The sequence below is a fragment of the Halichoerus grypus genome, chromosome 9 (genome assembly GCF_964656455.1).
Source record: "Halichoerus grypus chromosome 9, mHalGry1.hap1.1, whole genome shotgun sequence".
Classification (NCBI taxonomy): Eukaryota; Metazoa; Chordata; class Mammalia; order Carnivora; family Phocidae; genus Halichoerus; species Halichoerus grypus.
In genome coordinates, this window is record NC_135720.1 from 113,043,245 (window position 1) to 113,184,581 (window position 141,337).

At 49.9% G+C, this 141,337-nt stretch overlaps 3 protein-coding genes across 19 annotated transcripts in view; all 3 read right to left on the minus strand.

The window, feature by feature from the left end:
• Positions 1 to 1,138: 1,138 nt before the first annotated feature.
• Positions 1,139 to 81,197, minus strand: PPARD (peroxisome proliferator activated receptor delta). 8 transcript variants are annotated; one of them, XM_078055439.1, is made up of 11 exons: positions 81,064 to 81,197; positions 76,964 to 77,047; positions 57,396 to 57,503; positions 16,049 to 16,254; positions 15,298 to 15,528; positions 7,029 to 7,183; positions 6,132 to 6,270; positions 4,695 to 4,897; positions 4,066 to 4,516; positions 3,055 to 3,295; positions 1,139 to 2,333 (listed from the first exon to the last, which is right to left on the minus strand). In XM_078055439.1, the coding sequence occupies exons 5-11, from the start codon at positions 15,425 to 15,427 to the stop codon at positions 2,312 to 2,314; spliced, it is 1,341 nt and encodes a 446-aa protein (XP_077911565.1). In that variant the 5' UTR covers positions 15,428 to 15,528; positions 16,049 to 16,254; positions 57,396 to 57,503; positions 76,964 to 77,047; positions 81,064 to 81,197; the 3' UTR covers positions 1,139 to 2,311. The 8 variants fall into 8 exon arrangements, with proteins under 8 accessions (XP_077911565.1, XP_077911566.1, XP_077911564.1 ...); XM_078055440.1 differs by lacking the exons at positions 16,049 to 16,254; positions 57,396 to 57,503 and adding an exon at positions 19,655 to 19,797; XM_078055438.1 differs by lacking the exon at positions 16,049 to 16,254.
• An 8,241-nt stretch (positions 81,198 to 89,438) lies between these two features.
• DEF6 (DEF6 guanine nucleotide exchange factor) lies at positions 89,439 to 109,334 on the minus strand. Of its 4 annotated transcripts, XM_036096452.2 has the most exons (12): positions 109,185 to 109,297; positions 107,718 to 107,867; positions 99,494 to 99,634; positions 98,706 to 98,903; positions 96,836 to 97,072; positions 96,584 to 96,730; positions 93,279 to 93,387; positions 92,775 to 93,073; positions 91,528 to 91,694; positions 91,222 to 91,420; positions 90,228 to 90,318; positions 89,439 to 90,029 (listed from the first exon to the last, which is right to left on the minus strand). In XM_036096452.2, exons 3-12 carry the CDS (start codon positions 99,524 to 99,526, stop codon positions 89,806 to 89,808), a joined length of 1,704 nt encoding a protein of 567 aa, XP_035952345.1. In that variant the 5' UTR covers positions 99,527 to 99,634; positions 107,718 to 107,867; positions 109,185 to 109,297; the 3' UTR covers positions 89,439 to 89,805. The 4 variants fall into 4 exon arrangements, with proteins under 4 accessions (XP_035952345.1, XP_035952324.1, XP_035952309.1 ...); XM_036096431.2 differs by lacking the exon at positions 107,718 to 107,867 and having other exon boundaries at positions 98,706 to 98,891; positions 109,185 to 109,334; XM_036096416.2 differs by lacking the exon at positions 107,718 to 107,867 and having other exon boundaries at positions 109,185 to 109,334.
• A 1,783-nt stretch (positions 109,335 to 111,117) lies between these two features.
• ZNF76 (zinc finger protein 76) overlaps positions 111,118 to 141,337 on the minus strand; it is a 34,018-nt gene continuing 3,798 nt past the window's right edge. For 2 of the 7 annotated variants that reach the window (XM_036096476.2, XM_036096469.2), the window contains exons 2-14: positions 125,931 to 126,099; positions 121,264 to 121,344; positions 121,075 to 121,152; positions 119,761 to 119,960; positions 116,675 to 116,791; positions 116,276 to 116,351; positions 115,611 to 115,736; positions 115,327 to 115,506; positions 114,293 to 114,526; positions 114,035 to 114,198; positions 113,173 to 113,337; positions 112,518 to 112,631; positions 111,118 to 111,976 (exon numbers count right to left, since the gene is read on the minus strand). In XM_036096476.2, coding sequence (XP_035952369.2) covers positions 111,872 to 111,976; positions 112,518 to 112,631; positions 113,173 to 113,337; positions 114,035 to 114,198; positions 114,293 to 114,526; positions 115,327 to 115,506; positions 115,611 to 115,736; positions 116,276 to 116,351; positions 116,675 to 116,791; positions 119,761 to 119,960; positions 121,075 to 121,152; positions 121,264 to 121,344; positions 125,931 to 126,003 — 1,713 coding nt within the window. In that variant the 5' untranslated portion in view covers positions 126,004 to 126,099 and the 3' untranslated portion in view covers positions 111,118 to 111,871. Of the gene's footprint in view, positions 111,977 to 112,517; positions 112,632 to 113,148; positions 113,338 to 114,034; positions 114,199 to 114,292; positions 114,527 to 115,326; positions 115,507 to 115,610; positions 115,737 to 116,275; positions 116,352 to 116,674; positions 116,792 to 119,760; positions 119,961 to 121,074; positions 121,153 to 121,263; positions 121,345 to 125,930; positions 126,148 to 141,337 lie in introns of those variants that run through there. The other 5 variants (XM_078055445.1, XM_036096482.2, XM_036096489.2 and 2 more) reach the window with 5 other exon arrangements.

Genomic DNA, 141,337 nt, shown 5'->3' on the forward strand with positions numbered 1-141,337 from the left:
AGGACTGGCCATTAACAACTGAGCCAGTCTTCAACTTGACGTGAGCAAAATCAATCAAGCAAACCAGAAGATTCCATCGTAAGCAAGGCTATCAATTTCAGAGACGCCCCTGTTCTAAGCATTCCTCTTCCTCCTCCTCAGGTCCTCCTGTTCCCCTGGGCCTGTCCCTCTCCTGGCTGAGATGAACCCTATGGGGCTTGACAGAGATCAGATCGCTCCGGCCAGCAACAGAGAAAACAGGGAGGCAAGTGTCAGACTTGAAAGGGACTCTGATGGCGCTTCTGGCGGGAGCGGCTGAGTTGCGTGGAGCTCCAGGCTTCCTGCTCAGGGCATGAGGTCCCGGGGGCAGAGCAGCGGCCGTGACGGCCGGCACCCTGGCAGCCCTCGGTGTCGTGAGCGTGGACTCTGGTCCTGCAGTCACCTTGGCGGGCGGCTCCGGGCTCCTGGTTTCTGCAGTGTCCGTGGGGATTCTGGTGATGCTGGCCACTAGATGATCCCATTTCCCACACAGCCCTAGGGCTGACGGTGTCTGCCCAGTTACTAACGGATGGCCTCAATTTCCCCCCTTTTGATCTTTCACTCCTTTTGATAGTTTGGTCACAATTTCCTAGAGTACATTCCCCACTCTGGAATATTTCGGGGTGTCTGTTTTCCTGGCTAGACAAGCACCGAAGTCTGCCCTGAACTTGCCTCACTGCAGTCGAGCCCATGGGCTGCGGAGGGCCCGGCTCTCTGTGAAGGTGGCACCCCGGGAAGTAAAGGTGAAAACTAGGGTGCTGGCTGAGGAAAGCCCTGGTCTCTTGTGCGGGTGATGCCTCCTCCAGGGCCCTTCGGAGCCCTTCCCAGGCCCTCCTCACGCCAACAGAGTTGGTACCACGGCACCAAAGGTGTGTGTACCGTTCTCCCACTCGTCCCCCAGATGCCCCGTGCAGGGCAGGCACCTCAGTCCTCCACCTTTGCTGACCGATGAGTGGAGAGCAAAGCAGGTGATTGGGAAAGGTGGATCAGCTCTCCTGGCCTGCACCCCCAAGTCTCATTTGCCCAGCCTGGTTTCCCCCTTTGCACACTGGATAGGGAGGAGGGGGAGGAATCCGATCAGCCCCCAGGAAAAACCTGTAAAAAACGGAGTCAGCCTACATCAATTCTTAAATATTTAATTCCCATTTATTTAAAGTTCTGTCAGTCTGTGTACACTATTTATATTAAAAACACAGGAAGCTGGGGATCCTAGCAAAAATATACATTTCGATTTTGGAGATTGTGTTCGGACACTGAGAAGAGCCATATCCTCAGCACCAGGCCTGGGTGGGGGGGCGGGGGGGCGTGGTGGCGGAGGGGGTGGGGGCAGGCACAGCATCTCTCCCTTCACGGCGCTGGCTCAAAGGGAGCACCCTAACCCCGATCCTTGGTCAGCTGGGGGTGGCGGTGGGAGCTGTCAGTGGAGACTGATCCTAGGGCATGGAAGGCAGGGGCAGATGGACGGGACTCTAACCTCAGGTCTTCCCCAACCTTTCTGAGACCCTCACCAGTCCCTCACCCTTCCAGGCCAGTTTCCTTCCTGGTGAAGCAGGCTGGGTGGGCTGACTTCCTGCTCAGACACAGCATCCAAGCTGGGCTTCAGTCCCTCCTCTGAGGCCGAACACTTCACCTGGGAGGAGGGGAAGGGTAGATGCAAGGGCCAGAGGAGTGGGACTGGGCCTGGCAAGGTCCTTGGTCACCAGAAGCTGTGTAGGGGGAGTTCCCGGTGACCGGCTGGGCTGAATACAGGGGAAAGGGAGAGCAGCAGAACTGTTGGGACAAATGGATGTCACACTGAGCGGGATCAGTTTATCCCTGGCACCTCCCGCATGAGCAGGTGCTGGGCTGGTTCAGCAGGGCACCCCTGCCCACCAAGGGATCTGGGAACGAGGGCGCAGCTCTGCCCACTCACCTGGAGGCCCCTCTGGCCCATCTGCCTCGGGGAAGGGAGGGTGAGGGGTGTGGAACCAGGTAAAGTGATTCAGTGCTTGTGTGTGCTGGAGTGTTGGGGGGTGGGGGCGTGCATGAGCTTCCTCTGGGCTCCTGGTTGAGGCTGAGGCCAGGAACTCCTGAGAAACAGGAGTCATGGGTGGTGGCTGCTGCAGAGTGGTGGGAGAGGGGCTGCCGATGACCCCAAGGCCTGGGCTCAGAATTAAGTACACCACTTGCTGCCTTTTCTGCCAACCTCCGCCTCCCTCGAGGCTTGCTCCTCTTCAGTGGGGGCCCCCACCTGAAGGGAAGCCCATCTCCTTCCAGGCTAGGGGTGTCCCCTGGCGGCCAGCGCAGGGGACCATCAGTGACACTGGCCTGGAAGACTGGTGAAAAGAACAGAGAGGGCGTTGGTAATAGTGGGGCTGGGGTGTGCTGCTAGAGAGGGGTTGGGTGGGTAGGGGAGGGCGGTGACAGTCTGGGGGAGGCGTCCTGGCCCTCAGGGCAGGGCCCCCGTGACTGGGGGCCATTGCTGCAGTCAGCCCGGGCCCTGCGTGGCTTCCCCAGGAAGCCGGGCCCAGAGAGCTTAGTGTTTCTTTGGCTGGCCCATGTCCTTTGCTGTGAAGACAGGAGAAGTGAGGTGCCTACCCTTACAGGTGACTGTTGGTGCGGAGGGCAGACCCATTCCTCCCTGCTCCTGGGGGACAGGGGACGGGGCGGACAAAAGCAGAGGACCTGTTCCATGCTGCTGGTGAAGTAACACAAACTGTCTCACAGAAAGAGAAAGGGGGACAGACATAGGGATGGGGAGAGAGAGAAAGGGAAGGCCAGGGAGGAAGGAAGAGGGGAAACCTACAGAGAGGAAGAGAGAGAGAGCGAGCAAAGAAATTAGAGAAGAGGATCTGAGAAAGAGGCAGATGAAGAAGGGGAGGGAGGGAACGCAGGGAGCAGGAGGCCGTGTGTCTGAGCGCAGGAGTGTGATTCCACTGCTCCGGGCCCACGTGCGCCCAGGGCTCCGGGGCTGCTCTCCGGAAAAGTCCCGTGAGTGGCGTCTGTCCCAGCTCTGTCCGCCCGCCCCCAGAGGCCCTGGGCGCACGCCCTCAGTACATGTCCTTGTAGATCTCCTGGAGCAGGGGGTGCAGCGAGGTCTCCGTCTCGGTCTTCTTGATGCGCTGCATCATCTGCGCGTGCTCGGTGACCAGCTGCCGCAGGTCAGCCATTTTCTGCAGCAGCTTGGGGAAGAGGTACTGGGCGTACGGGTGGTTGGCCTGCAGGTGGAACTCGAGGGCACGCAGGATGGTGTCCTGGATGGCCTCCACCTGGGGCACGTTTATGAGGCCTGGCCGGTCTGTGGGGACACAGGGCAGAGGTGTGGGAGGGAGCAGGCATGCTTGGAAGGCTCTGGGGGCGGCAGAGGAGCTCCCCTGCCTCTACCCGGGTGGGTGACTTGGCCCAGGGGACAGCAGACCTACTGCTGTGACAGACCCAAGCCCTGTTCTGTCAGTGACTGTTCTACTGAGTATTCTAGCCCCTCCACCCCAGGTCCCGGCCCATCTCCTTCACTTATTTGTTTTTTCTTCTGAAAAAGGCAGTATGACCTCATGGTTAAGAGACTCACTGTCTGGATTCAACTCCCGTCCCTACCACAGGCTAGCGAGGAGGCTGTGGGCGGGCCACTCGGCAGCCTCTCTGACTTCAGTTTTGTCATCTGTAAAACGGGGTGACAGAAGTACCTTCTGCACAGGCTGCTGCGGGGACCAAATGAGTTATAATCTAGGAAAAGGAACCAGAACAGTGCCTGGCACGAAGTAAGCTCTATGGCACTGTGAGCAGGATGATTATTCTAGTTATTGCAGAGGAATCTGAAAAATGCAGGCAAAATATGGAGAATTTCTCCACCGTCAGAAATCATCCCCGTTAACATATTGGCATTATTTCTTTGCAGTCTTTTTTCTGTCTCCTCTCCATCGAGAAGAGGGAGCCGGTCCTCCATGTAGTCGGAGCGTTGCGTGTCGCACGGCTCTCATCACAGGGCACCTCCCCATGCTGTGCGCGCTCGGGCCTGGCGCCCCGCGGTGGGGGCCCGACCCCCAGCAGGGCGGCCCCACCCTCACTTACCTCCACAGAGAATGATGGCCGCGATGAAGAGAGCCAAGTCACTGTCATCAAGTTCCAGGGCATTGAACTTGACCGCAAACTCAAACTTGGGCTCGATGATGTCACTGAAGGGCTTCCGGAGGCTCCGCAGGAACTCCCGGGTGACGAACCCAGTGCCGTTGGCCACCAGTAAGCCATCCTTGTTGACGATGGAGGCCAGCATAGCGAAGATGGCCTCGTGCACACCATACTTGAGAAGGGTCACCTGGTCGTTCAGGAAGAGGCTGCTGAAGCTGGGGATGCTCTTGGCAAACTCGGTGAGCTCCCGCACGGTCTCGACCGTGGTGCACTGGCAGCGGTAGAAGACGTGCACACTGATCTCCTTGTAGGGGGGCAGGCCGGTCACCAGCTGCTTCCACACCAGGCCCTTCTCCGCTTGCCACAGTGTCTCGATGTCATGGATCACAAAGGGCTGAAAACCAGGCCCCGTTAGAGGCCAGGCCTTGGGAGGACCCCCGCCCATGTGCTCCCCATGCCCCCAGCCTGTACCACGAAGTGAGGGGAGGGAGGAGGCCCGGTTCTCCCAGCAGTCAGGCAGGCGGCGGCAGGGCCCAGAGCCCGGGGCTGCCAGGCCAAGCAGTGACACTCACCGCCGTGTGGCTGGCCTTGCCGGTGAGGATGCCGCGGGCCTTCTTTTTGGTCATGTTGAAGTTTTTCAGGTAGGCGTTGTAGATGTGCTTGGAGAAGGCCTTCAGGTCAGCCACCTGTGGGTTGTGCTGATTCCCCTCGCTTGCCGTCAGCCCTGCCACCAGCTTCCTCTTCTCGGCCTCTGGCATTCGGCCAAAGCGGATGGCTGTATTGGGGGGTGGGGGGTGAGGGGGGGTCATCGAGGAGCCCAGGCAGGAGCTAGCACCTCTAACCTCCTTGTCTCACAACAGGTATGTGGGCCAAAAATGGAGACACGTTTTTTGAGCCCAGGACCCTCAGAAGCTCTATGGCCAGCACACTGGAATGTTGGGGGACCCCTCCAGAATGCAAGCGCTGGGGGACAGGGATTCTGTCTTGTTCACAGTGCCTGGCACGCACACAAAGGCCCTAACTCCTCAGGGAGTCAACTGAGCCACTGTGCCTGGAAGGCAGTGTAGTGTGATGCGTAGGAAGACAGTTTCTGGTGTCAAAGGCCTGTGCCTGAGTTCCAGCTTGGCAGAAATAGGCAGGCTATTTCACCTTTATTCATAAGAAAAATGGGCTAATACTGAAATCTCACTGGACTGTCAAAAAATAAGAATATTCACACAGTAAGCACTAAAAAGTTAGTCATTAGTAATGGAACAGGATAGAAATCTGGCTTCTCTAAGAGAAAAAGTGAGAAGAACTGAGTTGGCCCTGAGATCTCCTAGGAAATCCGCTCGGCCCACCCAAGGAACAGAGCTCGGGCAGATACAGACTGAAGGGTGGGACCAAACCCCAGATCTGCCAGGCCCCACCATCTAGGAAAAGCTTCAGGTGGAGGGCTCGGTCCCGCTACCATCTAAAAGGGAAGACAGGGTAGCTGTGAGTGGAGACATTTAAACAAGAGGCTCTCCCCAGTCCTCTGGGAGGGCAGGGCGGGGTCTGACCCAGACAGGCAAAAGGGGCAGGTGGCTCTGCAAAATCCTACTGTATGGGGTCTGAAGACAAGACTCTGTAGGAGGCCCAAGTGCAGGGCGGGATCTGTCTCCCAGGAGAGGCCAGCCTCCAGGAAGCTCCTGCCTGGCTCCTGGCAGCGGACCCATGTGGTCCCTCACTGGCTCCTGCCTGCCTTCAGTAACCAAGGAGAGCTGAGGCGATCCCCGGCTTGGGCAGTGGCTTTTTATGCTGTCTCGGGTCACCTGAGCCAGGCTTGAGGTGCTGGGTCAATTCCCAGTCCCCCTCTGGGCCAGCGAGGGTGAGCGCCCCAGGCCGGGGCCCCACAGCGGACGCGGAGCCGGAGCCGTCCGGGGAAGGCTGGTCTTCGCCAGCTGCTGCGTCAAGCCGCACCTGCTGCGCGCAGGGCACCGCTCCGAGGGCCCCCCCACCAGGCCACGCCAGGCCCGGGCGGCTCTCACCGTTGTGCGACATGCCGAGCGCCACGCATTTCTGGAAGCGGCAGTACTGGCACTTGTTGCGGTTCTTCTTCTGGATCTTGCAGATGCGCTCGCACTTCTCGTACTCCAGCTTCATGCGGATCGTCCGGCGGAAGAAGCCCTGAGGGGCGGGCGAGAGGTGAGGCAGAGCCACAGGAAGCTCAGGGTCCTGCTCTGCCCCGTGGGTTCTGTGACGTCAGGGGCCCCAGTTCTGGGTGTAAATGTCAACCTTCCTGAAATCTGGAAGTAATTGGGAGAAATTTCTTTTGGAGGGGAGGGAGGAGGATAGTAAACAACTCTAAAGCCTTTGAGATCTATCTATATTTAATTCTTTATTTTAAATGCTTCCTTGTGAGTTTGGTAACCTAAAACTGTATTGTGGGTAATCTGGTTTATTCATAAAAGTATCTGGTTCTGGGTATTTTCTAGGCGGCGGTGTGGTAAAATAATATGTACAATTTTGATGGGCGTGCAGGTAGGAGGATGAACCTGAAAGCACCCCTGGAGAAAGAAATGTAAAGTTTCCTTTTTTCCCTCAAAAAGGCCCTTCCGGGCCTTGAGGTGCACGAAACACTGCCGTCAGGGTGATGGTTGAGCCCAAGACCCTCATTCTGCCCAGCCGGTGTTCTAGAGCTATGTCCCCAGGGGGCGCCAGCAGCCAGCCAGCCCACATGAGAGGCTGGGGCAGTGCTGGACAGGGCAGGCCTCACCAGGGACCAGCAGGACCCAGGGCGGTGGCCTGGAATGGGCCCAAGGGCCTGGCAGCCGCCCAGGTGAGAATTCCACAGTGGGGACTGTGAGGGCCCGGCCTCTCTGGCAGGTCAGCTCTCCGTGTAAACACAGCCCCAGCCGCCAGCCACCACTCGCCACGGGCCCTACCTTGCACCCCTCACACGCGTGAACACCATAGTGGAAGCCCGATGCCTTGTCCCCGCACACACGGCACTCCATGTTGAGGCTGCCACACGAGGCCCCGTCACAGCCCATCTGCAACTGGTCCAGCAGTGAGGGTGGCGAGGAGCTCCGGGAGAGGTCTGCAGACACACGACACAGGGGTGCCTTCATATTCGGCCAGGACGGGGGTAGGGGAGGTGACCAGAGCCCATGGGGCAGAGCAGGTGATGGGAAGAGCCCATGTTTCTTAAGCAGCCCTCACTCAGCTCAGACACTTAAGAGCTATGTGCCTCAAGGAGTCAACCTTTCTGAGATCAGTTTCTTCATCTAGACCATGGGGCTTTTCCTCAGACCTGACATACAGCAGGCGTTTGGGGAATGGCAGCTATCACTATTGGGGGGAAGTCAGAGCCTTCCTGGGCTGTACTCACCACTGGGGAGGAGGAAGGGGTGTGTGTGTGTGTGTTTTGGGGGGGATGATTGTGTTTTGGGGGGAAGGGAGCAAGAAGAGGAAGACAGAATCTCTTCAGACTGAACTTGGGAAGTAGCCCTCCTAGCTTAAGAGGCTCCACTGTGTGGGCCCATGTAGGGTTGTATGAAATGAGTGTTAGGGAGACTGCAGCCCTCTACCCACCTCTCCTGGGAAATTCGATTCTTGTGTGGACTCCAGAGATGCTGTAAAGGATATCTCAAGAAGCTCAAATCCATTCTTACAAAACTTCCTGCTCAAGTAGAAAGAAGGCAGGTACCATTCATGCTGACTGGGCAACATACTGAATTTCCCCAGGTTTTTTTCTATTAAGTGTACAAGATGTTTGAACCAGGTGTTGTAAGTATACGCAAGGAAAGCACTAGACTAAGGCAATGACTTCAGGGTGTATGTGCTGTCAGCTGACTCGGTAAGAATTTCTGGGAGTCTCTTTGGAATCTCTCCCCTAGACACTCAGCCATGAGCCCGGCCATGAGCCCGGCCCTGAGCCCCAGTGTCCCGGCCCAGGGCCAGCTGCATGACCCCACATGCCGCCTGTCCTGCCAATCTGCTGTTCTCTGCTCTCTTTCCTGATGACTGAGCAACCTCCTCAGGGCCAGGGGCTAAATCCCCAGACCAGAGAGTCAGTGGCTCAGAGCAGGATGGCACCTTAGGGAGACCCAGGCCGTGAAGCTGAGCCCAGACTTAACATTTCCCAGGCTGGTGTTGCTCCTGGTCTGTCACCCAAATATAGGTCACTCCACAAAATATCTTGATTTCCCTCCCACAGAGTAACCCACCCTCCCTAGACCGAAGTGTACTCCACTCTTCTCACACCTTCCTCAGCTCCGCCTTGGGCCCTAGGAGTGACAGCAGGAAAGCCTTCAGCCAGACCCTACCTGGGCCACAGGGAGGGGAGCATGAGCACCAGACCACAGAATAGAGGACCAGACAGCCCGCTGCCCTCCTGGGCTGGTAAGGGCAGGGGTGTGAGGTAAAATAGCCTGTCCCGTCCCAGGGCCTTCGCTCCCGACCATCGGTCATTCCAGGGGGTGTAACGACCCGCCTCAGCCCACAGATGGGGGAGAGTGCGCTCCCTCCGTCTCCTGGGCAGTGCTGCAGGGGGGCCTGCAGCCTGGGAGGGCAGAGCCACTCTGGTTTTCTCCATAGCCTTTGCCACCACATGACAGTCCGTGTGTGTTCACTCAGCGTTGGGTGCCCTCTACCAGAACGTAAGGGCCACAGGGCAGGAACTCTGCCCCCAGGGTGCTGCTACGGGATGGGAGCAGGCACGGGACAGTGACTATGGAGCAAGTAAGTGGACCTCAAGCTCCCTGGGTTGGTCCTGCACTCGGCGCCAACTGGCTGCAGGGGCTGGGCAGTCTCCGCCTCGCCTGGATGCCTCCGAATAGGGGCAAGAGAACTCATGTTATGAGCTGTCAGGAGAAAATGAGATCACGTGTGAAAACCCTTTGTAGAGACCTGTGTGGCGGCTGAGCAGGAGGGTTTCCAGCCCTCCCCCCTCTGATCTGTGTGGTCTGTGTGCATGTTCCCTGTGTCACTTCGTGTAAGCAGCTGTGTTTTGTGGCTTACACATCTGCCTCCTCTGCTAGACGTGGGACATCTCTAATCACGCCGCCTTTGGATCTCTAAGCTCACCTCCACCACCGAGTCTTGTCCGCAGCCACCAACCTTTTGGTGGTGCCCTCTGTGTTCTCCCTCCTGGCCTCGGAGGCCGGGCAGGGGTCTGGGCACTTGCACTGCACGTGGCAATGCCACCCTCTCTTTTCATTCAGCGGACATTTGTGAGCACCCGCTGTGTGCACGGCAGGATCCACACCCTGCCCTCGACTAGCTGAGGTGAGAATGAGCTAAGAAAGCTGGAATACGACACGGCGAGTGGCAACACTGGCTGAGGGGCGGGCAGAGGGTGCAGGACTTGGAAGGCGCCACCACCAAGCCTGAGGCTCTCGGGGAAGGTGACTGCTCCCCTCTTGGGGCTCAAAGATGAGATCTTTGGGAGACTCCAAGTCAGCTTCCAGATGCTCGGGAAGAGCAGGCATGAGGGTGAAGAATGTGACTGAGTTCAAATTGGTGTCTTAGGCTCAACACCCAGCTCTGCCCTCTGGGCCTCAGTCTCCTCCTCTGTAAGATGGAGAGGACAGGAGTATCTATCTGAGTCATGGTGAAAAGTAAGAGTTACTACAGAGAAGAGCCCTCGGACCTGGAAGTTCACATCAACATCAGTGTGAGTTAGGACGGTGCTTATTAGAAAGCTGCAATTCTGCACTCCCCAAGCTCTGTACCCTACACAGGCAGGGACCGTGACCTGTCCTCCTTCTGGCTGGCTGTACCTCTTCCCCTGCAGCTTCACGGAAATCCAAGGTGGGGGTGTCTCTGCTTATTGAGGCCCGGAGAGCCCCCAGGACCAGACCAAGCCTCCTTTCACTTCCCCTGGCCTGCCACTGGCCCGTGGCTCAGGAGCATTAGGACCACTGGGAACCCTGGGAGAAGCCAAGATGCTCCGGCCCCACCAGCCCCTGAGGCAGCCTGAGCTCCAGATCCTGAGGAGACACCCCGGGCGAGTGTCTCAGAGATTAGTGCTGCAAACGAGACTGTGGAGAAACAGGCCCAGGGCACTATCAGGGCGCTGGGCCATGGCTGTCCCGCCCCTGGGTCGTGAGCAGACACAGGCTGCAGAACCTGAAAGCAGTTGGCAACGCTTGGTGGTGGCTGGCTAGTGGAACAAGGGCACCCCCTGCCCGTCTGGAATAAAAGAACAAAAATAACTGCCAGGCGGAGAGAGGCAGGGGAGATGAGACGCTAGGATGGGCAGAAGTGTATGCATCCTCCAGGGGTAGGTTTTGTGCCGGAGTGCATGTGCAGTGGGGATACTGAAGTGGTGGGGGCTTGGGAGTGGGTTTGCTTTCCTTTAAAAAAAATTTTTTTTAAGATTTCACCTATTTGACAGAGAGAGAGAGAGAGAGCACATGTGCAGCAGAGGCAGGGGGAGAAGCAGGCTTCCCACTGAGCAGGGAGCCCGACACAGGACTCGATCCCAGGACCCTGGCATCATGAGCTGAGCCGAAGGCAGATGCTTAACTGACTGAGCCACCCACGTGCCCTGGGAGTGGGTTTTCTAAAGATAAAGGTTCTGTTTCTTCCTGGCTGATCACCTGGCTTAGGGTTTTATCTTTGAATTTTACCCAAAAGTAATGATGGCAGAATGCTCCCCATTCTAGGGACCAGGTTCTGAAGGTCCCACTGCCTTGCCCATGACCTCCCGGTGGGAGACTGGGATTCTGAGAGGCTGTCCCCCCTTACCAGGAGTCCCTGCCCCTCAGGTATGCTGGGTGGGGACACGGGCCACGCCAGTCTGAGGGCCGTCTGCCTGCACAGCGGCTCTCCCCAGCCAGCCCAGCATCGTCCTCCCCTGGCTCCTCCTGAGCTCTCAGGAAATATACTTGCTCACCCAATGGCCATCATCTGGGCTCTGCCCTGCCTCTGAACTTCCACTCCAGACACACCCTGCCTGACCCCCCCAAGCATCTCATGAAGGCCCACCTCTCCTTCTACCCCAGGAAGGGAGGGGGAAAGAACCAGCATTTATCGCCCACCCCCCAAAAGCTTGTTAGTATCATTCAATATCACCTTGGAAGATAGTAACAGACACCATTTAAAGTTGAGGAAACTGAAACTTGGTGAGGTTAAGGGACCTGCTCAAGGTTACCTGTCTAATACCTAGTGGGACTGGGCCTTGAACCTAAACCTGACTTCCCTGTGAAGAGTGCGTGTCTATACTAATAATCTCTTTTTTGTGCACGCCTCCCGTGTACCAGGCGCTCTGCTGGACCCTTTATACCATTAATCCCATGGGAACCTTAAAATAACCCTTCAAACAGGTCTTCTGACCCTTTTATAGGTGAGGTTAAGTAACATGCTGACAGTGGCATTAACCAGATCATTAATTTTATGTGTCACCTTGGCCAGGCCATGGTACTCATGGTGACCAGTTTTTGGTCAAACACCAGTCTAGATGTTGCTGTGAAGATATTTTTTAGATGGGATTAACATTGAAATCATTGCTCTCCATAATGTGAGCAGGCCTCAGCCAATCAGTTGAAGGCCTTCTGGAAAAAGACCGAGGCCTCCCTAAGGAAGAAGGAATTCTGTCTCTGGACTGCCTTCAAACTTAAGATACAGCCTCAAGTACCCTGGGTCTCCGGTCTGCTAGCCTGTCCTGCAGAATTCAACTTGCTAGCCCTCACAGTTGTGTGAGCCAATTCCTTACCTGTGCGCACGCACACACACACACTCTATGTATGCACACATCCTATGGATTCGGTTTCTCTAGAGAACCCTGACTAATACAGTAACAGAGTTAAGAATTATAACCTAGAACCACCTAACCCCCGGGGCTGAGCTCTTACTATTCATTAGTACTAATCAATAATTCATGATCATGATAACCGATTAGACATGTCACTGCTGAGGATGACACCATGCCATCATTCAAATGTTTAGGCTCAGCGTAAACACTAACCCCAACACCCAGGCAGTGAACTATCAGTTGCACCATCTTGGATTACAAGTTCAGCAAACAGACACTATTGACCTTACTCAGATCATTTACGTATGGATGAGAGTTCTCTTGCATATCTAGTCTCTACTGCTGGACGTACGCTGTTGTCATAGCTGTGAGAGTGGCCAGGAGGGGTCAACACTATTTACTTTGCTGGCAGAGTCCCACAGGCAAATAGCTTCTGAAGTCAGGGCCAATTCTGTGGGACTCTGGAGCTGGGTTACTAAGCAGCCTCCTTACTTCTGTCGTCCTGTTCACCTGCACAGTGGGCTTCTCAGGGCTGGCGTGCAGCCTTGTCCTCAACTGAAAGGCCAGCCCCTGCCTGGACACCCACTGAGTGCTTGCGGAGAGAGGAGGTGCCAAGGCCAGGAGGAAGGACACTTGATCTTCCTCAGCCCCAGCCCGCACTAAGACCCCTGACCTCTTCCTAGGGTGTGGATATGATACCCATCACTGAAGTAGGAGGGGACAGCTGCCCCCACCCCTACCCAGCTTGGGGACCCTGGGCGTGTGAGTTTCCTTGTTGCTGAGTGCTAATGGGGAGATCTGTCTTGCCTGCCTCTTTGTCAGATGTTGAGCTCGGGACAGAGATGCAGAACCTCTGAGGGGTCAGAAGGGAAGCAAACTAGGGATCTTCTTGCTGTTTCAAGGCTCGAGGCTGTGTCCCATCCTCCTGAATTCCTGAGGGGACTCGAGGCCAAAGTCACAGACTCATGGGGCAGGGTAGAGAACCTTACCCGGCCAGCCCTTGAGGTGGGCAGACTTTAAAGGCAGAGCCTGAGAACGGAGAAGTGAAGGCACCAGCAAAAGCCACAGCTGACAGTCACCGACTTGAGATTCCTGCCCTGGTTTGTGTGATTCCCAGCACAGGACGAAGCTCTGTCTCCAGGGCCCCTCACCTGCTGGCCTTTTTTGGGAAACAAAACTGCTTTACCTTTTTAAAGAAAAGCCACGCGTTTGCTTCTTAAACGGTGAGAGTACTGTAGACTTGAGAATAATACGTAATGGTGTGCACCACCGTATGATGCATCCTCTCCGCCATGATCCTACTCCCCTGAGCTAATGGCACAGTCCTTTGCGTGTACACTCTTCTAGTGCCTTCCATGATACTTAAAGATTTTTAAGCAGTGGGATCCCCCATTTGGCAGGAGCTCTTTTTCCTGTCAATAGATTCAGACCCACCCTATCCTTGTTAATGGCTACACAGCATTCCACAGTGTGGCTCTACCACAGTTTACATAACCAATTCCCCACAGATGGGCGCCTGCCAATTTTTTGCTTCTCTGAGCAGTGCTGCAGTAAATAAGTGTGGAAATCTCTGTGCACTCTGAGCGAGTATTTACATGGGATACATTCCTAGGAGGGGAACTGCAGGGTCAGAGGAATGAAAGAAGCGTTCTCCTGCATAGCCAGGCTGCCCTTCCACCCTTGGTGGCTGGAGGGCCCTTAATCCGACAGGCTAAATGACATCTCATTTTGAAGATGTCTTCTTTGATTGGTGAGTAGACTGAAAAACATTTTGTTTTCCGGCCATTTGTATTTGTCCAACCATCAACTGCCTGTTTCTATTTTTCTGTTGTTTGTCTTATAGAATTTGCGGGAACGTTTTCTATACAATGGCTTTAACACATAATGATTATATTAAAAAACCTCCTCCTGTTTCAATTATTGAACAGGGAAGTCTTTCTACCTCTATTGTTTTATTGGTAAATGCAATCCATTAAAAATCACATCACACATAGCACTGCAAGGGTGGCTGGGCAAATTTTTCCCAGACATCTCCCTGTGTGCCCTAAATCCCACTGATAAAGCTCCCCGAGATGCCATCCCCACGTCCACCTCGCCCTGCCTGTACACCCAGGCCCTGTGCTCTGGTCTGCACGTGAACAGGAGTATCATGTGGGGATACGGCCCCCACAAGGGTGTGTAGGAAACTCTGGTTAGCCATTCCTCTTCTGAGAAAGGCTGGTCTCTAAACTCATTCCAGTCACCAGCCAACTCCCAACCAGGGGTTGGGAGATACTTTTTCTTGAGTCCTGAAATCACACCAAGCCCACTTTGGTCATTCCTGGGTATGTGGGTGGGATCAGAGGGATGGGATAATGGCCCTCCCCTTACCCTACCCGCCACGTGCCCCAAAGAGGAAGAAGCTCTGCAGAATCCAGGAACTTGTTCTGCAGGTTCAAAGTAGTGTGGCTCCAGGATTTGGGCCTTCTTTAACTATAGGCCAGGCAGGAACCTGCTCTTCTCAGCAGCCCTGCCCTACCTTAACTCTGACACAGGGCTCCAGAGACCATCCTGTGGGGTGGGTCTACTCCTCTGCCCTCAATCACCACCCATGGCCGGGATCTCCTTCAGCTGAAACCAGCGGTGAGATCAGGATGTCCCTTGTGGAAGCGCATCCTCTCGTGACCCTGAGTTCCCTCTGAGGGTAAGGGAGCAAAACTCAGCTGAATGTGCTGGCGCTTAGGTGGAGGGAGAAGGAGAGAAGCGGGGGGGTTCAGAGAAGGGGCCAGGGACAGGGAAGGGGCAGCATCAGCAGCAGGGAAAACCAGGGGCCAAGGAGTGGATTCTGGGTGCCCCTGAAGGTGGACATAGCATGATGATGATGAAGAAGATGGGGCGAGAATAACACAGGGTCCCAGAGAAGAATGTCTACACTGCTAACAATGGATAAACAAAAGGGGAACCGACAAGTGAGATAAGAGCAGCTAAAAACTGGCTAGCTGCACAAAAGTAACCTTAATTATAGTCATTCGGACTAGCCGCTTAGCATTTATGCCTAATTACGGGGCCGCTCAATGATGAGTGTCAGCAGCAGGTCACTGCAGCTGTCGTGACTGATCGTTACAGCCGCAGGTACAGCTGATCTTTCCAGCGTGCTGTTAATGCAGATTGGCTCCGGATCCCTTGGGCAGCAGCAGTGGGAACCAAGCGGATGACGACACGCATTACAAATGCAAACTCATTTAATTCTCACAAAAGCCCCTGTCCACATCCCCTACAGGCCCCGTGGTTTTCACAGAAAGAAGAAGTGCAACTGGCCCGAGGTCCTGCAGCTGCAGGGCAACAGAACAGGGGTGTGAACCCCGGCTGTCTGGCTCTGCCCCTCTGTGCCCCATGATGCTGTCTGCAGAGGGCACGGTTCCTGCTCGGCCCACTCGGCATCCTCTACCCCGTGTCCCCCGCCACCCCCTCCTCACCTGTACAGCTGCTGGAAGGAAGTGAGCGCTCTGGTCCTCCATTGAGTTCTGGGGCTCCTTCTGCCTCTGCCACTTCCTTTTTCTCCTCCTCTTCCCGGACCTCAGGGGCTTCCCCCGGTGGCTGCTCCATGGCTGATTTCCCCTCGGCGCCACGCCTGCAGGCCCGGTCATAGCTCTGGCATCATCTGGGTCTGAACGCAGATGGACCTCTACAGGGCAGCTGCCATCAGCCTGGGCCAAGGAGACAGGGAGAGGATGAGAGGGTGTGAGAAGCGCATGTGAGAGGGCTACCACGGGGCGGGGGGGGGACAGCAGGGAGGGGGCTCCCCTGCTCCTGCTCCTTCACGGCAGGCACGCCTCCTCCCTGTAGTGCTAGCCCATGGGCTCTGCTCCTTGCACCCCGAGTCACTTCCCCTCCTGCCCTTTGTCTGCTTGGTTCCTGAGGCAGGTCTGTGGGGTTCCGAGCAGTCTCCACAAACCAGACAGGGTGACACACCCCTGCACCACCTTTCCCTGCCTCCTCGGCCCCATCCTGCTCTTGGCGCCACATCAGAATGACTTCAGGGGCTTCTTCCAACTCTGTGGTCCTCCTGGAGGTCCTGATATGCATTATACTTCCTAACCCCCGCCCTGTCCCCTCCAGCACTCAGGCTCTCCTACGCCGCAATTCCTGAAGGGAGTAGGTCCTATCCTTCCTGTGTTTGGGTGTGGGGGGACAAAAAGACCGGAGCCCCTGCGGTGCTAGGCTCACAGCTGGCAGCAGATCTGCAACTGGACGCTCAGCAGCACAGCCATCAGGTAAGGGGAGATGTGCTCCGTCCAGGAATCTTTCCGAGGTAGGGTTACTGGGTGGTGACTCCTCTGTGGAGGAGGCAGTTCCAACCCTCGGCAAGTGACATATTGCCCACAGATGCCACCATCAGTGGTAAGACCATGAGATGTTGTGGGGCAGTCGTCCTGGCAGGGAACAGTAGGGAGACACCTTGAGACTGGGGTGGATTTTGACCAGAGATGGCACGGAACTTGTCTTGGGGACAGAGCATGAGAAAAGACTCAGAGGCAGCACAGCAGGGAGTGGTGAGGAGTCCCGGTGGCCAGGGAGTGAGCACTGTGGGAGCGAGGATTTGGAGGGACGGCCGGGAAGGTGGGCTGTGTCCAGGCACGCATGCATGACTGACTCTATCCTGAGGCAGTGCAGGCTGTGGGAGGATTGAAAGCAGAAAAGACCTGCTTTAGGGCGCCTGGGTGGCTCAGTTGGTTAAGCGACTGCCTTCGGCTCAGGTCATGATCCTGGAGTCCCGGGATCGAGTCCCGCATCGGGTTCCCTGCTCAGCAGGGAGTCTGCTTCTTCCTCTGACCTTCCCCCCTCTCATGCTCTCTCTTTATCTCATTCTCTCTCATATAAATAAATAAAATCTTTAAAAAAATAATTAAAAAAAAAAAAAAGAAAGAAAAGACCTGCTTTAGGGAAATCCAAGCATCTGTGGGCCTTCTGGATGTGCCACGGGCAGCTCGAACTCAACCTATCCAAACAGAACCCACCATCTGCCCCCAAACCCGCCCTTCCTCTGGTAATCCCTACTTTGGTGACCCACATGTCCATCTACCCGCTTATCAAAGCCAGAACGCAGGGGTCAACGGAGACTCTTCCCTCTCCCCCACTGCTCTACACTTGCAAACTTGGCTGGACACTGCAACCACTGGGGAGTTTTTCAAAATATGGATGTCTGGGCCTGTCCCCAGAGATTCTCATCTGATGGTTGTGGGGAACTGCTTGGGCACTGGAATCTTTATTTTTAATTCTCCTGGTGATTGTCATGTGCAGCCGAGCTTGAGAACCACTGTTCCACAGCAAGGCCACTTCCAGCGGACAGTAAATCCTCCCTCTCTCATCATTCCTCTCCAGCAGGCTTTCATTTTCCCTTGTTTGGACTGACGACAACCTCTTCAAGTTTGTCAACAAAAGGCAGTTTGGAAATTCAGCCCTCAAGTCTAAGAGCTGGGAGTTGGGAATCTGGAGCTGTGGGGAGCATCCTCATTGATTTGACAGTCACGGAAGGGATTCAGTTCACCAAAAGAGAAAGCAACGTGTCAAGGGAGGTCAGGGGAATAGGCACCAGAGCAGTGGCCAGACGCAGGAGAGACGTGGGACAACCAGACAACTCAGAGTCATGGGAAGGGCTGTTTCACGGGGGAGCGCTCAACCGTCTCAAATGCTGCGGAGTTGAAGGGTGATAAACTGACACATGACCCCTGGATTCAGTGACCACCAGGTCATCAGTGACCCTGTGAGGCAAGTTTCAGTCAAGTGGTTAAGATGGAAACTGGGGCTCTGAAGAATAAGTGGGAGGACAGGAGGCAGGACGGCAAACGGAGACTAGGTTTTTGGTAAATATGTCAAGGAAATAAATGTACTGCCTCGAGAAAGTGGCAAAGCCAGGAAGAAGTTTTTGGACTAGAGGAGACTCAAGTAAGCCGTGGGTAGAGGAGAGGTCTGCAGAGAAAGACCGTCTGAAGATTCCAGGGGGAGGCTGGGGCAGAATGACTGATGAGAGGGGACTAATTCAAGGGCACAGGAGGAGGAAAATACAAAGAAGTATCGTGGCAATTGGGGAGGGGGTGATTAAAGCTCATCCAGGATGGCCTCACTCTTTTAGTTAATAAAGTAGGCGGGAAAGTTGTCCACTGAGAGTAAAAGATGGGACTTGCAGAAAGCAAAGAGGGTGGGTGGACGCACTTTGGTAAACATGACAGGGAATTAGCTGGAGAGCAATAAAAAGAACTGTAGCAAAGCCACAGTAGTTAAAACAGTGTCGTACTGGCACAAGAATAGACAACCAGTGAAAGAATACAGAGTCCATAAATAGATGCAAACACACATGGAACTTCAACATGTTACAAAGACAGTACTTCACATCAAAGAGAACAAATGAATTCTCCAATAAACAGTAATGGGACAACGGAGTAGCCATCTGGAAAAATTAAGATGGATCCCTACCTCAAACTTTATATCAAGATGAGGTCCAACTAAATAAAAAAAAATTTTTTTTAAGTTAAAACAAAAATATATGCATTATTGCACACCTGGCTGGCTCAGTCCATGGAGCACATAACTCTTGATCTCAGGGTCATGGGTTCAAGCCCCATGTTGGGCATAGAGACTACTTAAAAAAATTATATATATATGTGTGTGTACATACATATACACATATATATAAACTTTCTACATGGTAGAAAAAAATCATAACAAAAAACAGATAATAAACTGGGAAAAAATATTTGCAACTCTCATCAAAGGACTAATTTCTCTAAAACATTTCCTATAAGTAAGTAGAAGCAGGGCACCTGGGTGGCTCAGTCGTTAAGCGTCTGCCTTCAGCTCAGGTCATGGTCCCAGGGTCCTGGGATCGAGCCCTGCATCAGGCAACCTGCTCAGCGGGAAGCCTGCTTCTCTCTCTCCCACTCCCCCCTGCTTGTGTTCCCTCTCTTGCTCTCTCTCTCTCTCTGTCAAATAAATAAATAAAATATTAACAAAAAAAATACAAATTAAAACAATTCTCAAATATACTTTCTACGATCAGATTAAAACAAATGCTAACACGTTGCTAAACATGTGGGGAAACACAATCTCACACATCCCTGGTGGAGAGGTAAGCTGGCACGACCTCTGAAGAGGGTAATTTGCCTACATTTCTCTAAATTATAGGCGTATATCTTATGACCCAGAAATTCCACTTCTTTGTGGAAATCTTTGTGACATTTCTGTAACCTTCCAGTTTTTTCAAAACAGAGTTTTTTTTTAAAAAGCTAAAAAATTCTGGCTTTCTGGTTTCTCTTGAAAATTGGGCAGACCTGGCCACTGGGTGCCTGCATGGCCCCGACACCCTCCTGGGAGCTGAGCCGTGGCCTCCTCTTCATGTGGACAGGTGCTCGCCCCCGGCACCCGCGCTCTCGGCTACTTCCTGCGGTCACTCCCTAGGCTGCTTCACTCACGTGCACTGCATGAGGTGTCCCCTCCTGTGGGAACCCGAGTCTGGTTAGCATAAATCAGTTCCTCAAGGATCAATGACTGATCATCAAACTAGACCCGGAGCAAGGCCAGGGAGGGGCTCCCGCCACGTGGCTCCGATTACAAGTGGCAGCCTTCTCGTTGTTTACCTAACGCCATTCCCCCTTCTTCCTTACTGAGGCCCGATTGCTTTGGATCAGGCACGTGCTTAGCCAAACGCTCCATTTCCCAAGCTCCCCTGCGGCTACTGTGTTCACGTGACACAGTGCTGACCAATACGTAAACAGAAATCTACTGGGAGGGCCTTCTTATAGGTTTTCTCCCGGATCAAAAGAGACAAACGTTTACCTTCCCCCCTTGCTGCCTGGACTAGGAATAAGGGCCCGGACGCGGAGCAGCAGCAGACAGGTTGAGAGGGCAGGGCGGGAGCAGAGAAGGGGTCTCGGGCCGCTGCTGAACCAGCCGTGGAGCGCCTGTCTCCAGACTCCTTGCTGCGGGAGACAACGAAACGCCTGCTTTACGAGGCCCTGTTTGCCAGACTTCAGCTGCCGGCAGCTGAACACAATCCTAACTGAAACAACACGATATCGGACACTTAGCTGAAGAGGAGAATGGCATCGTGGGAGGGGGTTGACACCAACACTGGGAAAAGGACCTTGGTGATCACCGGGGGCAATTTGTGGACATTGTGGCATGGAGTAAACTCTCCAAAAACATCAGTTATTCTCTGAATACCAAGGACCAGAGACCCCGGTTCATCATGCTCCAGGACTGAAAAGTCTGGGGCAGGTGAGGGGTGAGAAACCCTCAACCAGGCCTGTGCCTGGGAGCTACAGGAGGCTTCTGAGGAGCAGCAGCCAGGGTCTGGGCAGCGTGCTGACAGAAGGCTCAGACAACGTGACTTCGACGGAGCTGCAAGCACAGCGGTGGCAATGACCACAGGGTAAGTAGTGTGAGGCTGAGAACAAACTGCTTCTGGATCTGCGGAGCTTGGCTGTCAGTGGACACGGGGAAATGCACACCAGACTGTGGTGACAAGAGCCGGGGAGAGAGGGACATGAAGATTTGGGGTCCCCCTTAGCAGCTGGAAACAGAGGAGGGAAAACTACAACCCTGTCTTGTATAGATAACTTGACAAAATATTTTCTCGCTCATTCCCTCATACCCTCCGATCCTCTGGGTGACTCTGGGGAGACGGGACAGAGTTCACAGTCAGTCCTGAGTCCTGGAAGGAGGGGTGGGAGGTGACTGAGCCCCCGCTACACGTCACGTCTGGTGCATGAAAGACAGGCTCTGCTCACTCCTCCCGAGCTCCCACAGGCGAGCCCTGTGAGCTGCCCTGCGGAGGTGAGGGAAGTGACAAAAAGCTCAGGCCTGCGGAGCCTGACAGAGTGTCTCTCGGAGAACAACGCGAAGGATAAAGCAGAAGACCACAGGGTTTCAGACACAACGGGGTCTGAGCCTGGCCAGGCTTCCGAGGAGCCGCGTGCACTGGGCCACCTTACGCACCTCTGACGCCTTGAGCCTCAGCTGCTGCTTCCATATATCTACTGGTAGAAGGTTCTTTCACATGACCAGAGGAACTGTTATCAGCTTCCGGGGGTGCAAGTGGATGCCTCTTGAAACAGATGCGGTTCTGGGCTCTGGCTAGAGTTTTGGATTTGGGGCCACGGTCCCTGGATTCCAGGCAGATGTTCGTCCCCTGACTGGAGTTGTCTCTTCTGGCTGGGACCAGCGGAAGGGGGAGGGGAGGAGCAGTCTGGTTGTTCTAAAACCCACACACATCCCTTGGGCTGTTTCATGTTTAGATGTAACCGCTGTGCTGCAGCCCATCCCTGCACTTTGCCAGAAACCATCCATTTTCACACAGCCCCGGCTGTTCCATTTACAGCTGAGGTCTGCCCATCTCCCGGCAGCCATGGCCGCCCCGCCCCCACCCGGTGGCTCTTCTGCGCTTGCCAGGTCAGGAGCCACTTTGATCCCGGGGGCCCTCCCTCCACCCCACTGGGCCCAGGCCCGCAGGCTGGCCCTATCCCTGCAACGGACCTTATTTCCCTTCCTTTCTTCAGCTCTAGCACTTAAAGTAGCACACCCTGGCACCAGGTCTAACTTTGGTGTGGCTGAGAAGCCCAGGTTTTTGCTACTGCGACCCCCATTACTGTGCCAGAGCCAGAAACCCCGATTGTGTCCCAGCTTCACCCCACTTACGAGGTTGGTGCTGTCAGCAGAGAGGACAAGGGTCCTGCAGCCAGAACAAGGAGGTGCTGTTCTGTTGCCCTTGGACAAAAAATGGAGTCTCTAGCAAAGGAATTTCTTATAAAACAAATGCCTGACTACCCTGATTCTGGCATGCACACATGTGTGTGTTGTTTGCATACATGCTCACACAAGCCTGTAGTGCAAGCAAACCCAGTGCTCCCATTCCAGTACCCTTTTTTTTAAGATTATTTATTTATTTGAGAGAGAGAGAGCACCTGTGTGAGCAGGGGGAGGGGCAGAGGAAGAGGGAGAGAATCTCAAGCAGACTCCATGCTGAGCATGGAGCCAGACGCAGGGCTAAATCCCACGACTCCGAGATCATCACCTGAGCCAAAATCAAGAGTCGGACGCCTAACTGACTGAGCCACCCCTCCAATACCCACTCTCTTGCCCCAAGAAGAATGTCTGGCCTTCTGAGGGAAGGTGGGGGGAGGCGCATGCTCCATCCATTTGCCATTGGGCAGGTCTAGTTCATGGGCAGAGGTAGGAGCTTGGCCCAAGTGACCCAGAGCTGTGCAGAGGCCTGGTCTGGGGCCGGAGCAACCAAGCCACCTGGGGCCCTAATCCATCCCCCAAGGTCTGGACATCCTCAGGAGGTGGAGCACCCCTGCCACCCACCAGCAGGCTGCATGCTCCGACTGGGCTCAGGCAGTGTGCTGGAGCCCCACTCATCTCTCAGCGCTGGGGTGCAGCCTGACAGCCTTCTCCCTGCACCAGAGCCTAAGCTGGGTCACAGCTCTAAGCCTCCAGCTCCCCACCTCCATCACAGTGGTACCAGCTTCCATTCTCCCAGGGCTTACTATATACCAGGCTCTGTGTGCACAGACATGTAATCCTCACAACAACCCTAAGAGTCAGGTACTGTTACTACATCCATTTAACTGATAAGGAACTTGCGCACAGAGAGGGAAAGTAACTGGCTCAAGGTCACACAGTAACTGGAACAGCAGGATTGGAGTCCAGGCAGGCTGGTTCAGGTGTTAATCACTGCACTGCGTGCCTTGCGTGTGGTGCTGGGTACGACTGTTATGTCCAGAAGACCGTATGTGCCTGCCCTGTTGGATCTAGTAGGGGCTCTTAGCCTCGGTGTGGAGCCATCACTGTTGAATTCTTTGTCTAGCTGCCAATCCCCAACTGTTTTTCTGTCAAGAATACCCTGGGTCAAAGTCCTTCTGGATACTCCCTGCCAGAAAATGACTGCCGTGTGCTAAAGACAGCCATAGGCTCTGGTCCCTGGCTCCTTCTCCAGCCCCATCCCACTCGCCCTGTGCGGCAGCACCACTCTCCGACCCTACAGGCTCGTACTGGCCTCAGCCTGGCATGCTGCCCCCTCCACCTCTCTCCTTCAAGAGTGGGCTCTCCTGCACCTCCTCCCTGTGGAAGCTCTCGCTGACCGGCCCCATTCTGTTCCTTCCTAAGGCAAACCTGAGCCGGGGCCCTCCAGATCTGCGATCACTGCAGCAAACTGCACTGTCAGGCAGCTGGTCTGGCCTCACCAGGCTGTTCTCAGTTTCCCAGACAATGCCCTCTATCTTGCTGAGGTAGGTCCCCAGCACCTGGCACAGTGCCTGGCATCCAGTGAGTGCTCAGCACACACTTGCTGGACAAATACACAGACATTAACCTTAGGCACAGTGTTTTTTCAGTCTTAGCATTGCCACCGTATCGGTTTTCGTGTATTATCACCCCTGAGATGCAATACTCCATAGAAGTTAATTCCAGGCGCTTCTGTGTCAGGCCGGATTCAGACCTTGGCTCTGCCCCACCCTCTCTGTGACTTGGGGAGGAGACTAACTTCAGAGTTCCTCAGCCCGACATCTGGGACGCTACTCCCTAGCGTGAGCAGAAGTCAGGAGGTTTAAATAACCACACAGCCAGGGCTGAGTAGTGCTGAGTATCCGGTAAATGCCCAACAAATAGGGACGGCGGCTGCTGCCGTGATCATCACTGTTGGCTCATCTTCAGGGATCACAGGGAGCAAGTGACATTCCAGGTCTAAAAATGGGCTAGCCTACTGGAATTCCAGGGACCTAAACTGACCCAGAATTTCCCAATTCCCTGCCTTACAATCAACTGTGTAGAAGAGAACCGACAGGGAGCTCCCTACTCTGGGCACGTGCTTCTCCTTCAGACAGCTGGGCCCAAACCTTCCTCCACTTCCCGTGCTCCCCCGCCCCAATGCAGATGACCCAGTTGTTGCCCTTTCCCCCCTCACCCACTGCAGGGGGATGAGGGTCAGCAGTCTCCAGATCAAGGGCAGAGGTTGCCCCATATCCCTGGCTAGCGCTTTCAGGATCAGCAGTGAGAGAGGCCATGGGAGAGTGGGCCTGCTTGGCTCTGTCCCAAGCTTTCCCATCAATCATGAATCCGGGTACTGACCCAGTGCCCTGGTTTTCCAGGCCAGCAACTCCATGGGGCTCTTTGCTCCCCATTTGCCAATCCAGGTCACCCCATCCCTCTCAGGGCATAGGAGAGGTCTGTGTGGCCTTCTTGCTGGCAGGCCACCTGAAACCAACCCCCCAGAAGTAGCGTGGGGGCTGGTTTTATTCAGAGAGATCTGGAACCAGAGAAAACACAGGCAGGAGGCCACCCTTGCCCCTCACATTATGTAACTTTTCCAGTTCCACCAAGAGTCAGCCCCTAAGCCCTGCGGAGTGGAGCTGAGCTAAAATAAAAGGAAAAGCCACCTCAGGGAGCTACTGAGAGTGTGGCAGGGAAGAGATGTGAGTGTGAAAAAGAGGGCTCTTCACTCAGGATCCGCGGGACCTGAGTATGCTGGGGGGCCCGGACCCCCAGCCATCACCTCTCCCACTGTAAGGGTTAAGGCGCTGAGCACTGCCCTGGCTGCCTTGGGCTGAAGCCACTGAAGACTAAGGAGATACCAAAAATCTCCAGTTTTGGGGCGCCTGGGTGGCTCAGTCGGTTAAGCATCTGCCTTCGGCTCAGGTCATGATCCTGGGGTCCTGGGACCGAGCCCCATGTCGGGCTCCCTGCTCAGCAGGGAAGTCTGCTTCTCCCTCTTCCTCCCCCACCCCCATCGTGCTCTGTCTCTTGTTCACTCTCTCTCTCAAATAAATAAAATCTTAAAAAAAAAAACAACCCTCCAGTTTTTACAGACAACAGAATCTCAGTGATGTCAAAACATGTACATAAGGCAATAGAAACAAAACTGGAAAGACATGGCCCAAACTGAATGGTATTTTTCTCTGAAGGGTCCAGTTATGTGCTTCTTTTCTTTTCTTTTTTAAAGATTTTATCTATTTATTTGACAGAGAGAGACACAGTGAGAGAGGGAACACAAGCAGGGGGAGTGGGAGAGGGAGAAGCAGGTTTCCTGCCGAGCAGGGAGCCCGATGCGGGGCATATGCTTCTTATTTTCTTATATTTTTCTGTGTTCTCCAGTTTCTTCACCATGAGCATAGGTTACTTTAATGATGGGAAGGGATGGGGGGAGACATTTAAAGAAGTGTGGTGGACAAAGAAAACGGAATCATATGCTGAGATACTGCTGTGGTAAAAGAAAGGCCTGCCCAGAAGAGACCCAGATCTCTCCTCCTGGAAGCCTGAGGGAGGAAGGAGGACCCACTGCTGCTCAGAGAAGGCTCCTAAGGTAAGGGTGGTTGTGCCAATGGGCAGAGGGCCACACCGGGGGACCTTTCCAGAACACTTCTCGTCTGAGGGCCTCAGGTGCTATGGCTCCTAGTGCTGTCAATGCCCTCCATTCTTCTTCTGGGCCCTGCCAGCTGCTTTCATTCACTCACTCAACAAATATTTGTTAAGTACCTACTATCATGTGCCAGGCTACATGAGGCAAGCAAGCAACACAAATATGGAACTAGGAACCATGACCAGGGCTCCGAAGGACAAAGGCCAAGCACAGTGGGGGCACACTCAGAGCGTGCTAGCCTAGCGTGGGTGGTCAGGGGAGGCCTCTGACTGAGAGGCAGGCCTGCAGGGTTCTGGGCCATGGGGAAGAGAGATGTGAAAAGGCCCCACGGAGAGAAGAAGATGGCATGGCCCCTTTGAGAGCACAGGAAGGCTGGTCTAGCTGGGGCTGGAGATCACTTCGGGCTTCAGAGGGCAAGCTGAGGATGTGGGTGTTTATCCAAAGAGCAGGAGAGTGCTTAGGAGGGTTGTGAAGAGGACGGGCAGCATCAGAGCTGCATATGAACTTCTCGGGCTGCTGTGGAGGACGGGTTGCAGATGATTTCAGCCGGGCTCTGAGAAGCCAGGGTTAGAGCAAACCTAGCTGGGCACCGATGGGAAGGAGAAGGCCGCCTCCCAGGGCCCTGGAAGGCTGGGCATGGGACGCAGCCGCCTAGTCATTCCTGGGAAGATCTGCGCGACAGAGCGGAGGGGTGAGGCCCTTCCACGGTGCTGTGTGCTTCTCCAGCTGCCCCATCTGTGCCTTCTCAGTAAAACATCAGTGCAGGGTTAGATGACCTCCAAGGCCCCTTCCTGCTCCGACTTCCTTGGCTCCAGCCTCCTAGCACTGTCCTGGTCTTACTGATTCCCAGCTGTGACATACACACGGATCTGGGGAGCAGACGTGGCACGTGGCACTGCTTGGCAGGAGGCTGACTGCCGCAAGTGGCCATGTTCCTGGGCCCGACGACTCCATGCAAGCCCCCCAAACTCCCGACACACAGCTCTCACGGCCAGCACGCCAAACTGTGGGCCAGTGGCCCCGCTCTGGGAGCTACGTGGCGACAGGGCACAGGCCAGATGCCACTACACATACCCTTTTCTTCTTAAACAACAAAGACCAGGACACCGGCCAGCCCTTTAAAGTTCACGAAGCGCCTTCGGGTACACAATCCCATTTAATCAACCCGGTGGGAGGGCGGCAGACAGACTAATGTGTGTTGAGCACTAGAATGGATTATTTCACTTTAAAACCATGATGACCCTCCCAGGGAAGCTCTAACTCCTGCTGGCCACATGAACAAACTGGGTGAGGGAACAGAGGCTGGTGGCAAGGGAGGGGCAGCGCACTGAGGGGGTGGCCAGGTCTAGCGAGAGGGAACGAAACTCTGCCCAGCCCAGGAGAAATGGGACTCACAGTTGGAAGGGGGAGGCAGAAACGGGGGTCAGCAGGGCTGAGTGACTTCTGAACCTCTCCAAAGGGAGGGGAGACAGGAAAGAACCCTATAGCTAAGCCAGGATTGGTCAGTCCTGTCCAGGAGAAACTGTGGCTCCCAAGTTCAAGCTTCACCTTTAACAGTGTTCATGTCCTTTGACCTTGTAATTCCCCTCATAGGAAAATGCACTGCGCTGTTCAGGGCAGTGTTATTTATAATAATGAAATTGTTTTTTATAATAATGAGAAATATTTATAATGAAAACGAACAGAAATGACTCTATGCCCAATACAGGAATGGTTACATAAATTAGGCACCCCCTGAAAAATGGAGTACTATACAGCCATGGAACTCATGTTTCCATACAGTATTTAATAACTTATTTTTAAGTGAAAAGTAATAAAATACAAAATTACATAGACAGCATGATTCCCATAAAAATGACAAGAGAAAGAATGGAAGGAAGTTCCCTTGTATGCATAGGGTGGTAAGTGATTTACTGTTTTTATGTTGCTGTACTTTTTGAACTTGATGTACCAAACATGTATTATCTTCATCTTACACTTAACCCATCAGAGTATGTGATACCATTGCTGGATCCTCCCTCCTTTACATCTTTTCTTACTTGGCTCCCAGGCTTCCTGGCTGCTCCTACGCAATCTCTTTTGCTGGTCCCAGTCAACTCCCAATCTGAAGGTCTCTTTCATTTTCCAGCTACACTTGCCCCCTGCATGATCTTAAACTGGCTCGTAGCTTTCAATACCTTCAATAAATATGCTTATGACTCCCACATTTATTTCTCCAGTTCCAGCTTCTCTGACATCTCCACATGGATGCCCAATGGTATCCGAATGGAGCCCTTGACCTTCCCCCAAGGTCTTTTCCATCTCAGTAAAGGGCATCTCCAGCCTTCTAGTTGGTCAGGCCAAAACGGTGGAGTCAGTGAATCCTGTGGGCTCTGCCTTTAACAAACACCCAAAACCGAGTCACTTCTCACCACCTCCACTGCTATGATCCTGGTCCAAGCCAACATCCTCTCTTGCCTGGATTATTCCAACAGCCTCCCAACTGGCTTCTCTGCTTCTGGCTTTGCCCCCTACTCTCCACACAGCAGACTGATCCTTTTAAGTCAGATTCTGTCCTTCCTGTGACCAAATCCCTCCAGGAGCTTCCTGCCCATCTCTACAGTGGCCTGCGAAGCCTTCCGGAACGGGGGCCCTGCCCTATGGCTCCCTTCCTGGCATACTATGCACAGGCACACGGCCTGCCTGCCGGTGGTCTTTGCAGCTGTTCCCTCCAGCTGAAAATGTACTTCCTCAGGGCTCTGCTCCCATGTGACAGTCAACCTGATGTCGGGGAGGGTCACTGGCAATGAAAAGATGTGACCAGCAATGGACCCATGAGCCAGACCCAGGTGACTGAAAGCTCCCCACCCCCTTCCCAGTCTTTGGAATGTGCGTTCTGCTTGTCTTTCCCACTCTCCGGAGGCTGTTCCAAGGACACGGCCTTGAGATAGTGATGTGGTATTGAAAACAACGAGGTATACATGACTGACTCCAGTTAAGACCTCTTTGTAAGCTTTTAAGATTTGGTGGGTGGATGTGCAGCTCCATTTGTCTTGCTGCCACCCAAGATAAGCCTTGCATGTAAGCTCCCTTTCCTTATTCAAACTGCCACTTACTGAAGAACCATGAGAGACCTCTGAAAAACAAACTGAGGGTTCTAGAGGGGAGGGGGGTGGGAGGATGGGTTAGCCTGGTGATGGGTATTGAGGAGGGCACGTTCTGCATGGAGCACTGGGTGTTATGCACAAACAATGAATCATCGAACACTATATCTAAAACTAATGATGTAATGTATGGGGATTAACATAACAATAAAAAATTAAAAAAAAAAAAAACTGCCACTTACTAACCTGGAGTGGCCTGCCTCTTTCTTCGGTCTCTGCCTGCCCTCTGCTCGAAGGGACGCCTGACCACCTAATTTAAAACCATCCCAGCCCACCCCCAGGTAATTCCATTTCCCTTCCTGCTTCAATTTTTTCCATAGCTCTCACAACCATCTGGAATGGTGTGTGTGCATGCATGTATGTGTGTGTGTGTGTGTGTGTATATATATATATATATATACACACAAAAGTTATTTTTAGGGGCGCCTGGGTGGCTCAGTTGTTAGGCGTCTGCCTTCGGCTCAGGTCATGATCCTGGGGTCCTGGGATCGAGCCCCACATCGGGCTCCCTGCTCTGTGGGAGGCCTGCTTCTCCCTCTCCCACTCCCTCTGCTTGTGTTCCCTCTCTTCCTGTGTCTCTCTCTGTCAAATAAATAAATAAAATCTTAAAAAAAAAAAAAAGTTATTTTTAAAAACTCATTTGTTTACTGATTGTCTCTCCCCAAAAGAATATAAACCCCACAAGGCAGAAATTTTCACCTGTTAGATTCACACTGATCTTCAAGGCTTACAGCCACTACTGGGAGATAGTCATTGCTCAATAAATATGTACTGAAGGAATGAATAACTTTTTATAACTGAAAAAAAGATTTCCATTCATGGCCCAGCCTGAAATAGCCCCACAGAGATCTGTCCTCAGATTCTGTTTTCCAGGGGTATCCGAGCCTGCTCTCCAGACCATTCAAGAGAGGAGCTCATCAGGCTTACAATAAACTGGTAGAAATGCACTGTAGGGAAGACAGGAGTCCAGAAACAGCTGGTTGAGGGTACCCAGGTGTGGTCCAGGCCAGCTTGTTTGTTAATCTGTCAGGTGACCTTGGGAGGAGATGGTTCATCTTTCTTGGCTTAATTCACCTCCCCGCCCGCCGGGAGGGAGTGTTGGGTGCATCTATCTCCCACCTCCCCTTTGATTCTAAAATCCTCTCACTGAGCAGACCCTACGGGTAGTAGTCAATGGAAAAAGGCCTAGGTCACTCACAGCCTTTAGCTCCTCTCAGGGTAGGGATGGGGAGATGGTGACAAATCCTCAAGTGCCTTTAAAGTGTTTACACTCCAGTCAAGGAGGAAGAGAAGACCATACCTACAAAAACCTCAAGGAAAGCTGCACACAGACGGGGAAGGGGGTGGGGGGAATGGCTAAGAGGAAATGGCTTCTGCTGGAGGCCTCAGGGAAGGTTCAAGGCTAAGGAGAGCTGGGTTGTCCAGAAATGATCTCAAAAGTAAAATATGCTCATCAGAGAAAACATTTAAGAATTCAGAGAAGAAAATAAAATCAAGGAGTGGGGAGATTGCTTTTTAAATACAGACTGAGGGGTAGGGTGTTCTAGGTTGGGGAAATGCAGGGTCTTAGGCCCAGGACGGGGTAGATGGAGAGAGACACAAGCAGACAGGGTGGCAGGGGCCAGAAAAGGCTGGGGAAGGAAGTCATAGCCAAACCATAGCATAGAGAACCTCCTCTAACTCTCACATGGGGCCTACCCAACTTCTGCGTGAATCACACTGTACAAAGTGTTTCTATGTGCCGGGCATTATTGTAAGCTCCTTACATGTAGTGACTCACTGGGGCTTCACAAGTGAGAACTATGAAGCAGGTACTATTATCATTCCCATTTACCGATGACAAAACGGAGCAGGAAAGAGTGAAGTAATTTCCACGCCCAACTGAGCCAGGATCAGGATACAGAGCCATGAGCCAGTGTGCCTTCAGGGTGGGAGCTCTCAACCTCTCCAGTGGACTGCTTCTTGCCTCCACTCCTGAGCCCCTCTAGTGCTAAAAAGGCTCCTGTATCCTGGCAAGTAGACCCATCCTCCAATGAACCTCCACTCCTGGTCCAGTCCTGCCTGATCTCTGGTCACCAAGTCCCTACCTGCACCTCCTCCCCCCTCAAGCCGTCCTGTCCAGGTGAGACCTCTCAGTTACCACAGCAATTGTCACAGGACCCATTCTCGACCCTCCTCCTCCTTCGTTTATCATGCCCTCCTACTGTGTGGCTCCTAAAACCCCCAATGGTCAAGATGAAGCTAGAGCATTGGAGTGGCAATACTTTAAACCTATCTTTCCTCCTAAGTCAGTAAGGGGCCAAAGTGTCATGAGACGCTTTCCTCTAGGTGCTGTTTATTAACCTTTGGATAAGGCAATTCGACAAATTACAGTGACTGCCTGGGCCCTGCTGAAATCCAGACCCCCAGCATGACTCTTCTCTGTCTGGAGGTGAGAAGAGAGTGGATACGGTGGGGAGAGCATTAATGCTGGGCTATATGGCAAGAGTATTCCCAGCTCGGTCTTTAATATGCTGTGTACCTCTGGGCGACCTTCTAACCTGTCTGTGCCTCAGTTTTCCCATCTGTGAGATGGGATTAGTATCCACACGCCTTCCCCAACGGAAGAAGCAAGGCTCTGGTGAGATATTCAAAGTGAAAAACATTTGTATTATACAATCTATACACCAAACTATCAATGGTGGTGATCTCTCAGGGGTAATATTTTGTTTCTTCTCTTATGGCTTATGTGATTTTTCTAAATTTTCTATAATGAACATGTGCTGTGTTTAGTAAGCAAAAAGAAAAAAAAAGTTTTAAAAGCATGATACAAACAGAAGACATCATTATTTTAGAGAAGCAAGATGAAGCAGAAGAAGCTGAAGAAGTCAATCTCATGCTGCGACCTTCTGGCACATTCCTGCCACGGAGCTCTCTGCAGAACCCCCAGAGCAGCAGGTGGCCCACACGTGGGGCCATGGCAGGATAGCCCTGATATGCCGCTGGGAGGGGATGGCGAGGAGTCACGTTGCATATCTGCCTCACACCCATTTCGTTTAAGACAATGATACAGAGCCGACACACGTTTGCCCAGTAACCCTGGGCAACTGCAAAGGGAGAACAGTCTGGAATGGGAGAGAGGAAGGAGATGTGTGATGGTGGGAAGATTAATAGTTTTTATGAGTGTATAGTTGTAATTGTTTTTAAAACAGGCATCAATGTCTTTTGCAAGGAAGCTGAGGAGAAGAGCCAGGAGTCTCCTTCAAAAACTTCTTGCTTTCTCCCTAACGAAAGCTCTGGATCTCACTTGAGTGAAACCAGCTTGGGAACTAAGGGTGAATGTGGACACCGGAGAAAGCAAAGCTTGCCTGGTGTTGGATCTCAAAAGACATTTTCAGAATTTGCTTTCTGTTCTCCCTTTCCTTTTCTTTCTTTTTAACATTATTTGGGGGGGGGGGGAGGGAGAGAGGGAGGGGGAGGGAGAGGAAGGGCAGAGGAAGGGAATCCCAAGTAGACCCTCCCTTCCCCCCGAGCGTGGAGCCCAACATGGGGCTTGATCTCATGATCCGGAGATCAAGACCTGAGCCAAAACCAAGAGTCAGATGCTTAACGGACTGAGCCACCTAGGTGCCCTCTCCCCCCACCCCCGCCGCTTTCCTTTTCAAGTACACACCTATGTGGTTGCTCTCTAAGGTCCCAGATAAGGGCCTAGTTAACAAATATTTGAAAAGCATGAAGTCCCCCAAAGAGGAAAGGGAGAACCAGAGGTGAAGGAATGAAAGGACAAATCAAAAAGAGTATTCAAATCTCAGGAACACCAGAACATACTTTTTCAACATCAAAGCACCTTAGAGAGTCAGAAAACTGGCCCACGCCCTCACCTTCCAATTTGCATATCGCTTTGACAACAGCTTCTGGATTTTACGCCTGCATGACAGACAGCCTTCAGAGTTCTCAGTGGGAAAGCTGGTCAAAAATCTGCCATCTCACTTCTCAGGACTCAGAGCCAGGACGAGGATGTGCAGGACAAGATGGGGAAATACCAGGCATGGAGCGACTTAGGGATGACACTTGGGGAATTCATTCAGAGAGCGGAAGGCCTCACATGTTGGGTCCTGTCAGGCTCCTGATACAGATTTCTGCCCTATCCGGCAGGAGGAAGAAGGGGCTCCCTTGAAAGAATCAAGTAAAGCACTGCCACTGTTCCCCGAGTGTTACCACCAGTGATGATGGGGAGTCTTGTCTGTTCCTCTGGGGTTCTCTCCAGGAGGACCCTCTGTCCCTGCCTACCTGGGGGTCTCTCCAAGATGCAGTGCCCAGGGAGGCCATCAACCGGGATAGAAGAACTCCCCAGAATTCCCCTCTGGGCCCACAAGGCACAGCTTGCTCCTCGTCAGGCCACTCTGGCCCTGCCCTGAATTTGGCCACTTCCCCGGAGGCCTGTGAAGACAAACAATTCAGGGAGAAGCAGCAGGAACTTGGGAAGGCTGCCTCTCCCGGACTCTCAGCTCCACAGCAATAGGACAACTGGTCCTGACAAACCAAATCCTGACTGAGCCAGAGCCAGTTTTCCTCACAACAACTGCTCCCAGGAAGGGCACGAGGAACAGACATTACTCACCAAGTGCTCAGGTGCTACTCGCTTTGGAGAGAGCTGCTAACTGGGAAGATGTCGGTCTGGTGGGCTGGTGGGCCGCCAGAGCAGCCCTGGAGTACTCCAGAGTCACTGCCGCAGCCTTCCTTTCTGCTTGCCTCCTTGAGAACCTCCACCCAAATCCTAGGGCGTCCAGAGCACGCAGGCAGTGTCTCCCCACCCACAGTGACCTGCTTGGCAAGGTTCTGCACATCTTTCCCCCATTAATACTTCCTGTCTCCCTCCCTCCCCCCAGGAACCCAGGCAGGCTGAGGCAGTACCCCCTCCATCCATCTAGACTGTCCTTGGAATTCACGGGCCAGTTTGGGGATCCTGGGCACTGATCCTAACAAAAGCCAAGGCCAGGTCCGGGAAACCTGCACTTACCTGTTTGGGGAGGCGGGGGCTGGAACAGGGCCAGTAGCTCACCTTTGTAACATCCACACAAAAGCATTTATTCCAAAGGTGGCTGAGGAGAGTCCAACAGCCCGCCTACCAGCTTACCTGAGGTGCTTGGGCCTTCCTACAGAACAGCCTGCCACGTGCCAGGGAGGAACCTGCACACGAGAACCCTCTCTCTGACCTCTCACCTCGGACCCTGCAAGGGCTGGTGTTCTGCTGGATTCTGAGCAGTAGTACTTAGAGCTCGCTGCCACCATGACAATGACGGGGCGCCTCCGAGGAGGCAGACTGACGTTAAGGACAAGGGCAGGGCTTTGGCTCCAAAAGAACAGCCTGTGAATCCTAGCTCTGCCACTCACTAGCTGAGTGGCCTTGGGCAAATTGCTTCACCTCTCTGAGTATCTATTTCCTTTTATGTACAACTATTCAGCCCAGAGAGATGATGTAACTTGTCTACAGTTTTGGGGAGAGATGGTCGTAGAGCTTGGTCCCCCATCCCAGTTTCCTGGCTTCCAGGGCCTTTTTGAGAACACCAAGATGCTTCTCAAGAGCAGGTGCAATTGACAGAGAAACGAGTCAGTGAAAAGTTCCTTCCAAAGTTCTCTGCCTTAAAACAAAAGTAGCCTTCCCAGACACCAGTTTAACCAGGTGATTAAAGTTAGCATCACCTTTACTGGGGCCAACTGGGACCATCATGTTGCCTGATGTGGAGCATCAGGAAGCACTCAATACCTATCTGGGTTCTCACCAAAAAAACGATAACCAGAATCTACTCGCAAGGAAATGACCGAACAAATATGAAATGTGGACAATCGATGACACAGTGTCAAGCAAATGAACAGACTGTTAGCAACTGGTGAATCTTACTGAAGGAAACAGATGTTCACCACACTATTCTTTCTACTTGCCTGTAGCTTGGACCTAGTAAATGAAAAGCAGAGAGGAAAAAGGCAGTTCTGCCTTCCGCTCACCCATGACTCTTAACAAAGACTCAGTTGTATCATGTTCTGTTATCTATCCAGTGTCCGGAATATAAAAATCCAAGCTTCTCTGCTTGTCATTCTTGAATGACACTTCTTGGCACAGCAGAGATCTCACAGAGTTTTCTAGGTTCATCTTCCACAGAACTCTACAACCTGAACCACCTTCGTCAGCCACAGCTGTTTACACACTGCTTCCAAACAGCCAGCCATTAGTTGGAAACCCATTTATTGAGCCAACAACTTTCATGGAGTACTCTCTAAGGTCATGCACCCACCTTGGGTAAGGCACCAAGCCAGGCCCCAGAGACACTGTAATAGACAAGACTCGGTGGCTGCCCTGTGGATCTTATCTGCTAGGGAACCCTACAATAGTTGGCACAATAGTTGGCTTTTGTCAAGTCCTGCCTTTTGATCTCTCGCTCTCTCTTTTTTAAGTAGGTTCTACACCCAGCGTGGAGCCCAATGCGGGGCTTGAACTCACGACCCTGAGGATCAAGACCTGAGCCAAGATCAAGTCAGATGTTTAACCAACTGAGCCACCCAGGCACCCCCTGCCTTGTGATATCTCTTGACTATACTTCCATATAAGACTTCCTTCTCAACATTTCTTGGGAAATTTACCTATTTTATTTAATCCCCAAACTTGAGAAACATCAATTGAAACGTTGGGAAAAATAGGAAAAAGTATGATAATACTCTGGTGAGAATTAAAGCTTAACAATCAATCCAGAGATGTTACTGGTTTGAAGGAATCCACTGACTTCAAGTCAAACAAGAGCAAGAAGCTAACATGCAGAGTTGAAGGTTAAGGCTGGCATCTCGGAACCAGGGCAGAAGTGCGAAGGAGAGAAGTGGTCACAATCTAGTCGAGTCTTGCTTGTAGCCACTGCCACGTCTAAGTGTGTGTTTATGGCTCTGTTTGCCATTAATGGTGAGTCATTCTTGTAACTATGTATTAATATATTTATATACATAGTATGTACAAATCCTACAAGTACTATTCTAATGAATAAGTTTGGAAGGAAAATAAGTCCCTAAATTGGCAATTCTGACACACAATTTTGTGTAGTGCTCTAAATTTTGTTAGGAGATCCACCTGTTAGGTTATTCAAATACACTCAATAATGTTCACTGGCATTTTCCAGCATTTGACTATTTGATATGGAAGAAATACAGACAAAAGATGTGAATATTGTGGAATTCTAGGACACAAAATCAGAAATGGATCTAAAATCTGAATTAATAAAGCATTATTGATTAGTAAAAGCAGTAACTAAATCAAAATTGGGGCAAGCAAAGTATTTTCATCACTAAAAAAGGAAATGAGCCTATATGAAGTAATATGTGCCTCAATGTCCGACTCGAAGATGCTTTTGGACACTTGCATAACAAACAAATAAACAAACAAAAACCAATCTGATTTGGGATGCCTGGCTGGCTCAGTTGGTTAAGCGTCTGCCTTCGGCTCAGGTTATGATCTCAGGGTGCCGGGATCGAGCCCCACATTGGGCTCCCTGCTCAGCGGGGAGCCTGCTTCTCCCTCTCCCTCTGCTGCTCCCCTGCTTGTTTTCTCTCTCTCTGTCAAATAAATAAAATCTTAAAAAAAAAAAAAAAAGAAATGGGCAAAAGATTGAATAGATACTTCACTAAAGAAGATAAACAAATGACAAGCACACAAAAAGATGTTCAACATCCTTAATCATTAGGGGAAAAGCAAATTAAAACCACTACATACCTATTAGAACGGCCAAAATGAAACAAAAAGTGACAATACCATGTGCTGATAGGGTTATAGAGAAACTGGAACTCTCATACATTGCTGGCAAGGATTCAAAATGGCACAGTCACTTTGGAAAAGAGATTGGCAGTTAAACATATTCTTACCGTAGGTCTAGCAATCCACTCCTAGGTATTTACCTAAGTGAAATGAAAATCTTTGTTCAAACCAGCATGTGAATGCTTTTTCAAAACTGTCAGGAACTGAAAACTTAAAGGCCCCTCAACTGAAGAATGGATAAACAAACTGTGGTCCATCCTTACCACAGACTACTACTATTCAACAATAAAAAGGAACAAATGCAGGCAATAACAACAGATGAATTTCAATACATTATGCTAAGTGAGAGATTAAAAAATGCTATGTACTTTATGACTCCATATGACATCCTGCAGAAGGCAGAACTATAGGAAGGGACAGTACAGCAGGGGTTAATGATATGGGGAGGTTTGACTATGAAGGAGTGGGTCAAGGGAATATCATTGTTTTGAGGGGGTCATGGCACAGTTCTTTATCTGGATCATGGTGGTGGTTTATGACTATAAATTGCCAAAATTCACAGAACTGCACACTAAAACGGATGAATTTTAGTGTCTGGAAATTTAAAAATAAAATTTTGTAATTATTTAAGAATAACTTTTAAATATTAAATGTTTGTGGTATTATCTTTAAATCATTCAATGATTCCTTTTTTTTTTTTTTTTAAGATTTTATTTATTTATTTGACAGAGAGATAGAGAGAACAAGTAGGCAGAGAGGCAGGCAGAGGGAGAGGGAGAAGCGGGCTCCCCGCCGAGCAGGGAGCCCCATGCGGGGCTCGATCCCAGGACCCTGGGATCATGACCTGAGCCGAAGGCAGCCGCTTAACCGACTGAGCCACCCAGGCGCCCCCATTCAATGATTTCTACTGGGCATTCATTTTGTGTTAATGTTCTCATCCTTTAACATTTTCTATTATCAAGTATCCGTAACAGGTAGAGATCATTTTTACATGTTAATAAAATATATAATATAGTCTTGTCACAATACAGTGTTCCTAATAATAATAATAAACCATGCATTTAATATTATATCTTTTTTCATTTTTTTACAGAAAAACCTCTGAAACTTTTACCATAGAAAAATAATTCAGTTTATCATGGTCTCTCATTCTTATTTAAAAACTCATAAATCCAAGAAACAACAAGTGTTTCTGCCCTACAATCCAGTAATCGTACTACTGGGTATTTGCCCAAAGAATACAAAAACAGTAATTCAAAAGGATACGTGCACCCCTATGTTTATAGCAGCATTATTTACAATAGCCAAATTATGGAAGGAGCCCAAGTGTCCATCGACTGATGAATGGATAAGGAAGATGTGGTATATATACAATGGAATATTATTCAGCCATAAAAAAGAATGAAATCTTGCCATTTGCAACATGGATGGAGCTAGAGAATATAAGGCTAAATGAAGTAAGTCAGTCAGAGAAAGACAAATACCATATAATCTCACTCATATGTGGAATTTAAGAAACTGTAAAACAAACAAACAAATGAAAAAAGACAGAGAGACAAACCATGAAACAGACTCTTAACTACAGAGAACAAACTGGTGGTTAGCAGGGGGGAGGTGGGTGGGTGGGGGGTTGGTTGAAACAGGTGAAGGGGAGGGCGCCTGGGTGGCTCAGTTGGTTAAGCGACTGCCTTTGGCTCAGGTCATGATCCTGGAGTCCCGGGATCGAGTCCCGCGTCGGGCTACCTGCTCAGCAGGGAGTCTGCTTCTCCCTCTCCCACTCCCTGCTCTTGTGCTCTTTCTCTCACTCTCTCAAATAAATAAATAAAATCTTAAAAAAAAAAAAAAAAAGAAACAGGTGAAGGGGATTAAAGAGTGCACTTGTCTGGACGAGCACTGAGTGATGCACAGTATTATTGAATCATTATATTGTACACCTGAAACTAATATAACACTGTATGTTAACTATACTGGAATTAAAATAAAAAACTCAATAAAAATTCAAAAAATAATACAAATAATAAAAACTTATAAACAAAGGTTATGAAAGATACAGAATAACTTGTGATTTGGGCAATTCCCGGGAAATTCAATTCCTTGTTCCCAAATCCTGAAAAGTTAGGAGCTGTCGGGAATTTGGAAGCACCAGAGCCTTGACACTTTCCCAGGCAGCCTTGGCTATGACCCCCATGGTAACCTTCTACCCACCTCTAGCCGGAGCCCTTCTATTAAAAAATTGTTTATGGGATTTGGGAAGTATGCGCACCAGCAACTGACCTAGACTCACTCCTAAAGGGGGAGATGCCAAAAGGAGTAAGTCAGAGACTGCCCTTGAGGACAGCTAGCACACAGAGAGCTGTGTGATGGAGGTCACATGGGCGGTGGACACTTTGGAGGAAGAAATATTTCCAACTCAGGAGAAGCAGGGATCGTTTTGGAGTAGTTGTTAGGGCCCTTCTTCCAATGGGCCAGAAGGCTGGCAAAGGCAACTCCCAGGGAAGGCCAAGGTGAGCCAGGCAAGGCAGCTGAAAACACCAAGCACGTCTGGGAATGGAGAGCTTCTTTTGGCTGGGAGCCCACCTCTCTGATGGACAGATAAGGGGCCCAATATGGCCGGCCTTGACTTCCTACTTCCTAAGTGGGACTTAATTCTGAGGCAAGGGGGAAGGCAGAATCAGAGAAGTGTTTTGGTTCCAAGGCCTGTAAGACCAGAGAGAGGCCGAGAGACTCTCACTAGGGGGTTTCTGAAACAATACCGTTGAGAGAGGATGAGGGTCCAAAATCTCATCTCTCATCCCTTCCAAATGCTACACTGTGTTCACCTGGAACTTTCCAGCACATCAGGCTCTCTGCTCTGGGCCCCCGCACAGGCTGTTCCTTCCATCGGCGACACCTCACCCCTTTCTTAACCTAACACCTCCTCATCCTTCAAATCTCAGCAAATAGAACACTTCCTCAGATAAGCCTCCTGCAATGTGCTCCTAAAGTCCCTGTATTTCTGTTTTTTGTTTTTTTTATTTAAATTTTTTTATTGTTATGTTAATCCCCATACATTACATCATTAGTTTTAGATATAGTGTTCCATGATTCATTGTTTGTGCATAACACCCAGTGCTCCATGCAGAACGTGCCCTCCTCAATACCCATCACCAGGCTAACCCATCCTCCCAACCCCCTCCCCTCTAGAACCCTCAGTTTGTTTTTCAGAGTCCATTGTCTCTCATGGTTCTTCTCCCAAAGTCCCTGTATTTCTGCAAGCACAGCCCTTCCCACACTTTCTTGCTACTGCATTTTACTGATTGATTTATTCTGGGGATATGCTATTTATTTATTTGCTTGTTTCCTTGCTTTATAACAGGAAATATAACATACCCATGATTACAGGGTGTGGTTTGCATTAATCTTCAGTGTGTAGCTCCACAAAGTCTTACATTTATATACACTACCACAAGATCACCCAGCTCAAGATCCCAAACGTCTCCAGCTCCCCAGAAGGTTCTTGATACCCCTTCCCAGTCAGTGCCCCGAATAAGAGGTAACCACTAGTCTGACCTCTATGAGCATCAACTAGTTTTGCCTGTCATGCATACAGTGTCTCCTGGCTGGAGTTTGAGGGCCCATGGAGTTGTTCTGTTGCTCTATGGACCCCAAAAGGGCTGAGCACAGAGCAGGCCTGTGAACATCTACTAACTGAACGACGAGACCAGGCTAGAAGGGGAAGCCAGAGTGCCCGGGCCCGGAACCCCGGCCATGCTTGCAACTCCATGCCTCTGCTCATGCACTCTCCTGCCTGAAATGCCCCCCCTTTTTTATCGGTCTCATTCCTACCCCCCATCTTTTTTAGAGGTTTGGCTCAAGTTCCATCCCCTTTGGGGAAGCTAGCCCTACGGCCTCCTCCGCCCACTGCATTCATTCCCCAGAGGCTGCTTCCCAAGTCCTTTCCGAGTATATGTGGATGAACCTCTCAGTCCTGCTCCCCAAACAATCGGAGTCTCTCACAGCAGAGACGCTGTTTTACTCTTCATTAAATGAGAACCAACCTCTCTCACCTCCTCACTGCTCACAGAGTATCCTGAGCTGCAAAAATTTATTCTGGTCTGTCTTCCTCATAGGGCTAGGAGGATCACACCAGAAAACAGCTGTAAGAATGTTCTATAAGCCACAGTTCACCTGACAAATCTAAGGCACTGCTGGAAAATTATTGGCTAAACTATACATGCACCAAATGTACAACAATAAAGATTAAAAAAAAAAAAGAATGCAGGGGCTCTGTATGTGTTGATGTGGAAAGATTTCAAAGATATACCTAAGCGAAGAGCCAGGTGTCCAAACAATTTAGTGTGCTCCCCACTGCCACAGGGGATAGGAGGAGGAAGAGGAAACATACATACACACTTGAGTCTGCGCATGGAAAATTTCGGAAGAATACACAGGAAACTGATCACCCTCACCTGTACCCCTGGGGGGTGGGGCCGCAGTCCCACAGCCAGCCAGTCGCTTTTGGTCCTATAACTGTCTCGCCTGTCCATGGGGTATTTTTATATATATATAGACATTTTAACATAAAAACAAGGTAAACTGACTAAAGTTCATCCTGAGGGTAAACTGAGGACAGCCTGTTGACACCTGGACTCAGGCCCCAGAAGCCAGGTACACATTGCAATAGGCCTGATACCAGGCAAAATTTCAGCACAAGTCAGAGAGATGACAACAGCCTGTGAGCTCACCCGGGGCAACCCCTGGGGCCTCGTAAGGAGCAACATCTGATGCAATTCTACCTTTTGCTTAGCAGCCCAAAGCTGGGAGCTGAGAGCCTAGGGCCACAGCGGGAGCAAGGGATCCATGGCCACAGGGGGCAAAGTGCTGCCTACCCTGCCGTGTGGCTCAAACTGACCTGGGCCTGGGAGGGGCCTGGCTTCCCCACCTCCCGACAAACATGCACACACAAGGTTGGGAGAAGCAACCCAAGGGAGGGGGCAGAAGGACCAGGGCTCCCAGGGGGCTGCTGGGCTTCGCAGCTCTGAGAGCTCCATGCAGCACAGGCAGGGCTTCCGGGGGTGGGGGAGAAAGACTGCAGCAACCTTTCTGCAAGGGCCTGTCTCTTTCTCTCATCTGCAGGGCTGCCCATTTCTGAAGCCTCACCCTTGACCTTGATGAATTACAGGACCTTCAAGGTCAACCAACAAACTCCAGCTGCCAGGTGAGCAGTGAGGTGGATTCGTTATCACTTTCCTGGTTTATGTTTGGGTGGGCTCTTGGTTGACGTCTCAACCTTGAAGTTAGACTCCTTGAAGCTATCCCCTCACCCCCTAATGAGCCCCCAAGATCCACACACTCCAAGTACCTAATGAACCAAATACTGTTCAACCGAGTGCCAAATATCTCCCTGGATCACCTCAGATGAATTACTACAACAGTCTCTAAGAGGGTCCCCTGCCTCCATTCTTTGCTCCCTCCCCAGTCTGCAGCCAGAATGACCTTTTAAATCACAAACTGAATCATATCTACTTCCGTGCTTAGAACGTCTCAAAAACTTTCTGCCACCGTAAGACCAAACCCATCACTGCTGTTTTCACACACTGTGACCACATCTTTAGATCTCTGTCCCGGACTCCTCACCTGCTGACTGCCTGAACACTACACAGAGGCCTCGCGGGGCCCCATCACGCCTCCCAAACACCAGTGATCCCCAGGTCAGGCCCCAGGCAGCCTTGCCCCTCGTGCCCAGCAGATGACAAGTGCTCATGTCCTCTCCTGTTACCTCCCCCTGCAACTCCTCTGACGCTCCTGTACTTGTCAGTGGGACGCCATCCCTGTGTCACACGGGCTGCAATACCAGCATCAGGCCCTCCCTCACTACTGACTTTTCAACCATCCTCTGTCCCCTTTCCCTGACTTTGCGCCCCCACCTGGAACTGCCCCTAGGCACCCCCTTGCTGCAGTCCAGCCTCCCTCCTTAAGCCCAGACATGATCTGTCACAGCCCTGCCCACAAGTCTCCTGCAGCTCACTGTGCTGAAAAAATAAAATCCAACTCCTTCATGTGGCATCCAAGGCCTCCCATGCTCTGGCCTCAATCTATCATAACAACCACCGTGGGTAAGAGCAGTCACAAGGAGTGACGTGGACCAAGTGCTTCCCACGTGCCTCTTGATCTCTGTAACAACCAGGATTACAATTTGGCAGATGAGGAAACTAAGGACAGCAGGGTTAAGTCACTTGCCCAGGGTCACAGTCAAGCTCATAAGGAGTGCACTGGGTCATAAATGACAACCTTTTAACCCATTAGTCTTCCCTGAAGATTACATCCTTCAGGGCCAGAATACACCTTTAAAAACAATCTTGGCAGCAAGCTTCCTGTTGCCTCCGTGACATCCCAAAGAGAACTGGGCAAGGGGTGGAGGAGGAGAAAGGGCAAGTGGTGTTCCTGAGATCAAAATCAAAGAGACCACAGGTCAAGGAGACACCAGATTACTTCACGTGCATGAAATATTCATGCCTATTTTATGGGACTGGGAGAAGGATTTTACTCCTCTAAGAGGTTTCGTTTTATGACAAGCTGCCAGGGGCAGCACAGCAGAGCCAAGGCCAGGGGCCTGGTGAGGAACACCCGTCCTGATGCGGGGCCCGTTCCTGGAGCACCATCTCCTGGCAGTGCCACACCTGTCCCAGGGCAGAATGTATGGCTGCCGCCAGCCTCCAACTGCCTGTGGGCCTGCGACCTGGACCTCCAGACGCGTGGCCTCAGCCCAGAGCTTCCCACTCAGCTGCCCACTGTTCCCACTTCCTCAGGTCCTAGGGGCTGTTGCGGGGCCAGAATGAAGGGGCAAAAACAAGCCCAGCAACGACGGGGACAGCAATACAAGGGAGAGCAGGCAGAGGAGAGGGCACAGAAGGTGGGTGTGACAAACTCAGGAGACTGCCTGGGTGGCTGGGCGGGTGTGGGAGGCGTGGGAGGAGCGCTTGCTTGTGCCTTCCTCCACGCCACCCCTCTTCTTCTACTCCCCTCACTCTGTGCTGTACTTGTTTATGTATCTGTGTCTCCCCTCTGGAATGGGGACCTCCTGGCTGGTCCTAATAACTAGCAGACCGTAGGTGCTAAATTCATGCTGAGTGAATCGCAGCAGACCTTCCTTACAAGTTGTTAACCCTGTATCTACTCTCCCGTTGCCCCTTAGTTACAGAATCCTGATTTTATTTCAGGTGGCAATGTGTCCAGCTAAAAGACTTCTTGGCCTCCCCTGCAGCTATGGGAGGTCAATGAGGGAAGTAGAAGCTATTGGGTGGGACTTCTAAGAAAGCTCCTGAAGAGGGAGAAAGACAGCTTGGCATAGGTCTTTTCTGTCTCCCCTCACCCCCCTCCTTTCTGGAAACCTGACTTGATGGCTGGAGCTCTGCAGCCATCTTAGACCATGATGCAGCCCTGGGCTTGGAAGCCACACACTAAGGATGGCAGAACAGAGGCTGGCCCTAGATTGCCTTCCCCAGATTTCTTTTAAAAACCTAACAGAGAACAAACTTCTACTGCTTTAAGCCACTGCTCTTTCTGATCGCTGCTTACCAACTGCCAAATGCAATTTGCAATTGGTTCATGAATAAACCAATTAGACGTGTTTTCTTAACTCACTCATTGCTGACTTGCAGTTCAAAGGCCAGTCACCACCTCTAACCTCTCTGATCCTTGCAATAAAACAATGACTGGCCATTAATTTGGGATACCAGGAAGATAGAGGGACGGAAACAATACAAGGATGCGGTAGGTAGTACAAGGTGGGGGAGTAGGGGATAAAGATGGCAGCAGGACGGGCAGCAGGAAAATGAGGGGCAAAAAAACAGAGGGATGTGGGGAGAAAGCAGGGTAGGAATAGAGGGCAAAGTGTGTCAGAGAAAAGGAAAGGGGAAGACGAGAAGCAGGGCAGAGACCATGCAGGGAAGGGGAAGGGAATGGTGTCAAGATGTGCCGTGACAGCAGTCACCATTCAGAGAGCACTTGCCGTGGCCTGGGCATTATGCCAGCCACTGGATGATCCTCTCTAATCCTCATCCCCCTGAGGTAAGTGCTATCCTGCCCATTTTACGAAAGAGGTAACTGTGGCTCTGAGATATTAAATAATTTCCCTTCAGTCACAGAAAGCGGTAGAGGCAGAAGACATTCCTGAAGTAGCCTTAAAAGGGAGGGAGGGGAGACGTCACCCTTCCCTCTTTCTTTCTCTATCCTACTGCCTGGAATGCAGATGTGATAGCTAGATCCATGGCAGCCATGTTGGACAATGAGAAAGACAGTCACACCCTAAGAATGACAGAGCAAGGAACTGGAAGGAGCTTGGGTCCTTTATGATCTAGTGGAGGTTCCACAATTACCTGAGACTACAGACTATGTAACCCACTTGGAGTCCCTATCCATAAATCCACCTATAACGGCTTCAGACCTCAATTTGCTTGATTTTCCTCCAATCCTCAATAACAGATTCCAAGGCCCACTCCCAGAGACCCTGATTCAGCAATCACTTTGAGATGTACTCTCCTAGAAAAATGGAGTCAGATTAGAAAAGGCAAAGAAACAATCTGAGGGTCCACAGGAAAATCCCTAATGCCTCAAAAACAGCAATTGCTGGCTGGTGATCTGCCCCAGGAGACCAGCAAGTGCCATTATAAAACTAACTTGTCATTACGTAAAGAAATGGAAGGAAGGACAAATTCATAAGGACACATTTGGGGCCATTCCTCAGAAACCTAAAAGGTGGCCCTAGTCATCTCAGACCAGTCTGTAACAGTGCTAGCAAATCATCCAAGAAAAAATAAGCTGATGGTCCAAACCTCCCCAAACAAGAGCACTAGGCTGTTGTGAGGGCCAGATTTGCACAGAGCAGCACCACTCAGAATTGGTCTCCCACGGTCGGCTGCAGCTTCCTGTGTGCTAGAAATTCTCTCCAACTAGTGTCTCAGGAGAAGGGCTGTGTTGTTACTGTTCTGGTGTCTTCAGCAGGAGGGCCCAGCAGAGTAGTGAGCACACAGGTGCTTAATTCACAGCTACAGATTGAGAGTCATCAGGAATGAACTAAGGGAATCAGGGGTGTTGGCCGAGCTGTCCACCAACCCCTAGCCCTGTGTCTCCGAGTCAAGGTTGATTCCTGAAACCCCGGCCAAGGGGACTGAGAGTCAGTGCTGTCACTGCTCATCCTTCCTACCAGACTACTGTCTGCCAGACACCCTCCAGGGAACTTCAAAGATCAGGTTCCCTTCTCTTATGAAGCTATTCCTGTTTTGGAGTCCCAGGAGTCCAGAGGATTCATGCAAAGCCAAAGAGGGCCGGCACAGGCCTGTTTAGCTCTGGCCCAGGCCTACCCAACCCACCCTTTCTAAGGGGATAGAAACCTTAACTAAGTCATGGGCATAGATGACCCATAGTTCTGAACACCAGAGCTTTTACACCCTGCTCCTGCTCTCCTTGGAGGCCCCAGCACAGAATCATCTACTCCTAAAGCAACTGTCCCTTTCAGAAGTGCAGTCTTATTCTAAAGTTAAAGGTCCTTAGGGTCCACTACGGATTATAATTAGTTTGTGCTATTCTGCCTGGCACTTGGAGAAGCCAAGTTTGGGGATGGAATGTGGGCATGCATCCTTAAGGCTGGAAACCACCTTAATTTGCAGGATTTCGTGGCTTCTTCTGGCTGCTGTCTTGCCTTAAGTCTCTGGCACCAGCAGCTAGATTGAGAACTGCTACCTGGTGTCCCCGCCACACTCCCATCAACTTGGCATAAAACTTGCCAAAAAGACAAACTTCCTGCTCTCTCTCTCTCTCTCTCTGCATTTGTGTCTCCTGCCACTCCCACCTTTCTTCTATTCGACCAGAGAAATTCAATGCACTTCAACTCCACAGGCAATACTGAGCAGCCACCAAGTGACAGAATGCCAGGAGCTTCAAACAAGGAGCTTCAAGACCCTGTTCTCAAGGGGCTCAGAGTCTGGCACGGAGACACAAACAAGCAGCCACCCCCAGAGTGATAATTACTATAGAAAGAGACTCCAATCACAGAACGAGCAACGGCCACTCTGTCGAGGGGGATCAAGAAAGGAAGTCAAGGGGAGATAAGCACTTCTTGGGAGGAACGAGCATGTGCAAAGATGCAGAGGTCTGAGAGTGTGGCCTACTGGAGATAGCAAACATGGAGGGAGTTAACAGGGATTAGGTTACTATATGCCTGATGCTGCCATTTTACAGATGAGAACACTTGAGGCACAGAGATAGGAACTTGACTGAAACCACAAGTTACAAAAGGATGAAGACAGGTTCCAAAACTAACAGTTGGACACTGAAACCTAAGTTTTCAAACATCACAGTACATAGTGTGCAAAGAGTTCAATCTGCTGAAGTGTAAAATTTAAGAGCGAAGTTTATGCAGGGGCGCCTGGGTGGCTCAGTCAGTTAAGCGTCCAACTCTTGATTTTGGCTCAGGTCATGCTCTCAGGGCCGTGAGATCCAGCCTTGCGTTGGGCTCCATGCTGAGCATGGAGCCTGCTTAAGATTCTCTGCCTCTCCCTCTGCCCCTTCCCCTGTTCTCTTGCCTGCGCGCTCTCAAAAACCAAAAACAAAAACACAAATTAAAGAGCTAAGTTTTTGCAGGACAGGCAGAGGCTGGATCATGAAGGGCTTCATACACTAAGACCGGTGACTTGATCTTTCAGCAATCCAGTAGACTGAATTATTATGAAAGACCTTCCCCTTCCCACTACAGTCACACAGAAATACCAGATAAAACAACAGATATCCTTCAACATACAGCCAAATTTGAAAGAAAGAGAAATACTCCATGTGCCAGAAATAACAAGAAAAATGGAAACACGAACAGTTAGTGGAACTGACACCAAAATGACCCATGGACTTCTGAAGCACATCTGAAGTGGCTGGCTGCGGCTGGCTGTGGCTGGGAGCCCCGATACCAAGACGAGAGCCTCAAAGGGCTGCCCAGTTTAAGAAAGCAACAAGCAGCTGGCAATTTCTCCAAGGCTCTACTTACTGGAGGATAAGTCTCCTACAAGAAGCTAAACTACTAAGCTAGCCCCACGCATAGATATGAATCTGATTTGACACTAATAGAGTGGTGAAGAGGCACCAAACTGAGAAATGAACATAAAAACTGAGCCAGAGGATGCCTGGGTGGCTCAGCAGGTTAAGCATCTGCCTTTGGCTCAGGTCATGATCTCAGGGTCCTGGGACTGAGTCCCTGCTCATCGGGGACCCTGCTTCTCCCTCTGTCTGCTGCTCCCCCTGCTTGTGTGCTCTCTCTGTCAAATAAATAAATAAAATCTTAAAAAAAAAAACTAAAACAAACAAAAAAACTGAGCCAGTACCACTAAAACACCAATGGCCCCACCAGAAGCAAACTGCTCTTAGGGATACTTTCACAACCCAAGACACAACACTTACCCATAAAGCAGAGTCCTTCGTGAAGATGAGCTCACAAACCAAAGTTACAAACCACACAAGGAAATAAAACACCAAGAGGGAGAGACCAAAAAAAGAGTAGTATCATCCCCATAATCAGAAATAATAAAATAATCTGAGACTAAGAAATGAGAACATTTAAGATCATTAAAGAGATAAAGCAGCAGAGAAAAAACAGATACAGAGACTTGGATGGTAGAATGGTCAACATATACCTAAGAGGAATTCCAGACGGCCAGAGTAGAGAAAATGGGGGAGAACTGAAGAGATAAATGACTGACAATTTCCCAGAATTTTATTTTCATTTATTTTTTAAATTTTAAGTAGGCTCCACACCTAATGTGGGGCTTGAATTCATGACCCCAAGATCAAGAGTCACATGTTCTACTAACTGAGCCAGCCAGGTGCCCCTGAGAATTTCCCAGAATTTAAAAAAGAATTAAATGTAAGATGTTACGGGGCGCCTGGTGGCTCAGTCGGTTAAGTGTCTACCTTTGGCTTAGGTCATTATCTCAGGGTCCTGGGATCGAGCCCTGAGTCCGGCTCCCTGTTCACTGGGGAGTCTACTTCTCCCTCTCCCTCTGCCCATCGCCCTGCTCATTTTCTTTCTCTCTCTCAAATAAATAAAATCTTAATAAATAAATAAATAAATAAATAAATAAATAAATAAATAAATGTAAGATGTTAAGTATCCTGGACTTCAAGAGCTGTGTGCTCCTCCAACCAGCCAGATGCCCCAAGATGTATAATTTTCAAACCAGTAATGGGAATAAAGAAAACTCAAGCAATCTAACAGAAGGCAGGAAAGGAGAAAAATAGGCAAAAAAGGAAGGTATATGGAAAGTATGCAAAAACATGATATATTTAAGTCAAATACCAAAAATGTAAATAATTATACTGACTTAAGACAGATTTCCAGATTTGATTTAAAATTTTAAATGCAGCCACATTCTATTTATGAAAGAAAACTCCTGGAACACGAGGACACAGAAGGTTGAAACTCAATGCAAATAACAACCCCAAGCTGAGATAGCGCTAGTGTCATCCGACTTTAAGGAAAAAAGCAGAAGAAATATTTAGAAGGAAAAATTACCAAGACTTGGTGACTGAATAAAAGAGGCCTTGGGGAGAGGGAAAAAATGGAGGGTGATCGAGGAAGTGGGGACGTCCTAATAAGGCAGGGACTGCAGGAAGAGGAGGTCTGGCAAAAAACATAGGGGTCATTTTGGGGCATATTGAGTTTCAGGAACTCTAGAGACCCCCAGGTGACAATGTCCTATGAGCAGTTACAGATAGTCACAAGTTCAGTGGGTTATTCTGCAGTTTTCCAGAGAAGATTCTTAACACTCAGTATTAAGAATGTACATAATTCCTGGGGGCACCTGTGTGGCTCAGTCAGGTAAGCATCTGATTCTTGATTTTGGCTGAAGTCATGATCTTAGGGTTGTGAGACTGAGCCCCACACTGGGCTCCACACTTGGTGTGGAGTCTGCTTCTCTCCCTCTCCCTCTGCCCCTCCTCCCTCCCTCTCTCTCTCTCAAAAAAAAAAAAAAAAAAAGGAATGTACATAATTCTTGTTTCTTTCTTAAAAAAAAAAAAAAAATCCAAAAACAACCAAACCCAAGTGCCAGTACCAAGACTTATAATGACCTTGGCAGTAAACCTGTGTCTCCTTTTGATGCCTGGCCCATCCAAACAATGCCCCTGTTGGATGGTGAGAGAGGCAGTGATAGACTCCACGGCCCAGGGCTTCTGGAGCCACTTCGGGTCCCATGTACAGAGTGGAAAGCTCTTTGGAAAAAGGAACCCTGTATCTCGCGGCCATGAGAAAAAGACTCGCTAGAAGTGGGGGTCAGGAGCCAGAGGGTCCCTATGGTTTGATAGCAGTGGGTTGACTACTCCCACTGCTGAATCCCAAGGTTCAACTCCAGTAATCAAATAGTTACCCAATGCCTGATCCTGCTCCCAGGGAATGTGTGGTGGTAGAAAGGATAACCATGACACAAGAAAGACTGTAACAACCCCCATAACAGAAATACCAAGAGCTCTGGGTTTAAGAAGGACAAGCTCCCCTGCGCAGTTCAGAGGAAGAATCATGAGTTCACGGGAAGAGGCAACATTGGAAATGTTCTTTCTCCATGTCCCCTTGTTACATAATTCCAGGGGCACCAGCATTCCTGCAGTTGTGCCTCCCAGGGGCTCAGGGCCTCAACGCACTTACTGCTCCCCACGGTGGAAGCTGGTCATTCTAACGATATTTATTAGTGCTTACAAAGAGGCAGGCACGCGCTGAATGTTTTATGAGCATTCTTTCATTTAATCCTCTCAATTACCTCCTAAGGTGTGTACCACTGTTATTCTCAGTTCACAGGTGTGGAAACTGAGGGTTAGAAAGGCAAAGAAAACTTTCCCAAGGTCACTGAGGTACGGTCACAGAGCCTGAACTTGAACGCAGGTCGATATCCAGAGCCCACATTCTTTTTTTTATTAAGATTTTATTTATTGGGGTGCCTGGGTGGCTCAGATGGTTAAGCGTCTGCCTTCAGCTCAGGTCATGATCCCAGGGTCCTGGGCTCAAGTCCCGCATCAGACTCCCTGCTTAGCGGGGAGTCTGCTTCTCCTTCTCCCTCTGCTCCTCCCCCCTGCTCGTGTTCTCTCTCTCTTTCAAATAAAAAATAAAATCTTAAAAAAAAAAGATTTTACGTATTTATTTTAGAGAGAGAGTAAGAGTGTGAGCAAGGAGGGGGCAGAGGGAAGGAGAGGGAGAGAGAACCTCGAGCAGACTCTGCGCAGAGCCCAACATGACCGAAGCCAAAACCAAAAGTCGGAAGCTCAACCGACTGAACCACCCAGGCACTCCTCCAGAGCCCACATTTTTAATTGCTTTGTCATACCACCTCCCGTATATATACACGCTCTGCTTACGCTCCTAGAGGATCATGTCATCATAGACCCCTGCCACGGCTGGCACCAAGCACAGATGAGAAAGCTGCTGCAGGACGACAGAGGGAGGGGCTGGATTTGAGGCAGAGCTCCTGGGCTTGTCCCAGCTTGAGCGCTCGCTGCAGAGGCGGAGTGAATCGCTCCAAGTATAAAGCAGACAGTGGCAGGCACACTACTACATAACCTAATCCACACAACAATCCATCAGCCCCATTTTCCAGAAGAGGAAACTAAAGCTCAAAGGGGATACATAATCTGTCAGAGGCCCTGAGCTAATGAGTGAGAGAAGCAGGATTCAAACCCAGACCTACCTCCAAGGACCGCACTCGTAGCTGCTGTACATACAAGCCTTGAACGTCTCCAGACCCAAGAGTGAGGGCGAAGAGGAAGGCAGAGGACCCTGCCTTTGGACTCGAGAAGACTGAATGAAATAATGAACACGGAATCACTGTAGACTGGGAACACTGTCCCTATTTCAGGCCGAGGTCAGCGAGCGCAGGTTTGTCCCTAGCCGCAGCGCAGGCAAGAACCCCACAAAGAGCCTTTTTCCGAAGGTCACACTCACAGGTTCTAGGGATCAGGACGTGGACATATCACTTGGGCAGCCACTATCCAACCCATTAGAGGTGAAATCAGAAGAGTGGGGATAAACATGGAGAGAATGGGAGGGACACCTGAGGATGGGAGAGGAGAGAAGGGTTCAAGCTGTCATGCAACTCCCAGGAACTGACAGAATGGCATGTTAGGAATAGAAATGGAGACGTGGGAAGGGCAGAGACAGGGCCGTTCTGCCCTGAAAACTGAGCACTCCAGTAGCCAGGTGGACATGTAGGTCTGGCATTCAGCAGAAAAGGATTTGTGGCAAGAAGTTCAGTATTTTGGGGTGCCTGGGTGGCTCAGTCAGTTAAGCAGCTGCTTTTGGCTCAGGTCATGATCATGATCTCAGGGTCCTGGGATGGAGCCCCGCATCGGGCTCCCTGCTCCTCGGGGAACCTGCTTCTCCCTCTCCCTCTGCCCCGTCCCCTACTTGTGCACACGCTCTCTCAAATAAATAAATAAATAAAATCTTAAAAAAAAAAAAGGAAGAAGTTCAGTATTTTTCCCTATAAGGGAAGAAGGTCCTAACCAGGAAGGGCCAAGAGGGTGAGAGGAGCAGAGAAAGGACAGAGCACGCAGCACATTCACGTGCAGACGGAGGAAAGAGGAATAGGAAGCAGGGCAGCAAAGACACAGAGAGGAAGGAAACCGAGGCCAAGGCAAGGAGCGAGACGCTGGCCTTGGAGAGGGCAGGGCTGATCTCTTTCTGCTGCATATTTCTGCAGCCTAATACGGCAGTGGGCATAGAGCGGGCTGAAGTAAGAATCAAACAGTGAACAACTGTGTGAGAGACCAAGTAGGAGCGATTTCGGAGACGCAAAGAAAAGAAGTGACGGCCTCTGTAGCGCTTGTGATGCCCGTGGTTCCAAGAGGCAGCATCCCAGGAGAGAGACGCGGGGGAGTGGGCGAAGGCTTGGCGGAAACTCTATGTGGAATGTGATCCGAAAGCCACGGGAGGTGAATAGGAGAAGCAGCGAGCTGCTGTGGGAGAAGGTGAATGGCTAGGGCTCTAACTGACCCCACACAAGGACACAAGCACTACCCCGGCCATGCGGCTCTTCCTTCAAATCCTGCATATGCTCCATATGCTGCCCTAGAGGACACGCAGACGCCACCGCTCATCTGTGGAGACAAGGACTGCCGCCCCGACGTGGGGAGACCTGCCTGCACCCCTGGCAGCTCCTGGGGGCGGCTCCTCAGCACGGGCGGGTAGCTTGCTTTCCCAGACAGGAACTATGCAGACAGGGGCAGGGACTGCGGCCAGTAGGTGACTCAGGCAGTGTTTACCAGCCAGGTGGGTGCCCACCACCTTCAGAGGGGCAGACTGGGCTGACTGGGCTGTGTCACACTTCCTGGAAGCATTTCTTCAGTTCTATTTTTGAAGACACACAACTTCCAGAGTGACATCTCTCCTGATGACTTCAAAAGGCATTTCAATCAGCAGCCGGAACCAACGTCCTATACATACTTGACCAACCCAACTCTACTCACTCCCCAACACGTCCACACGTGACAGGGCAAGTGGCCGGAAAATGCCTCGCAGCCTCTCTAAGGGCAATAGGGAACGGTGCAGTACCACAGGGCCATGATGAGGACCCAGGAGGTCAGAGTCACCATCTTACCCAATAGGCAGGACTTCTGTGGCCCACAGAAGGGGGCACGTGAGCTCGGACTCCTAAGCTAACTGGCTCACAGGTCAGAGAGTGCTGTATTACAAAAGATCACAGGGCTTCTTTTATAAATTAACTTTATAAATTAACTTTATAAAGTCAAGCACTCTTGTAGACTGCAGAGAGAGGGTAAATTAGTATAACTCTCTGGAATTTGGCAGTTTGGTGAAGTTTACCAATGGCCTTAACATTTTGGTTCATTCAAAATTATATAAACACACAGACACTCTTAAAACCGAATACCTACCAAGTTGCCAGGAACGATGCTGGGGAGTAGGGAGACAATGTTACCAAGAGAGACCAAGTGACTGTCCTCAAAGGGCTTCTGTTCCAGTCAGGAATTCAGACAGTTCAGAGATAAGGTTTTTTTTTTTTTTTAAGATGTTATTTATTTTTTTATTTTAGAGAGAGAACGCACATGCAAGTGCGCAAGTGAGGGGAGGAGCAGAGTGGGGAGAGGGGGAGGGGGAAAGAATTTCAAGCCCCCTCAATGGGGGGCCTCAATCCCATGACCCCAAGATCATGACCCAAGCAGAAACCGAGAGTCTGACATTCAACCAACCGAGCCACCCAGGCGCCCCGACAGTTAAGCAATGAATTAACAAACAAGATGATTTCTGAGTACAGGAAGCATTAGATATAATAGCAAAAGATGATAAATAACCATCAGCAGGACTGGTTAAATAAATAAGCTCAGATACACTCATAAGATGGAATACTGCTCTGCTTTGTTAAAAATGCATTCTTGGGGCGCCTGGGTGGCTTCAGTAGGTTAAGCAGCTGCCCTTCAGCTCAGGTCATGATCCCAGAGTCCTGCGATCGAGGCCCCCACCCCCACCCCCCAGGCTCCCTGCTCATCGGGAAGTCCGCTTCTCCCTCTTTCCCGCATTCCCCCCCATGTGCGCTCTCTCTCTCTCTTGAATCTCAAATAAATAAATAAAATCTTAAAAATAAAATAAAATAAAAATGCATCCTTGAAAACTATATTCAAATTGTTAGTGATATAAATGTTTAAAGTATCACAATTATGTTTGGTGAAAGAAGACAATCGCAAAAGCACATATTGTATAACCCCATTTCTATGAAATGTCCAGAGAAGGCAAATCTGTGGAAACAAAAAGTAGATGAGTGGTTGCCTTGGGCTGGGGGCAGGGGAGGAAATAATGGGGAGTGAATGCTAATGGATACAAGACTGCCTTCTGGGATGATGAGAAGGTTCTAAAATTAAATTATAGCAATGGTTACACAACTCTGCAAATATACTCAAAACCATCAAATTGTACATTTGATGGTGAACTTTATGGTATCTGAATCTGCTAAATAATAGTATCACAATATGACTTCGGTGTGGTTTTCAAAAAGAGGGTGTAGGGAGGTGTGTGTGTGTGAGAGAGAGAGAGAGAAGGCATGAAAGAATGAATATTCATGAAAATATTAACCATGGTAATTCTCTGGGAGGAAGATTCTAAGGTAGCTTTTATTTTCTTCTTTATACTTCTCTGTATTTTCCAAATATTTTAAAATGTAGACGTTAACTGTTTAACTGATCAATCAGCCAGGGTTTTAAAAGCTGTAAGAGGACCTTAAGTAGATCCAAGACACAGAACTAGAAAGGTCTGCCTATTGTCTTACCTTGGGTATCGCTTCTCCGCCTTTTGGCTAAGATCAAGTGTGGATATATCTGCGGTTGTCACAGTCTTTGCACCAAAGATAACCAGAGGGCTAAGCAAACAAATTTTGTATTTCAGATAAATCAGACCAAATAGGTCCCAGTTAAGAAGGGTCTGCCAACCGCAGGCAGAGCTTACTCCCCTCTACAAATGCTTTAAAAGAAAACCAGTGGGGCGCCTGGGTGGCTCAGCTGGTTAAGCGTCAGACCTTGATTTGGCTCAGGTCATGATCTCGGGGTCATGGGATAGAGTCCCATGTCAGGCTCTGTGCTGGGCGTGGAGTCTGTTTCTCTCCCTTTCTCTCTCCCTCTGCCCCTCTCCACCCGCCCCCTCCCCCAAAAAAGAAAGAAAACCAGTTGTCACCATAAAGCTCAGATACTATCAAAGAATGCAGAAGAATATCAAAGATTTGAGCAGATGCGGTCAAAAATCTCCTGGACGTGTTAAAGGAGTCATTTCCTGGTTGTGAAGTGTGAGGCCCTCAGGACAATCGCTGTCACGTCCCACTGACTCCTCTGATCAATGACCTCAGAGGCACCTTTCTGAGAAGTCAGTGGTCCCCCCAATCAGGCTTGCCACCTCAAGTCAATGGGGAGTTTTAAATGCAGATTTCTGGACATCATTCCTGGAAATCCTAATTCAAGAGGCCTGAAGCAAGGCCCAGGAATCTACATTTTTTTCCAAAATTCCCTGACGCATCTACCAGCTGAGCCACGTCTGGGAATCATGGGACTAGATACTGTCTGAGACATCCAGTGACCAGGCCAGCCTGCACATCTGGCTGCAAAGCCACAAGGATCCCACTCGGCCAGCGCTGGGGATCAAAAGGGTACTAAGTGCAGAAAGGGAAACTCCATGGGGAAATTCCATGCATGTCTAGCAATGAGTGCTAGAGCCTGGGGAGGCAGCTAGTGAATCCCTATGAAAAAGCCTGTTTTAGAAGGTTCTCTCAGGCCCAGTGATCTTGGATGTTCACCTGGGAAAAGAGGGTAACCAGTACAACTTCTACTCTGGGAGACTAAAAGAATCATTGCCCTCTAACAACACAAACATGAGCCAGCAAGCTTTGCAGCCCCCAAGGAATCAGAAGCAGAAAGGGACACGGTGAGGTGTGGCAGAAAGAGCTCTGGGTCTGAGTCACACAGCTGTGGGTTCAAATCCCCGCTTTCCATTACTGGCTATCTGTGGATTAAAGATGGCTACCATCCCTTTGCTACTCCTCCCATCAAGATGTGGAGTCTAGTTCCGCTCCTGAATCTGGGCTGGCCAGTGACTGCTCTGACCAGCAGACTTTGGCAGAGGCCCCACCACAGAGTGTACAGGCTGCTGAGAGAATGTGTCAACCTAGTGTTCAAACAAACAACCCCACAGTAAGTACCCTTTCACCAACAAGCTCCCACTTTTGGAACCCTTTTTGGCCAAGGGTACCCCTTCATATACAAAGTACAGGAACTATTTACAATTCCCCTACAACTGGGAGGGACCCTGCCAACAAGTGCCCAATGTTCCAAGGATGACTCACCTTCTCCCACCACACCAGTGTCCCCTCTGGCCTCTCTTCTTCCTGCTACAGTGTCTTCTTTGTCCTAGTCACCTGGGTTCAAAAAGTCAACCTCTCAGGCTCCTCTGTCTCTTTTCAGCATCCAGGAACGGCCAAGACCTCACCTCTCCAGTCACCCCCACCTTTCCAACCCCATGGCCCCCAAAAGACAGTCTTCAAGGCCAGGCAGACCTGAGTGCTGTTCTGCAACTTACTAGCTGTGGACCATACACAAGCTTCTTATCTCTTTAAGGCTTAGTCTCCTCAGCTGCAAACTAAATTTGTAGTCCTTTCAAAGATAAGAAAACCTAGAGGTTAAGTACATAGTACAGAGAAGGTGCTCAATACGAAGCAACTGTTTTCACCTAAGTTAATACAGATATCTCCTCAGCTAATTCTCTTGCTGTGTCTCTCTCTCCATTTTGACTCCTCTAGTATAATGCTAGCACATTAATTGTCCAAGATGACAGCTACCACATGATTCTCCTACTCAAGGGCCTTCTGCTGGCTCCCACTGTTCTCACATCAATCTCAGCTTCTCAGCCAAGCGTGTCGGATTAGCTACAATAATGGCTGCCCACTGTCATGCTGGCCTGCCCCAGCCAATCCCATCCTCACTACGACTTGCTGCTGGGGGCAGCCTTCTAAAATGGCTCACAATAATACCTTCCTCCTGACCCACAAAAACTGCAAGATCACAAATGTCGTTTTAAGCCACTAAGTTTTGGGGTCATTTGTTATGAGGCAATAGATAACTGATACTCTTGATTTGCCCGAACACATCTAAGCTGTTGCTCCTTTACTCACACTTGCCCTTCCCACATCCAGCCTACTGCGATCCTTTCCCGCCTGCAAGGCCCACCTCCCAGGCCAGTGCTCACCCCGAGGCATCAACCAGCTTCCTCCAGGAGCCTTTCCCTCTCCCCCCACACGCTTCCCACACACATCTCCATCTCTGCATCTGTCACGCAGTATCATTGTCAATCTGTTCATCTGGGTGCAAAATGACACTGGGTGCAAAATAATGGCAAGGTTATTCACTACAACAAAAGACTGGAAATCACCTGTACATCCATGAATAAATAGAGAATGGCACACCCGTAAACAAATGAGGGAGCAGTTAAAAAGAATGAGGAAGCTCCACAGTGTATTGGTATGCCAGGAGGGACAACATACTATACGTGAAGCAAGGGGCAGACTAGTGATCGCAGCGGACAGCCATCTGCCTGAAAGGTAATAACGTAATAATAGAAAATATATAGGTACATGCTCATAAATGAAAGTGACCAAGAGGGCTGCCTCCATGAGGTGGTACTGGGCAGCTGAGAGACAGGGGAGGGAAAGAGGGAATACCTTCTGAATTTTGTAGCATGTCAATAATTACCTATTCAAAAATAAACAGCTCCAAAGACTGACAGCTTTCCCCCTGAGATCAGGAATAAGATAAGGACGTCCACTCTCACCAGGTCTGTTCAATACTGTACTGAAGATTCTAGCCAAGGTAATTAGGAAAGAGAAAAAAAAAATAAAAGTTATCTGGGTTGGAAAGGAAATAGTAAAACTACATTACCAGATAACATGATCTTACATGACATGATCTTAGAAAATCCTAAGAAATCCACTAAAAAGCTATTAGAACTAATAAACAAATTCAGCAAGGTTAAATGATACAAGATTGATATATAAAATTAATCATAAAATCCTCAACAAAATATTAGCAAACTGAATTCAACAATACATTAAAAGGATCAGATACCATGATCAAGTAGGATTTATTCCAGGGATGCAACAAGGATGGTTCAATATCCACAAATCAATCAACATAATACACTACATTAACAAAATGAAGAGTAAAATCATATAATCATCTCAATAGATGCAGAAAAAGCATTTAACAAAATTTAACATCTGTTTATGATAAAAACTTAACCAAGCAGGTATAGAGGGAACATGTCTCAACATAATAAAGGCCATATATGACAAGCCCACAGCTAACATCATACTCAGTGATGAAAAGCTGAAAATTTTTTCTCTAAGATCAGAAACAAGACAAGGATGCCCACTCTTGCCACTTTTATTCAACATAGTATTGGAAGTCCTAGCCACAAGAATTAGGCAAGAAAAAGAAATAAAAGGCACCCAAATTGGAAAAGAACAAGTAAAACTGTCACTCTTTGTAGATGACATGATACTATCATAGAAAACCCTAAAACTTACACCATGAAACTAATAAATGAGTTCAGTAAAGTTGCTGGATACAAAATCAATATGCAGAAATCTGTTGCATTTCTATATACTATAATGAACTATCAGAAAGAGAAATTAAAAAAATTTACAATTGCATCAAAAAGAATAAAATAGCCAGGAATAAATTTAGCCAAGGAAGTGAAACACCTATACTGTAAAAACTATAAGACACTGCTGAAAAGAACTGAAGACAACACAAATAAATGGAAAAATATCCCCTGCTCATGGACTGGAAGAATTACTATTGTTAAAATGTCCATACTACCCCAAACACTCTACAGATTCAATGCAATTCCTATCAAAATATCGATGGCATTTTTCACAGAACTAAAACAAATAATCCTAGAATGTTAATGATACCACAAAAGACCCTGAATAGTGAAAACAATCTTGAAAAAGAAGAACAAAGCTGGAGGTATCATGCTCCCAGATTTCAAACTACACTACAAAGCTACGGTAATCAAAACAGTATGGTATTGGCACAGAAACAGACACAGAAGTGAATGGAACAGAAGAGAGAGTCCAGAAATAAACCCACACTTATATGGCCAATTAATTTACACAAAGAAGTCAAGAATATATAATAGGCAAATCTCTTCAATAAACGGTGATGGGAAAACTAGACAGCTACATGCAAAAGAATGAAACTGGACTACTTTCTTACACTACATACAAAAATAAAGTCAAAACAGATTAAAGACTCAAATGTAAGATGTAAAACCATAAAACTCCTAGAAGAAAACATAGGCTATATAAGCTCTTTGACATTGGTCTCAATAATATTTTTTTTTTTTTTGGATCTGTCTCCTCGGGCAAGGACAATAAAAGCAAAAATAAATAAATGGGATTACATCAAACTAAAAAGCTTTTGCATAGCAAAGGAAACAATCAATAAAACAAAAGGCAACATACTGAATGGGAGAAGATATTTGAGAATGATACATCTGATAAGGGGTTAACATCCAAAGTTTGTATGAGTTTAAAGAACTCCTACAACTCAACAGCAAAAACAAACAAACAAAAACCAATCTGATTAAAAACTGAGCACCGGAACTGAATAGACATTTTTCCAAAAAAAGATACACAAATGGCCAACGGGCACATGAAAAGACACTCAACATCATTAACCATCAGGGAAATGCAAATCAAAACCACAATGAGATACTGCCTTACATTTGTAATAGTTAGAATGGCTATTATCAAAAAAACAAGAAATAAGTGTTGGCGAGAGTATGGAAAAAAATGAACTCTAGCACACTTTTGGTAGAAATGTATATTGTTGCAGTCACCATGAAAACCAGTATGGAGGTTCCTCAAGAAATTAAAACTACTATATGATCCAGCAATTCCACCTCTAGGTATTTATCTGAAGAAAATGAAAACACTGGGACATTAAGTTAAGTGTCCAACTCTTGATCTCAGCTCAGGTCTTGATCTCAGGGTTGAGTTCAAGCTCTGCGTTGGGCTCCACACCCAGTGTAGAGCCTACTTAAAAAAAAAAAAAATGGGGCACCTGGGTGGCTCAGTCAGTTAAGCGTCTGCCTTCAGCTCAGGTCATGATCTCAGGGTCCTGGGATAGAGCCCCACATTGGGCTCCCTGCTCAGTGGGGAGTCTGCTTCTTCCTCTCCCTCTGCCCTTCCCCCTGCTTGTGCTCTCGCATGCTTGCTCTCTCAAATAAATAAAATAAAAACACTAACTTGAAAAGACATATGTACCCCTATGTTCATTGCAGCATTATTTACAATAGCCCAGATATGGAAACAACTTAAATGTCCACTAATATTCTACACAATGGAATATCATTCAGCCATAAAAAAGAATGGAATCTTGCCATGTGTGATCATGTGAATGGACCTAGAGGGTAGTGTGCTAAGAACTAAGTCAGACAGAGGAAGACAGATACCATACAATTTCACCTATATGTAGAATCTAAAAAGCAAACAATCAAACAAAACCGGAAGGGTAAATTCATAGATACAGAGGACAAACTGATGGTTGACAGAGTGGGTGGGGGGGGAGTGGATGAAATAGGTGACGGAGATTAAGAGGTACAAACTTCCAGTTATAAAATAAACAAGACACGAGGATATAATGTACAGCATAGGGAATATAGTCAATAATACTGTAACAATATTTGTTTGGGGACAGATGGTAACTAGACTTACTGTGGTGACTATTTTGTACTGTATATATTGAATCACTTTGTTGTACACCTGAAACTCAATACAATATTGCACGTCAATAATCATTTTTTAAAAATCAATCATATTTCCACACACTAGCAGTGAACCAAGAAGTCCAAAAGTCCGAAGTCTATTAAGAGTCCTAGAAGTAGAGGAAAGAGACATTGAAGGAAACAAATAGTAGAAAATGTCCCAAGGACTCTTCAGCCATTAGGGCCCTGCAAGAATTAAGGAAAGAAGACAAATACCTAGCTATATCCTGTTGATATGCCTAAATTCCAAGAATAAAGAAAATCCTTACATCTTTCAGAGCGAAAAAAAACCAGATTACTTACTTACGAAGTACCCAGAATCCAATTAACTTCATTATTCATACTGAAACATGGAGCAGTGACCTCAAAATTCTAAGGATTCTATACTCAATCAAGCTATCGATCACAAGTGAGGGCATGGGAACTCTTGTACACTGCTGTTGGGAATGTCAAACAGTGTAGCCACTACAGAAAACAGTACGGTGGTTCCTTAAAAAATTAAAAATAGGGGCGCCTGGGTGGCTCAGTCGTTAAGCGCCTGCCTTCGGCTCAGGTCATGATTCCAGGTCCTGGGATCGAGCCCCGCATCGGGCTCCCTGCTCCGCGGGAAGCCTGCTTCTCCCTCTCCCACTCCCCTGCTTGTATTCCCTCTCTCGCTGTGTCTCTCTCTCTGTCAAATAAATAAATAAAATCTTAAAAAAAAAAAAAAAAAAATTAAAAATAAAATTAGCACATGATCCAGCAATTCTACTTCTGGGTATATACACCCCAAAACACTGAAAGCAGGGCCATGAACAGATATTTTTACATCCATATTTATAGTAGCACATTCACACAGCCAAAAGGTGAAAGCTACAGATGAACGGATCGTCAACGGAGGAATGGATCAACGAAATGTGCTAGGGGCATACCTTATACTTACTGCAGGTTCAGCTCCAGACCACCGCAATCAAGCACACATCACAATAAAGCGAGTCCAGTGTTTTTTTGTTTCCCAGGGCAAAGAAGGAATGCCCACACTATGCTGTAGTCTATTAAGTGTGCAAGAGCACTATGTCTTAAAAATGGACATACCTTAATTACAAAACACTTTATTGCTAAAAAATGCTAACCATCATCTGAGCTTTCAAGGACTCGTCATCACTGATCACACAGATCACAACAAATATAATAAAAATGAAAAAGTTTAAAATATTGCAGTTATTACCAAAATGTGACACAAAGAGGTGAAATGAGCAAATGCTGTTGAAAAAATGGTGCCAGGAGACTTGCTCCACGCAGGTTTGCCACAAACCTTCACTTCATTTAAAAAAAAAAAAAAGCAGTATCTCCAAAGCACAATAAAGTGAAGTGCAGTAAAACAAGGTAAGCCTGTATATACATACAATGGAATATTATTCAGCCTTAAAAGGTAAGGACATTAACATAACAACATGGATGAACCCTGAAGACAGGATGTTGAGTGAGGTAAGCCAGAGTCACAAAAGCAAAACTACTGGATGATTCCACTCCTGACCTACTGAGCCTAGTCGAATGCCTAGAGACAGAAAGTAGAACAGTGGTTGCCAGGGGCTGGGGGCAAGGGGTGGGGTGGGGCATTATTTACAAAGTTTCATTTTTGCAAGATGAAAAAAAGTTCTGGAGATGGATGGTGGTGATGGTTGTACAACAGTGTGGATATACTAAATGCCACTGAACTGTACGTTTAAAAAATGGTTAAAATAATAAATTTTATGTTATGTATATTTTATAATGAAAAATAAATAGCTAATCAACCTAATAAACAAATAAATGAGTGAGGGCACTGTGCAGCCACTTTGGTAGTTCCTCAAAATGTCAAACACAGAGTTATTAGCACATGACCTGGCAATCCCATCCCTAGGTATACTCCCAAAAGAACTGAAAGCACATGTCCACACAAAAGCCTATAAATGAACGTTCGTAGCAGCCAAAAAACTGGACACAACCCAACTGTTGAATGGATAAGCAAAACGCAGTATTTCCCATCAAGTAGAAATAAAGAGGAATGAAGTACCATTACGTGCTACTTAGACAGCAAGTACACAGATGAACCTTGACAACGTTACACTGAGTGAAAGAAGACAGACACAAAAGGCCACACATTGTATGATTCCATTTATACAAAATGTCTGAAATAGGGAAATCCATAGAGAAGGATAGGTTAGTGGCTGAGGGGAGAGTGGTACTGGGACTAACTATTAATAGGTACAGGGTTTGTTTTGTGGTGACGGGAATGTTCTGGAATTAGCGGTGATACACCATAGTAAGTATACCAAAAACCACTGAGGTGCACACTTTAAAGTAGCGAATTTTATGTTATGTGAAGTAGATCTCAATTTTTAAAATGCTGGAGAAAGATACAGAATGTAACATAAACCGGGCGCCTGGGTGGTGCAGTCCGTTAGGTATCAGCCTTTGGCTCGGGTCATGATCCTGGAGTCCTAGGATCGAGTCCGGAGTTGGGTTCCCTGCTCAGCAGGGGAGTCTGCTTCTCCCTCTGCTCCTTCTCTCTCTCTCAAATAAAAAAATAAAATCTTAAAAAAAAAAAAAGAATGTAACATAAACTGCTCACAATCTGCCTCGTGGCTCAGTGATTCGAAAGCTTGTCTCTGTCCATGCCCTCTCGCCCTGCAAGGCAGCCTGTCTGTCCCCTCCACCCCCTGTGTCCCCCGGCACTCTCTGGTTGCTCACCAGCCCCGCATCGCCCCCATGACTTCCCGCTTTCTGACTCTTGGGCAAGGCCTGCCCCCGCCTCACCAGACCCACCCCTTTCCTGGCGGGTCTCCACCTCCTACATAGACCTACGCAGGACCGTCTGGAGGCTGAGACACCAGCCCCAGGAGTCACCCCAGACGAGCTGCCCAATGACGGGGACTGCAGTTACAAGCGTGTGTCAGCTGAGGGATTTGGTTTCACGCAGGAACTTAATTATAGCTCAGGAATGGAGGAAGGGAGAGGAGCAGTGCAGGCTTGAGGGGACGGACAGGAAGCTACCCTGCTCTGTGGTCCAGACGGCATCTGCCAGGTCGCACCAGGACTGGGATCCACAGGAAAACAAGTATGACCCAGTCAGGCCCACAGCAACACACAGCTTATGGAAATCATCCTGTTCGTAATCACGAATTCCTGGCCCCACCACGCAACACCAGCCTGTGTGCAGACCAGAGTGGTCCAGAAAAAACCTGAGATGCCAAGTCTCACTCACCCTCAGGGCTCAGATAGGCCTTTTCCTCACCTACTGCCAGGGACCCCATTTTACTCTGTGAGAAATAAAGGGGAGGCATAGCTTATTCCTCCCAGAACACCCCATCTTTAGTTTTCTCCCTGACTCTGGGCTGTTTTTCTAGAATGGAATCTGAGCTGCTGAGGATGCTGGGAACATCTTCCCTATGCCCGACTAGTATGCTCAGACCCCTGCCTACCGCCCAGTGAGGTACCACGGAGCAGCTAACACACGGTGTCAGCAGGGCCGGGTCTACCAGACCTGTCAGACCACTTGGCCTGGACCCTGCCAGGTGGGGAAAGTAGACCAGATGCAAGTTCATGGGAAGAGCAGGGCCTCGGTGGAGGAGCATGTCCCACTGAGACGTATTTCCTTCTCCCTGTTTCCGACCCATATCTGGGCTCCTTATTCTCTACGCTTCTGCCTGGTCATCCTGTTTGCCCTGTCAGCGAGGAGTCCCCACTGCCATCCGCAGCTGCCCTGACCCCCCAACCTATCATCCAATTCCTTCTCCAGAACCAGGGACCCAGGCCCTCCTCTCTATTATTCTTCCCAAGCACCCCCCTCCCCCCAAGCTGAGGCACGGTCCTTCCCATCTCCTCTCTGTGTACCTTTTTTTCTGAAATCATGAGAGGGTTCTCCCTAAAAGCCATGAAAAGAAACCTTCAGACTGGAGGCGGTATCCTTTCTGGGTTTTGTATGGAAGGAGAAAAAAAGGCAGACGGGTGGGGAGGGAGAGCAGACAGGGAGGGGGGTAGGGAGAAATACGGATGGGGAGAAATAGGCACCTTTTTCCCTCTGCCCTTTAAACCATCACAGCAATGAACAGTCATTCAGTCCTTCCCAGATGCCTCCCTTTGGGCAAGATGCCTTTCTTTGCTCAATCACAAAGGGCAGGGAAGGTTAGAGAGCAGACAGAAGAAACCACCTGAAAAATGGGAAAGGCAAGTCCCAGAACTGACTGTTAAATAATATCCCACTTTTCAAAGAAAACCAAGTAAGTACACACAGAAAATCTGAAAGAACATAGACTAAAATTTACAGCAGTCACTTATGGATGCTATGATAATGTATGACTTTTAGTTCCTTCTCAGTGCTCAGCTGTATTTTCTTTTCTTATTGAAGTATAATTGACATACATTAGTTTCAGGTGCACAACATAATGATTCAACATTTATACCCAATGCAAAAAGATCTCCACAATAAGTCTAGTCACCATCCGTTACCATACAAACTTACAAATATTTTTTTCCTCTGGTAATGAGAACGTTTAAGATTTACTTTCTTACCAACTTTCAAATTTGTAATACAGTATTATTGACTATACTGCATGCTATCCATTATAGCCCCATGACTTAAGTATTTTTTTTCAGACTTTACTTGAGATATACATATAGAGAGAGAAAGAGTGCGTGCAAGCGCAAGCACGTGTGAACAGGGGAAGGGCAAAGGGAGAGGGAGAAGCAGACTCCCCGCTGAGCAGGGAGCCCAACGTGGGGCTCGATCTCAGGACCTAGAGATCATGACCTGGACCGAAGGCAGACGCTTAACCGACTGAGCCACCCAGGCACCCCGACTTAAGTATTCTAATTGTATATTATGAATAAGCACTATTTATATAATTAAAACATTTTAAAATAAATTAAAAACCACACACATGGAAACGCTTGTGCCCGAGTGCCAGCTCCAGATCCTAAGAAACACTGTTTCCCAAATACCCATAATACTGGCCACTGGTGGTATCTGATGAACTTCTGAGCCCCCAAGTACAAGTTTCCAAAGATGTCCTTCACTGTTACTAGCTACAACAGCTTGCCAGTGGCAAGCTCCTCCTTCAGAACCTTGGGCCCAAGCACCCAGAACCACCTGGTAATGTCTGCACCCATGGGACACATGCCCCAACCCCTCCAGAGCTCACAACCCAAAGCCAGAGCCTCAGAAAGGTGCAAAAGCAAAACCAGGGCCGGGGGCTGTGGACTGCAGGCAGCTGCCATGGGAATTACTCTGTGGGGTCTTGCAGGCAGTCACTGACTACAGCCAACATTCTGATGGAAACAGGACAACCAATAGTCTTGAAGTTCTGTTTAGTCCAACCAACATTTACTGGCATCCACCGCGTGGTGCGAGGTGCCAAGGGTCCAGAGATATGCTAACAAAATAATCAACACCTAATGAGTGCCACAGCTGTGCCTTGACATGGACGAGCTCTCTGAATCCTCAAGTCCCCCGAGGGGTAGGGTCTACGGTTCGCTCCCCGACGTTACAGACAAGGAAGCCATCAAGGCATAAAGTGACTTGCCTAAAGCTACCAGTGGGGCCAGAACGGAGACCCACGGATTCTGGCTCCTAACCAGGACCCCATATTCCCTCGAAGTTCTTGGCCTCAGAAACAGCCAGTGAGCTAAAAATATAAAGAGTGCCACATGCTACTTCCTGTTCCGCTCCAGGGGAGAGGCTCATTCCCTTCTGATAGGCAAAGAAATGAGGAGCGCAACTGTCCCTCTGTCCAGGACCCCCTGGGCCTATGGCTGACCTGAGGAGCTCATCAAGGCAAGCAGTTGAGCACAGTCCCCAGGGCCCAGCCGAGGGCACCAAGATGCCACCTAGGCCTGCCTCTGCCTCTTTTGATGCCCAATGCCTTCCTTGCACCCCAACCCCAGCCTCTAGCCAGAAGTGGGAGCAGAAATAAAAAGAGCTCTCTAAAAATAAACCAGGGATGGCAAGGTACAAGAAAGGAGAAAAATACAAGGCCACTGCTGGTTTGAGCCCAGTGTCCTGCTGGACTAGGTAGGGCCCATACTGCTGAGCAGGACAGGTCCAGAGCCCTGATTTCCCCTTCAGCCTCCGCTCACGGCCTGCAGATGCACACGTGCACACACTCATAAGCACAGGGGGTCCAAAGGGGTTTAAACCTCAGCTCCGTCATTTGTCAGGTGTGTGACCTGAGTAAGCTGTTTATCGTCTGATCCTACACCTCCTCATCTGTTAAATGGCTATACCAATACGCGCCTCTTGCAGGCTGTGTGAGGGACAGTGAGCTCATCCATGGCGTGACGTCTGGGCCAAGGGAGAAGCCGAATAAAGGCAACTTCCCTTCCTTTCTTCTCTCCCTATGTGCATATCTGGGCCCCCTTCTCCTTCTTCTCTCCCTTCACCAGACTGAAAACGGGCTGATTGGTCACTTGGATCAGAGATTGTTTTTTTCCTCCTACAAGTCTCTTCCACTCTACATGCCTGGCCCACCAGTTGGCCGGTTATTTCTTCTGGTTTGAGGGGGGCTGCACACTACCTTGAAGCAGATCCAGGGAGACACTAAATGCAGCCATATTCTCAGGACCTCCTCTTCCCACTGACCTGGAACAAGACTCTGCAGGGGGCTCCAAAGCCTGCCAACATTTGGTTCTGCTCAGTGACCAACAAGACACTCTGCTGTGCTCGAAAGCAGGGAGTGTTCTTGGAAGTCAATACCAGTCTGGCCAGTCAAGCAGGTACTTTCCAAACTGGAAGAATTAGATTCAACCATCCATCCTCCTTGGCGAGGCCCTGCTGTGTGGTAATCAAAGACACAGCTTTACACACCTGGGTTCAAATCTCAGCTCTGCCACTTACTAGTTGCGCAGCTTTAGGCAAATTTCCTAACAGTCTGAGCCTCGGCACGCTCATCTGTAAAAAGGGTGTGATGACTCCTACGTCTCAGGGTTGTGGGCATTAAACAAGGTGATGCATGGGAAGTAATTAGCACAGTGCATTCAATACCTGAGAGCCACAGCCTCACTTGGCTCCTGATAGCTACTGACTTCTGTCGGGAATGGGAAGGGGATTAGACACAGGTGAGCCCAGCTCTCAAAAGAACTCACAGTCCGAGCCTAGAATGTGGACAGTAACTCCACCATAATATACTATGGTAGGTGCTGAGCCAGAGGTATGAGAAAGGAGCCTTACTAGGACCCCCAGTGGAGGAAGTGGAGAGAAGGAGACATATGGAAAAGATTCTGCCAAAACCAAAAACCTCAGTTGTCTCCACTAAGCTTCAACCAAAGGGAAGAGCAAGAACTAGGAAAGGGGGCCTTAAGTTTCCTTCTACAGATGTCTGACTGCTGCCCCGTGAAATGACTTCCCAGACAGGGCTCTGGGGTAGGTTAGTGCCAGGGCTACTCTGGGAAGCAAGCCGCTTAGGCCGGCCATCCAGGCACTCTTCCGTCTGACAAGAGCTCGGTGAGCACCTCTGCACAAGGCACTTGCCCATCAAGAGCCAATTTCTGGGGAGATGATCTAAGTGATAACCATAAACATGCAGTGGCACCAGCTTGTGCACTTTGCTCTCTTTTTCCCCGCAGCCCTCAGCCTCCTGGTTGGGTAGCTGGGGAGAAGGCAGGCTATGGGGCCGCTCCTGGGAGGACAGGCAGGGAGGTGAGTGAGCTGTTAAGAATTTCAGGTGGGCATCTGTGGGACCACACTGAGTAGCCCAGGTAGAGTGGAGTGTGAAGAAGTAGCAGGCATGGGGGCCTGGAGGTCCTCATGGAGCTGAGGAGGAGAGTGACTCAAGTGAGGACCCCCAGGAACCACCCCAGAACTGCCTGGGGAGAGCAGAGCGGCCAACCTGCATTTCTAGGAACACGGCTCCACACTTCCACAGACAGTGGAGCTGCTTTTATTATTCAGCAAGAAGAGGTTGCTTTTTTCCCTCTTCTAATATTTTAAGTTGACTATATTTACCTGCTGATGTGCCCTAGGTATGACGTGACAAATATTCTATGGAATGGAACTGAGGAACACAGGCATAAAGACTGAGAGGGGGTGTGAAGAGGAGGAAAGGAGGGAAGAGGTTAAGGGCCAGGTGACGTGAGAGATTTTACACTTCTTTAGGGTCAACAGTGATCTGGCCCCAGTCACGTCTCTGACCTCATCTTCTAGGCTCTTCTCTCCTCATTCCGCTCCAGCCACTGTGGCCTCCTGACTATTCCTCAAACACACCAGCCATGTTCCTGCCTCAGAGCCTTTGCACTTGCTTTCCCTCTGCTTGTGAGATTCTTCCCACACATGGCTCCTTCTTCTCTTTGAGCTCAAATACTACCTTCTCAGTGAGGCCTTCCTCAAGCCCTCTATTTAAAAGTGCGACTACGCTTTCCTGCCTTTTCTTAAAAGATTTATGTATTTATTTATTTGAGAGAGAGAGAGCGCTCGCGAACAGGGGGCAAGAGGGAATCTCAAGCAGATTCCACACAGAACCCGACACCAGACTCAATCTCATGACCCTGAGATCATGACCTGAGCCGAAACCAAGAGTAAGACACTTAACCAACTGAGCCCCCCAGGCGCCCCTTATTTTATTTTTTAAGTAGGCTCCATGCTGAGCTTGAACTTATGACCCTGAGATCATGACCTGAGCCAAAACCAAGAGTCGGACACTTAACTGACTGAGCCACGCAGGTGCCCCTCCTGCTTTATTTTTTATGATATAGCATTGACCACCATCTGACATGCTAGCTACATAATTCTGGCTCTCTCCTGTTCTCCACCATAACCACCATGAGAGCACGGGACTTTTTTATCTGCTTTGTTCACTCCTTCAGCCCCAATGCCTAGCACATAGGAGGTATCTGATCGCTGCATATTAATGAGTGGAAGATGGAAGTGGAGTCAGGTTTAAACTAAATCCTGGAGCCTCAACAGTCTGAAAGAAACCCTTTCTTACTCATCTGACTGAAGGTGTGGGGTGACTTCCAAAAGCAAGGATCAGACACTACCTGAGGCCTTTTCTTTTACTCCCCAAGAACTCCCTGAAAGGTTCCTCCAAAGAACGTATTGCTTCGAATATTAGTCTGGGAACAGGCAGGACCTAGAATCTTGAACTGCTATAATTCTTACTGAATGAGGGCCAGCCAAGTCACCCCCTGGGCCTGGAGTGGTTTCCTATTGCCACTGTTACAAATTACTACAAACCCAGTGGCTTAAAACAAAACATATTTATTCTTTTACAGTTCTGGAGGCCAAAGTCCAAAACTGGTTTCACTCCAAAATCAAGGTATTGGCAAGGCCACGCTTCCTCCAAAGGCTCTCGGGGAGCGTTTGCTTCCTTGCCTCTTCCAGCTTCTAGAGCTGCATTCCTGGCGCTCCCTGGCCTCTTCCTCCATCTGCAGAGGCAGCGGGAGAGCATCCTGCTGCAGCAGTCACGCTGCCTTCTTCTGTATCAAATCTCCCTTTGCCTCCGTCTTCACAGGACACCCGTGACTGCACTTAAGGCCCACTCGGATAATCCAGAATAATCTCCCCATCTCGAGATCCTTAAACTAATCGCATCGGCAAAGTCCATTTTGCCATATCAGGTAGCATCCACAGGTCCCAGGGGTTACGGCCTGGATACCTTCGGAGGCCATGACCCCGCCTACACCATGGCAGACGGATTCCAGGAATGTGGAAGAAACAGAGTTCAGACCTCTGGTCCACATGAAAGAAGGACCAGAGCAGGAATCTTGGCAGCGTCCTGGGCCAGGGTCTTTCTTTTGCTATCACTGCTTGCTATTATCTAAGGGGTGGGGAATTAATTTCATGGAACTGAGCATTTTGGCCTTTGGAGGGCCTCCTTAGAGAAGAAGGGTAATCTCGAACCTGGACCTTCCAATGGACCACGCAGGAGTTCATCCTAAGATGCAAGTGCTGAGGGCCAAGGGGAACCTACTGGATCTCTGGACTGTCCTAAAGGCTTTTGCAGGAGGGGAAGCTGGAAAGAAATGACCCAGACAGAGAAGCTCACGATCAGGGACAGCAGGTAAGCCTTCTCTCATGAGAACTGCCTTGGGTAGAGGGTTCTGAGAATCCATGTGGCTTCGGAGAGAGGAGGAAGACCGCTGTGATCAGAGCACCAGATCAGCTGGTAATGTCTGATGCCAGGAACAGACAGGTTAATGGTAGTCTACCTGCGACATATTACCAACTCTATTCTACACGGCGCCTCTGGCAGCTATAGGAAGGTGGTTTTGGCCCAGACACTGAAATACTTGGAAAAGCAAGACATGACAAACACAACCACTCCAGGACATTGCTTTACACCTTTGGACACTGTCCCTCTGTTGCGCGGCTATCAGTTATAACTTCTTCCTGAGGTGGAACACGCTAGCTCATTGGGAATTATTCATAGTTATTGACAATGATTATCATTGTGAATTATTTCACTCCTCCCCAAACCTTCAAGGGCCCAGTGAGGTGACTGAGGAGGAAACATTTCCAGTGTAAGAGCTGCATGCTTACTGTATTGGTTCTACTGCTGTGATGTTCACCAGGGGGCCCAGATGGCCAGGAATATTTAGTAGGCGAAGCGGCAGGGCAAAGGCTATCAACCAGGGGTGAGTTCGCCCCCTAGGGGGTATGTGGCAACGTCTGAAGACATTCTTGGTTTTCACAACTGCTGCGGGAAAGGGAGGCAGAAGCGGGGGAGACGCTATTAACATCTAGTGGGTACGAGCCACGGATGATGCTAAATATCCTACAGCGCACAGCCAGCCTACTCAATAAAGAACTCCCCAGCCCAAAATGTCTGTAGCACTGGAAGTGAAGAAGGTGAGAGACGTGAACAAGGCAATGTTGGAAGCAATTAAGGGAAACTGAGGAAAGCATGCCTCCTCTGCTTGTTTGGACAAGGGGATGATAGGTAAAGCTCTGGGCTCTGGCACATGGCCGGACAGGCCGTTTCTGAGGAGAGGGTGGGCCCGCAGACCGCTACATATGTAGGGCGGCCGGCTTGGCAAAAGCTGCCATTGGGAGAGCAAAGCTGGCCGGTACTTCCACTGGAGTGGTGGCCAAATAAACGTGTGCCTCTGAGGTTACAGCTCTCGGATGAGGGAAGTACCAGAGGCAGTGGTAAGACAAGGCTCAAAGAGTTACAGAAGATTACAATGAAGGCAGTGAAAATCGGTTTTTAGGCACCTGTTAGTCTAACAGTAGAGAAATGAACTCAAGCATGAAGTGGTTTTCCCCCAACACCGGGAGCCTCTCCCTTCAGTATCCTCCCCGTGGGAGAACTCTTTCACAGGTGTGTCACCAGGAGCTGTGGAGAATTCGCCAGCGGTCTCGGGGAGCTGCTGAGATGATGATAAGGCTGGGTGGAAGTTAGGCTTTGAAGATTGGACTCGGAAAAAAAAAAAAAAAAAGAAGGGGTGTCACGATACACTGCCCAGAACACCAGCTATTGAAGAGAACCTGCAGGCTCCCCCACACTGAGGCTGCAGGGCCACAGCCGGAAAATCAGGGAAGGAACTGTTTCAGACAGGCATGTCTTTCTGAGCTCCCCACCTCAGAAGAAAGGGGACAAACCAGCACCGCCCGAGGTTCATTTTAATCATTAAGTCAGGACCCCATACACGAGAGCGAAGAGTCCCCCCAGGTCTCTCCAACAGCAAATCCGCCCCAGCTCTTCCCATGGCCTCTTCACAGACAGAAAAGCCAGAGAGACGGGGTGAGGATGGGAGGTGCTGAAAGCCAGAGGCCAGGGCCCCAGGGAAGCACAGAAGGAGCCGGCTCTCCGCCAGCTCTGCAGTCTGCCCAGAGTCGTCCCTCAGCCGCGAGCAGTTCCTCCGATCTCGACCTCCTTCAAATCCCTTTTGCTGCTTGCTCCTCTTGACCCCCTTCTTTCTCCCTCTCCCTACCATTCTCGAATTTGTCCCCCTCTTTCTTCCTCTCACTCTTCTCCTCGCTTCCTGGCGGTCTATGAGCGCAAAACTGGGGTATATTTGAAACATCGTCAGTGGCTGCACGTGAAGCTTTAGCTTTCTTTTGCTTTTTCTTTTAACAAATTATGATTTGGGGCGCCTGGGTGGCTCAGTTGGTTGAGCGTCAAACTCTTGGTTTCGGCTCAGGGTCGAGGGGTTGAGCCCCGAGTCAGGCTCTGTGCTGTGTGTGGAGTCTCCTTTGAGATTCTCCCTCTCCCTCTGTCCCCCCCCAGCTCAAATAAATAATGATTAACCTCTTATTGTGCCTTGACAATAAAGCCTCACTTTAGTTGCCTTCTACCTTTTGTGAAGCTTTTGATCTCTCTCGTGTATCAGCATCCCTAAATAAGGAGGGAGGAGGGGTTCCTCCAGCCCTGCTCTGGGTACTTCATCTGTGTGGCTGAAAGATCAAAATCAATAATTTTAACAGCAACCAGAGGAACTCATATTTAATATGAGGAAGAATTTCCTTCCATTCAGACTACTGCAATAGTCTCCTACCTAACCTCTCTACCTCCGTTCTCCCTCTACTCAAACCACCTTTATGCAATACTAACACAATCATTCCTTGCTCCAAAACCATCAGTGGCTACCCACTGCCCCAAAAACATACAGTGCAAATTCCTTTACCTGGCATTCAGCCTGCTAAGAACTTCCTAACTAAAGGTGGTCTCCAGGAACGGAAATTGTGAGAAGGTGCACTTTTCTCCTGGAAGTGTCACCCATATACAGGCCAGGCTACGTCACATAAAGGATGCTCCGAAGTCGTAGCTGGCCTCCAAGGAGCCTTCGCTCCCCCCCAGTGAACCATGTCTCTCGGTATTCATACCCTTGTATAGTCCTCTGAATCTGAACCAGTCCTGTGCCCAAGAAAAGACAAAGGAATTGACACCGTGTCACTTGCAAGGCTAGGTCATAAGAAACCTTGCCCTTCGTGCCTGGATGTCTCAGTATACTCACTCTGAGGGAGCTTCTGCTCAGAAGCCAGCCACCGTGCTGGGAGAAGCCCGAGGCACGTGGAGAGGCCACACGTGGGTACTCCAGTCAACAGCCAGCATGAAGTGCCAGCCACGTGAGTGAGCCGGTGTGGGTGTCCAGCCCGGCTGAGCCCCCACGACTCCTGCCCCGGCCTCCATCTGCCTAAAGCAATACACCCCAACTGAGAACTGCCCAGATGAGCCCAGTCCATCCAAAGAACCATGAAAGATAATAAAGTTCCAATTTCACTTAAGAATGTGCTAGACAAGGGGCACCTGGGTAGCTCAGTCAGTTGAGCGGCTGGCTCTTGATTTCAGCTTAGGTCATGGTTGCAGGGTGGTGGGGTCAGGGCCCCACGCACTCAGCGGGGAGTCAGAGCCTGCTTGAGGTTCTCCCCCTCCTGTCCTCCCCTTCTCCCTGCTTGTGTGCTAAGATAAATAAATAAATCTTAAAAAAACTGTCCTGGAGGAGACAATAAAAACTGACTTTATTAAACTGTGACCCTTAAGTACATGTCTTTTAAATATTCTTTGTAACAAATTAAGAGTGACATGGTTGTCTCAAGAAAAACTGTGAGATTGAGCTGTAAGCTAAACTAGTCATTTTTTTCATGAAACAACATTTTTACTTGAAAGAAAAAAGTAACACATTATAATTATTTAGACTTTGACTATTTGACAGACTTTTTCTTGAAAATGGAGATTCAATTAAAAAAACCTGACAGCATGGGGACACCCATGAGTGGCTCAGTTGGTTATGTGTCCTACTTGTGGTTTTGGCTCAGGTCATGATCTCAGGGTCATGGGATCAAGCCCTGTGTCAGGCTCCACGCTCAGTGGGGAGTCCGCTTGAGATTCTCTCTCGCCCTCTGCCCCTGCCCCCCCACACACGTGTGCACTCTCTCAATAAATAAGATCTTTAAGCAAACAAACAAAAAACCTGACAGTACATTACCAGTGATAAAAATCAAGCTTTCAAGAGAAAATCCAAATTATGGAAAACTCGTATCCACCACTCTGAGCTTGACAGCTTCCCAACACTTGAACGCTTTTCTGTTGAGATCAGTGGTATTAATATGATTTATTGATATTGTAAAATGAAATATGTCAACATTTAGAAGATTTATATGACTCAGTGAACCAATATTTTCCGGTGACCAATGTAAAGTAAAAGATCCATTTAAAGTACAAGATGGACCAATGGATTTTAATGTTACAAGTATGAAAACTCCGTTGGTAAGGTTTCAGACTCCACATTCCAGCTAATCTTTAAGAAACTACCACTTGTCCAGTTTTGGTATCGTATCAAAGAAGAATACCCACAATTATCTGCAAAAGCTACTAAAAGCTATTACCCCCCTCTTTCTCAACAAGCTATCTGTGTGAGGCCAGATTTTCTTCATAGCCTTCAAATAAAACAACATATCTCAAGAAACTGAACATTGAAGCAGTTATGAGAATCCAGCTGTCTTCTATTAAGCCAGACATTAAGAGATCACCAAAAATGTAAATCAATGCCACTTCTCTCAACTTTGTTTTGAAAAATAGCTATTCTTTCTTAAAAATGTCATTTGTGGTAAATGTAATGGGTTTATTATTATATTAAATGAATTAGTAAGTTAGTAATTTAAAAAAATTCCTCGGTTTTTAGTTTCTACTATGGTAAACAAAAGTTCTTGGCTCCCTAATAATTTTTAAGAGTGTAAAGGGGTCTTGAGGTCAAAAAGTTTGAGAATCACTGTTTATGACGTTCTAAAGTTGACCTCAGCGGCACCTGGGTGGCTCAGTCGGTTAAGCATCTGCCTTTGGCTCAGGTCATGATCCCAGGGTTCTGGGATCGAGCCCCACGTCGGGCTCCCTGCTCTGTGGGGAGCCTGCTTCTCCCTCTCCCTCTGCCTCTCCCCTTGCTTGTGCTCTCTCTCTCTCTCTCTCTGACAAATAAATAAAATCTTAAAAATAAAGTTGACTTCAAAATAAACCAACTTTCTTTCAAGGCCCAATCTGAAACCCAGTTTCTTCAGGGACAAAGTTGATCCAAAGTGATGACCTGCTCCTCCAAATGAGTATCCCTGCACGGTATGTTCTCAGTACCCACCAGCTCTCTTCATATTTTCAAAATCTTTTTGTGTATGTGTCTTCTCTCCCCAGCTAGACTCCACACACTTGGGGGGGGGGGGAGGGAGCAGCCAAGGACCGTATCTGAAACATCTGTCACAGGACCTGACCCACAGAAGTGCCTCAGATGGGAAAGACTAAGATAACGACCAAACCACAGTCTTCTGAGATTAGCACTGGAAAATCTGATAAAGCCCTAGCCTCGCCTTTGCTGGTGGAAACTAAGAAAGAACACTTCTCGCTGAGAGTGGGAGCTCCAAGCTCAGGGATAAACTGGACAAGTAAGCCCTGGACAGGTACAACTGTTGCCACTGTGGCCAGCTGCTGCTGGAACGAATGACAAAGCAACGAACTCAGTAGCTCTCCCTTCCACCTGACCCCTCTCAGGGAACCTCCGCAGCCCCCCACATCCCCCTTCTTCCTCATTCACATTTCCTTCAGACGAGAGGACTGGGTCTGGGTTTGACAACAGGAGGGGCCCCTGCCTGAGGCCTTCCTGCAAGATCCACAAACAACCTGACCCCCCCCCACAGACTGACAGACATATGGGCTCAGCACCCTGTCTGGCAACAGGAAAACCCACAGGGTGTTAAAGGCAGAGAAAGGGAAGTGAAGCCCATAAACAGCTGCTGGAACCACTGAACTTCAGAGATTAAAACAAATCAGACAGGAGCCCATGTTTCCCGTGGCCCCAGCAGGGACCTCACCACAGCCTGGCCTCCCAGATAGTTGAGACAATGAACATCCAATTCCCTGCAGCTCCCCTTCTGGGAGTTTATAAAATCCACCAGGCATCCTGAGAACAAACAGGGAAACAGTAATGAGCGGCCCAGAGCATTGTTCAGACTGGTGAAGACCTGCTACGCCAGCAGAGATGGAAGAAAAAACTCTTGTGTATTATGCCCAGATCTCATATGTGCCAACGAACTTTGGACCCATGAGGCAGGAACTGCATCTGGGTTTTTCGCTATCATCACTTCCCACGTGTCTAGTACACTGGCTGGTACACAGCAGACACTCAGAAATGTCTGTTGCATAAAGGAAAGAATGCTAGACACCATCTTTGTGGCCTGGCATCCATATGGACAGAGGAGAAAAATTTGAACACTGATTCATGCAACAAATATTTGAGCATCTCCTCAGCACTAGGCAGTCCTAGACACAACAGGAAGCAAAATAAGTCCCTGCCCTTGTGGAATTTATGTTTTAATGCATGTAAAGGTGAGCAAATCTCAATGCTCCCCAAAAAACTACATAAGCCATAGACATTTAATAATTATTTAATAAGTGCCCACTATGTGGAAGCAATGAGTATCAAATTTTATGATAGGCACCTGGGATGTGGGAACTCAGCCCCAGTGAAATTGTTTCATCTTTTAGGCCAGGATCCTAAATCTGGGATGCCTCAGTCGGTCGTCAGAGGTCCTGGGTAAGGAAAACGGGATTACCTCTTTGGTGCATCTGTCCTCATCTGTCGGTGAACAGAAGCCACTGCGTGAGGACCACGTGCATGCCCAAAACACCACGCAACACTGCAGGACAGAAGGAAACCCAACATTTTCAGCTGAGAGGCACTAGAGGTCAGAAAAGCAACGTTAATGTTATAATTCAACACTAGGACTCGGGACGCCTGGGTGGCTCAGTCGTTGGGCGTCTGCCTTTGGCTCGGGTCATGATCCCAGGGTCCTGGGATCGAGCCCCACATCGGGCTCCCTGCTCGGCGGGGAGCCTGCTTCTCCCTCTCCCACTCCCCCTGCTTGTGTTCTCTCTCTCGCTGTGTCTCTCTGTCAAATAAATAAATAAAATCTTTAAAAAATAAATAAATAAATAAATAAATAAACACTTGGACTCAAAAACTGCTTGCAGGTAAGCTGGCTCTTTCTCTGTCCCTCACACACACACACACACACCCTGAGATGCTGTTATTCTGAGCCTGAGTCAGCAAATATTTCCCGATCCTGGAAGTAGTCTGCTCATCTCCAAGTAATCAGACACCGGCTTGGCTGATTTTACCGGGGTGAGGCAGAAGGGGCTGGCAAAGTGAAGAAGGACCTGGAGCCCAACATCCTCCACAGGTGGCAGCTCAGAAATGGAGATGCCCTGAGTCATGCTTGAGTCCTTGACCAAAGCCCTGTGGCGGGACTAGAGTCACACCCGAATCACCAGCCTTAGAGCTATGAAGGCCAGGAACCATCTGCCAAGAAGAAGACCCACATGGCTGAAACCTGACGCAAGGGGCCATCTCCTCCCTGCCAGGCTCCAGCAAGCACCCAGCCCTCCTCTGACGTGGTGAACTGCAGCTGCTGTGAGTGGCTCCTCCCCCTGGACCCAAAGGGACAGCAAAATGCTCAGGGACATCAGACCACCTACAAGAAGCAGCCGCTGTGCCATCTGAGACAACGTGGCACAGACGAGGGCATCGCACACAGAACTTCTGACATGACACAAGCCAGGGCCTGGTGGGACAAAGTCCATGGAGACGCTGGGTGGGGAGAGGAAGAGAGTGATCCCAGAGTGGACAGTGCAGGGCAGTGGGGCAAGTCCTGGCACTTCCAGGCCCTACTCAGGTGCTGGAGGCAGGCCCTGCAATTCAGCTCCCCAGCCAGCAGGGAACACCCTAGGAGGTGGGCCGCAGGGACAGGCGCTGTAGCTGAGGCCTTTAGAGGTGACAGGTCCGACTCCTCCTGAGAGAGAGGAGCTGCACTGTCCCGGGACACGCCAGGATCTGCAGGCCCTCGGGACGGCTTGCACAACAGCCAGAACTGCTGCACTCTATCCAAAGCAGAAGCCTGCATGCTTCCCAGGTCAGCGCGCAACCCTGGCTAGCCTCTATCAGCCCCTGAGGGAAGAGATCTGAAGGACCACATGTGGGGTAAGGGCCATTCTTCTGGAACTGGTAGAGGTATACACCAAAGGAGGAAAACGGTGGAGAGGCAGAGAAGAAAGAGCCAAACAAAAAGAACAGTCCATTAAACTAAGGAGTTGATGGGCTACACCCTCTGTAGAATGTCAGGGGCCTGCCCCTGTCTGCCCACACCTTTGAAAAAGAGAGAAGGCTGACCCAAATTCTGCAAAACTCACTGAATGGGAACTTGGTCATTGATAACCCTGACCATCCACCTAGGCCGCAGGGTGGACAAACTGCAAGAAGCTAACCAGCCAGAGCTGGCGGTGCCCAAGCTGTTCCATAAGGACTGGACTTGACCTCTTCTTAAGGCCCTCTCACCTGCTGCCTCCGTGGAGAGTACCACTAATGGGTAAGCAAAAACAGAGGAGGAGCAAACCTCTCAAAAGAGTCAGGTAAAGTCCTTGGGAGTCAGAGACTGGACTAACTTACTGCCAAACACACGACCTCAGCTTCATCAGAATGACCCATTAAAACCCTGGAGGGATGCTCTTCATAAGAACAAGGGACCCCTTTTGGTCCATTCTGCTCAAATCCCACCCAAGTACTGCTTAGGGAGGGGCTCAGGGGTCAATGGAGTGGGGACTGGCTCAGATGCCCACAGTCCTATTTCTTTCACAGAAAAGGGTCAGTGCACAAGAGGATTCCAAAACTTTAAAGTCTGGTCTAAGCTGGTTCACTTGGCTCTCCACCACAGCTCCTGAAAGTTGCCAATTCTGTGTCCAATTCTGGCTCAAAGACAGAGAGCACGATCCTCAAAAGAGAAGACCTAGAAACCTGGAGCCAGGTGAAACAACAGGCCTTCATTTCTAAACGTGAGAGTGGGTCATGCTTTCAGAATCCGCCAAGATCAGACTGGGCAGAAGCAGAGGATAATGTTGTTTCCTAAAGATCTCTCCAGGGGACCAATGCCAAATAAAGGGGCTCAAATTGAAGGCATCTGAAAAGAACTTTCTGCCTGACAAGAAGGTTAAACCCCCAGATACACTAGGAAGGTGGTAGGCTTTCTGGCCCCAGAGAGGGTATCTTGGTGACGGGACAGAGACACTGACTCCGTCTATCTAATGTAGCCCCACCACTTCCCCAGGCAGATATCCACCTGACAGGGCAAAGGGACCAGAACCTAGGGTCAGCCTCCCTCTTGGATCCACAGGAAATTAAGCTCTCAAGGAAAATGGGAGGGAGAAGAACCTTCGAGAGAACCTGCTCAGTGACTTACATCAGAGGCTCTAACATTCAGTGGATCAGAGATGCACGAGTGAGAATCAGAAGCTGGTTCCGGTGACCAATAAATAGGACAGATGCCTGCTAGCCCCAGGGCTATCGGGCTAGCAATCTATTTCAAAACTCAAGTAGGAAAAAAATTTCTTGGAGCCAGTACAGAGGAAAAAGGTTAAGGCATTCTCTGGGGCACAACTTCTGGAGACTCCTCTTAGCGTTTGGGGATGGGGCACAGGGCGAAGGGTGGGAGTGAGGGCACAGATAACCTGGAATATCATGGTGTAACTGTGCTTGGTAGATCCAGAGTGGAAAGACACAGAGACTGTTTCCTGGAAGGGGAAAAGAGTTGGATGAGGCCTCCAGCTACCCCTGGCACACACCCAAGTCAGCGGCTGCTCTCTCCCCGAGGGTTCCTGGAAGTCAACAGACCCATAAAGGGGAAGTATTAAAGCTGAGATTGTAAGAATGGTCTACAAATTGGACACCATCCCTGATGCAACACCCAAGTAAATGCTCCCACAAAGACATGCCTGTTACTTACCTCAGCCCTTACTTCAATCAGGGGCTGGACACCCCCCACCCCACCCCAGAGGTATCTCAATAGCAAGTCAAGGGAAAGCAGAGTAGTGTGTGGAGCTAAGGCTTCTCCCTGAAGTAGAGGCAAGGGACTGGGAGGGAATGGGAGGTAGATGACAGGAATACAGGGGACAGGGCTTAATCAGAAGGAAATTAGAGAAACGGGCAAAAATAGGGCCTCTGAGGGTAGCCAGAGTTAGGTAGACACGGATTGCTGGCAAAGGGCTGAAAAAGCCTAATAACACCGCGAAGATGACCGGAAACCGTATCCTGAGATGAGCCAGGCAACGGGGGAAGGAGGGGACAGGGATGGGAAAAGAGAGCAAAGACAGAGAGGGCAAGGATGGGAGGCCGAAGGCACGAGATAAAGATAACGAGAGGAGCAGAGAAGATCCCCCAAGGAGACCCTGGGTAGAGAGGGCAACGGCTCTGGAGACACCAGAGAAGGGATGAAGGAAGAGGTCAGAGGCAACGGTAGGGAATGAGAGGACCCCGAGCCTTAGACCCGGCTCTCGGACACAGAAGTGGGAGGAGACGGAACCACTAGGCCCAAGAGGGGGCACAGAGTCGGGTGGGGGAGGCCCGCGATTCGGGCTCAGTGATGGGGGTCCAAAAGGCCGGGGGCTCAGGGGCGGCGGGGCGCCAGGAGAGCCACAAACCACCGCGGACCCGCCGGGGCCGGGGCCGGGGTGTCGGAAAGCCGCAGCGGCTCGGCCCGCGGACCCCTGCCGCTCCCCCCATCCCACTCCCCGCCGGGCCTCCCGCCCCGGCCCCACTGGCCGCCTCAGCCCGGGTCCGCCGCCTCCTTGCACCGCTTGCCTACCGCTTCCCCCGACCCGGACTGACCTGTCCTGGCCGCCTCCCGCGCCGCCGCTGCCGTCCCCCAGGCTCGGCAGGATCCTCCGAAGCCTGCCAAAACTTTTCCCATTAATCCCCAGCTCCGCGGCGGCCGCGGCGTCACACGCTGCGCAGCCCGGACCCGCCCCCACCATCCTGACGTCACCGCGCAGCTCGGTCCCTCCCCCTCCACGCCCCCTTCCGCCCCGGCCGGGGCCAATCACCGCGCGCCCTGGAGTCTCCCCTGATTCTGCACTCCGCCCACCGCAAGCTCCCCAGGGCCCGCCTGCAGCGCCCTCTGGTGCAGGCTTCGGGCGCGGCAGCTGAGGGAGGAGCAGGAGCGGGGATGTTCCAGGGCCAGTAAAACAAGTTCGGCAAGTATCACAAAAGGGAATTTAAAGCTGGGAGGGAATTTAGAGGTCGTCTCATACAGCCTCCACGTCCTTCCAGTGAAGAAACAGTCCCAGAGAAGGTGAGTGACTTGCAGTGAGAAGCAAGGCAGGGGTTAGAACATGGGTCTCCAGACACCCCTGGAGGAGTCATTGCTGCTTGTACTTTTAATGAAAGGGCTTTCCTCCCTCCACAGGCTTCTGCAACTAGAAATTTATGGTTATGGAGTTTTTACCTATCTTCCTATGTACTTATGTAATATTCTTGCCCACCTAAATGGGGAGCATCCTCCTTACTGTTGTAGCAAATTCTGCTCTTGCTTCCTAACCTAGTTTTTCGAGACCTGGAAGGGATCTGTTATCCCAACCTGTCCCTTCAGATATACCATAAAAAGATACCTAGCAGCTAGTAGGTAGTATGGAAGAAGTTGGGTTTGTCGTCTGGCGAGGAACAAGACTTGACTCACAGGTATATGAGCAATGGGTAACTCCTTTCTCAACACCGTCTTTAAAGTTAAGGCTACCTCTCCCCTCTCGAATACATTCCTCAGGCCACACCCTCATAGAACCATGAGTGATTTTTTTTTCCTGCTTCTCTCCCTCTCTTTTTTTGCACTTTTTGAAATAAATGTGCATCACTTTTGTAATTCAGAAGTCAACGTCCTTGCCCTTCGAGATTGAAGTAAGAGTGAATTGTGGAGGTCAAAGCCTTCCCTAGATTTCTGCAAATTTCTGGGGATTTGTGTTCTTTTAAATCTCGCTGCCTCCAGGCTCTTGTTTCTGCCAGGCTGTTGTAGGGCCACAGTTCAAAAATGTAGAGATGAAACTCAGCCCTTCCTGAGAACTGCCCACCCGTCTTCCCACACAAAACTTTCACGGGCAGAGAAGACATTATGATGCTTCGGGCCCTGGAGCAGGGTCACGTGATCACATGATGCATCCCAAACAGTTTAGATTCACACACCAGACATTCTTTTTTTTTTTTTTTTAGATTTTATTTATTTATTTGACAGAGAGAGACACAGCGAGAGAGGGAACACAAGCAGGGGGAGTGGGAGAGAGAGAAGCAGGCTTCCCGCGGAGCAGGGAGCCTGATGCGGGGCTGGATCCCAGGACCCTGGGATCATGACCTGAGCCGAAGGCAGACGCTTAACGACTGAGCCACCCAGGCGCCCCGTCACACTAGACATTCTTAGGGTCTTTTCTGAACAATCCAGATGAGGTTTTCTAACTGGCCCTTCACCTTCTTAGGGTCTTGCCTTCTCCCGAATCACTACCTCTCCTCCCTGCCCCACCAATCTCTCCTCTATCCCACCCTCTCTGGAGAAAAACAAATTCTTCCTGATTTCCAGGCAGATAGAGACAACTTAACCCTTTCTTTGTTGCTAGGGTTCCTGCCAACACTCATGCCCTAAAGATCTTACTTTCTACCCCTAAGAGGCTTATTTCTCATAATAAAAATGGCTCCCTTCCTAAGAGAAATTCTGGGAGTACTCTCAAGATACTACATTTTCACCTCATTTCATTTTTATATTAAAAAGATATATAGAGAATATTATATTTAATAATTATGTACTTAATATTGAGACCACATAATTCCATTGCTCATTGCAATATTATTTAAAAAACAAAAACCTGGAACCAAGGTCATTGTCAACAACAGAGAAATGTTTAGTAAATAATGTTGTATGCTCCTGATGGAATATTATGCTCTGTAAAGTTGGTAAAAAAAAAAAAGGGGGGGGGAATGTTATCATATGATATACGTGGGAAAATCTGATGATATATATATATAGCGTATATAGCTATGTATACTGTTTGGGAAACAAAGACGGATAGGAAAAAACTGAAAGGAAACACACTAACGTGTTGTCAGCAGTTGTCTTTGGGGTGTGTTTCTAGGAGTTATTATCTTTCTACATTTTTATTCTGAGCATTTCTTTTTCATAATGGAAACGTGGTTGGTTGGGTTTTTTTTTTTAAGAAAAAGGAAACATCTTCCTTATATTAAGCAGAAATTTATATCCTCTACTGTGTCTATCCAATAGTGTCAGTCCTCTCCCTTGGAGGTAAACTAAGGTTGTTTTCCGTATCAGAGACCTGATTTTATTTTTTAAGATTTTTATTTATTTATTTGACAGAGAGAGAGAGACAGGGAGAGAGGGAACACAAGCAGGGGGAGTGGGAGAGGGAGAAGCAGGCTTCCCGCAGAGCAGGGAGCCCGATGCGGGGCTCGATCCCAGGACCCTGGGATCATGACCTGAGCTGAAGGCAGATGCTTAACGACTGAGCCACCCAGGTGCCCCGTGAGACCTTCTGATGTTTGATCCCATTCCCCTGTATCCTTTCTTCTTCAAGCTACAACATCCTCAGTTCCTCATATAAAACGATGATGGCTCCCTTTGCCACCAGATGGCTAGCCTCAGAATGTGCCATTTTGTGTATATCCATCCTCTTCAAGGCTTCTTGGTTTTTGGCCACCTCACTTCTGAATCGCCTTCCCATATTTGGGGGCTCTCCCACTTTAGACTCTTCCTCCACTGTAGAAGCTCCAGAACGCCAGGCATTTACTTCCAGTCCCCTTTACAGCTAGGGCAGAGCCCTACAACCGAGGCTCCACCGGAAGCTGGGGAGAGGAAAACCTGGGAAGCACACGGAATCCATTTGGGTAAGTGGCAGAGCAGCTGCTCCACCTAATTTCTAGCTGTAAGCAGCAGCAGTTGTAAGAGCGGTGTGATATTAGCCATGGAATCAGCATGTGGTATTAGCCATAGAATCAGCAGCATCTGCACCCAGACGAAGCAGCTGGGGGTCTTCATAAAAACTGTCGTGTGCCGTAATTTGAGGTATTGTTTCTGACCGTACAGCCTCCGAGCTGGCTTTCTCATCCTCCCAATTATTTAAAGAATTCTTCTATACTCTATTAACAAAAATCCTTTTTTTTTTTTTTTTTTTACTTAAACCAGTTTTTGTTTCTTGAATCTTCTTTTTTTTTTTTTTTTTAAGGTTGTTTTGTTTTGTTTGAGAGTGAGAGGGAGAGAGATCACAGAGGGAGAAGGAGCACCACTGAGCAGGGAGCCCGATGTGGGGCTTGATCCCAGGACACTGAGATCATGACCTGAGCCGAAGGCAGATGCTTAATTAACTGACTGAGCCATCCAGGTGCCCCTTGAATCTTCATTTTGACCAGATTTGTCCACAGGCACAGCTTAAAGGGGGAAACGTTGGTCCCTGCCAAGCCTCTGTAACCTTTTCCAGACCAGCCAGAGAGCTCAGGTACCAAAACCTGTTCTGATGCCCAATCACAGTATAACTGAACAATAACTTAGTGTGGAATAAGGCTAGATCTGATTTGAATTAGATTCCAGCCTCCACCACAGCTATTTCAGGCCCCAGCCAGTTGGTGGGAGCCTCGCTTAACCTCCTAAAATCACCCTCCTTGGTATTTCTCTTCCTCCCCATCTCACCTATGAGAGGGGCCAGAGGGGCAACTCTCAGCTGGCCCCTCTCCAGCCTGGATAGACACACTGTGCTGGAGGAGAAGGCATCTTGCAGGTCCTGCCCACAATCTGCAACAAGGCTGTTGCACTCCAGCCAATTGCCCTACGTCCCCACTCCTCCTCACATAGAAGCCGTACTGGGATGACTTGGGACCACAATGGCTGTGCTCTCCACGTGGTCTCCAGAGGTGACGAGGATCTCCGAGGGCATCAGAGATTGGATACGCTCTCCTTTGTCCGGGATGTTGGAAAGGAAAGAGGAGTTACTTTTTAATCCTGGAATGAAAGACTGGAAAATATCTTCTCCTGCCCCTAGTTCTGTCCCTCAAGACTGAGAGCCTTTTGTGCCAGTTCCAATGTGGACCGTATTCAGGCATCAGGGTGATCTGCCTTTCAGTATCTCATACCTCAACCATCAACGCCTCCCTGTGGCCGGTCATAGAATATTCAAAAGCCTGGAATGGACCCCATTTACAGGTGAGGAAAACCAAAGCTTAGGGGTTGGCTTGCCACCTCAAGTCTAAACTCTACCTGGTTTCCAAGAATGTCTATAATCAGGCCTCATTCTACTTTTCTAGTCCTTTCTGCCTTCATGGTAGTAGTCTTCAAATTTTTTGCCTCTCTATTCCTAAAAGAATATATAACTATGCAGGTCCTTGCACATTTTTAAGGTGACATCTAATATTTTTTGCCATTAGTTTAAAACTTAAAATGTAGAGAATGGGGCGCCTGGGTGGCTCAGTTGGTTAAGCGACTGCCTTCGGCTCAGGTCATGATCCTGGAGTCCCAGGATCGAGTCCCGCATCGGGCTCCTGCTCAGCAGGGAGTCTGCTTCTCCCTCTGACCCTCCCCCCTCTCATGCTCTCTCTCTCTCATTCTCTCTCTCAAATAAATAAATAAAATCTTTAAAAAAAAATGTAGAGAATGAATGTCATTTCTACTATTCTATAAATATTGACATTTTCACATAAAACTGTGTTACTACCCTTTTAAATGTATTGAATAAGACCCAAATCCCATAGTGATGTGAAGCTTACCATCACCCATCTTAAAAATACATGAAGAAGCTCTTCTTTATCAATAAAAAATGTTACATTGTCTATTTTTCTCCTTGTACTTGCATTTCCATTCCACTTTCCCCTCAAAAATCTGATCAATGTAACATATATTTTGCTTAAGTCTTTTATTGATTACTGTATTGTACATCTCTGCAACCAAAATATGTATATATGTTGAAATTAAAAAAAATTTTTTTTTGGATTTTATTTATTTGAAAGAAAGAGAGCACGAGTGGGCAGAGGAAGAGGGAGAAGCACGCTCTCCACTGAGGAGGAAGCCCGATGGAGGGGCTCGATCGGGGTGGGGGGGGCTTGATCCCAGGCCTCTGGGATCATGCTCTGAACCTAAGGCAGATGCTCAACTGACTGAGCCACCCAGGCGCCCCAAAATTTAAAAAAAAATTTTTTTAAAGATTTATTTATTTATTTATTTATTTATTTATTTGAGAAAGCGAGAAAGAGAGAGAGTACATGAGAGGGGGGAGGGTCAGAGGGAGAAGCAGGCTCCCCACTGAGCAGGGAGCCCGATGCGGGACTCGATCCCAGGACTCCAGGATCATGACCTGAGCCGAAGGCAGTCGCTTAACCAACTGAGCCACCCAGGCGCCCCAAATTTAAAAAAATTTTTTAAGTTTCATGTAACTATAAAACTCTGAGAAATTTTTTTCTGGTTTGTTTGGCCATTGCAAAATTAGTAATACACAACTGATCAAAACAACATAAATACTATGATTTTTATAAGTATTACACATAAATACAAAGGATACATTGGAAATGTATTTTTTTTTTAAGATTTATTTATTTTGAGAGAGAGAGAGCATGAGCGGGAGGGGCCGAGGGAGAGAGAATCCTAAGCAGACTCCACGGAGCCTGACGCTGGGGCTCGATCTGATGACCCTGAGATCATGACCTGAGCCAAAACCAAGAGTCAGATGCTTAACCAACTGTGCCACCCACGTGCCCCTAGAAATGTTTTCTTTTTTCTTTTTTTTTTTAAGATTTTATTTATTTATTTGACAGAGAGAGACACAGCGTGAGAAGGAACACAAGCAGTGGGAGTGGCAGGCAGAGGGAGAAACAGGCTTCCCGCCGAGCAGGGAGCCCGATGCGGGGCTCCATCCCAGGACCTGGAATCATGACCTGAGCCGAAGGCAGACGCTTAACGACTGAGCCACCCAGGCGCCCCCAGGCCCATGTTTTCATTTACACTTCATTTTCATTTCACATCAATAAGTAGATGGGAATTGAGGATTTTGATATAGCAGTGGCATCTAAATCTCAGTTGTTTACCAAAAAAAAAAAAAAAATCACAAAGATCTACTATGAAAAGATACTATTAATGATTTTTCAGCTGACAATGCAATTAAATCCTTCTAGGTTTTGAAAGCAAAGATTTAGAAACCTCCTGACTTGAAAACAAAAAGAATTTATTGTCCGGCTTTTAAGCCATTCATTTTCTCAGCACCCACAGCCAGCACCAGAATTGCAAATTGCTGCTTTGTTTAGTGTTCCAGGGCATTCCGCCCCTCCCCCCCAGCCAGTCCACCATTGAAAGATAATGGGTGAGCGAGTGGTGAACCTTGTTACAGAAAGTAGGGAAGGCGACAATGAAAGATGACAGCGGTTTTGGGTGCCTCAGTGGCATAGTCAGTTAAGCGTCCAACTCTTGGTTTCGGCTCAGGTCATGATCTCGGGATCATGGGACTGAGCCTCGCGTTGGGCTCCTCACTCAGTGCGGAGTCTGCTTGAGATTCTCTCTCCCTCTCCCTCTGCCCCTCCTGCTTTCTCTCTCTCTAAAATAAATAAATCTTAAAAAAAAAAAAGAGGATAGCAATTTTGGTAAAGAGCACGCTTGGAAGTTGAGGATCTACAAATTGATTTTCTTAAAACTCCTTGTACCCTAGAGATACCCCACCTCCAATTAGAGGACCATTGACTTTCCCACCAGAGGAGGGATTCCCATCCAGAATCCAGATTTCTTGTGCTCATAGATGTATTATGCTTCTTTCTACTTAATGTTGTTTCCATGTTCTCCTACTCTCCTTCCTTATGAAAAATTTTAAGGGCCATTGTGAATCCCAGCTCCTACCTAATGCTTCCTTCCCTTTCTTCTGAATTCCTATTGCCCTTAGAGTTTGAAGCTCACTTCCCATCCCACAATATGCATTGTGTTATACTGGTAGTTTTGTTTCATGACACTTTAAATAGACTGTAATGAAGTTCCTTGCAATAGGGCTTGGTGTCCTTGCAAAAGCAATGAACTTTGATATCAGCTAGCACATAAGCTGCAGGAGGGCAAGGACTCCATCTGTTTTGTTCTGTGCCGTGTAGCCAGCACCCAGCCCAACACCTGGCATGTAAGAGCTTAATAAATAATTCATTGAATAAATGAATGGACTTGAGTTTGAATCTTAGCTCCTTCATCACTTTTAAGCTGCGTGACACCCAGTCATTCCTTTCAGAACTGAATCATTCAACAAGCACCTGTTGCAGGCCTGCTAAGAACCAAGCATTGTGCTGGGCCCTGGGGATGTAAATTGAAGATATGTCCATGCCCTCAAGGAACTCCTGCATCTGGTTATGGAGGCTGTTACATGAAGTGAGGTGGGAAGGACAGCCAGTGTGCAGGCCCAGGGGAAGGAAAAGGAGGGAGCCGTTAGCAGATCTATAAAGCAGAGGCATAGGAGGCTCTCCTGGGCTAGGGTGTCACAGGTCTCATGTGCCACATGTGGGAACGTGAACTTGACCTGACCGATTAGATATGGGGCAAGATGGAGAAGGAGTCGAAGGTGAGCACACAGGAGGAGAATATGAAGGCCCTAGCCGTGGCAGTGGCCATAGCCATAGAGAGGGAGGGATAGCTATGAGAGAGTGAAGGAGGATCTGCCGGATTTCATGATGGGCTGTGTACCACGAGGGGTATGGGGGGGAGGAGCACCCTAGATTTTCAGAGCTCTGTCTTAGGTGACAAGGTCAGTGAGTCAAATAAAATGGGAAAAGAAGCGAGTTTGAAAGGCTTTGGGCAAGTTACCTGACCTCGCTGGGCCTCAGTTTCTCCACATGTAACATGAGAATAATAATATCCACCTCTCAGGGTTGCCACGACAATGAAATAACCAGGGAAACTGCAGGGCATAGACTAGACGCTCAGTAACCACTTCTGGGTGATACTAATAATAGTGCTTGCTCGTGGGCCGAGCACTTAATCCTGACAACAGCTCTGTAAGGCAGGTACTATTCGTAGCCCTGTTTTACCAACATGGGAACTGAAGCACAAGCTGGTGAGCAGACTGGACCAAAGTCACCCAGTTAGTAAGTGGCAGAGTGTACTTGCCTCGCCCCTGCATTGCACTTTACTCTTTCTGGGACCTAGAACTGGATTTGAGGCAGGAAGAGCGAACATGGCAGGAGAGATGGACGGCAGACCTGATCAAGGGTTCATTCCAAGAGCAGTTTTTATTTGGAAATGCGCCTCCACCACCTGGTGGCCGTCTGAGGGCACACGCCGTTGGCTTGCTTGTCTGCTCTCTTATCCAGCCCAGGGCACAGGGTCCTTGGGGGTAAGGCACAAGATCAAGTTCTCAAGGATCAACATCCCAGACAGCCTCAGTGGTCAGGGGCCTGGGGCTGGTGCCAAAAATGAACTAGGCTCCATTCTGGACTGTGTCATGGCTGGAGGGCCTAGGGGGCTCCTGGCACCAGGACTTCAGCTCCCTCTTCTGCGGGGGCTGGCATCACCCACAGGCCAGCTGTGGCCAGGTTCTGGTGGGTATGAGGTTGGAGGGCGGGAGGGGATAGCAGAGGCTAATTTTCTGGTGCTGGGTCCAGTTTATCTTCCTGAGGGGTAGAAGCTGAGATGGGAGCTTCGTCCCCACCATTGAGGGACTTCTGCTGCTCGCTGCTGCTGGGCGAGGGGGTCCGGTTGCCCTGGGATCCCCAGCGGGTCAGGCGCTTTAGGGAGGAGTCGCGGCGGGCAAGTAGATGTGGCTGGAAGCCTGTGAAGGAGCTGCTGGTGGTGGGACGCTTATCTGGCAGAGAAAAGGCAACTGCAAGTAAGGAGAAAGGTGCATGCGCAGGGGAGAGGTTGAGGGGCCTTGCCTCAGCCCGTGGGGGAGACGAGAACCTCCTCTCAATCCCACACGGCCTCTCTAGATCTGAAGGGATCCCTTTCTCCCTCCCTTCCCTGCCCCACTCCAGAGAAAGCTCCAGGGTCTACCCCTTCTCACCTCCAGGCTCAATTGGATGCATGAGCCGGTTCATCTGAACATTCCAGTGTTTCACGTTGGTGCTGGCCTGGCGCAACTTCTGCTGGGCAGCCTGTGGGAGCAGGGCCAGCGGAGAGCGGGTCAGAGACACCATCCTAGACAGGGTATCTTGACCTTCTCGAGTTTGTAGGCCTCTTAGAATCTGACATCTCCCCAGGAAAACTCATATATGTTCTTAAAGAGTTATATAGATGAACAGTTAGCTTCCAATTTCAGGGGTCTCATGGACCCCCAAAGGGTCAAAAATAGTCATCATTATAGTTTCCGTTCATTAAGCAGCTACGATGTGCTAAATATATTTATTATTTTAGTTAATCTCCAGAGCAGAAGTTAACAACAAAGTGCAAAAGAAGTTAAGTGACGGGGTGCCTGGGAGGCTTAGTCGGTTAGGCATCTGACTTTGGCTGGGGTCATGATCCCAAGGGTCCTGGGATCGAGCCCCTCGTCAGGCTCTCTGCTCAGGCGGAAGCCTGCTTCTCCTTCTCCCTCTCCCTCTGCGTTCTCCCCCTCTCTCTCAAATAAACAAATAAAATCTAAAAAAAAAAAAAAAAAAAAGAACATCAAAAATCAAAAAAACAAAACAACAACAAAAAAACCCTCTTCTATGGAGATCAGAGCCAAAGTACAGGGAGAGCAAGGTAGGCACTTGGAAGAGTATGAGAAAAAAACTTTGCCCAGATTCATAATAATGATAAAAATAGCAGCTAATGTTTCTTCCGCACTTGCTACATACTAAATGTCAGCCATCAGCTCCTTTAGTCTTCAGACCACGCTATTAGAGGCCCCTTTCCCAGATGAGGGATTTGAAACTCAGAGAGGTTAGGCAATTTGCCTGAGGTCACACAGCGGGGAGACGGAAGAGTCAGGGTTTGAGGGAAGGCCCCAGATCCTGCGCGTGGAGGCGCTCACCCCGCCGGCCTCCATCCTATCCCCCCACCCCCACCCCCGGCCTCACCTCCACGTCCTCGTCGGCCCTCTGCCGGTTCTGCCGCACCTCCTCCAGCTGCAGCTGGGCTTGCTGCAGCGAGCGGCTCTGCAGCGCCATCTCCTGCTGCAGCTCTTGCTTCTCCTGCTGCGCGCGCTCGATGTAGCGCTCCTGCTCCTCCTTCAGCTGCAGCAGCTGCTTCAGCTTCTCCTCCTCCTCCTCTAGCAGGCTGCGGGCGGGCGGGCGCTGCGTCGTCTCCAGAGCCAAGGCACCTCGCAGGCGCTCAGCAAGTGGGACGCCGGGGAGTCAGGGGAGGGGAACGAGAAGGGGTCCTACCGGGTCTGGGCTAGGCGTACGGCCTCCTCGTCCCGCCGAGCTTTCACCTCCAGGTGCAGGGCCTCCTCGAGCCTCTGCTGCATCTCCTCCAGCTCTTGGATCCGCTGCCGCTGCCGGGCAGCCTCCTCCTTCTTCAGTTCCATCTCAGCCTGCATGGAGGCCCGGGCCTGTGCCGGGACGCGGAGCCACGTCACTGGGAGCACCGCGTGGGGCAGGGGAGGCTGCAAGTACGCTGCCCTTTCCCCAGGGCTCCGCTAGGCTGGCCCACATAGATCTCTCTCAGTGACGGTCTGGGGAGTTCCTTCATGTCGGGATTCCTTCCTGATCTGACCTCTTTGTGGGAGCCTGACTAGGTCAGATAATGGTCAGTGAACAGATGCTACATGGTGGGGGGGGGGCCCAAGTCACCCCCTGCCTAGCACCAGCCTTAATAATTATTATTATGTGTTATAATATTAGGTATTATGACTATAATTAGGGCTAGTGCTAGGTAGGGAGTGACTATAATTATAATAATTGTTATAACAACTAAAGGTATTTCCTCATTTGATCCTCACCATACCTCTAGGAGCACAGTTAGCATCAACACGTCACTGATAAGTGATTGAGGCACAGAGAGGCTAAGTAACTTGCCTGAGATCACAAGGCTCCTAAGAGGCAGAGCTGGGATGGAATCCAGGTGTCTCTAACTCCAGCTCTAGATCTCTTAAATCCTAAATCTGATTGCCTCTACATGCCTAGTCCGCCTCCACATTCGTAAATCCCTCCTTCCTCCCATCCTGCATTCCCCAAACTGGTTTCACTGTAAACTTAGATCAAGTCTAGTCCAATCTAGTCTAGCGTTGGTCCAAACTTATCCCTGACTAGGGGGTCTTTAGCAGCATCTCTGTCCAAGCCCCGCCCCCAGCCAAGGTCTCCAAACCAGGCCCCACTCTACACCTATAGCACTCAGCTCCGGCCCCACCCCATCTTTCATCTCAAGCCATCCCTCGGCCAGGTTCCTGCACCCCCACGCCTTCCTCATCCCGCCCCTGGCACAGGTCCGGTCCCGTACGCATGTTTCCAGCGCAGGGACTCTGTCCCAAGTCCCTCATACCAAGCCCCGCCTCCACGCCCCTCCTTCCCAGGCCGCGGGCTCCGCCCTCGGCCCCGGCCCCGCCCCCGGCCCTCCGCTCCCGGGCCCGGTCTCTCCGCATCCCTCTCCCCCCGAGCCCCGCCCCCCGGCCCCCGCCGGGTGCGGGCCCCACCTGCTCCGCCTGGCGCAGTTGGCCCTCCAGCGCCTGCTGCAGCTCGCGGTGCTGGCTGCGGCGTCGCTCCTCCTCCTCCTGCAGCAGGCGCTCGGCCTGCCGCTGGGCCTCCTGTAGCAGCTCCAGCTCCTGCAGCTTCCGCTCCTTCTCCTCCTGCAGCTGCTGCAGGCGCAGCAGCTCTTCCTCCTTGGCCGCCCGGCGTCGCTCCCGCTGCTCCCGCTGCTCGCGCCGCTTCTGCTTCAGGTCCTTGTGCAAAGACATCTTCCCCTCGGCCTGCAGCCGGATCGCGGTCTGGATGGCTGCGGAGGGACAGGGACAGGGTCGGCAGGGGGCTAGCCGGGAGCAGCGGGGTCCTCGAGGTGGCCCACCTCCAGAAAGGGACCTTAGAGGTGGCTCGAGGTAGTCTCCAGCCTCCCGCTGGGCAGTGTGGTGACCCCCTTTTCACGGGCAGTGTTGTCACCCCCCGAGGCGCGGCCAGACCCAGGCCGTCCAGCGAGCACTCACCCGCAGTCCATTCCTGGCGCTGGCGCGTGTCGGAGGCGCTCATCTCGTACGTGCGGGAGGCTGTCTTCACACAGAACATGCAGCGCTTCCCCTCTCGGTCGGGCAGCACCTGGGAGAGGGCCAGTGGCCCCACACGCGCTGGCTTCACTGGCGCCGGGGCCACACCGCCGCCGGGGTGCTCCAGCTCCATCCCCTACCCCCCCGGCTGATCGTCCTCCCGGAGCACCGCTCCCACTCTGCCAGGAGCCTGTATGGCCGGGCGTGGAGGTTAGTTATGGGTGCGCTTGTGTCCCCACAAGTCTTGTAGCCTCTGCTCTTTGGAGTTAGGGCGGGGATGTTTTCATCTTGGTGTCTCTCCATGGGGCCTGGCACCTAATCCGTTACTGAGTGTGGATGCAGATCACTCGTGAACACTGCCAGTGACAGGGTCCTCACTATCCAAATCATTCATTTCCACAGAGCCCTACCTGTTGGGAAAGTTCTCCATTCATTCATTCCACAGATATTGTGGAGTGTCTACTGAGTGCGGCTCATTGTTCTAGGCATTTAGGATACTGAGGTGTGCCTAACAGACCAAATCCCTGCCTTCCCTAAGCTTATATTTTAGTGGAAAATAACAGCTACCACGTATTGAGCTGCTTTTTCTTTTGTAAAAGATTTTATTTTTAAGCAATCTCTACACCCAACATGGGACTCAAAAACACACACGCCCCATCGACTGAGCCAGCTGGGGACTCCCGTGTGTTGAGCTTCTTATGCTCTAGAGGCTGAACTAGTGTTTTATATGCATCATTTTATTCATAACTCCGAAACAACCTTGCCAAACAAGCATTATTAGCTCCACTTTACAGAAGAAGAAACTGAGGCTCTACTAGGTCCAGGAACATGCCAAATTCACACTGCCTGTTAGTGGTGGAGCTGGGCTTTCTGCCTAAGATCTATGCTCTGTCCTCAGTGACACCTGTTTCCTTAAGTGACAAAAATGGAGAAAACCTAGGATGGCTATAATAATAATTTTTTTAAAGATTTTATTTATTTGCAAGAGAGAGAGAGAGAGAACGAGTGGGGGGAGGGGCAGAGGGAGAAGCAGACTCCCTGCTGAGCAGGGAGCCTGATGCGGGGCTGGATCCCAGGACCCTGGGATCATGACCTGAGCCGAAGGCAGATGCTTAACCGACTGAGCCACCCAGGTGCCCTATAATAATAATTTTTAAAAATGTAAAATAACACATGTTGATGAGGATATGGAGAAAGTGGAACTCTCATACACCGGTGGTGAGAATGTGAGATGGTGCAGCTGCTACGGAAAACAATTTGGCTATTCCTTAAAAAGTTAAACATAGAATTACCATATGATCTAGCAATTCTACTCAGTATATATCCAGAGAAATGAAAACATATGCTCACCCAGAAACTTCTGCATGGATGGCCAAACCAGCATTATTCACAATAGCAAAAAGATGGGAACAACCCATTGTCCATCTATGAATGAGTGGATAAACAGAATGTGGTCTGTGTACACAATGGAATATTATTCAGCCATAAAAAGGAATGAATTCCTGACCCATGCCACAACATGGATGAACCTTGGAACACTGTGCTGAAGAAAAGCCAGCCACAAAGGGACAAAATATTAGATGATCCCATTCCATTGTAGGTACCCAGAATAGGCAAATTCGTGGAGACAGAAAGTAGAATAGAGGATACCAGGGGCTGGGGAGAAAGGAGGGATGAGTTATTTCTTAATAGGTAGGGAGTTTTTCTTTGTGATGATGAAAAAGTTTTAGAAATAGATAGTGGTCACTCCCCCTGTTTGTGTTCACTCTCTCGCTGTGTCTCTCTCTCTCAAATAAATAAATAAAATCTTAAAAAAAAAAAAAGGGGTGGGGACGGGGCGCCTGGGTGGCTCAGTCGTTAAGCGTCTGCCTTCGGCTCAGGTCATGGTCCCAGGGTCCTGGGATTGAGCCCCGCATCAGGCTCCCTGCTCAGTGGGGAGCCTGCTTCTCCCTCTCCCTCTGCTGCTCCCCCTGCTTGTGCTCTCTCTCTCACCATCTCTCTATCTGTGTCAAATAAATAAAATCTTTAAAAAATAAATAAATAAAATTTAAAAAAGGGGGGGGTGCCTGGGTGGCTCAGTCGTTAACCGTCTGCCTTCGGCTCAGGTCATGATCCCGGGGTCCTGGGATCCAGCCCCGCATCGGGCTCCCTGCTCAGCAGGAGGCCTGCTTCTCCCTCTCCCACTCCCTCTGCTTGTGTTCCCTCTCTCACTATGTCTCTCTCTCTCAAATAAATAAATAAAATCTTTAAAAAAAAAAAAAAGAAAGAGTGGTGAGGGTTACACAACATTGTGAATGTACTTAATGCTATGAATTGTACAGTTAAAATGGTTAAAATGGCAAATTTCATGTTAGGTGCGTGTGTGTATATTTTTTTTCAAACTACAGTTTAAAATAATTGTTTTAAGCCTCCTAAAATAATAACAGACAGAGCCGAGGGGGAAAAATGGAGGGGAAGGACGGGAGGAGAGGGATGTGGAGAAAGAGTAGGGACATAGAGAGTTGCCAAAGGGAATGGGATTTGGGTGAAGGAGAAAAACTTTTCAAGAGGATTTTTAGAAAGTTCGCTGTGGGGGTACCTAGTTGGCTCAGTCGGTTAAGCCTCCGACTCTTGATTTTGGTTCAGGTCATGATGTCAGAGTCATGAGAATGGAGCCCTGCAGTGGGCTCCTCGCTGAGCGTGGAGCCTGCTTGAGATTCTCTCTCGGGGCACCTGGGTGGCTCAGTCAGTTAAGCAGCTGACTCTTGATTTCGGCTCAGGTCATGATCTCAGGGTCCTGGGATGGATTCTCCCTCTCCCTCTGCCCCTCCCCTCCCCCATGCTCTCTCTCTCTCAAGTAAGTAAATAAATATTTTTTAATAAAAGGATCTCTCTCCCTCTGCCCCTCCCCTGCACTCCTCCCCCACCCACTCTCTTTCTCTCTAAAAGAAAAAAAGCTTTGTGTGTAGTGTGAGGCATAAGCCATCTCCTCTAAAATCCTTAGCAAAATCCACATTACTCACCAATGGCTTTAGTATTTGATTTGCAGTTTGGGTTTTTTGTTCTTGTTTTTGTTTTTTTTAAAGTGCTGGCATGGACGAGAATGGCCTTGAGGCACCCAGGTATATTTGGATTACAGTCATCTCAGCAGACATTTGCCACTGTGGCTTTTCTCCATTCACCCTCCTCCCGAGCCTCTTGCCTTTACACCACACTGGAGAGCCTCTGGGCCCTGAGTTGTGCTCCACCCCTTCGCCTGTCCCCCTCACCTCCACGCAGCATTGTGCATCCAGCGGGATTGTACCCCTTTTCTCCTTGCACTCTTCACTCCCAAAATAGCAGAGGGAGCTGGGCTGCAGCTGGAACCAGCGTTCTGCCCAGTTCCTCCGCAGGTGCCCTCGCTTCCACAGGTAGCCCTGCCATAGCCAGAGCAAAGTCAGAGGCTTCCCTGCGGCCCCGCACCCCCACCCCCTGCCGCACCCTGCCTTGGGGTCCTCCCCAAGTTCCCAGCTTGGCCTGACCTGCTTCAGGACATCTTGGATGAGCTCCTGGTAGACTTCGTGGATGGCCATGCTGAGAGTGTCCCGCCCCACACCTCGAAGACAGCGCCCCGAGTTGAAGAGCTCCAGGAACTGCCAGACGCTGAGCCCTCCGGTGGTCTGGGCTGCCTGGGCTTCCTGGGCCAGCAGCTCCTCCAGCTCACCCAAGCCCACCTCCAAGCTCATGCTGCTGAGCACCTTCTTCAGCAGGTATTCCACCTGGAGGAGGGGGGAGACCTGGGGACTGCAGCAGGCAGTGTTGCCTGTGACGATGCTGGGGTTGGGGGGGCCCCTCTGGCTCCCAGAGCCTGGGCAGAGGTGACCAAGGACAGGGGGTAGGGGAGCCAGACGACTAAATGTTGGTGGAAACCAGGGTAGATTTGGGGGGCGGGGTCCTGGAGGCCCAATCCCAATTTGGGCATCCCCTTCCCCTCCCCAACTTCGAGGCCCACGTCCCACTCCTTCATGCTTTAAATTAAGGGCAGGGTGAAGGTTGAGGGCTGGGGGTCAGGCAGAGGCAGCAAATCACAGAACACGTCAGAGGGGGTGCAAGGGCCCTCTCATCCAATACCCTTACTTTGCCGATGACAAACTGAGGCCCAGAGAGGGAAGTGACTCGTTCTAAATCACACAGCAAGTTGGTGGCAGCCAGAACTCGATTCATATCTCCTGAATCCCATCTGAGTCCTTATTCCAAGCCCAAGCCCCAACCCCGAGGATCCTTCCCCTATGGGAGTGCAAAGGGATTGGGGGTGGAGGTAAGCAGGGCAGGGACAGGAAACCTGCTACAGAGGAACAGGAAGTGGTGGTTGGGGTACATCCTGCTGCAGTTTGTTCATACAACATGTTGATCACGGCCGCGAGCAGCCTTCTGGCCTATGAGGGGCCCCCTTACCCTGACGGGCGGGGGTCTGACGAGGGTGCCTAGCCAGGTGCCTGTGCAGATGGACACACGTCCCTTTCCTGCCCCAGCAGCTTCCTGGGACACTCTCTTTAGGACTTTCATTCTGGAGGTTACTGGGTCTCCAACTGGGAGTGGGGTGGGTGTACCAGTTCAGGGATTAGGCATCTCCCCTCACCCTTCCCATAAACAGAGGCAAGGAGATAAAGCTGAGTGCGGTTAGATGTGTCAGGACTTCTTGTAAACACAGAGGACCCCCTCCCCTCCACACCCTAAGACCTAAATTCACCCTGGCATCTTCACAGCCACCAGAAGGGCTAACAGGTCAGGAGAAGGCTGAATGGATGGGGGAGAGAAGTGGAAGTGGCGGGGGGGCACCTGCCCTGGCTTCGTCCATAAGTTGAGGAGGTAGGGACACAGACTCCAGGCCTCTGCTCCCAGGATGCCCTCTCTGGAGCCCGGAGCTGGGTCTGCCATTGGCTCTCCTCCATATTATAGAAGACAGGGAGGGAAAATCTAGAACCAGGGCCAGATCTACTTGCCTCCGCTGGAATAATGGGCCAGGCATCCCAGGAAAGTCTCCCTTCCCCTCATCTGCTAACCTTCTCGGATTGCCACAGTGCCTGAAGTCCTGCCATTCGATCTTAAATGTTTTCATTTTTAAATGGCCGGTAAGGTATCAGGCTACACTGCTGTGTAAATAGAATCTGCGGTCATTTTCCTCCTTTGAGGGCTAAGAGAGCCCCGAAGGAAGTGTAGTTTTGGTTCTGCTGGGCACAATGACTCTGATACAGGCAATTCTAGGCATCTGGAGACAGCTGGGTGCAGAGAGGCACCAGCATGGGGAGACCAAGAAGAAAGGGGATGTGGGAAAGGCAATTTGGCCTCCTTCATGGTTTTGTTAAGGCCTGGCCCCAGTGATTCAGCCCCTGGGGCTGCCATCACCCTCACCTCGTCAGGAACCATGATCAGAGGGTACTTGTCCTCAGACAGGAAATTGAACAGGCACCAGAGGCGGAAGGCATCCTCATTGGAGAGCATGCTGTTCCCGTTGCTGTCCACCCGATAGTTCTTCTTGGCCGTCAGGGTCCAGCACAGCTCATCAAAGTGCTCCTTAACGAAAGCCCCCTCCTCCACCTGCCACCAGGCCTGCAAGTCAGCCAAAACGGCCACCCCATCCATGCTCTACCACCAAACAAGGCTCTAGGTGCTTTCCTGGGGTCACCTACTCCCCTGCTCCCCACCCCGCCAAGCTGGGGCTCTAATTTGAGGAATCCCTGAGCTGCTTACCAGGTAACTAGCTGATTCCAACCACCCACCTCCTCTCCCCTCCCCAGTCCCCTGCCAACAGAGAAACTAGTCCCTCAGCCCAGGGGAGAAAGAAGGGGAGGACAAGGGGGCAGGGATGGACGACCATGAAGAACCTGAGAAGAGGGTGACAGCTGGGAGGAGCAGGGGGCACAGCACTGGGGGATGCTGGAGAGCCCTACAGCTAGAAATGGGAGGTAAGCCTAGGCAGGGATGGGCTGGAAGGGTGCAGGCTAGGACAGAGGTGAGGGAGATGGAGGAGGGAGTTGGGGGCTCAAGGAGGGGACAAGTGGCTGGAATGTGAAGGACGGAGATGGGAGGGCAGGGATGGAAGTGGGAGTTGATAGGGTGGGAGGAGTTGGGGTGGCAATGTATTAGGGCGCTGGCCAGACTGGGAAGTGGGGAGAGGTGCCCCTCAAGCAAGGCCCCACCTTGTCCAGGATGTACTTGTTGAGGTAGGGCATGTATCCCTGGCTGGACACGGGGCCGTCGTCGTCATCCCGGAAGTGCTCCTCCAGAGCCACAGGGTCGTGGGGGATGTGCAGGACCGTGTACAGGTTGTGGGACAGCACCTGGGACAGAGTGGCGGTTGGCCTTCCCGTGCCCCCCCAAACCTGGGCTAGCGGGCTGCTCCCACCTCCCGGCTTGTCCCCGTTCCCATCCTGGCTAAGTCCTCCGCACACATTATTCAGTTCAATCATAACCAAAACATAGGCATTTGTATACGATGGAATATTATTCAGCCATACAAAAGAAGGACATCTTGCCATTTGTGACAACAGGGGTGGACCTTGAGGGCCTTATGCTAAGTGAAATAAGTCAGAGAAAAATATATACCATATGATCTCACTTATATGTGGAATCTAAAAAAACAAATTAACCCTCCATCCCCACCCCAAGCTCATAGACACAGAAAATGGATTGGTGGTTGCCAGGAGCAAGGGTTACGGGGTGAGTGGAATGGGTGAAGGAGGGTCAAAAGGTACAGCTTTCGGTTTAAAATAAGTCATGAGAAGGTAACATACAACATGGAGACTATAGTTAATAATACTGTATGGCCTATTGGAAAGTTGCTAAGAGTAGATCTTAAAAATTCTCATCCCAAGAAAAAAGTTTTGTAACTATGTATGGTGACGGATGTTAACTAGACATTGTGGCGATCATTTCACAATATTTACAAATACCGCATCATTATGTTGGACACCTGAAACTAATATAATGTTATGTGACAATTATACCTCAGTAAAAACAAAAAAACCTAAAACTGTACACCCTTACTATGCACCAAGCACCGAGCTAAGCACATTATATATAATTCACTTAACCCCCATAACCACGGTTAATATCCCCATTTTACAGATGAGATAAAAGAGCTGGGATTCAAACCCAAGCAGCCATGTTCTCAGCCACTTCATTAGGTAGGGATGTCCTCTTTGTGCAGACAAGGACACTGAGGCTCAAGAGATTTGGTAAATTGCCCAAGGATCCACAGTGAGCAAGAGTCTGGGATTCAAACCCAGCTCCGCAGATCCCAAAGCCTAGGTGCTTCCTAGGATGCTGGGCTGTCAACAGGGAGGTGGCTGTCACCCCAGGGCAGGAGCCCCGAATTTCTCATCATTCCCATCAAAGACTCAGGGTTCAGGCTGCAGTGTGTCTGCTCCAGGAAAGGCAAGTGCAGTTCCAGTCACTTCCCTTCAAAGATGGAAGGGAGCTGGACAGGGCTCAGAGAAGGCTCACGAAAGATGGTCTGTGACATGTGGAGGAAAAGGCCAGAACGGATGGTGGCCGGGATGGTGTGGAGGGGAAACATGAGTTGGTTAGCAAACTCACGATATAAGAACAAAGAGATTGAAGTCTGAACAAGATCAGGAAAAAATAAAATTGTCTTGGGGGTACTTCTGTCATAGTACTTATCACAGAGTGAATAATTAAACTACTCATTCCTGGGGTGCCTGGGTGGCTCAGTTGGTTGAGCGACCGACTCTTGATTTCTGCTCCGGTCCTGATCTTGGGGTCATGAGATCAAGCCCTGCATCGGGCTCTGCACTGAGCGGGCAGTCTCCTTGGGATTCTCTCTCTCCCTCTTCCTCTGCCCCCCACCTCCCCTCCCCTGCTCGCACACACTCCCTCTCTAAAAAAAAATAAATAAATAAACTAAAAAGGTAAAATAGTCATTATTGCACACCTACTATGTGGCAGCCACTGTATGAGGTGCTTTCTATACCCCATGTCTAACCTCCGCAACAACTGTGATACACAGACACTATCCCTGTTTTCCAGATGAGGATGCTGAGGCTTGGGGAAGTTCAGAGCCAACAGCCGAGCGGAGCGTGCAACCAGGTGTGCCTGGCCCTGAAGGCTGCCTCACTATTACGGTGCCGACCCTGAGACTCTCTCTGCAGGTAGATGGTGAACTCTGGGGACAACGTCTCTGTTCATCTCCGTGTCCCACGGCCCCTATGTCCTCTTCTGCACCCGAAAGGCAGTCAATGAAAGCTGTGTGTAAGGGCTGCTTCCACAGTTAAGCTTAGAGTCAGTTCCTGAGGCAGGAGCTGGTAACATCCTAGAGGTGGTTCACGTGCCAAATCTTCACTTCTTTATTCTCTGGTGAGAGGAGGTGGGACAAAGGATTGACACTTTTCCCCGGTATTCTCCTGAGCCTCAGGCTCCACTGAGGCCAAGTGGGAGGTTGGAAGGCCCAGCAAGAGGGTGCTTCTCTTTTCCGTCACTCCCCTCTGGGCAGCCATCTCTGACCGCCACCCCCACCCTCGTCCCCATGCTCTTCAGATCATCTCCTGTGCCAGGTTTGGTTCTGCTTCTCTTGTTCTAGAAGACATCTTCAGTTTCTTCCTGACGAACTCGGCCCTCTCCACCCATATTTGGTAATGGAGCCTTGATTTTTCTTGGAGAAGCACCTCTCCCCCATTCTCAATATCTGTGGTATGGACTATTTGCACCCCTAACCCACCTGGCTGCAGGGGTGGGTACATCAGAGTCATGGTGATTGGCTCAAGGAAGGGCACATGACCAATCCTGGGCCAATGAGAATCAGCCCTATGATTTTTGCTTCCTCTAGTGGAAAGAGGTATACGCTTCCCCTGGAATTGTTAAGCTGTTGGAACGGAGATAAACATCTTCACCCTCCGAGCCTCAGTTTCATTGTCTGCAAAACAGTGGGATAATACCTGTCCTGTGGAGAGGCTGTGAGGATAGAGTGAGAGGACATATGGAGACAGCCAGAATTAGATCTGCACAGAGCAAATGTTAGATCCCTTCCTGTAGACAAAGTGCGGTTTTTTACCTAACAAATTGACATACATCAGAAGACTGATAACATCAGGTACTGAAGAGGTTGTGGAGAAATAGGGACTTGAATGCCCTACTGTTGAGGTGTGAATTGGTAATCTTTCTGGAGGGCAAGAATGTATCAAACTTAAAATTGGGAATGATCCCAGCATTTTTTTTTTTTTCCAGATTTATTTATTTCAGAGAGAAGAGAGTGTGTAAGCTGGGGGAGGGGCAGAGGGAGAGGGGAAGCAGACTACCCGCTAAGCGGGGAGGGCTTGCTCTCCCAACCCGGAGATCATGACCTGAGCCAAACCAAGTTGGTCACTGAACCAACTGCGTCTGCTCCACCCAGGCGCCCTGCCCCCCGCATTTCTAATCATCTAACCTGTAGATGCTCAAGGGAACAGAGCTACATGTACAAGAATGTTCACTGAGGCATGTTTATAATATGAGGAACTGGAGACAGCTTGAGGCTCCTTCAGTAGGGGCCAGGTACATCGCGTCATGGACCTATGTGTGGTTGGAAAGATTTTATCCATCTGCCACTCGTGTGCTTACAGGCAAGTGATTTTCTCTAAGACCTTGGTGTCCTCTGTGAAGATAATAAGGAGGCCTACTCCAAAGGGTTTTTAGAATGAAGGGCTTAGCACAGCACCTAGTGCGTAGCTCATTGTTTAATAAAAGTTGTGTGCTATTTTTATTATGTTTTTATGAACAGACATGGAAAGATAGGCATACTATACTGGCTGGTGAAAAAAGCAAGCTATAGAATGAAATGTTTGTAAAATAAATGTGTGCAAAGATTAGGTTGAACCATAGCAAATTTTAATAGCTGTTTTAATAGATTGAAATAATAAAATGTCAGCAATTTCATATGGTTCAGCCTAATATGTTTATGTGTACATAGAAAAAATCTAGAAGACTCAGCAGACTGTTACCAGCTATCACCCCACCATCCTTCCCCAGGGAGGGGAGGAACTTTCATCATCTTTAACATTACATTTGTCTTTGAATTTTTTTAACCAGTAACATGTTTTACTTATAGAATAAATTTCATCTTCTTTAAAATTATATTCTTCTGCACTCTGATTTTTTTTTAACCAGGAGCATATATTGTTTTTATGACAAAAATGTAAAACTATAGAGATTAAAAGCAAAGAGTGCCATTAACCACTGTTATTAATGTACCCTGTTATTAATTTGCTCTATAATAACATTCCTTTGCTATTCCCTTTTTGTGTGAGCATTTCTGGGTGCTCTACATTCCTTGAGGGCAGCAAGGACTCTAAGTTAGGCCTGATTCCAGATCTCAGTACGATATCCAGCACACGATAAATGTTTTTGACCGACTCCTCAAGTCTAACTTAAATGCTCCAATGGTTTCCTGTTGTTCTCAGAGTAAAATCGCAAGTCCTTCCAGAGGCCTTGGGCCCCCTAGGACCTGGCCTGCTGTACCTTCTCTGGCTTCATCCCTCTTTGTCACTTCTCTGCGGCTACTCTGGCCCTCTTGACATTCCTCAGCCGGGCCAGGCACACAGTTGCCTCAGGGCCTTTGCACTTGCTACGCCTTCAGCCTGGAATATTCTTCTCCCGGGTCCAGGCATGGCACACACCCTCTTCTCCTTTCCGTCTTTACTTAGATGTCACCTTCTCAAGGAGGACTTCTCTGGACCACCTTATTTAAATCTATAACCCCATCCCCTCTACCGCCCCCCCAATCTCTATCCCTGTTTCTGCTTTATTTACTTCCATGTCATGTATCATTTTCCATCACATGATACATTTATACTTATTTTGTTTTCCATCTGTATTCTCTGACTAGAATGTCAGCACCTCGGGGATTTTTGTCCCTTTTATTCACCTCTTATTCACTGTTATATCACTGGGTCTGGCACATAATGGACACGCGATAAATATCTGTTGAATGAACTTAAATGCTTCACGGGAAGAAGTAGGAGAAATACAAAAGTCAGACAGACACGGACTGAATCTCTCTGAGCAAATTAACCTCACTGGGCCTCAGTTTTCATAGGTCTGAAAATGGGGTTCAAAGAGATGCCGTACAAACCCCCTCCCACCCCAGGGTAGAAGAGGCCACACAGCAGCACTGTTATTTGAACTGTTCCTTGCCTTGGTTCGTTGGTCCACACTGTCCTCTAAGACCTGCCGTCCTCCCCTGTACCTTTTGCCTCTGGAATCTCAGGGGCCCAGGACAGAGGCTCCAATCCCTGTGAGCCATCAGGTGTCAGGACATGAAGGAATTAAAGGCCCCAGACACCGGGGGCTCAGGGCCTCTCCCCAGAGAGCTCAGCAGACCTCAGACTGCCAGGCTTCCTGTGCCTGGGCTCGGGTTGGGGCTAGAGGTGGGGAGAGGGTGTGACCAGAGGAGGGTCACGCTGGAAAGGAAATGGCAGGGGAGGAGGCCAGAATGTGCAGGAGCCCATGGGGCTGATTTCAATCAATCCTCAGCCCTGGAGGCAGGGACTCTCATTATCCTCCTTTTATAGATGAGGAAATCAAGGCGCAGAGAGGTAAAGTGTCTTCCTGGAAGTCTGCCTCTAAAGGCCTACTCTTGATCTCTCCACCACATTAGCTCTTGCTGAGCCTCAGAATCACCTGGGGAGCTACTGAAACTGATGGGCACTGGAGCCCCGCCCCTCCCGACTGACTCAGAGTTTCCAGGGGTGGGTGGCGTCCAGGTGTCTGTAGCTTTCACAAGGCTGCCATTGGGCTCCTTCAGAGAGGACTCTCACAGTCTCACCGCCCAACCAGGCAGCCCCTGACCTTCAAGTTGGCAGCCATTGACCTTCGAGAGGCTTCATTTACGCACTGTTTCCTCTGAAGGCATGTGGGGAAGTGGTTCTCTTCGAGGGGCTTGTGAGTTCCCTAAAAACTCAGGTGTGGGGATGGGGCAGGTGCTGGCCCGTGGTCCTGCAGTTCCCAGCCTTCACTGGACGCGTATATGATGGGTGTGGGAACCCATGCACAGCACCGACTAATGGCTACAGAGAGAATGAATAATCTCTCTTGCCTAGATGGCCTGTAGTTTTTTTTTAATGTATCTAGGTGCCAGGTGATTTTTTTTTTTTTTACAATATACAGATCCTTTTAAGAGTTACTAAATGTATTTTACTAAAGCATAACTACTATCACAAGGGAGGAGCACTGGGAATTTTAAAAGGTGGGAATCTCTGGATGAGCTGTGTGCCTGCTGACAGCAAGAAAGGGCTAGAAGGCGGGGGGAGGGGGTGCCTGGGTGGCTCAGTCAGTTAAGCAGCTGCTTTCGGGTCCTGGGATTCAGCCCCGCATCTGCATCCTGGCTCCCTGCTCAGCAGGGAGTCTGCTTCTCTCTTTCTCTCTGCCCCTCCCCACATTTCCTGCTCTCTCGCTCTCTCTCACATAAATAAATAAAATCTTAAAAAAAAAGGAAGGGCTAGAAGGGGTCGAGGGTGGGCACCAAAGACAGGCTTGGAAAAGGGAAAGGGGAGGCTGCATCAGGGGTCAATTTCATCTACTTGATGTACTTTGTTAAAATGTCTTTTAGTAGGCTAGCTGGTGATCCCAGTTCAACCCTCTGCCTTTACAGATGAGAAACTAGAGGTTCAGAGACAGCGATCACTTGCCCAACGTCATCTAGCTGGGGAGCAGGCCTATGTGGGTCTGAGTCAAGCACATCACTAAATCATCCCGTCACTCCCTGCCATCCTAGCCCGAGACCAGTGGCAGGAAGGGGTCAGAACAAAGTTGAAGATCGTGGGCTCCTGGGCAGCTCAGGTCATGATCCCGGGGTCCTGGGATTGAGCCCCGCATTGGGCTCTCAGCTCAGTGGGGAGCCTGCTTCTCCCTCTCCCTCTGCCTGCCGCTCTGCCTACTTGTGATCCCTCTCTCTGTCAAATAAATAAATAAAATCTTAAAAAAAAAAAAAAAGAAAAAGATAGTTAAAAAAAAAAAAAAAAAAGCTGAAGATCCCAGCCAGCAGATTCCTGGACTGGAGCTGCTCTTAACTTCCCCTCCACCGAAGTGAAGGTTGTCATCCCCCTCCCTCCCTGCCCACCCTGCCTCCTGCCAATCAAGGGTAAGGGGCAGGCCTGCTGCCTCCTAAGAGCTCACTGAGCCAGAGACACACTGCTCCATCCACATCCCCAATCGCAGGGCCATTACCCCAATTCTCAGCTGATTCCCCACTAGGCTTGGAACCAAGGCTGCTCCCCAGGGAAGAGGATGTGGCCATTAGGAAACCTATGATTGCCAAGGCTCTCCTCCTTGCAGCCCTCTGGCAGGACCGCTACTCCCTCCCAAAGGTCTTTAGAGAAGGAGGTTCTGGGGACCCTGGGAAAACTCACAGTCCTCAACTCCTGGGAAATTTTGTGCTCCACCTAAATCCATCCTGGGCAGAAGTGCCATGCCTATTGGTCTAATTGTACTTTTCTCAACTCACCTGGACAAAGGCCATGGTACCTTCTACAAGAATTCAAACAGAGGAAAACCCATCTGCTCTCTCGCCCAAGCCTTCTCTTCTTCAGAGAGAAAATCATGACGCCTTGGGCTACTTCTCAGAGGCCTCACTGCTCTTCCTCCTCCCTCATCATGGCTTTGCCCATGAGAGCCAGTGGCAGCCCAACGCATCAGGGAAGCAGGGACTGTCACAGACAGACATCGCTTGCACGTCTCGCTGCCTGGTCCCAATCCAGGGCCCTGAGGCCAGGGACAGTGTTAGTGAGGACAGACTAACCCCAAGGTCTTTTCCCTTATCCCACGAGTCTTTTCAGGGGTGGGGTTGGCCCCCCGCTGGTATCTCTCTCATCTGCTTCTTCCTCTGACTTCTGACCACTTCTCTTTTGCTCCTTTGCCTTTCCGGCATCCCTGCCCCCAACACTATCACTACTTCCTCCTATTCCAGTATCTCCCACTACGGTCTCAGGGAAGAACTGCCTTCCCTATCCTTTTCTTGTGTGACATGGGCCCTACCGTGTCTCTGCCTCACCGACCATCCGGCCCAAGACTCCCATCGCTTAGCACAGATTTCCAGAGTGGACACGTTTTCTGTTGAGTGGGGGAGAAAGCTCCCTGCTCCTGTGTGACCAAAGGCTGCTGGCCGTGGGCTCAATTTGAGCTGTGATGCGGTACAGACGGTGGACAGGTCAAGTATGTAAGCTCCTAATAGAATCTTCCCTGCAAGTACTCGACCTGTGGGGGTGGGGAGTGGGCATCGATCCAGCTGGAGGCCGAGAAAAGAGGGTCGAGGTAGGAAGCCTTACTGGCTGATGGCACCAGGAAAAGGGGAACCACTTTCCACATGTGAGGGGCGGGCACAGAGAGCCTGGAGAGGTTACAGGGGCTGCAGGTAATGGAGACAGAAAACGGTACCTTGGAGATAAACTATGGAGGTTGGGATTGTTCCTACAAGATACGAAAGGCAGTGGGAGGTGGATGTAGGGCACGGGTTTCTGCAGGGATGGATTTTGGATGATCTGCTGTTCTCCTGTCTATCCTGAAGCCCCCACTAGATGACATGATCTGCAATAAAAGGATTTACGGAGAATGTAAGGAAGAACCTGCCTATTGAGGAATCCTCCCTGATGATCAAAGGTAGTAGTGGACTATCTTTCCTGGGGGAGTCAAGAATCATTTTTTGGATGCTCATAAGTCTGGCTAAGGGATAGATTATGGGATAGGACCAGTTTGGGATATCCAAGTTTATTGTGTCCTAGTTCAGCAAAGGAGGGGGTTAGAATGGGGGTGGTGCAAAATGCCTATCCTGCCTTATTCATCTCTCCCACGTTTGCAGGCACCTCCTACCTTGGTCATTAAAAATGGAGGTTTCCTTGAGGCTGCAGGCCTCCTTTGGGGGTGCCCAGAAGAGAAACCAGAAATCTAGAGCCTAGCATCATGCCAGGCACATGGTCACTCGGTTAACATGTGAATGGAACGAATGGTCCCCTAAGGCAGGTCACCGAGAGCTGAGGCTTACCCTGATCCTGTCTCTCAGTGTTCCCTGGTTCCAGTGGCCTGGGGCCTTGCTTCTTCCCCCACTAACCAGGGTGGAGAAGACAGCACTAAGCCAGGACTGGAGGGAAGGAAGGAGAGAAACTTGCTGGTCTCCCAGGAATTGTTTAGGTCCAAGTACTGAACTGTAGGGCAATCACTGATGGGCCCTTCCTGGGCTCAGATTCGACCCCCTCCCTGTCTGAAGTCCCAAGGCCAAAGGGAGCAGTTTCCCAACCTGGCGTGTGGGAGGAGGGGGCGGCGAGCTGGGCGGCCCGGGGCAGAGCAGGGTCTCGGTCCTTGCCCCTTCCCAGCGCTGTTGCAGCTGGGAGACAGGGTTCAGAGGAGCTGTTCTCTGCCAAAGGTGACCCAGTCAGCCTGGTCTGGAACTGGGACAGGCTCTTTAAGCCTCGCTCTCAGCTCCGGGAGGAAGTGACTGACAAGTACTAGCTAACTGTCTCTCTTCAAAGCCAGGAGGAAGCAGCAGGAAGGAGTACGGTGCGTACCCAGGCTTCACTCTGGGGAGACGTGTGCTCATCACACGGAGTATAGGATGTAGCCTGGCCTGTTGGCCTTCAAAACCTAATGATGCCACCTCCACCCTCCAGGGAGTCCGGGGGGCAGGTCTCTGGGCAGAGGCTCCGCGTCTACCTCCGGGGGGCCCCAGAACATGGGCAGCAGCATCCACCGGGCTGCGTCGTCCCGGTTACCCAGTCCCGGCTCCCCTCCCCAGGCCTGGGCCTCTGGATGGCTGAGTGCCATCAGCACAGCGTTCCTGCCTGGCTCCTGGGCGGCAGGGGCTGAGGAGGCACGTCTGCCGGCCTCCCCTGGGCCCCGGGGGCTCCTCACCTTGAGCTGGGACTTGGAGACCTTGCCGCTCTTCTCCACGTCCAGGGCGGTGAACGCGTACCAGATGGACTTGAGCAGCTCCTTGCGCAGGGCCATGGCTGAGGTGCCCGCCCGGCCCGGGGGCGGCTCTGACACCGAGATCCGGTTTCAGGAAATGCAAACGGCTGCAGAGACCGCAGAGGGGCCATGGCGCGGAGCAAGAGCTCCACCTGCCTGCTCGCGCGGGCTCCCTGTGCTGCCAGGAGCAGGCCTGTTGCCCTTGCAGTGCTCATGGCCGCACTCTCTGCATGGGACCTGGGAACCCAGCCCCGGAGAGCCAGAGCCCTGCTTCTGTTCGGTGTGGCTCCCCGGGTGTGTGGCCCTCGAGAAGTCTCCTCAGCCCCAGAACCTTCTGGGGCTTCCTGGGCTCCCGGAGGCAGCTTGTTGAGGGGAGGGGAAAAAAAAAAAAAGGCAAGCCCACCCTGGCTTTCGGAGGGTGGCGGTAGAGGGTATCCTGTCTCACTTCCACACTTACCAGGCAGGAGGCCTTGGATGAGTTACTACTAACCTCCTTGAGCGGTTCTCTCAGGGGAGAGCTGGAAAAATACCCACCTCACACAGTCCTAAGGTCTGGGGATGGATGTGAAGCAGAGCAGACACTGGATAAAACATTTCTTTTAGGGCCATCTAACATCACTGTGGTGGTGGGGCTCCTCCCAAGCGGAAGAAAACAAAGGCGACGACACAAAGTTGGCGGAGGAACTGGGCCAGGGCACCTCTCCAGGTCAGGCGGGCTTGGCACATGATTGGTTGCCTCCCCATCCTCTGGGCTTTGGCTCGAAAAGGCCTCAGCTCAGAGCGCTGACCACTCTGGGGCCCACTGGCCCTGAGGATGCAGGTCTGTTTCTGAATCACACGGTGGGGGGAGGGGCATAAAACGGGGGGCCAGCTCTCGGGGTGCTGACAGCAGGAGGCTTGGCACTCAGGGCCCCCCACGGCATGATCCCTTTCTTTAGATCCACTGCCTGTGCGGGCCGGGACACGGTCTCGCCCAGAACAGTGGTCATGGATGTTGGAAGAAGCCTGCTTGCGTAACCGAGCCACCTCCTCCCTGGGGGCATGCCCCAGCCCCCTCTGCTTCCACAGAGCTGCTGGCATGAGTACACAGAAGAGAGGGTACCTGGGCTTGGGGGAGGGTTCCATTCCCAGGTGGCAGGAAGGGACTGGGGCACATCCATCATCGTGGGGAGAGGAAGAGGCCCCTCCAATCCCTGCAACACTCCCATGCCGGAGGCAAACCCAAAGAGTTCTTCCCATCAGGTCCCCTCCCCTGCATCCCTCCCTTCCCACCAGGGCTGGTCTGGTCCTCCCACACACTTTCCACTAGGGTCCAATGGTGGCTTTGGGATTCCACAGCACGGTCCCAGACACCTCCCTGTGGGCATCCCCAGAGCTGGGCCTTCAGCACCAGAGTCATCAGAGACCCTCGCTAACCGTGGCAAAGGCACCTCCTACCCCCACTCCTCGGTGGGGCTCTGCCCACTTGGAGCAGCTGACCATGGGCAGAGTGTATGTGGGAGGGGGCTGGGCGCAGAAGGGCTCTATATCACACGAGGTAAGGTAGGAAAAAACACAACCCCTCCAAACCAAACATCCTGATGCCTGAGATCCAACCAGAGCCTGGAATCAGGGGTCACCCCGGGCCCGTCTGGCCACCCTAGAGCCCACCTGCTCAGGTGTGGGCAGAAGTCACCGGCGGCTCCTCGGGGCTTTTCTAACACCTGGGCTTCCTCCCCCGCCCCCGCCCCGTGCCTCTGGTAGGCCAGTCCCACCAGTCTGTCACTGAGGCTGGGTGGGGTTGTGCCAGGGATACGGGGGCTAAGAGCCTGATTCGACCAGCCCTGGTATCCCGGGCCCAAAGCCGAAAGGAGGGAGGGAGGGAGGGACCCAGGTGGAAACTTGGAACTTTTATTAAATACTCATTCACCCATTTGCCACCACCAATCAGAGCAAGAAAAAAAATTATCAAAATGGAATTTAAAAAAACAAACCAAAACAAATTAAACCCAGTCCCCAGTATGTACAAGGCCACTCCCCTGCTTCTCTGCCACAGAGAGGAGAGGGGGCAGCTGGGGGTGGGTGGGGCTGGGCACCTTTTCTCCAGCCACAGGCCCCTGAGCGGTTCTGACTATGGTGGCAGGAAACCCTGCTGCCAAGTGGCCAGGCACCATGGCAGGCTTCCAGGGAGGTGGTTATTGCTGGGAGGAGCAGGGCTGGGCCTGCTCTGCTCCTACTGGGCTGAAGAGCGGTCGGCCCCTTCCCCTGGTGGGCAGTGACCAGTCAGAACAGAGGACCAGTCCCCACAGCAGTCCCAATCGCCATCTGAGGGTAGGAAGGGTGTTCTCTGGAGGGAGGAGAGTGGGCACCCAGCTGATTCTGAGGGGACACCCCAGTACAGCCTGGTGATCAGCTTGTCCTCTTTAGCTCCTGAGGACGGCACACTCCTCCGAGTCCAGCTGTGCAGCCCTCCTCTGGGGCAGGGCCCCCGTCGTCCCCTTCAGTTAGGCTGTTTTCCTGCCGCCGTCTCTCCCTGGAGACCTCTGTGGCCACCTGCCAAGTGTCAGCCACAGCCCCGGCCCTTGGAGGCAGGGACGCCTGTGTGGCATGGCACCTCCTCCAACGCGGTGTGGAATCCAGCCCCCTGGGACTCAGCAGCCATTCTCTGACTCTGTGGCCTCCAGGGTCACGGCCCCTTGCTGCATGGCAGCGGTGGCCACGCTGATGGCCTCCTCTAAGGTCTGCTGTTCCTCCAGCTGCGGAGAAGAGGGTAGAGAAGCAAGGAGAGAGTGAGACACTCCCCACCAGATTCTAGTGCTAGCGAGTATGTGGCCTACTTTTCTGAATCCCCTCCATTCGCCCAGTGCCACATACTGAGCACTTAGTGGGGCCCCCACGAACAGCAGGTTCGCTGATAGAGTCCCAGTAGGCTAGCCGTGGCCAGGGAGCCACAGAATGGTCCAGGGTCAGGGAGAGGGGCTTGTTCACAGAAGGGGAGGACTGGCTGGAGGGGACCTCAGTAATCATCTACTTGAGCCCACTTATTTTCCTGATGAAGAAATGGAGACACAAAGAGACAAGGGTTTAGACCACCAGATATGTTGCCATCGAAATTATTCTGAAGGCCGGAAGGGGCTTCAGCACTCTGCTTCCGTCAAGAAAGCACCTGAGACAGCTGTGTGGATGTAGGTAAAATGAGCTCTTTTTCGGGCTGAGTGGCCTTCTCTTCAAGATCTCCGTCTCCTTCCTCTCCCCTCCTTATTCCTTCCTTTCTCAGGCTCGGGGACCTCCACCCACCTGCACAGCAATGTGTGTTCCGTTGGCTGTGGCCAACAGTGCCACCTGTTGGTGATGAAGGGATGCTACACTTGAGTCGTCGGCCACCACAGCCCCAGAGGTAATGATTGTAACCTGAAATGTAAAAGAATGAGATTTTCCAACCCACCTACGTGACTCTCCCTCCCCCCAAGCCAAATAAAAATCCTTTCAAGCAAAGTGGCTGGGAACAAGCCAGAGGGGGATGGATAAAACCATTATAGGTCAGACTAATTAGCATGGGGCTCGGAGCTTGGTGAGGTGGCATTTTTCTGAGAGCCAACTTAATTTAGGCATTTGGATTCACAGAGATCAGAGCTGTCAAAGGCCCAGAGGTAATTTAATCTCATTTGAAAATGGACTGAAGTCCGTGGAAAAGTGACCTGCCTGTGGTAGCAAAGCAAGTTAGAGGTAGATCAAGATTTAGACACCGTCTCTTGATCCCCAGTGAAATGCTTTTCCAGAGGAGAACGGCTGATGGAGCAGAGGGGCCGTGGGGAAGACAGACCCTTTCTTTATGGGGGGAGTCTTGGTCCCTGTAAGAAGGCTGGACGAGGTCAGCCTGCACGTTAATGCCCACCCCACAAAAAGGAAGGACAAGAGAACAAGAAACCCCAAGCAAACCGCCTGGTCATACGGGCTGCGTCTGGGTGCCATCAGCGCTGACCATGGTGACCGTGTGTGTGCCAGATGTGGCCAGGTCATCGTCCTCACTGCGTACGGTGAGGGTGGGGCCGCTGTGCTGGGTCACCATGCTGATAGCACTCCCCAGGGCCTGCAGGTCTTCTGGGGACAGGCTAACCTGCCAGCAGGAAGGAAGATGAGCTGGGAGTGCACTGGCAGGTTGTCCGAAAGCCCCTGGGTGGAGGTACCTGTGCTCGCAGACATGTTAGCTTCTGGAGAAGCTAGAAGATTCGCTTCATGTCACAGAGGGGGAGGAGGACAGGGACGAGCAAGGAAAACGGGTCTTTGTTTGCCCAAAGGAAACACTAGAAGAATTCTGCTGATCACTCCTATTTACCATCACTTTGCCTCGGGGCTCTGTTCCATGCAGTTCGGGCTCTCGACCCAATTTCATCCTCATGGCAACTCCAAAAGACAGAGATGCACTTGACAGTGGGTGCTGACAAGGGTCTTATCATACTGCTGGCTAGAAACCCCAGGCCTCCAGACCCCACACCATGCTCTGGCCCCCACAACACGCCTCTCTTGAGGACAGCCAAATGTCTTACTCAGACGATAGGACCGTCAGCCTCCATGTAAAGAAGGAAGCTACTAACTGTGATCTAGAAGTTCCAGAGGCTGAGGTGAAAGCACGAGGAGGGGCTGGCTGACAAGGCTCGGGACCCTCAGCCTCAGCTCTCTGAGCTCCATGAGGCTAAAAGGTGAACCTGGGTAGGGGGTGGGGCTATCAGAACTTCGGGACTCCCCAGAGAGAGTGAGAGAGGGGACCAGCCGCAGCGGCCCCCCCGCCCCTCCCCCCACCCCGGGGCCTGTACCTGCTGGGCACCGTCCTGAGTGATCAGAGCCACCCGGGGCGCCCCGTCCTCCTCGGCCACCATGGCCACTTGGGCTGGGATGTCATCGCCCTCTTCCTTCACCTCCGAGAGGTAGGCAACACGGGGGCGTTTGGGCGGCGGGCTCTCCTCAGTGGCGCAGGCAGCTGGGAGAGGAGAGCCCGAGCTGACACCTGCCACCGGCAGGCCACGGGGAGGCCTGGCCTGGCCCCGCTCTCACCTCCTGCCCGTAGCCCTCACCGTCGAGCTGCTGCTGCTCGTACAGGGCCTGCTCGCTCTCCTCCGTGGCCTCCAGCTCGCCGTGGGCGCTGCGCTTGTGCATGGCCAGAGTGGAGGTCTGCCGGTAGGTCTTGCCGCACGCGCTGCAGGTGTACGGCTTGCAGTGCGTGTGCACCACGTGGTGCTTGTACAAGCTCGAGTACTCGGTGAAGCGCTTCCCGCAGCCGGGGACCGTGCAAACGTATGGCTTCTCCCCTGGGGACACTGGGCTGTGAGGGGGGTGGGAACTGGGGCTGGCAAGGGGAAAACTAAGGGGCTGGGGGTGGGAGATGGGGATTGGTGAAGGGAGACTGGGGGGGCGGGGAAGGGAGAGGGACTGAGACCTGGGACTCTCAACAGACACAGCTGGGGGTGACGGCCAGCAGAACAGAGGGGACAGGAGTGTGGGACAGCTGAGCCCAGAGGGAAGGCTGGGGCGAGTGAAGGGACTGGTGGGAGGACACGGGCAGGGGCTCGTAAAGGTGAATGTTGTGAACAGGAGAGGCAGCAGATAGAGAGGGATGACTGACATAGCGGGGTGATGGGGGAGGGAGGGGACACATATGCCGAGAGATGACACAGAAGGCTGGATGAGGGATATGACACTGGGGAGGGCGAGGATACGCAGGAGTCATATGGACTGTGGAGGAGGTGAGGAGCTAAAGGTGACATTTCACTCTGTTTTTCCCCCATCACGCCTGACCCTGGCCTTTTCCCGGGAGCTCAGCTGGAAGGGGAGAATTCAGGGTGGGTGTAGGGAGGTGGCAGGGAGCTTGAGAGGGCCAGCGGGACCTGTCGGACGGGACCTAACCGGCAAGGAAGGAACCGCTCACTGCAAGTGAGACAGTGGTTCTGGCCGGAACCACAGAGCCCCCTCTCCCCGCCCACAAGCCAGCCTGCAATGGCCAGCAGAAGGGCTCGGGGCTTGGAGTCGAGAACGTGTCTCAGGTCAGAAGCCTAGGGTCGAGAGGGCCGGGGCCTCAGAAGGGGTGCTTCTCGCATGCCGGCTGGCCCACCTGTGTGGATGCGCACATGATTCTTGTAGTTGGTGGCGCTGGTGAAGCCGCGGCCACAGTGGGGCTCGGGGCAGGTGTAGGGCCGCTCGCCTGTGTGGGTGCGCACGTGTACCTTGCGGATATTAGATGTGGTGAAGGAGCGGCCGCAGCCCTCGAAGGGGCACTGGAACGGGCGTTCACCTGTGGAGATGGGGTGTGTGGGGTGGGCTGGTTCAGGAAAGGGGGGGTCATGCCGGAGTAAGGAGCTCCAGGTCACAGCGTGAACGGGGCAGGGCCCAGCCTACCGGTGTGGGTCCGGACATGCTTCTGCAGGTCTCCTGAGGTCTTGAAGGCCTTGCTGCACAGCTCCTCTGGGCACTTATATGGCTTTTCACCGGTGTGGGTGCGCACGTGGCTCTTCAGCCCGTATCCTGTCCACAGGTGGGAGGGAGGAATGAGAAGAGCACTCCGGGGAATCTGCCTCATTATCCTAATTCAGAGGCTCTCCGTCTTTGGGTGGGCTCTGTGAGGCCCCATGGCTCCTCAGGCACAAGAAACCTGTGTCTGCCTCTATCCCTACCCAGCCCGGGCAGGCCAGAGGGGCTGGAAAAGCCCACACTGCTCTCCTCCCCTCTCCAGGGGCGGCCGGTGCCATTCCAGAACACGAGCCTGAGAGCCATGGCTAGAGGTTTCCGAAGGGAAATGGAGCCCAGAGAGACGCAATGGCCCAAATACCCCACAGCCGATGTAGGAGGCGGGGCCTCTCTACCAAGCCCCCAGCTCCCTTTGCGAGTCTGGATGACGCTGCACCCACTTCCGTAACAGGGTTTCCTCCAGAGATGGCGCCCTGCAAGTCAGAGCGCTTAGGCAGCAGCTTCTCTGGGAAGGCAGGAAATTCCCAAAGTGAATCTAGAACTCTTCGCCCTCAGTTGGAAGCAGTCCATCTTTAGTCTTCTTCTAGGTAGGTTACCTGTGGCAAAGGCCTTTCCGCAGCTGGGGAAATCACACCTGTACGGACGGTCACCCGTATGAGCTCTTTCATGCACCTGTGAGGACAAGCAACCACGGGACTCAGAGGGACTGGGGTACGGAGGGCCTCTTCGGTTGTCTTTAGGGCTCAGAGGACCAGCACTGGCCACCTCCTTTATTCTGCCTCGTTAGCTGAGAAGCCACCTCCTCCAGAGGACCCTCCCTGATTCTCTTCCTTCCTGCACTCTTCTTGTGTGTCACAGACCCCTGGGCTGACATTTCGGTACACTCATCTCTTCCTTTCAGTAGGGCAGGGACTGGTTCTAGTCAAAGCAGGAAGTCAGAATTATAGCCTGGTGGGGAAAACAGTAAGGCTGAAAGGTGCGCGTGACCACCTTACCTTCAAGTGATGAGCAGTGGTGTAGAGACGCCCACAGCCTTTGTAGCCACAGCGGAATGCCCTGTCCCCAACCTGCTGTCCTTTGCCGTTATGGGGAGCCTGGCTGTCATGCAGGACCTGAGGAAAAAAAGTCTTGAGGTTCCTATCTGTATCCTCCTCAGTGACGAGAGGGAAGAGGTGGGATATAGGCAGCTTAAGACCTAACACACAGGGTTAAACCTGCCAGGGGGAGAAGGGCAACCGGGGGAGACAGACCGAGACAGACAGGAAACAGGCACTGAAGCACTCTGCAGGAGAAACAGCGCTCGCATGTGGAGTCCCCACCCACCTGTCATGGATACAGGGAGGACTCAGTGTCACAGGGGCTGTGACAACTATGGAAGAAAGGGCATCTCCCAGACAGCTAGGTACGTTTGCTGAGAGCCAACACCCCCACTTTTTTTTTAATCTTTAAAAAAACCGTTTATTTACTTACTTATTTATTAGGCGGGGGGGAAGAGAGCGTGCAAGGAGCACGGTGGGGTGGGGGGAGAGGGAGAGAGAATCTTAAGCAGACTCCAAGCTGAGCGTGGAGCCCTACATGGGGCTCCATCTCAGGACGCTGAGATCATGACCTGAGCCGAAACCAAGAGTTGGGCACTCAACCAACTGTGCCACCCGGGTACTCCTTAAGATTTTATTTTTAAGTAATCTCTACACCTAGTATGGGACTTGAACCCACAACCCTGAGATCAAGAGTCCCACGTTCCACTGACTGAGCCAGCCAAGCCCCCCAGCAACCCCCACTTTTTTTTTAAAGATTTTTATTTATTTATTTGACAGAGACACACAGCGAGAAAGGGAACACAAGCAGGGGGAGTGGGAGAGGGAGAGAAGCAGGCTTCTAGTCTGACCTTGAGTGAGTCATTCTGCTCCCAGGCCTTAGCTCGTGCCTCTGAGAGGATGAGACAGGACTAGATGACCTCAGAGGTCACTTCCAACCCTTGATTCCCCTGACAGCCAGTGAGGCAGGGGAATGAAATCCGAACACCTGAATGGGTTAGCCCCCCAAGCAGGCCTGGCCAGGGAGCCCAAAGCGGGGCTCGATCCCAGGATCCTGGGACCATGACCTGAGCCGAAGGCATATGCTTAACGACTGAGCCACCCAGGCGCCCCCACCAGCAAGCCCCACTTTTGACCACACGCACCTAGGAGGCCACAGCTCTGGACGCCGTTATCCTCTGATGGGAGGAGACCCCTCCCTCCTTGTGGGAAACCTGTGCTCAGCAGGGGCATTAACAAGGGGGCTTGCTGTGGGGATACGCTCACCTGGGTTCACCAGGGTGAGGTACAAGAAGCAAACTGCAGAAACACCCAGGGCAGGGCCTGCAGGTGCTCACCAGAAGTTTCAGCTCTAACCACAGCACCAAGCTGACTGACCAGTCCCCCCTCCCCCCGCCCCATCTTCTCTCTTGAGAACATTGCTGGAGCCACCCACTTCCCACCTGCCCCGGGCTTCAGGGAGCCCTTACTGCTCTTCCGCTTTCCTGAGCAGGGTCCTGTTGGGACTGTCCCTTTCTTTGTTTCCGGGACATTCTGGCCTTCCCAGAAGCTCCTGAGGGCGCCTGGGTGGCTCAGTTGGTTGAGTGACTGCCTTCGGCTCCGGTCATGATCCCAGGGTCCTGGGATCGAGTCCCACATCGGGCTCCCCTTGCTCTGCGGGGAGCCTACTTCTCCCTCTGCCTCTGCCTGCCACTCCCCCTGCTTGTGCTCTCTCTCTCTCTGCTAAATAAATAAATAAAATCTTAAAAAAAAAAAGAAGCTCCTGAAACAGAAGTCTGGAAGGCACGGGGAGTAGGAGACGAATTGGTGAGGCCAAATTCATGGCAAGGTCTGTCTAGTCAGCTCCAGGTCAGGGGGTCAAGCAGCTGACAAAATTCCTCACACTTAAACAGCTGGTGAATGGCGGGGGAGTGTCACAGGAGGCCAGGCCTGCTTGGCAGGCTAACCCATTCAGGTGTTTGGATTTCATTCCCCTGCCTCACTGGCTCTCGGGGGAATCGAGGGTTGGAAGTGACCTCTGAGGTCATCTAGTCCTGTCTCATCCTCTCAGAGGCACGAGCTAACGCCTGGGAGCAGAATGACCCACTCAAGGTCAGACTAGGTGGCGGCAGAATCAGCACGGACCTCAGGGTTCATGATCCAAAGCCCAGTTGTCTTTCTAACAGCAGCAAGTCTCAAATATGGCTTCTAAAATACACCGCAGGGAACGGAGGGAGTGGGCAAAGCCCAAAGCAGTCTGCTGTCAAGTTTTGTGCTTCATGTTGAAAAGACATGAGAGTTTCCTCTTCTTCTCTGATACTGCTACGTAGTCTTATTATAAAAACAAGCCCCCCTCCCCAAATTTTGGGTAACATTAGTGCCCCAGGGAGCCCTGTCATGTCCACCCTGAGGCTCTGCAGTTCACCCCAGGGAGGGGGCCCCCCGGTTTGGCGTGCCCACAGATCTCGGTGCCCATGTCCCCCATGGGGGGGGACCACCACTCCAGCAGAGAGCGCGCCACCTGACTGACACAGGGGAGAGCCCTGATCTTCCTCCCTCGCAGCTGAGCTACTGGGCTGGCCCCACGTCCCAAGAATCCCAGCCGCTCTGCTGCATCTGCCCTCGTCACTGCCTACTGAGGTTATTCCCCCAAATGACTACATGAGTTGCAGAGAAGAAATAAATACGAGACCGGCTGACCTCGGTGGCCCGGAAAACTAATAAAAGTCACTGGCAAGGGCTTTCTCAGACAGCACAGAGGATTACTGTAACAACAGCCCAAGTGCAGCAGGCTCTAAGTCACCACCGTACAGATGTCACCGCTCTTCGAAGCTGCCTTCCCTCGGCCGAGACGGCATAAACTAGGGGGAGCGTCACCAGCTGTCAGTGGCCCCGGCCACACTGTCACGCACGCTGTGGACAGATGTGTCGGGGGAGCCGGGGTGGAGGGGCAAGATGGGGAGTAGCTCGGGCCAGGCCCGAGCACAGGACGGCCCTTGTCCCCTAGAGTGGTGGCGGTCTGGGCCGAGGGAGCAGACGGGCCGCGTCAGGCTCCGCGAGCTCACCTTGCTGGCGTACTGCTCCAGGGCCACCACCGTGTCTGCGCTGAAGCCCTCGTCATCCTCGGCGGCCAGGTCCTCCAAGCCCACCTCTGTCTGCACGGCCAGGATGGCGCTGTCTGGCGGCACAGCCACGGGGTGGTGAATGTAGGCGGTGGAGCCGTCTTCCAGCTGGACGGCTTCCAGGGCACTGGGGTCATAACCCTCTGCGGGGAACACGCAGTTAGCCCCAAGGCCGCAAGAGGGCAAGGGATGTGGTGGGGACCCTGGCTTTAAGGTAACGAGAACTACATATACCAAGGAAGGTTTCGGCATCTTCTGGTCCCTCTCCTTGGTGATTCACTCTGGCTGGCTCTTCTTCTGGGGCCAGCTCTCCCGAGGACAAGGTCTCCTATGGAGCTCTGACTGGGAACTCACAAAGTCCCCAAGGAGCCGAGGGGACCATCATCATCTTGGCCTTAGATGACCACAAGAACCTCCTAACTGGTAGCCCTTTAATTCCCTCCAGGCTGCACAGCATCCAAAAGGATCTTTGCAGGACACACAGGAGATCATGTTATCTGATGGTTCCACTGCTTCCCACCGGTCTCAGGATAAAGACCAACAACCAAACCCTTATCTTGACACTCAAGCCTCAGTGCTCTGGCCCCTGCCTCTCTCATCTTACCTATCTTGCCCTCCCTGCCCCCCCCCACCCCGCCCCCGTCTGGCTCATAGCAGTTCCCTGAAATATGCCATTCTTCCTCCTCCCATCTCTGAGCCTCACATGCTGTTCCTGCTGTTCCCTGCCGTCCCTCTTCTTCCGGCTGAGTCTACCCTTCAGCTCTCAGCCTGAGCGTCACTTCCACGGAGAAACCCTCCCTGTGCTGGATCTCTGCTCATGATGATGAGTTCATCAGTAACCGTTCGTCTCACTTCTGTCTCCCGCTGGCCTCTGGAAGAGCAGGGACCATGCCTGCCTCCGTCCCCGCTTGTACACTCCATACCTAGTGCAATGCCTGGCATGCAGTAGTTGAGCAAGAAACCACTTGTAGAAGGGATAAACGGTTACTCCTCAGTACTTAGCCATCCTCGGGTCCTACTTAAAGCCCTAAGACTGCAGCTGTGGTAGAGACAAGGCCGCCATCAAGGCCCATGCTGTTGAGCTCAGGGGCTGTTTCCTGGAGGCAGAAATCGCCTCTCCGATGGTGGGCACCGGGGAAGGGAGGCAAGCCTGCTAATCCAGGTGAGCTTGGGCACTACAGCTCCCATGGCTATGCCCCAACCTCTGCCCGTTCTGCCTCCCTTCCGTCCCGCCAGTCGTGAGGACCGTGACCCCACCTTTGGGTGTGCGGTGTATGTAGGCCACGCTGCCATCTTCCAGCTGTACAGGCTGTCCATCCTCAAAGGAGAGAGGTTCTGTAAGGAGAGCAATGCTTGCCCTTCTCTGCAGCTCGATGCCATCCCACCCCTCCCTCGGTGGGGGCTGCCTGGCCTCCATGAGGCTGGGGTGTCTTGGGGTGCTCTCACCTTTCTGCACCGTCACTTGGTGAATGTATGCAGTGGTCCCGTCCTCGAGCTGGATCACTTGCCCTTCAAGCAGCTTCTCTCCTGTGAAGGTGGAAACGGAGAGAAGCAGGTCAGGCCCAGAAGAGGGCCAAGGGACACCTGCCTGCTTCTCGAAGAGGCCTGTTTGAGGCACAGTTTGCATGTCTAAGCACAGGTGACATGCTCCATGTCCCCTGCTCCCTGCCTCTCTGGGCCTGGGCCTCAATGCTACTGGGTGTGAAGACATCCCACCATGAGGAACCCTAGAGCCCCCAACAGATTCCCTTCTTCTACTCGAGGAGCAACTTCATTTAGTATTCCATACGTGCCCAGTAAAGTGGGGACTTCCAGCCTAACAGTAAGCTGCCGAGACTGATCTAAATAGAGAACAAAGAATGCCCTGAAACCTGGAAAGACCTCAGTGGGTCAAAAATCAGCACTCTAACTGAACTAACAAATTGAAATACATTCCTTGTCTCCCACTGTGCAGCACACCCAGAACTAGACCTTCTAAGGCGGAATAGCTTAGTGGTTAGAAGCAAGTGGCTCTGGAACTGTCCAGGCATCCTGGGTTTGAATTTCAGCTCTACCTCTTACTAGCTGTGCGTTCTCAGCAGTTTATTTAACCTCTCTGTGCCTCAGTTTCCTCCTCTTAAAAAGAGGATTAAAAACCGTGTCTTGGGCGCCTGGGTGGCTCAGTTGGTTAAGTGACTGCCTTCGGCTCAGGTCATGATCCTGGAGTCCCGGGATCGAGTCCCGCATCGGGCTCCCTGCTCGGCAGGGAGTCTGCTTCTCCCTCTGACCCTCCTCCCTCTCATGCTCTCTGTCTCTCATTCTCTCTCTCTCAAATAAATAAAATCTTTAAAAAAAAAAAACAAAAAAACCCCAAAAAAACAAAAAAAACCGTGTCTTTGTCACTGGGTTGCTGTGAAGGTTAAATGAATTAACGAATATAAAACAATGCCAGGAGTGTGGGTAGTCAGCCCTCAATAAGCCTTAGCTTTTTTAAAAAATTTATTTATTTGGAGAAAGAGCTAGCGGCAGGGAGGGGCAGAGAGAGAGGGAGAGAGAGAAACTTTAGCAGACTTCTGCCCTGAGTGCAGAGCCCGAAGTGGGGCTCAATCCCACAACCCTGAAATAACGACCTGAGCCAAAACCAAGAGTCGAATGCCCAACCGACTGCACCCCCCCAGGCGCCCCAAGCCTTAGCTTTTATCATCATAAACCTGATCTGCATTTTAGAAGAGAAAATAAAGCAACAGGGAGCTAATGTGAACGCAACCGCTGTGCTACTGTGCGTCCTCCAAGCCTTGTTCCACTGCCGCTGTGGGGACTGTCTCCTTCATTCACCTCTGACCTTTTCATTTCAATTTTCTAATTAAAAGATGACTCACCTGAGGCAACAAGCAAGCAGTATAAAACATAACAAGACTCCAGAGTTCCTGAGATATTACCGTTCCTTTGCCTCAGATCCTTACTGGGAAGCACTTTTTTTTTTTTTTTAAGATTTCATTTATTTATTTATCTTTAGAGATGGTGGTGGGGGATGGGGCTTACTGGGAAGCACTTCTTTTTTTTTTTTTTTTTTTTTTAAAGATTTTTATTTATTTGACAGAGAGAGGCACAGCGAGAGAAGGAACACAAGCAGGGGGAGTGGGAGAGGGAGAAGCAGGCTTCCCGCTGAGCAGGGAGCCCGATGTGGGGCTCGATCCCAGGACCCCGGGACCATGACCCGAGCTGAAGGCAGATGCTTAACGACTGAGCCACCCGGGCGCCCCCTGGGAAGCACTTCTAAGAGCAACAGGCTCTTTGGTTTAGAATTAGGATTAGACAGGGATGCGTGGGTGGCTGAGTTGGTTAATCGTCTGCCTTTGGCTCAGGTCATGATCCCCGGGTCTGAGATCGAGTCCCACATCAGGCTCCCTGCTTAGCGGGAAGCCTGTTTCTCCCTCTGCCCCTCACCCTGCTTGTGCTCTCTCTCTATGACAAATAAATAAATTAAAAAAAAAAAAAAACTTTGTAGAATTAGGATTCAACAGGCCTTTCCTCATGTCCAAGTTTCCCAGGGGATGAGAGGGAACGAAGCGAGAAAGGTAAGAAGGGAGAGGGAAGAGCTTGTGACAAGTGGTTTGCTTACTCCTTTCTTCAGGAGTTTCAGGTTTAGGAATTTGAACTCTTATGATGTGGGGAAAAGACCAGGCAGCTGCTTCTAGCCTACCTCTGCTAACTCCCCTGCAGAAGAATTCCCATACTCGCCTCCACACCGAGTCTTCTCGGGTCAGGAACCCACAGTTCTACAACCCAGCTGAAGCCAGGTGAGGTAGAGACAAAGGTAAGATGTAGGAGAAAGGCAGGCAGACGAGGGCAGACCCCCTCACCGCCTCCCATCAGCAAGCCACGGGCTTCCCTGCATTTAACGCCTTATCTGTCGCGGCCAGGGCACTGCACTTGGGTTTCTAAGAGCAGGAGCAGACTTCTGCTAGCACAGCGGCTATTGCTTCAAGGCACGAGACCAAAGGTTGAGAAGAGTTACTTGGGAAAAGATTTCAACCCAGAATCACCTCGCACACCAGAGACGACAATGCGGAGGGCCGGGTGGGGACGTCAGCTGACTGACACGGCCCTCATGTCCCATGATGGAGAGGTGGCCATATGTTTCCGTTTGCCCCGAAAGGTCCCAGTGCATTTTTATTCACAGCACACTCTTCCACTCTCAAAAGTGTTGGGCTTGAAGAACACGTTTTACGCTTACCCTGATGATAGACAAAGCTCATAAACCGTTAGAGCTGCCTGCTGCCTAAGCTGGCCCCAGGGAGAGCTGGCCGCTGACAAGGGACAGTGGCCTGGTCAAGAGCTGCAGGGGAGCTCGCCAGGGGGAGTGTGGTCCTGGTTCCCAAAGGCCGGCTCTCCCCTCAGGAGTGTGAAATCGGTTGTGTGTGAGTCTGTGTGTGCACACGCTGCAGGAACCAGAGAATGGCGACGAGACAGAGAGAGGAATGGGGAGGTGGGCGAGGCAAGGAGACCCACACAAAAAAGGGGAAGACATAAGAAAAGAGGGTGGCTTTCTCAGGCCAAGCGTGGCCACTTGCTTTTTATTCACCCACTCGACCATTAATTCACAGCAGAAGACCGAGGCATGGGAAATAACTGGGTCCAGGGAGCAGACGCAGCCATTTTTCCAGGCTTCCTAAGTTCTTCCATCTCATTCTGCTGTGACTGAGCAGAGGGGCAAGACCTGTGATGGGGAGTCTGCCAACAGAGAGTTTCAGGCTTCAAAGGTATTCCAGAGAAGTTCCGCTCTCAAGCAGACGAAGCCAACCAGGCCCACACATCATAGACAGCTCTTGACAAAAAACCTTTCCAGAAGGCAACCCTGCCCGCCAACACTGTCATATGGAAAGAGCTTACTGAGGAGATTAAGGGGCCTCTTTGTCGTCATCAGGAAGCAGACAATTTAAAATAAAATCAACAAACAATTTCTCTGGGGAACTGAAATACACTTCACAATGTGTTGAGATGAAGGCGGACAATGTTGCAATGATAGTGCATTCACGAGGATGGTGGAGCTCACAGAGTCCAGAAGAGGCAAAATAAAGACCAGGAGCGAGGCGATGTTTGCCCAGTGCTGTCCAAGGAAGACAGGCAGGCCATCTGGCACGCCTGAGAATGCTGGTGAGAAAGGAGGCTGTCACAGCGGTGAGTGTCCCTGGCCCGAAGGCCCTGTCCTTCAGTGACACTCAGTTCTGACTCCACACCCACCTTGATTTTAAGTTTCTTGAGAATGGAATTTCAGGTGATTCCAAATTTCAGGTAAACAGCAAACTCTTTTTCAGTACTTAGTGCTACTATTTTACTACTTTTATTTTATTTTCTTAAGATTTTATTTATTTATTTGAGAGAGAAAGAGAGAGCACATGAGCAGGGCCAGAGGGAAAGGGAGAAGCAAACTTCGCACTGAGCAGGGAGCCCAACTTGATCCCAGGACACCCGATCACGACCCGAGCCTAAGGCAGATGCTTAACTGACTGAGTCACCCAGGCGCCCCATTATTTTACTATTTGTAGTGCTTAATCCCATGTTTATAGTTATCTATCCCATGCAGTATTTGGGACATACTTTACTACAAAATTATTGTCTATCTGCAATTCAATTTTTTTTTTTTCAATTCAAATTTAACTGTATACCCTGTATTTTTATTCCTGGCAACCTTAGTGGGGCCTAAGGCACGAGATCTATGCTTGGGTGTCCCCCTCTGTACCTGGCTTAACTTACTTGAAAGTTTCTAGAGAGCACTGAGAAACTGGACTTATCTGAATTATTTGAAAAGCGGGAAGACATATAACCAGCAGAGTGTTCATTCATTTCCAGAAATATTTATGAACTACTTACAACATGTAAGGAATTCTGCCTTTCAGAGGTCTTAGTTCCTCCAGCTGGGCTAGTCTGATTTTCTAGGCTGGCCTGCCTCGATGGCATTTTCTTTTAAAGAGTTCCCATTTTGTCAATGACCTCAAGAAATTCTCATGCTGAGTAAGTTGTGGCATGCAAGCGGGAGTGCATGGTGGTGGTGGTGAGACTCTGAGAAGGGGACACTCCTCTCCAGAGGCTGGGGGACAGGGTGAGATTCTGGGGTACCTGGAAATACTCACCTTTGACAGCTTGCTGGACATAGGCTGTCGTCCCATCACTGAGGGTCACCGTTTGCAGCCCCAAGCTCTCCATGGCAAACTGCTACTCGTACACTCAGACATGAAGTTGGCTTCTGGCCAGCACCAAGAGCCACAGCTGAGGTCAGAGATTTCCTTCTGGGTCACAAGTCTGAGAAAATGGACAGTGTCACATTATGAGTTGCACAGCTTCCTCCTGCTACAAGGACACATAAAGAAAGAGTGAATGAGGCCAACCAAGAAGAAAAAGATGAATTCTTCAAAGTATAGAACTATGCTGGCTTTTGTGAAGGTTCACAATATAAATATTGAATAATTCTAAAAGTTGAGCATACAACAGAAGCACGCCAGCCAAACTGGTTGTAAAGTAAGATTCATTGATCAAAACCCACTTTTAAACTCACTCTCCTGGGGCGCCTGGGTAGCTCAGTTGGTTAAGTGTCTGCCTACGGCTCAGGTCATGATCCAGGGGTCCTGGGATCGAGCCCCGCATCGGGCTCCCTCCTCAGCAGGGAGCCTGCTTCTCCCTCTCCCTCCGCCCCTCCCCCTGCTCAAGCTCGCGCTCTCTCTCTCTCAAATAAATAAATAAAATCCTTAAACTCACTGTCCTTAGAAGGAAGCCCCGTTAAAGGCAGGCTGCCAGCCCCAGTGCTGCTGGTTCTGGGGAGCACACATCACATCTCTACACATTCCAACAGCTCTCCTATGCTCGGACCTATCCATCCACTGGCCTTGTTGACTATCGTCAGGGAACATCCCACAGGCATCACAAACAGAATGAGGCCCCAACAGAACTCATCATGTGCTCCCCAGAACTCTTCTCTTCCAGTATCCCCCATCCCTGGGCTAGCATTTCCAGCCACCCAGAATTGGTGGGGTCATCCTTGATTCCTTCTTTGCCCTCAAAAGTCTAGATACACCACTATCTGACACCAAAAATTAACTCAAAAGGGATTAAAGACTTGAATGTAAGACCTGAAACCATAGAACTCCTAGACGAAAACATAGGTGGTAAGCTCCCTGACATGGTCTTGGCTATAATTTTTGGATTTGACACCAAAAGCAAAGGAAACAAAAGCGAAAATAAAAAAGTGGGACTACATCAAACTAAAAAAGGTCCTGCACGGCGAAGGAAACCATCAACAAAATGAAAAGGCAACCTACAGAAAGGGAGAAAACATCTGCAAATCATATATCTGATAAGGGGTTAATATCCAAAAGATACAAAGAGCTCATACAACTTAACAGCAAATACCCCAAACAATTCAATTAAAAATCAGGCAGAGGATCTGAATCGACATTTTCCAAAGACATCCAAATGGCCAAAAGGTACATGAAAAGATGCTCAACATCCCTAATCATGAGAGAAATGCAAATCAAAGCCACAATGAGATATCACCTGTTAGAATGGCTATTGTCAAAAAGACACAAAATAGCAAGTGTTGGGGAGGACGTGGAGAAAAGGGAACCCTTGTGCACTGTTGGCGGGAATGGCAATTGGTGTAAATTGGAAAACAGTATGGAGGTTCCTCAAAAAATTAAAAATAAAACTACCATATATGATCCAGCAGTTCCACTTCTGGGTATTTGTCCAAAGAAAATAAAAACACTGACTTGAAAAAATATACACATTCAGCATTATTTACAATAGCCAAGACATGGAAAACTTAAGTGTCCATGGATGGATGAATGGATAAAGAAACTGTGGTGCATATATACAACAGGATATTATTTCGCCATAAAAAATGGAAATCTTGCCATCTGTGACAACATGGATGGACATAGACGGTATTAAGCTAAGTGAAATAAGTCAAAGACAAATACCATATGATCTCACTCATGATTGGCATATAAAAAATCCAAAAAACACCCAAACTCATAGATACAGAGAACAGATTGGTGGTTGGGGGTAGGCAAAATGGATCAAGAGAGTCAAAAGGTACAAACTTCCAGTTATAAAATAAGTAAGTCATGGGGATGTAATGTACAGCATGGTGACTATAGTTAATAATACCGAATTGCATATTTGGCAGTTGCGAGGAGAATAAATCTTAAAAGTTCTCAACATAAGAAAACAATCTGTAATCATGTAGGGCGATGGATATTAACTAACTGGTGATCATTTTGCAATACATACAAATATTAAGTCATGATGTTGTACATCTAAAACTTAAATATAATGTACATCAATTATACCTCAACTAGAAACAATTTTTAAAAACTTAAGAAGTCTATGTACCTATTTCAGATATCACCTCTCACATCTTAACTACTGTAAGAGCCTACTAATGTATGTCCTCAAATAAGCTCTTGCCTGTTTCCTAGGCATTTTGTAATATTGTGTCAGACTTTTAAAAAAAGTTCAAGGGCACATGAGTGGCTCAGTGAGTTAAGCATCTGCCTTCCACTCAGGTTGTGATCTTGGCGGGGGGGGGGGGGGCGCGCGGCTAGGATGGAGCCCCATGTCAGGTTCCCTGCTCAGCAGGGAGTCTGCTTCTCGCTCTCCCTCTCCCCGCCCCCTCCCCCACTCATGCTCTGTCTCTCTCAAATAAATAAAATCTTTGGGTGAAAAAAAAAGTACAAACCTAAATCCACTACTTCCTTGATCAAAACTCTTCAAAAGCCTCCTATGGCCACCTTGCAGGCAAGGCTGGGAGCTATTATAAAGCCCTGCAGCCCTTGGCTCCACCTCTTCCTAGCACTCACACACCTAGTCACCTACTTCAGTACTTATCACTGCCTCTTTCACATTTGTTGCCCACACAGGACTTTGGGCTCCAGCCTGGTTTCTGGTTCACCGTGGGCTCTCTGCAAATCCTTGTGGAGTGACTCACCGGGTCCTTGTGTGCAAGGAGGGAAGTGCTGGAGCATCCTGCTGGCAGACTTCCTCTGCATTGGTGATCAGCCTACTTGAGCCAGAGCCCATAGCTGTGAAGCCTTGTTCTGGGTTTAGCAGTTAAGATTCTCACTGCCCATCCACAGAATTCCCCTGGACTTGGGACCTGGACTGCCTGCTTGGTACTCACTATCTGCCAACTGATCTTCTCCATCAGTGCTGCCCAAACTGTTTTCATGTCGGGGCACCCAGAGAGAAGGATGTTTGTACGTAGCAGATGGCTTCTGCTTGAAGCCAGGAGCAACCAGCTGGGGCTCTGGCAGCCCCAAGGGCTGAGCGGGTCAATATCTTTACATAACTATAGCCCACTTGTGACACACTGGTTGGGATGTTCTACTTTAGACTTGGCATCCCCATTAGAATTATTCATTCATTCTGCCCATAACCATTTACTGAATGGGCTAAGCTACTACTAGCAGTAATAGTGAACAGTGCTGTAAAGGAACAGGGTACTAGGCATTTTATACATAGTAACTCATTTAATCCTCACAACGATCCTATAATTACTGTTATTATCCTCATTTTATAGTTGAGGGAATTGAAGCCTGAGACACTAAGTAACTTGGCTCAAGTCTGCACAGCTAATAAGTGGGAGAGGAGAGGGGCGCCTGGGTGGCTCAGTCGTTAAGTGTCTGCCTTTGGCTCAGGTCATGGTCCCAGGGTCCTGGGATCGAGCCCTACATCGGGCTCCCTGCTCAAGGGGAAGTCTGCTTCTCCCTCTCCCACTCGCCCTGCTTGTGTTCCCTCTCTTGCTGTGTCTCTCTCTGTAAAATAAATAAATAAATAAATAAATAAATAATAAATAAATAAATAAATACTCAGCCCCTGATTAAAAAAGAAAAAAAAGAAAAAGGTGGGAGAGGAGGATTTTGAATCCAGGCCATCTGGCTCCAGAGTATGCTCTTAAATACTTTACTATGCAGCCTAGTACGGAGGTTTTTTTGCTAAAGCCACCTGAAAACAATATTTTGGTGTGCAAGCTTGTGCATTTTTCTGAAAAGAAGGGAGTTTAAGATTGTCATGAGTGTCTCACAGGGGTTAAAGGTAAAGAACCACTGGTCTAGATGGGAATTCTGGCATCTGACCCATCTCATCTGGTCTACTAGGATCCTGGCAGTGACCCCAACCTTGCCCAGAGCCCTGATAACCACAAGCTCTGGTCCTGACCTCTCTTGGTCTGCTCCCTGACCTTCGACTTTCAGAGTCTCAAGCAGGGAGAGAAATTCTTTTGGTAACCTGTTTTTGTTAACAGCATTGTCAGAATAAGGACACACATGAGACCTAGGTCTGAAAACAAAGCAGGTTATAGGTTGAAACAGGATGACAAAATGCCCTCAAATCTGTATGGCTGACCGCTGTGGCTGCTTCAGCAATAGCTGGTTTAATTGAGCACATCTGTACTCTACTGGGACTTTCTGAGGAAAATCCGCAGCACGGTTAACAACACAGGTTCTGGAGTCAGACAGCCCGGGCTCTAACCCAGGCTCTACCTCTTTGAAGCTGTGTACCCCTGGGCAAGTCACTGAACCTCTCTGAGCTTCAGACGCCACTTGTAAAACAAATGGGGCTAATAATAGCACCTTCGTCACAGGTTGCTGTAAGCATTAAATAAGGTCACATATGTCAGCCTTTAGCACAGTGCTGGCACATAAGAAGTACCCTAGAAAAACTGGCTCTGAGGGGGAGGGGATGGAAGAGGAACAAAAAGGAAGTGCTTTCGAAGCAACGGGCAATTTCCAAAAGGTAGCCAAACAGTGGCAACAGCCCTGGACTAGAAGTCTGCAGAAATGGCTTCTAATCTCTTTTTTTTTTTTTTTTTTTTTTTAAATATTTTATTTATTTATTTGAGACAGAGAGAATGAGAGAGACAGAGCACATGAGAGGGGGGAGGGTCAGAGGGAGAAGCAGGCTCCCCGCCGGGCAGGGAGCCCGATGCGGGACTCGATCCAGGGACTCCAGGATCATGACCTGAGCCGAAGGCAGCCGCTTAACCAACTGAGCCACCCAGGCGCCCAGAAATGGCTTCTAATCTCAATTCTACCTCCTGCGACTGCCTCCTTAGCTGTAAAGTGAAGTGCTGCCCCAGATGACCCTAAAATCCTTCCCACTGCTTGTGCTAATTACATTTACCACACAGACAGCCCTTAACGGAGCCAACCACTGTTCAAAGCACTTTACCTATATTAACTCTTTTAACCTTAAAAGTAACGCTATGAAGAAACAGGTACATTATCCCCACTTTATGGATGAGGTGACTGAGGCTTAGAGGTAGAGTAATTTATTCCAAGGTCCCACAGCTAGGAAATGCGGAAGCCAGGATTCCAAGCCAGGCTGGCCGGCCCGGGTCCATACCTCTCAATACCCCGTGCATTTCTTCCTTCTGCTAATCCAGTGTGACACAAAACACTTGACTATTGATTAACTTTCCTCTCACCCACAGTAACTTAAACCCAGTCCTCTTGGACCTGACCACAATGGAAAGAGGGACGAGCTGGTAGCCACATTTCAGAAAGTAACGCTTTTTAGACTCAAAGAAAACAAATCTCCACTCCTTCACATATTCTCATGTCCAGGCTAAATATTCAATTTTCCTCCTTAAGCCCATAATATAAACCTTTAAAACAGTCCACTCTGGCTCTCCAGGCTTTCCTGCTCTCTGCTGCTGCCTTCCAACAGGGCCTGACCGCGGGTGGGGAGAAGGTGCTCCGTGGCGGCCACGCGTGTACAAGCGTCTGACCGCCATTTCTCTCCCTTTCCTTTGTGAAACGATGCTTTCCTCGGACTCCTTCTGTGCTGGTACTAAACTAACAACAGTGATACTGGCAGCCAAAGAGAGGCCTGTCACTGCCTCTGGACGGCTGTGACTGCGCATTTCCTGCCTGCACTTGACATTTCAGATTCATAACTCCCGTGGCCTTCTGAGCAAGGATGGAGGGGGAGCAGGGGCAGCTGCTCTGTTTTCTCCTTGTAGGGTATAAGGTTTGTCAGCTCCCCAGTGACCTAAGCTGGGTGTAAGGGAGGGACAGACTGGGGATTGTGGAGGGGAGAGAAGAGCCATGACAGTGGGTAGGGATGAATAGGGAGTACTCCCAGACTCTTCCAGAACTTGCAGCCAGCTTCTGTTTGTTGCATTTTAAAATGAACTTAACCTATTGTTGGCTCTGATGCAGGAAAGAGCCCTATGGCTTCATAATACATAAATGTTTCCTAATGTAAAAACGTAAATTATCATTTATCAGGGAGAGAGGACATTTAGAAAAGCTTTTTGGATACTTCGGATCTTTAGGCCTTTCTATGAAACAAGATGTGCTTCAATTGTCTCCTCAAAGCAGAAAAATAAGTGCCACGAAACACGGGAAACTAGATGGCAGCTATATATTTGTGTTCCTCCACTTTGGCACGGTTCAGATCTCATCTGACCCACACCCAAGCTAGGCTGCCTTGACCACAGGCACCTGTTCACTCTTCCATCATTTTCTGCCAACCCAAACTCCTCGGACATTTGCAACAAGGCTTTCTGTGCTCTGCCTCAGCCAGCCCAGAGGATAACTGTATTTAGAAGCCAAAAGAAAAAAAGAAGAAGAAGAAGAAAAAGAAAGAAAAAAAGAAAAAAACTAAAACATTTGCTTGGAAGGAGAAGAATGTTCAAATTTGGGGGGGCATGGAAGACTTAATTTTCACTCAGAAAATTCCTCATTTGGAAATAAACAAAACTTCTCAGAGAGGACAAAGTGACATTATGTTGGGAGAGACAGAGGCTGAGCGAGTCAAGTGGCAAACAAATGAGAACCAGATTTGGAAGAGCTGTAGTAAAATGATTCAGTATTTGTTATTATAGAAAAGGACTTCAATGCACACACAAAAACCCTACTGAAACAGGCTTGGTTCTGTGGGTTTTCAAACAGTAAAGAGAAAACAGGAAATTAATAACAGAAACTTGCATTAACATAACACACATTTAAAACATCAGCTAAGCATCTCTTTGCAAAAGGCACATTGATTTTAAAAGCCCAAATCACTTTTTAGTATGGTTCCTATTTGGCTACTACAATTTTTATAGATTTTAATTAGTCACAGAAAAGAGAGTAATTAGGCAAAGCGGATTATTTTTAATTCCAAAGGGCAATGAAAATGCATACCCCTTTACTAGCTGAACAGAATTCATTTAAACTAAAACAGGTAACTTAATTAAAACCTAATTTTCAGTCCTAAGTTTACGGTGAATTTTAACACCTTAGTTTGTAAACACCGAACACAGAATCATGACTGAGTTTCAAACCCACCTTTAGTCCATGGAAAGAAAAGTCCAGAATAAAGTCATTTTGGAAGGGTGATCCTAAGGGTGTGCTTTATACCAATATGCAAATTAATACAGATATTACCAAGTTACATCTGACTTGTTTCTGGGGGTCACTGCTGGCTTGGGAAGGGCTATTTTTTTTTTTTTTTAAGATTTTATTTATTTGACAGGGAGAGAGAGCCAGAGCACACAAGCAGGGGGAGTGGCAGGCAGAGGGAGAGGGAGAAGCAGGCTCCCCACTGAACAGAAAACCCAGGACCCTGGGAACCTGACGGGAGCCGAAGACATACGCTTAACTGACTGAGGCACCCAGGGAAGGGCTATTTGAAAATGAAACATGCCATCAGCCATCAGGAAGGACTGGATCATCATAGTTATTTAGGAGCTTCAAGTTATTTAAAAACATCACCCCAGGGGCGCCTGGGTGGCTCAGTCGTTAAGCGTCTGCCTTCGGCTCCCGTCATGATCCCAGCGTCCTGGGATCGAGCCCCACATTGGGCTCCCTGCTCAGCGGGAAGCCTGCTTCTCCCTCTCCCACTCCCTCTGCTTGTGTTCCCTCTCTCGCTGTGTCTCTCTCTGTCAAAATAAATAAATAAAATCTTTAAAAAAATAAAATAAAATAAAATAAAAACATCACCCCAGGACTAAAAGGTTTAATTTATTCCATCAGTTCATTAAATTGGAACAAGATCCAAATCTCAACTAGGAAGAAAAGGTAGTTTTTGCTTTTGAAGCAAAAGAAAATCAAGTCAAAAGAGAGTTAGGTTTAAAAAAAAATCAGTATTAAGGGAAAATATTAAAGAAAATATAAGACATGATATTAAAAACACATGCAACCTAAACGTACACTTAAAAATGGTTAAGACAGTGAATTTTATGTTGCGTGTATTTTACCACAATAAAAAAAATTGGGTGGAAAAAAAGAAACACACACAGACACATATAAACTTCCAAGAACAGTATCAAATTCTCATTGGACAAATAAGGCTAGAGTATGAATTCATGCAAGAAAAACACTAGTAGTAAATAAATAATTCAAAAAAGGTTTACTCTCATTAGTAATTAAAGTACAAGACAAAATAATCATGGTGGTATTATACTTATCCCATTACCATAAATCAAAGTAAAAATATTAACATCCAACAGACAATGAGATACCACTACACACCTATCACAATAGCCCAAATCCAAAACAGTGATAACACTAAATGCTGGCAAGGATGTGGAAGAACAGAACTTTCATTTGTTGCTGGTGGGGATGCAAAATGGTACTGTGGAAGGCAGTCTGGCAGTTTCTTACAAAATTAAACAGTCTTACCAAATGATCCAGCATTCCTACTCCTAAATGGGTTGAAAACTTACGTCCACAGAAAACCTGCACATGGATGTTTATAGCAGCTTTATTCCTAATTGCCAAAAGCTGGAAGCAACTAAGATGTCCTTCAATAAACAAACTGTGGTACATCCAGACAATGGAATATATTTCGGTGATAAAAAGAAATGAGCTATTAAGTCATGAAAAGACATGGAAGAAACTTACATGCATTTTGCTAAGTGGAAGAAGCCAATCTGAAAAGGCTACACACAGTATGGTTCCAACTATATGACTTCTGGAAAAGGCAAAACTATAGAGACAGGAATAATATCAGTGGTTGCCAAGGATGCGGGGGTGGGAGAGGAGGGATGCACAGATGGAGCGCAGGGCATTTTTAGGTCAGTGAAACGGTTCTGTAATGGTGGACATATACCTGACATTATGTATTTGTCAAAACCCATAGAATATACAGCACAAAGGGTGAACCATAATGTAAACTATGAACTTTAGTTAATAATAATGTATCAACATTGGTTCATCAATTGTAGCAAATACACCACACCAATGCAAGATGTTAGTAATAGGGAAAACCAGGAACTGGGGAGGGAAGGGGGGCAAATGGGAACTCTGCATTTTCTTTTTTTTTTTAATTATTTGTTTAAAAAGATTTTATTTATTTATGTATTTGTCAGAGAGAGAGCACAAGCAGGGGGAGCGGCAGGCAGAGGGAGAAGCAGGGTCCCCACTGAGCCAGGAGCCTGATGCGGGACTTGTTCCCAGTACCCTGGGATCATGACCGGAACTGAAGGCAGACGCCTAACCAACTGAGCCACCCAGGCACCCCTCTTTTTTTTTTTTTTTAAGATTTTATTTATTTGAGAGAAAACGAGTGAGAGCATGAGCCAGGGGAGGGGCAGAAGAAGGGAGGGAGAAGCAGACTCTCCGCTGAGCAGGGAGGCCAATGCAGGGTTTGATCCCAGGAGCCTGGGATCATGACTGAAGGCAGATGTTTAACCGACTGAGCCACCCAGGTGCCCCAGGAACTCTCTGCATTTTCTATTCAATTTTTCTATAAACCTAAAAATGCTCTAAGAAATAAAGTCTGTTAATTAAAAAAAAAATCCAACCATCAATGTTGGCAAAGCCAGGAGGCAGGCACAAACGGGCATTGCAGACAGCGCTAGAGACTGCTCCAGGCTTTCCAGAGGACAAACCATCAATTCTTAACCCCACCGGGGAAGGCTCAGGATCTGAGATCTAAGAATCTCATCTTCATAATTCATTCCACAAAAAGAATGCACAGAAAATATAGCTACTTGCACAGGGTGCTTGTTTAAGCCTTTGGGACAAGAACCATGAAGCCCATCTGGATGAATGGAGGAAAGTGAACAAAAGAACACTAAGTGAAACAAGACATAAGGTTGAACACTCATCCAGTTTCAACTTGCAGACACCTTAACTCCAAGTGAGGTGAGAACGAAAGAGGCCAAAAAGAGATGAGCAGGTGCGCTAAAAGGAAGGGGTATAACCTTTTAAAAAAAGTCACTGAGATGAAAAGAAACCAGCTGAGAGGTACTTCTCTAGTGGACACCAAACGCATTTGCTTGGTTACCAGCTCCTCCTTCTTGGGGTCTCCCTTTATTCCCCCACAGCCCTCCCATCACTAGCTGCACCTCGTCCCTGCCAAGTCCTGCAGGAAAAGACATCTATTTCTCCTTTAATTCATGCTAGTCTAAAGACTGAGGTAGGGAACTTCTTCCTCTAGGATTTTCCTTTCTTCTAACCACCAGAGGTCTGGTGGCTATCTTTTTACATGTGGTATTCCTCATACTGGGCTGTGTTGGGCTTTGTATGTCTTGAGGAATAGAGTGTCAAGGTGGGGTCCCATTATTCAGTATGCTATGTTGATCTGTAGGTGATCTCTATATATTTTTTAAAGATTTTATTTATTTATTTGACAGGAAGCAAGAGAGCACAAGCAGGTGGAGCAGCAGAGGGAGAGGGAGAGGGAGAAGCAGGCTCCCCACTGAGCAGGGAGCCTGATGGAGGGCTCGATCCCAGGACCCTGGGATCATCACCTGAGCCGAAGGCAGACGCTTAACCGACTAAGCCACCCAGGGGCCCTGGTGATCTGTTTATTTTTAACTCAGACCAATGTCTATGAGGCTGTGGGGGAAACACGCAGAGTCTTCCATTGCTGGGGGAGTATACATCGGTACGAGCTCTATGTAGGGCAATTTGGCAGTACTGATCAAAAGTACAAATGTACCTACCAGCTGACCCAGCAATTTCAGGTCTAGTCTGCAGGAAGACATACACATGTGGAAAATGGCACGGGTCTAAGGTTAGTCATGGCACCCCTGTACGTAGTAATAGCAAAAACATTAAAAGCAGCATAAATGTCTATCAATATGGAACTTCTATACGATGCAGACACAGGTAAATGAGGAAGGTCCTCCCATATTGACATGCAAAGATCTCCAAAACATATTAAACAAAAAAATGGGAAGGTATAAAACAGTGCTTTCTGTACGCCGCCACTGGAATAAAAAATCTGTGGCAAGACGGTCGAGAAATGACTAACTAGGGTTGGCTACAGAAGGGTAACTGAGTGACTGGGGAATAGCAATGCAAGGTTGACTTTTCACTGAACTTAGGGCTCGTGAATGTCTTATCTATGTTAAAGAAACAAATACAAATACATGAATGAAGAAGAAAGTCTGAAAGCATGCCTTGCACTCCTTTTGTTGGCTACAAGAATATGTGATTCTCCATTCAGGAGGCATGGCTAGTTCAGTGCTGACAGCACAGATTTGAGGTTATAGGTTTGTAGCAAAACCACATCTGAAAACTTAGCTTCACAATTCATGGACCATATGGAAAGGTGATCAAGCTGAGCATGAAGCAACAGCGAATCTACCAGGACCTGGGACCATGCTGGCTCTAGCACATGTGGACCCGGCCTGGTCACAAGGGTGGGGGGGGGGGTCCGGCTGAGTGGTGGCTGAGCAGGGGCTGCCTTTGTCCCTCCCTGTTTCTGTGGCCTCAGGCAGGACGTCCTAGGTTGAGAGGATGATATTCTCAGAGAGAACTCTGATCTTAGGGACACCCTCCACATCTAAGCCTTAGGTTGGTTCTACAATCTCACAGAGCCCCCATTTCCTTGGTTCTTATCATAACTGCGTGCGTGTCATGCTTTATCAGCTATCCCACGGCAGCGGGGACTTCCAATAAATGCAGTGAGAAACAGTACCAAGCTAGCAAGTTGTATCTGGGCTTCTCAGAGATGAACCATTTACTGAGGGCAAGCTCAGGGTGAACATTAACCCAGAGGCACCAGAAGAAGTGCTCTGATTTCTGGCTGGTGACAGTCTAATGTGCTGTGAGGCTTTGAACATCACATCCAACAGCCCAGATCTTTTTGATTCTGGGCTCTAAGTGAGAAGCCTAAATAGGCCCTGCGCTTCTTACCAGCAAAACAGAGACAACTGCATAGGATCCCTGAGACACTCACGTCGACAGCCATTTCTCTACCTTGACTGAGAGCGCTGCCAAGGCAAGAGGCATCTGAGGTTTTGTCAGTAGCTTAAGGCCACTGGTTAAAGACAAAGGCTTTAGCTGAACTTGGATTTTAGCTCAGTGGTTTTGTTTCACTCACCAGGACAAAATTTAATTCTCATTCCATTAAATGAAAGATGATGATTACATATCCACTCTAAACAAATTTTGTGGGTGACCTGTCAATGAAGATGGGCTGTATCCTATACTCTTGTTTAGCTGGTCAGAGACTCTCCTTACAATATAAACACTGAGATCTAAACGACACAAGGATAAACACGGCACAGCGACTGTGCTTCCAGATGCAGTGAGGGGATTACTCTGCCACAGTATGTGTCCTCCTTAAATCGGACTCTTATGGGGGGAAAATAACACACTCCTACCTGCTTATAACTTACGTTGCTTGAGAGCATGTGTTTTGGTGTAATCAGCATCTAACAATGTGTCATTAGATCACATAGCTAACTGAGCTCTTTGGCTCAAATCTGAATCCGAAATCAGCTCCACTTACTGTGAATGAGCTCTAACGGAAACTCCTGAGGCCAGATTTGAAACCATCTACTACAGAACTAGGAGCTCCTGAAGAGAAGATCCTAGCAGAGGAATAAATGTTGAAAGAATGAAGGAGGGAAGAAACTGAGTCCCACCACCCCAGCTCTTCCCCAGCCCCACCACGTTTCCTCGCTTGGGATATCATCTTGCCTCGTCTCTGACATCCACGTTCACTTTTCTCCCAGACCCAGGTCAAGCACAGGCTTTCCCTGGCTAATGTCACACCAGACCACCAGACTCTGGCCTGTTTCCTCTGTACTTAGCAGCGGAGCTGCACCAGGGAGCTAGTCTGTAGTGTTCCACGAGGGCACGGATGCATCTTCTGTGTCCAGCACTGCTCTCAGATATACGGATACGTTATCTTGTTGACTCCGAGAACTAATCATTGACTCTCACAATGGGTGTGGGCTGAGAAGAGGGTTCATTTCTAGTCTAATGCCGTCACTTCGCAGATGAAGATCTGGAGGCCAGAGCTGTGGGACGGAGTTCCAAAGGATCACGCAGCTAGCTGGTGGCAAGCCAGGCCTCACACCTGAACTGCCCGTATTCTTCCACTGTACTGCCCCGTCTCTTGCTCAGGAATAGTGTTCTTTCAGCTCTCAGGTGAGCAGAAATCTACACGTCTCATAGACTTGTCTATCTAGCTGCTTATGCAACATCTCCGTGTCCCCAAACACCTGAAACTTGACACATTCGCAAGTGAACTCCTTATCCATCCCTTCTCGCACCCTGCCCCCTCCTCCAGGCTCCCCCCTTTCAGTAAATGGTAACTCCATCCTTCAGTTGCTCAGGCCAAAAATGAGGGAGCCATCCTCAACTTCTCTATTTCTTTCACATGTCATATCCAATCCATCAGCAGATCCTGCTGGCACCTCTTTCAAAATATAACCAGAATCCAACCACTTCTCACTCTTCCACTGCTTTAACTTTGGGTCCAAGCCATCAGCTTCCCTTGCCTGGATTCTTACAGTAGCCTCCTGACAGTCTTCCCTCCTTCCACTCTTGCTTGCCTTCTTGTTATTCTCACCAAAGCAGCCAGAATGATCCTGAATGTCAGATCATGTCACTTATCTGTTTAGAACCCTCCAATGGCTCCTCTCTCATGCTGCACAATAAAATCCTGACATGACCTGCCACCAACCCACTCCCACCCCCACATCTCCTGCTCTGTTTCCCCTCTCTTACTCTACTGCAGCCAGACTGGCTGGCGTCTTTGTGTTCCTCGAATATAGAATATACGAGGCATACTCCTGCTCTGGAGCCTTGGCACTTGCTGTTCCCTCTGACTGGAATATATTTCCCCCAGATATACTCTTGACTCACTGCTTAACTTCTTACAGGTTTTTGCTCAAATGTTACCTTTTCAATGAGAACTTCCTTAACCACCGTATTTAAAATTTAACACCCTGACTTCTGGTTCTCTCTCCCTTCTCTGCTCAATTTTCTTTTTTCTTTTAAAGAATTTTTATTTATTTGAGAGAGAGAATGAGAGAGAGAGAGAGCATGAGAGGGGGGAGGGTCAGAGGGAGAAGCAGACTTCCTGCCGAGCAGGGAGCCCAATGCAGGACTTGATCCTGGGATTCCAGGATCATGACCTGAGCCGAAGGCAGTTGCTTAACCAACTGAGCCACCCAGGCATCCTCTGCTCAATTTTCTGAACATACATTTTACTTGTTTATTGTATGTCTCACCCCCACGGTGAGCTCCTTAAGTCCCTGAACTTTGTCTTATTCACTGCTCTATCTCCAGGTACTAGAAAAGTACCTGGTCTTTAGCAGAAAGTCAGCAAACATTTGTGGAATGAATGAATGAATGAATGAATGAATGAATGAGGGAATGAATGAACACCCATATCTTTAAGATCTCCCAGTAATCTGAAGGCCTTAGGCCAAAAGGAGACGACCCTAGTGAGACTTAGCTCTGGTCTCTCCTTCACCTCCCACCTTCCATACTGCTTCACCTTCTCAGGTTCAGGGCAATAGGTACTTGCTGCCAGCATGTTACAATTTCTGGGCCACTGGTACAAAATTCTGCTGGGTGCTAATTTTTGTATTTAGCATCCTGCTATCTCACAAACAGAAGAGGTCAGGGATAGGTTAGACTAAATATACTGCTTAACCTAGATAACAGTACTGACTCAGTAACATTTGTATTGAGGTGTTTTCCAAGGAACATTGCTAAGTTTGCACTTGTTCATCTACCTTTTTTTTTTTTAACTTCTATTATGGATTTCAAACATATGCAAAACTAGAAATAGTGTTAACGCGTCCCATGAACCTATTACCCAACTTCAACAACTGCCAACATTTTGCCAATTTGATTTCTCCTATCCCCTGGTGGTCTTTGCAACCCCCAGTAAATATTTCATCTGGCTGTTTTCTTGAGAACTGGTCTGTCTATAACAGACCCTGGCCTTGTTACCATTGTGTTCTAGCAACTAGGGCAACCAATCCCTCTAGTCTTACCAGATATATGGTAAAAATGAGCACTCACGCCCATTCCCCCAGCCGACTAATGAGTGAAAAAGGAAGTGTCTAAATTCCAGACTGTTTAAATCAAGGGACTTGCCCATTACTCGTCTGCAGGGATTTGGGGATGTGGGGGTTGTTGTGGCTACAAAAAGAACACAGACGTGAGCTGTTTTTACTTGTTTGTACCTGATGCAGAATTTCTGAGTGAGTTCATTCAATTCAGTCAGTATTTACGAACTACCTCAGAATATAAGGGACCAGATTAAGATGACAGAAGATAAAGAAAACTCTGTTCTC

Bases quoted from the DNA above. Each gene is read 5' to 3' on its own strand.
- PPARD (XM_078055443.1), bottom strand. From the start codon at position 15,427: ATGGAGCAGCCACCGGGGGAAGCCCCTGAGGTCCGGGAAGAGGAGGAG. The intron at 7,184-15,297 runs GTGAGGAGGGGG...GTGTGTCTGCAG, and splicing joins TCCTTCCAGCAGCTGTACAG to ACCTCTCCCGGAGCTCCTCG. The intron at 6,271-7,028 runs GTAGGGCCCGTG...CCCGCCCCTCAG, and splicing joins ACGCGTGTGAGGGGTGCAAG to GGCTTCTTCCGCCGGACGAT.
- DEF6 (XM_036096416.2), bottom strand. From the start codon at position 109,280: ATGGCCCTGCGCAAGGAGCTGCTCAAGTCCATCTGGTACGCGTTCACC. The intron at 96,731-96,835 runs GTCAGGCCAAGC...TGGCTATGGCAG, and splicing joins TCCAAGATGTCCTGAAGCAG to GGCTACCTGTGGAAGCGAGG. The intron at 90,030-90,227 runs GTGAGAAGGGGT...TTTCTCTGCCAG, and splicing joins GCATCCAATTGAGCCTGGAG to ATAAGCGTCCCACCACCAGC.